Below are 122,236 nucleotides of genomic sequence, written 5' to 3'. Positions count from 1 at the left end.
TTTTTCGTCCACCAGGTCCTAAGACTAAATATTTTTGAACGATCTTATTTTGTAGTTCAATAAACATTAGTATCTTACAAAATTACTTAGACTATTGAACTTAAATTAGTAAACATTTTAAATTAAAATTGACTTTTACTTATCGCTTTATTTATGTCCACTACAAGTAATAGTTGTCCACTAATTTTAAAATACAAGTTGTTTTAATCAGGTTAGAAACGTGTTATTATGAAAAGTTTAAAAATTAGTTAAACAATTATGTTTTGTTAAGTTTTTAACAGCTTTTAGCTAAGTGCCATATATTCAGTTCTAAAGTACATTTTAACGTTTACATTGCAGAAGGAAAAGTGCAACTGATGTAATTCTATTTTAAATAAAAATACAAAACAGTTGTTATTAGTTTATAAAACATATATAAAACTATTTTAAATACTATTATAACATTTTAAAACTTTCGTTACGCAGCACTTTTAATTACTTAACGGTTATTGATACTAATTGACGTATTCGAAAGTTAACAAAAATATTTTTTGGTATAGTAGGTCACATCTTATAAAAAAAAATTATATGTCTTGTCCAGGACATTTTATTAAGTAAGTAATCAATTGACTTTTATTCTTAAGCGACATTTTGTATGCAAATATGTTTAATGTGTCTATGACAATTACAGTTAACTTACTCAATAAGTTTAGATAGTTGTGTCAATTTATCAAATTACTACTTAGTGAGGTATTTTTTAAACTTGATTTTCTAAAAATTTTAACTTTATGCAACAAAATTATAAACAGACACAAGAGTATTCTGCCTATGATAACTTTCAACGAAAAACTTTTTTACTTGCTTTTTATACTAAATTCGTGATAGCATATGTATGAAAAAATTCATAGGTTTTGTTTATATTACGTCAAAATTACCTTCTTTATTGTTTTCAGTTAAATGAAGTATTTATTGCAGTACAGCTGTTTACATCTAGCTCTACCTTTTATCAAAAACTACATGAACTTTTCAATCATTGCTCGTATTATCATCAACAATAAATTATATAGGATTACTGATTTAAATAAGGCTGTAAAAGGTCGTCTCTTTTTAAATTTAATTTTTATGTATCAGCTTAAGAAATATATTAACAAATAAGATTTTTTTTATAAGCTAAGTATTTTTAAACTCGATTTTCTCATTTTTCTAACAAAAAAACTTTTAAACCTTTTAAAGAACCAGTATATTTACATCATCAGGAAAATTCAAAATTTTGCTTTAATTATTTACTATATAGTCATTTTTCTCTCGAGTTTGCACTTTAAACAAAACCCAAAAGTGCAATCAAAAAACCAAGATCAATTTTCTTTTTTACAAAATGTCCAATTTCAATATGTTTAACGCCAATAATATTATAAAGAGATATAAAATCCCTGAAAACTTAAAACAAACATTCATTAAAAAAAATATTTCTATTGAAGCTGTTAAATACGTTTAACAATAAACTACACATATTTTTTTTCTAATCTATAAAAAAATATTGTAGTATACTTTGTGACTGCTAAATTTAAGTTTAGTAAATGACTGTTTGCACAACTAAATAGCATTGTATTCTAGACAATTTTTATTTCAATAATAAATGAGGCGTAATAATAAATGAAGTGTAAATTACTCTTTTGGTACTTCAACGTGTAAGTTTATCAAGGTCTTTTTATTTGAGTACTTTTAAGTAAGACTTGTCGAAAATTTTATGCTACTTTATTAAACTGAATTGAAATATAGTTATAATGTAGTTACAACGTTAAAGTTTAAAAACATAAAATGACTTTTAATCAAGTGTAGACTTAAAAATTAACTACATCAGGGCTTTTCAAAGTGAGTCATATTTGACCAAAAATGAAGCTATAGTTTGAAACTTACGCTAGATATTCAAAAAATGCTGGTCTAAGGTGTGTTATTTAAGGGTGGTTTTGAAACTTATACTAGATACTCTGCAGTTGATGGTGAAGAGCAAAAAAGGGTCTTAGGTGTATTTAAGGGTAACTCTTTGAGAAGTCTTGTCAGAGGGGGCCATAGATTTTTTATTTCTTTAAATTAGCTTAATAAAAAAAAAGTTTGGGAAACCCAGAATTAGATGTTAATACTAAAAATTTTTGCTGTAATAATAAAACTTATTAGATTCAAATCAAACTAAAATAAACTAGCGATAAAAACTAATAATAAAAATAAAACTACACTTTTAAAAAAATTTATGGAACCAATTACTTTAAAATTACTTAATATAAAAATTTAAAACGTTTAGTTTGATATAAAAACTTTTTTCTACTTACATAAACAAAGCCTTAAAGGGCTTTTTACAATTTTTAAACTTATGTTTAATCTTGAGATTTTGATGTAATCTGCACTGTTCTTTGTCTTCTTTTTTTTTGATTTTACTTAATTTTTTATGTACTTTTTAAAGTTTGATTTTTAGTTCATTTAGTTTTATTAAAAATGAACAACTTTTTTTCATTAATACTTAGTAATTAATAAAATTTTAGTAATTTTAAATCTTGAAATACAAACTTGCAATTCGAACAACACTTTTTTTTTTGGGTTAAACACGCGAACTCAACAGGGAAAAAAAACTAGTGAGAGCTCAAGATAAAGGTGACTGTACTAAAAATAAGTTTTTATTTTCAAGTTATCACAATATAATTTGCAGTTTATGTAAACTTAAGCTAATTTTTTTTTTAATTTGTTTACCCAAATAAACTACTTTTTTGACTTTACTGCCCTCATGATGTTTTAACCATAAACAGATATACGTACATCATTTACTGTGTAGAGTTCATATACATTCTTTTAAAGCTAGCAGTGTTAATTATCCAAACAAACTTAAATAAAATATCAAAGTTGTGGTTTTTATTTTGCTGGAGTTAAACACTTATACAAAAAAAATTATGTTAATTTTAAGTATTTTGTTTACATCTGATCATGTGCAGAGTAATGTTTAAAGTGAAATATAAAAAATAATGCAAAAGCAAACAGTAACTAAACTGTTGATGTTTGTATGATTAAACAATTTTTTTACAAAAAGTGCAAAGTACTTTGCACAAAAATTATTTAAGTTTGCACAGCTATTCTTAACGAGTGATGAAAATAAATTTTAAAGAATACTCTAGTTGTCTATTTTTTAAAACTATTTCAGTACGTATTGTATTAATGAAAACCATTTAACCATGTAAGCGTAGGTTTTGCAAAAATAAAATTTAAAAGTTTAGTGTGGTGATAGTTTTTGTCCTTTTATAGGCAGTGCGTAGCTTTTAAAACGTTTTAGAACCAGTTCTAAACTTCCATTTTACATACTCTCTGGTAAAAAATGCTTGTAAAGTCATCAAATTAAAGTATATTTTTATATTCAAATAAAAACTTAGCATGGTTAGTGTTTTTTTTTGTTTATGACAAAAGCAGGCTAAAAAAAAAGTAGTCTAAAAGTCTACAATGAAAACGTTTTATTTAATAGCACATTATTTAAATGAATATTATGTTGTAATTTATAGTTTCAAACTAAGTTTAAAATCCTTACTTTGAAATTTAGAGAACGTACTCTCTTTGAAGACTGTATAAAAAGATTTTTTTAATCAGCTCATCTAGTTTTAAGAAGTACTTTTAAAAAACTTTTTTAAGCAGTAAGATAGTTCTTTACACTGTACGGAACTATTTTTATATTTTATTATTTAAAAATTTTTTGCTTAACTTGAATTAAAGTGTTTTCATAAATTTAGTACAGGTGAGAACTATTTAGATTGCGTTGTTTACTTTGTACAGGTCATTATTTTTGATGTTGTAAATTAACAACTCATTTAGCCACCTGTTTTGCTAGTAAGTTTTTTAATTATACCCTCGGCAACATAGTTTTTAATTTCATACAAGTTTATATTGAATTTATATTATTATTTAAAACTATAAAACTTTTCTAAACTAATAAATTGCTAGTATTTTTTTTTGAAATTTAAAAGACTCGTTTAATAGATATCACACCAGTGCAAAAGAATTTAATCACGACAGAATCTAATGCAGATAGATTTATGAGTAAAAAAATTATGTTGGTTATATTTTATTGTAAAAAAAACTTTGAAGTATAAACTTTAAGGCCGATATTAGTTTTTACTTTTGTTAGAAAATAATTTAGATTAAGATAAGGTTTAAAAGTATGTTTTAAGATAATCGATTAAAAAAAATCCATTTTGATATATTGCTGTTTACGTGGTATCTCATCAAGCTTAGCTTTGAACATCATTAGTAAGTTTATATGTTGCAGTTGTTTTTGAATTGACTTCTGTTAAACCAAAAGTGGAGTCATCTTCTTTAGCAGTTAATTTTCCAGTCTCTATCTGTAATTAAAGTATTTTATTCAGTAGACTCTCATATTTTTCTAAAAACAAGTTTAATATACTTTTATAGCTATCCAAATTGTAAAAGTAGCACACATGCCTTTTTTTACTTTGATATTAGTATTACTAATTTATACGAGCGTGAACTTAGCTTAACAGCGTTTTTTAGGAATTTTATAAAAATGTCCAAACTTAAGACCCAATTACGTCCCTATCTTAATAGCTAATTAAAAACTTATTTTTTTATTCTAAAGAACGGTCCTTTGTCTTTAACTTTAAAAAAATCCATTGAATTGGGGTTTGACTTTTTGAATAAGGCCCTTTAAAGTTTTTGTGTATTTTTCTAGTTTTTTATTTATACAACCTTTTCTTAAAAATTTTTTTTTTTTTTCAAAAATTTTTTTCTTAAACATAGTTTGATGATACTATAAACTTTTTTTTCAATTTTTTTTTATACCATAAGCCTGAATAAACTTTTCAGAAAATTCCAATATTGCACGATTTTCGTTTTTCAGATATACAACCTTTTATGCAAATATAAATTATTTTTTTAGTAATTTTTATTTTTAACAGACTTGTGTAGTTATGTTTTATGATGTTGTGATATTTTTTCCCAGTTTATTATTGCATTTAAAATATATGACCCATACAAGTTTTACCTAAACTCTTAGCACTTGAGCAAGAAATCCCTCAAACAGCGTTGCTAAGAATTTAGGTAAAACTTGTATGGGTCATATATTTTAAAAGCAATAATAAGCAGGGAAAAAAATATCACAACATCATAAAACATAACTACACAAGTCTGTTAAAAATAAAAATTACTAAAAAAATAATTTATATTTGCATAAAAGGTTGTATATCTGAAAAACGAAAATCGTGCAATAATGGAATTTTCTGAAAAGTTTATTCAGGCTTATGGTATAAAAAAAATGAAAAAAAAAATTAAATATTAAAGTTTATAGCATTTTTAAACTCATTTTAATAAATATGTTTGAGAAAAAATTTTGAAAAAAAATAATTATTTTTTAAGAAAAGGTTGTATAAATAAAAAACTAGAAAAAAACACAAAAATTTCAAAGGGGCCCTATTCAAAAAGTCTAACCCCAATTCAATGGATTTTTTTTAATTAAAGACAAAGGACCGTTCTTTAGGATTAAAAAAAAAGTTAATTATCTATAAAGATTATATAATTGGGTTATAAGCTTGGACATTTTTATAAAATTCCTAAAATACGCTCTCAAGCTAAGTTCACGCTCGTCTAATTTATTTGAGTCTAATTTTATTTTCTATATAACAGTCATTAACCATTTTATTTCAATAAAAGTTAGGGGGCGGAAAACTGCGACACGAAAATATATTTTTTAGTTAAAATAACTTGTGCGAAACTACATAGTTAAAAACTTACAAAATTATTTTCTATTTTAGTTAAAATAAATAGCAGTTGTAGTAGCTTAATAACTGTGTTACTAAAAAATGCTTTGGATCAGTACAGAACTTTACAAAAACTAGGCAACCTGCAAAAAAAAGTTTGCTGATAGTTCCAGTCTATAAAATATTTTTCCTATAAACCTTATTTAAAAATACCGCCAAATCATTATAAAACCAAAATCAATATTTTATTTCAAAAGTTGCCAACATAAAAAGTTACGTAGTTTTGTAGATTGCACGATTATGTCGAAAGTTATAATATAGACTTTTGTTTGAAATTTTATAGAATTTCTGAGTAATAAATAAATACTTTGTTGCTTACTGTTTTTAATTAAGTACATAATTAAACGTTTACTAATTTTTATTGCATTTTGATAAGAACTATCAAGTGTTTAGATTTATTTAATTTTATTATAGGTGAATTACGATTCAGGTTTTGTATAAACTTAAAACAAAGCATTACACTCTTAAAATGCAAATAAAGTCAACAAGTACCAGCAAGTAGGTCAACTTAATTAATTATATGCTATTTAACACAAAATAATATTACAAAAACGGTTCGACTTATTGCTGTTTGAAATTTTTTCCATTAAGTTTAGTTATCTAAGAATTTTTAATTTAGAAGTAGCACACATGCTATAGAAATACTACAATTTAGTTATGCATCTTTTATATTATTTTTTATAAGTTTAATTTACTTCTAGTACACTTCTACTTAAGGGTGGACAAACTGCGGCCTGCAAATTAAAAGTATGGGCCCACGATGTTCTTTTCAGCTAGAAACAAACTTTTTAAAAACAACAAAAATTATATTACAAAGTTGAATAATGCCTTAATTTAATAATTACTTGTAGTATTGCTTAGTTTTAATTTAAATAATACTTTTTATTGACTTCTAAAATTTTGAAATAATTGCGGGCTGCGCGATTTTTTGAAATAATAAAACACTTTTTCTAAGGTAAATTATTCCGTTACGACTCGATGTCTGTTACGACTCGATAACCGAAAGGTTCCTTTGTACACCAGGTCCTTAGACCAAACTTTTTGAGCGCTTTTTCTATCGTTAAATAAACAATATTAGTAATGTTATAAAATTATAAAATACTACCGACCCCTGCTTTATTTAATAAAAAATCTGCAACCTTGTTTATGCTAGTTTCTGTGGATTTTACTTTGTTGCTTCGTGACACTAAGTAGTACATAAACGGTTGTCCAAATGTGTGTATGATTAAAATAGCAATGTTGGTCGTCCATGACATTCCAAAAGTAACTTTATTATATATACGTGATTTAACAGTAATTGGTCTACTTAAACTGCAAAAATATCTCCCATGTTGCTGCTGATCACCAAAAAAATTTGCTATCAAGTGTAAAAAGTCTGTTCAAATTAATTTATATAAATATAGTAAAACAAACTTAAGTATTTTTAAAGTAAAAAAAAACTATATATTTAAGAAATATTCAAAAGTTAAAGTTAATCGTTTGCTTATAGAGTTCCTAGCGAAGCAAGTTCACTGGAATATATAATAACAATTTTTACACTACTAAACTAACATACGTTTCTTCAACCGAGATCTGAAAAAAATAAATACTCTAAGAAAAGAATGTAATTATGCCTATAGTAAACACGCATATACACCTACTTCTTTTCTTCGATTCTTTTCTTACAGTATTTTTTTACAGAGCTCCGTTGAAGTGTGTTAACTTGTTAGCAGACAGAAGCATATGTTAATTTAATAAAGAAAAAATACTGTGAAAATGTCTTATTATACTTTAAAAACCTCCTTTATTGAAATATTTTAGACTTTTAATGTCCTTATTGCGGTTAATGACTAAAGAAAATAAGGCTTATAAAGGCTTATTAAGTTTTGAATAAATACATATATATATACCTTAATTAATTATACAGTAATCTTCCTTTATTGTACTAACATATGTTTCTGTGTGTTAACGAATCAACACACTTCAACTGGGTTCTATAAAAAAAAATTACTGTAATGTAAGAATAGAAGCATAGAATAAAGTAAACGTATACATGTTTTCATTAGAATTAAAATAATTTCTACAGATTTTTACAGGTTAATAGTTAATAATAGGTGAAATACTTAATGTTAAATCCGACTGTTATAAAAGTATATAGTATTTGTAATTATTAAGTCTAAATTAGTAAAGTAAACTAAAATTCACAACAAAACAACAAATCATAGTATAAACAAACCACTTACTTTAATGGAAAGAATAACTGGTTGAACTTTATTTAACCGTTGTCAGTGACTGAACAAAATACATCCAACAATTACGTCACAATATATACGAAGATTAAGACAGCTATTCAATTTGTATTGTAAAGTTAGTTAATTTAGTTTTTATGTTTGGGAAAGCAGTTAAGCGCTTTAATATGAAAATTAGTATGTTATCTATTTGGATAAAATGAAAACAACAACCATTAATTAGTGAACCAATAAAACTTAACAACGGTAAAGACAATAAAATTCACAGGAACTTGATATAACGTGTGTTTTATATATTAAATGTTTGTAATGATTAAATCTAAAATTAAAACAAAATCAAAGTTAAATACAATTAGGTCCAGATTTAGTTTAAACGTAAAAATTTAAAATTTAAGAAAACAAAGCACAAAAAAAACAAACTTGTTATTAAGTTTACAAAGCACTGACCGATAATTAAGTTACAGCGACATACATAAAATGACAATGACTTAAACTACATAAATATTGTATATAATAATTATTAAATTCATTGATTTTTTTTATAAAGTAGTAGTCGGGTGTTTAAATTAAAGATCACATACAGATATTTTAAGTATTTAATAATTAAACTGTGTTATATATGAAAGTTAAAATGTAAAACATAAAACAACAAGGTGGTCATATGCTAAGTATAAACCTGCAGTAAAAAACCTATAGCTCTATTGGGCGTAGTAGGTAAAAAAGCACGCTTATCTGTGATTTGAATACAAGATTCCAATTAAACTTGGAACTTAACACATAAAGATGTGAAGAATTATAGTCGGAGGGTAAAGTGAGTATACGAAATGTCGGAGAATAGAAAGTGACATGTGTGAAATAGATATATAAAAAATAAATGAATAAAACTATATTTTACTTAGGATGTATAATTATATTAATATATATTAAGTGAATGTGTGTGTTTATGTGAAAGGTGAATGAAAAATATGGAAAAATAAGGTGAGAAAGCGCCAAGGTGGTATTTGAAGAAGAACCGTCGGTTTTGTACACAGTTGTTTGAAATATCACGTCTTTTATTTAGTAATTGTTTACTATCTTCTGCTAAAATTGCCATTCGTTCAAGGTTGCATATTTCACAGATCTTGCTCGCGCTACTGATGTTATTGTTGGCGTGGTGAAGGATGCTCCATTCCATTTCTGGTTCGGTTCCATACCTGTCAAAATACTGCCAAACGAAATCTGACAATCTTGTGCTATTCTTTTTATTTACATGCTTGAAAGTATACTTATTCCCGGTGTACCTATCTTTAAAATGACCTCCTGTCGAACCAATATATACTTTATCCTTATTATTATCATAAATATACTTTTAAGCATGTAAATAAAAAGAATAGCACAAGACTGTCAGGTTTCGTTTGGTAGTATAAAAGGAAATCTGTAGAAATTATTTTGTTTTAATTTTAATGAAAACATGTATACACTTATTTTCTATGCTTCTATTCTTACATTACATTAATTATTTTTTTACAGAACCCAGTTGAAGTGTGTTGATTCGTTTACACACAGAAACATATGTTGGTACAATAAAGGAAGATTACTGTATAATTTGTTTTTATTTATATTCCAGTGAACCTGTTTCACTAGGATGTTTTGTTAGCAAACGATTAAATCTATATTTTGAACAGTTATATTTTGATATAAATTTTTCCTTAACGTAAGTGTTGGTTTTTTTTTAAAGATGGGTTGAAGTATATAATAATTTCTAACTTTCTCTGGTTGTTGTGTAAAACAAGATTAGATTGTAATTTAAACATTAATGATGTCTGACATCATAAACAATAAAGCCGATTAAGGTTTACTTAAAATGTGATTACATAATATGTACAAAAACGCATTTACATATCTTTAATAAAGTTTTATAAATGTTGAACTTAACTTATATAACGCTTTTTGAACCGTTTAAATATATTCGAATTTATATTATAAAGTACATACAATACTACTAAGAAGTTAAAGTTTGCAATATTTACACTATTTTAAAAATCAAAAATTATATATATTTTTTAATTAGCCTATGAACTGGCAATTAAGTTTGTTATTAAGTAACATCAAATAATAAAAAAAAGTAATTTAAACGAACTTGAAATAAATATCAAAACTAGTCCTATGATAAAATACACAGGCCGTGAGCAATGGCATTCAAAGTATTTGTTTAAAAAATTCTCAAGGCCTTGGTGAATTTTTATGAAACTAATTGTCAAAGGAAATATTGAACTCCACAAAATAATTATAACAGCCAGCAATAGTAAATCAAATCTATCATCTGTAGGTCTACCTGAAAAAATAAAAATAAAAGGTTTTTATTTTAATTATAAATAGTACGATTTAGTTACAACCTTCTATGCATTTGAACTCGTACGTATCTGTGATTTTGTTGTATGCAGGAACAGGTTCTTTAACAGTGTTTGATCGAAAAACATAGACTAAAACACAGCAAATACCGTAAACAACCGTATAAGCTAGAGTAAAGATATTTTTCCATTCAAAAATGTGTTGTTTTGGTTCTACTTGGGTGTTTTCGTCTATTTTTGGTGTTATCATTGAACTAGCTTTATTAGATGCGCCTAGCACAGAAAATTGTTTTGTAAAACTTTTTTTTTTTCCTTTAACATTTTTAGGTACATCCAAGTTGGTTTGTTGTAATTCACTTTGGTCAACTGAAGTTTCTGGCTTCAAGCTTTGTAATTTATTTGCCTCCTTCGATTGTTCAACGTTACTCATACTGTTTTTCTAATAAATTATGATGAACTTGATTGTTTTGGTTTACATAAAAACATACTAGTTGCAAAGCAAACTAATAGCGTAGTTAAACTTGAAAATTAAACTACTTTTATATATACATTATTTACCTTAGTTGATTAAGTAACAAAACATGCTAAATACATTTTTAATAAAAAAGTATACATTGTAGTTATCGTTACTACTCTAAGAAAGAAAAAATATTTATTTAACGTCCTCAGTTTAATAGACAATAATACTTTGGAAAAAATCATTTGTTTTGATTTTCCGACTGGTTTTTTTTGTTTTGATCTATATATCTGATAAATTTTATTTTTATAACTCTTTTTCTTAAAATTACTTTACTAAAAAAATTGCAAATACTTAACCTAAGGTTTGCATGGTTTTGCATTTTTTTATTATTAACAAATTAGTCCTGGACAACACGTTAAAAGGTATCCAAGGTGTGCGATTTGACAACCAAAATATCCTAGAACCAAATATTTTGAGCGTCTTTTTATTTTTGTTGTTCAATAAGCTATAAATACTTACAAAATAAGGCGTTCAAATTTGGCAATTAAGACCATTTGTGTGTAGGCGTTACTTAAATTTAAATAAATAGAATACGTACTACTACATTTATTGTGTACTAAGTTTATTTTTAAAAAATTACAATTATTTGTATCATAGTCAATCTTATCGATTAACGTTAAATATATTATATTGTTGAGGTTTAAGTAAAAAAAAAATTATAAGTTAAAATAGGTGTAAATTAATTTGAGGTTTTTAGTGATATTTTGTTGTATGGAAAATAAAAATTATTTTTCAAGGACATATTTTAAACTTACTATATTGGATAAAAATGCTATATTTTTGCATAAATTAATAAAATTATCGTAATTTTTTTTTTAGAAGTCTTAAATGAAGAAGTGTCGAAGAAATTCTGATTATTATTGGTAAAATATATAGTTTATTAAACGACAAAATGAAAGAAAAAACGCTCAAAATATTTGGTCCTAGGACCTAGTGCACGAAGGACCTTTCGGTTATCGAGTCGCACACCACGGATACCTTTAAACGTCTTGTCCAGGACGAAAACATTCTTTTTTAGCTAAGTTTTCACGATTTTTTCTTTTATTTTATTAATTATATATCTATTTGTTAGTTTAAATGACTAAAAATATAGTTTAATATATATATGAGGACATCAGAGTAAAATATTTATTGAAATAAATGACTATATTTTTATAAAGGGTGTTGTGTTGTTTGTTACAGAAGCTTAATTCAAAACTTTAACTTTAGAAAATTATTAATTTTTTGGTTTGTATTTAGTGATACTTAAACTCACAATATATACAATAATTAATTTTTACTTTTTTTAAAAAATAATTTTAACTATCTTATATTTTTTAACTTCTTTAGAATTACGAACATATCTTATATTCAACCTAACTTAAAAATACATATTTTGCTTCACAAGTATTAAACTCATAGAACTTTTAGTTTTTTTTTTTTTTAAGATAATATTCAATAAATAATTGAAAAGTTTTTCATTTCAAAAAATATAATCGAATACTTACCAACAACAGCAGATTCCATCAACTTAATGTTAAACAAATTTTTAAAACAACAAAGTTTGTAATACAGTAAACTTTTTAAGACACTATTTTATATGACATCACTATGTAAATGTTATAATTTTCCGTATTCAAATTTAATGTTCAAATTGAAATGATACGAGTTCCATAGTTTATTCTTTCAAGACTTTAATAAGTAAACTAAGTTTTGGTCAAAGACCTCGTTGGTACATACTTATATAAAATCTTACTCAAATAGAATCTTAATAATAAGTACTGACGAGGTATTTGCCCAAATTTAGTTTACTTACTAAAGTCTTGAAATCATAAACTATATAATTCTCCTCTAGAAGTAGAGATCTTTGAATATTGTTTTCAATAAATAAAAACATATATATAAAGTGAGTTACCATAAACAAAAGTTTTCTTAACTAGCTTAAAATACAAACATAATTTAAAACCTTTAAAAACGCACCATGTGTTGTAGAACTGAATTAAACATGTAACTTATATAATAAACTGTTATGTTTTTATTATCTATAGACTATTACTAAAGTTTATTTAAAAAGTCAATATTTATTTTGTGTAGGTATATTTATAATTTTTTTTATTCAATAATTGCTTCAAAAACTTTGAAGAGTAAAATTTTTAACTAATAAATTATGAACTAAAAATATTTTAGCTACTATCTTTATTTTTCTTGTAAACAAACTATTGTAGTAAACAATTGTATTCATTTTGTATTTATTTACGTAATTTGTCTTGCTACAGTTGAATCTATAATTATAGTATTATTATATGTTTTGATTTTTCGAAAAATTATAAAAAGATCTTAAGTTCTAGAGGAGAAGTTATATTTATTAAGTTTATTCAAGATATTTTAAAGCAGACTCAGTTTCGGTCAAAGACCTCTTCAGTGCTTATTTAAAAAATCTTATTCAAATATAATATTATTCAAATTTCTATTTGAATAAAAATTTTAAAATAAGCGCTGAAGAGATCTTTGGCCGAAACTAGTCTGCTTTAAATATCTTGAAAGAATTTATTCAATATTATAGTTATAAGATTGAATAGTTTAAAATAGCCAAAAAACTATTTTAATCTCTTGAATCACTTAGATCTTAACTATTTTACAATTTAAAACAAGTCAACAGGCCTAAAAGTTTTATTCGAGAAAAAAAAATTCTAACACTTAAATACTATTGTTTTATGTTAAGTTATTCTGAGTTAAATGTCATACCATGTTTTGTTCTTCTCTAAAGGTATTTCTTTTTTCTCCATTATCTTACTTTGATGAAATTACAAGTTTGTAATGATATAAGATGCGTTTTTTATTTTTTATCTTTTTACAGCTCAAAATAGATAAAATAAACAAATAGTGTTAAGCTCAATGACAGAAAGGTCTTTCTATACACCGGATGCTTTGACCAAACTTTTTAAGCGTCAATTTTTTTTGTGTTTCATAAACTTAGACATTATAAAAATTTTAAGCAGCAACTACACATACTTTTAAACTAAAATAGCTTAAACTATAAAATTCACTTAAACCAAGTTTATACTTTAAAGTAAAAGTTAAGCTAAAAATAATAAAACTATAACTATCAATTTTGTAAAGCAGCAATAACACTAAAATTGGGTCAATAGTTATTAAACTATAACAAGGTTTTAAAGCAAATCAAAGTAAATTTCAAAACAAATAAGAAGCAATTAAACTTAATAAAATTATAAAATATAACTTACGAACAAATCAGTGCACACATTATAATAATAAATTTATTATAATACAACTAAAACAGCATTTACAAACCAACTTTAAATTTATTGAATTTTATTCTTTACAAGTTTAAGTCGGTCTTTTAAATTGTTAGCTATGTTTAAACTAAGCTTAAAAAGTCGTTTAACGTTTTATTTCACTTTAAGCTCTAAGTTTCGATTATACTTGCCAGAATAGTTTGTTTTTAATTCATTGTATCATAACTGTCTTAAGATTATAAAAAAAAAAGCTATTTATTCCAAAAAAAAATTTGAAAATATTTTACACAAAAATTTGGGTACGAAGTATTTTACTAAAGTTGTCAATTTGTTACAGTGTTTTTAAGAACAGCAATTACACATGAATTGATGCTAGGCTTGCAAGCAAGGAAATTAGCTAAAAAAAATTTTTCAAAATATTCTTGTATTCGTATTTAAGTACTATTGATAGCTCTCTAAATTAAGGGTTAATAAAGTTAAGAATAGCTGAACGACAAAAAAAAGCGCTCAAGATGTTTGGTTCTAAAACCTGGTGTACGCAAAAATGTTTTGGTTAGTAGTTCACCACTTGGTTACAATTTAACGTCTTGTTAAGGACCAGCAATAAGTGTTGTAGCTTAAAGCTTTTTATACGATATACTTTATTGTGCTAGGTTAAAAGACTATCAAAGAAAAAAAAAAAGTTATAGTAGAGTTATAATTTCAAACAATCCAATTGTATTTTTAACTATAATTTTATAACTTCTTAATGTTTTATCAAGAGAGGCCATTATTGTTGCATCTGTAATATATTGTTTTCTCATACAATGTATATTATGAAGTTTGAATTATTTGATACAAATGCTTTAAAAGTTTTCTTAAAGTTATTTTTTACACATACTTTTTGTGGATACCAAAAAAAAACATTTTTTTCATTTACCATGCAGTAAAATTAAAGAGTAACAATTAGTTTGAGTTATTTTCTTTATTTGAAAAACTTAAGAGTTTAAAAAAAGTAATTTTGCCACAGTTTGTTCTGCAACCAGCAAGTCTTTTTTTAAGGATTTTTTAAGACCTATGTAAAAAATGTATAATTTGATTTAATTGTGGTAAATTTAAAGCCAAAACGTAAAAACCTCAAAAACTAAAAATAATCTAAACTAACAACTACTAAAACAAGCTTAAATATTTTTTAAGTAAAAACAAACTATTTATTTAAAAAATATCAAAAATTTAAAGTCAAATCGTTTACTAATATAGCTCCTAGCAAAACTAGTTCACAGGAATATGTAATAAAAAATTTCAGAGAATTCTTTTTTATTAAACTATCATATCTTTCTGTCTGTTAGCAAGTTAACACACTTCAACGTAGATCTTTAAAAAAAAAATGCTGTAAGATAAAATGTAATTATGCTTATCTTTAGTAAACAAGCACATATTTCTACTTTAGCTTCTTATTTTTTCTTATAGTATTTATTTTTTTACAGATCTACGTTAAAGTGTGTTAACTTCTTAACAAACAGAAACATATGTTAATTTGATAAAACATGAGTATTTTAAAAATAAATTGTTACTTTATTTAAAAAATCTTTCTTATCGAAATATATTAGACTTTTAGAGTCCTAATGCAGTTGGAACTAAAAAAAAGAGAGAAATTAAAGCCTTCAAAGTTAGCTAAGATTGAGAAATAATTTTAAAATAAAATTTGAATAAACTTAAACAACAAATAATATTTTTTTTTTTGTAAATTTAGCATAAGCAATTAGTTAAAAAACTTAATTTAAATTTTAAAAGAAAGCTTGTAGTACAAACCTTGTACGTTTTGTTTTGACAAATTTTTGTTACGTATATAAGCAATTTCCGAAAAAATAATATTTAAAGAGTTCGCGTTTTTTAATTTCAATTTATATGACTATAAAATAAACTTTGGGACTTATTTAGAAAAAATAAATTACTTTAAGCAACTAAATATAATTTTTGAATTATCCAGTTATTAATATCTAATTAAGATTTAAAGAAAATTTGGTAACGTTTTTTAATTTAATCTGAAAGAATATTAAAGGTTTTCCAAATCTTTAAGTGTATAATAGAACGCTAATATAAGTTATTTTTTTCTAGATGATTTGTTTTTAAGAGAAGTAAAGTATAATTGTTTTTTAAGTACTAAGTAATTACTTCTTTAAATGCTCCGTCAATATCTTATATTTAATGTTATAAGCTTAAGCTTTTATTATTACGTTTTCAAACAAGTTTTTTATTAATACCGAAATTCAAAAAAATAATTTTTATTAACTCTTTACAATATATTTTATTGGTAAAATCTTGCTTTTAAAGTACTATATAGTTTTTATTCTAAATACTCAATAAATTAACATTTATAAAAAAAAAATCGGTAAATTGACAATTAAACTGATGGCAAAAAACTTAATTTCCAGGACTCTTTTTTCGTATACCAGGTTCTTGGACTAACTATTTTGAGCACTTTATTTTCGCTATATAAACAATTTACACAACCATCTGGCTGGGGTATCTGGGGTATCTGGGGTACACAACCATCTGGGGTTTGAATCAAAAGCTACCCCAGATGGTTGTGTAAATTGTTTATAAAGCGAAAATAAAGTTTCTTAAGCCACCAAAAAAAAAAAAAAGAAATCAAAAGTTTTGATTTCTTTTTTTTTTTTGGTGGCTTAAGAAACTTGCAAATAATATTTGCTGAGTCAACAAAAAAAAGCTATGTTTCATCTTATTTTTATTTAATTATTAAAATTTTATATCTTGATCATATGTTTGGGTAAGGCGGGTTAGGTATAAAATTAAAAATTAGAATAAAAATTTTTAAGCCTTAAGACTTTTGCTGACTCAGCAGATGTAGAAATTATTTGTAAGTTTCTCAAGCTACACAAAAAAGTAGTGGAAATCTGAAGCTACCTACCATCGGCGAAGCAAAGTAAATATACTAAACGTATTAACCAAATTGACCAGATTTATGTTAAAAACAGCTTAAATAACTAAAAATAATATGATTATGGTAAGCAAATAGAACTTTTAGAAAAGTTTTATTTTTAGACAAGCATCCGTAGAAAGCAAACCATGTTAGTATGTTTTTATTAGGGGAAAGTTGTATAAACATTACAAAACGTCATCTAGCATAAATAATGTAATTTCTCATTAATTTTTTTTTTTGAAAATATTATTACTGTACATTGAAATATATTTATAGATTTTCACAGATCACTAATCTTTTTGAATTTGATGTATTTTAGTACTTTTTATATTTTTAAATTTATTAAGTTTGAAGTAAATAATGAAAAACATATTACCTCAATAAATTTGATGTGAACAGTGATAACATGTATTGTTACTTGTGAATAATTATTTTTTCACCTACAATAGTAATTAAATATTGTTTTGAAAGAGAGATTAGAATAGTTAAAATAAAAATAAGCACACTGTTACATATATTTTTAGTCATAGAGATATAGTTATCATTTATTCAGGGTTGCCACAAGATCAGGAAAAGTCAGGAAATGAAAAAAAGTCAGAAAAAACTAAAAAAAACGACAAAAGTCAGGGAAAAATGAGGGTTTTTGAAAAAAAGTCAGGGAATTTGACAAAAAAAAAGCCAGGTTTTGTCAGTTTAATTTTACAAAGTTCCTTATTTTCCAAAGCCTTCAAATTGTAAAAAAATAATTAAAAATTGTTTTTAGTCAGACTGAAATCGCAAAATTTTCCTATAAATTTACAAATTGTTTAATTCTAATGCCTTCATCTCGTATAAATTAATAAAATATCCTTCATAAAACTGCAAAAATTTTATATTAACATATTGAACAACTATACTACTTGAACAAGCAGTTTTTGTAAGTTTTTATTATTGACAATCTGTAGCAAGGACACTTCTATAGTGAAACTGAAATATACACAAAAGTTTGTCCAGCATAATTTTAGAGTCAAAGGTTTTTTTGTTTAAAAGAATAATAGAGACAGCAAAGCTGGAGGCAGGGTTGCCACTTCACCTGGAAACCTGGAAATACCTGGAATTTGACAATTTAGGCAAAAATAACCTGGAAAAACCTGGAATTTGAGAAATTTTTAAAAAAAACGGGAAAAACCTGGAATTGTTAATAATATTATTATTTTCAGTAGTAAAATTTTTGACACAAAAAATCTATCTTATAAATAAGATTTTTCTGTCATCATTAAATTTTTTTTTAATTAAAAACACATTTAAAGTAACTGTACAGTATCTTTTCAATGTTTTTATACTATTTAACACAGTTTCTTAAATAGAAATTAACTTAAAGCTAAAAATAGACCCAAATATGTGTACTTTAAAAAACCTTGAAGAAATTTGGAAAACCTGGAAAAATTTTTGAAAAAACGAGTGGCAACCCTGTGGAGGTAAAAATAAATGAGTGCAAAAAAAAAGAAATGAAGCCCACAAATTTTGACTAGATTTAGAGAAAAGATTCTCTTTGACAATGGTAGGGTGCAGCAGATGAGAATGATTTAAATAAAATGAGGCAAATGGTTTTAACTGCCAAGAAAATGAAGTGGGATGCAGACCAGATGAAAGAAACCATATCTTCATTAGATGAAGAGGTTGAAGTGCTAATAAAGAAACGGAGAAAATAAATTTTAGTACATAAAATAATAAAAAACAGTGTTTGATTAAGTGTTTTATTCTTTTAGGTTTTAATTGTAAAAGTTTGTTACTGTTTTAAGTTTTAGTTGTGAAAGTTCGCTATTAACTTAAGGCTTTAATTGTAAAAGTTTCTTTTATGTCATTTAGTTTATTTAGATACATTTATGTTAGAAAGCGCTAAAACTGTGTCTTTTTTCAGACATGCTGTGTTTATAAGGTAATAATACAAGTATTTTGCTTATAGAGCTGTTTATTGCAAATACATCAATCATACACATATGGTTCAAGTGATGTAATGGAAGTTTGATGATTGAGTTCAACAAAAAAAAACTGTTGTTTTAACCTGTATTAAAACTATATTGAAAGCTTTATATTGTTTCAAGTGTTAGATTATATTTTTTAGTATAAGTTAAAACTAAGTCTTTCTCAGCTTGATCTGTGGCAACCCTGTTTATTATTTATATCCAAGAATCCAGATGTAAAAAATAAAAAAGAACAAAACTAAGCTGAATTTTGAAAAAAATATGAATATCTGATATATACGATATATATATCTGTCTTTTTTATCTTCAACGCCAAACTTTTTTTTTATGTTCTTTTGTTTTATTTTTTTGTGCAATTATGTCCTGATAAGTCGTCTTAAACCACCTAGTAATTTGCAAACTAAATAAACCAATATTGTTGTCATAATCGTTTTTTAAAAACAAAAAATTGTAATTCTATGTCTTATCTTCAACACCAAACCTTTATTTTATTTCTTTTTGTTTTAATTTTTTTAAGTTCTGATAAGTTGTCTTAAATCACCTAGTAATTTGCAAATTAAATAAACCATTATTGACATCATAATCAACTTATAAAAACAAAAAACTGTACAAATCGTAAATCTATGTCTTATCTTTGACGCCAAACCTTTATTTTGTGTTCTTTTGTTTTAATTATTGTTTATTAAACAATAAAAAAAGTGCTCAAAAAGTTTAGTCTACGGACCTGGTGTATAAAAACATTTGGCCAAAATTTAGCTGTTTATACCTATATTATTAAAAATATTAAAAAAAAATATTGTTATAGTTTTTTATTTTACTCAAACTCATAAAACAAAAAAGGTTATAAGAAAACCCAATTTTTTCTAAGGGGCCCCACTCAAAAAACCAAACCCCAATCCAATGATTTTTATTAAATTAAAGACAAAAGACCGTTCTCTAGAATAAAAAATAAAGTTTTTTATTAGCTATTAACATAAGGAAAATAATTAGATCCAAAGTATGAACATTTAAAAAAAAAATATTCAAGCTAACTTCACACTCGTAATTTGAACTATGTATAAAAATACAGATATACAGGGTTGCCAAATGATTTTTGCAAATATTCTACAGGCTTTCTAAATTTCTTTCAGGTTTCTTAAACTTTGTTCAGTGTTTTTGAAAGAACATAGTTTTTTGGCTATTTGTAGTAGTAGATTATTCTCAAGTAAAAAAGAATGTTTTTGATAGATTTTGAAAAGATACTTAAGCTATTTTAAATCTTTTTTTGGTGATAAAAAAAAATTTTGATACTAAATATATCTATTAGATAGATTTTTTGTATCTACACAAAATTTATTCACTATGCATGCAAAATTACTTAAATATTCTAAGTTTTTTCAGATTTGTTAATAATTTTTGTTGGAATTTTCAAGTTTTCCCTTTATTTTCCTAAATTGTAAATTCTAGGTTGTTGATGCAACCTCATTTGTATCACAATTCTGATTTAACTTAAAGTAAAATTATGTTGAGCGTCTTTTTTTGTCTTTCAACCAACTATAATTTATTATATAACATTTAAAAGTTAAAAAAAAACAATATTTTTCAATATAAGTGTGTATTCTTTTACTAAAATAATAAATTCCCTAATTTAAACTGGGTCCGATTTTAAAGCAAAGTTGTTTCCCCTAATATTTGCTGAATCATCAATTGATATTTTTTTTAAATTCTATAATATTTATACCCTTAACCATTACCCACCCTACCCTAACTGTTTTAATATTTTTATTACCCTTAACCCTAACCCACCTTACCCAAGCATATTGAAAACTAATTAAAACATAATATTTTTATAATTTGTTTATGCTGACTCTGCAAATATTAGGAGATTTCCGTCACATCAACACAAAGATTTATTTAAACCTCTTTTTTTTTATTAAGGAAGAGCCTTTTTTTATATTATAAATCAATTATGACGTACTATTGGCTTATTTTATTTGCAACTTAAGTGCCGTTAAAAGACAACATATCAGAACATAATTGCAAAGAAGATAATTGATATTATTGTTGTTTTTGTTTTGTTATTAGAAGCATAATTTTAACATTACTTATCTTTTTATTTTCATTTGTAAAAGTTAAGTTCAGTTATGGTAGAATTCACTTCTTTAAAATTATTAAAAAATTATGCAATAGTCAATTTATCTATTCGATTGTAAAATTATTTTTGATGTTTAATTGATATGATTAAATATAACTAAAAGCAGCACTTTTAGCACAAAATACTTATAAAACTGAATGTAAAGATATTTTAGCGTATTACATTTTTACTTTCTTTAAAGTTGTTGTTACCTATCATTCAAGTACAAGTTGTTTGCTATAAGTATTGATTACTTTCTTTGTAAGTTTATTTAAAGTATAATCTATTTTTTAGTTCTTATGTTACTAAACAAGTTTTTTAGTACATTTTTACACACAAAATTCAGTTTATTTTCGTTTAGTTTTTTTTCTCTTTAATTTTGTTTAACTGATTATTTTATTACTAAAGATTTAAATAATTAAATGATAAAAAATTAAATCTAATAGCCCGTAAGATATTTTATAAGCTTGTGGTGTACAAATTGATAAACAAAAAATTACTTTGTACACCAGGTCCTTAGGCTAAACTTTTTGAGTGCTTTTTTTATCGTTTAATATACAATAATTAAGACAAAAGAACATAAAATATAGGTTTGGTGTCAAAGATAAGACGTAGAATTACGATTTATACATTTTTCATTTTTAAAAAACAATTATAACGTCAATATTGGTTTATTTAGTTTGCAAATTACTAGGTGGTTTAAGACGACTTATCAGAACATAATTGCAAAAAATTAAAACAAAAGAACATAAAAAGAAAATTTAGAGTCAAAGATAAAGAAGACAGATATATATATTGTATATATCGGATATTTATATATATTGTTAAAACTTCAGCTTAGTAAGAACAAATGTTTTTTTATTGTTAAAGAAAAAAGTGTACAGTTTTAAGGCAACCACACTTAATTTATTTTTGAAACTTCTAAAAAATACATCAGTAAATAATCTAGAATAAACAAATCAAAAGTATTAGATTTTGAATTGAGATTCTAAATTTTTTTTTACTTCATGTTTGTCAAAGATGAGAGTGACACACTTGGAAGTAGTATAAAATAAAATTTGTAAAACAAATTTGTAAGTTTAAAGAAATATAAATTTATTTATTGTTTATTTTTTTGATAATAGTATTACAAATTACATTAAACTTTGACTGTGTCCTGGATAGATTTAAAAATTATCTTTTATATAAACTTACCTTAAAATAAAAAGTTATACTAATATGAAGGTTTATGAGTTTAAAAAGCAATGATTAAAAATTGATGAAAAACAAATTAAAATGTTTCAAAATATTTCATGTAATATGTATACACTGTAAATTATAACTCTTTATTGTACTTGTGTTGTACAACAGGTTTTGGGTAATTACCTAGGATGATGTTGCACTAATATCAAACTGAAAATATATTATATTCTATGTCTTTTTTAACTGTACTTTTTGGCTAAAAACTTATATTTTAAAAATACATAAATAAAATTAAACTTATTTATCATAAACTAATAAAGCTTTAATATTTAATCGCTGTTATTTGACAATATAAAGTGATTATTTCAATACAATAATTTATACTGATTATAATATTGTAAAATAAAATTGATTAAATATTTTGTTTTATCATAAATGAATTTAATTCTTACTATGTATATTGAATTGTTTGGTTTTAGTTCTAATTTTAACTAAAAAATTTAAACATAAGTCACCCATTTTTAAAAGGTTATTAATTAATTTTGTTTAGCTCATCCTCAGAATAATCTAGCTAAAAACTGATAACATTATAGTTTAAATTTAGTTATAAACATTTATTCTGAAATGTCTAGCTAAAAATAGTTACTTCATAAAGTATAAAAACTGTTTAAAAAGTTTAAATTAGAATTGAGTTATACTTAGCTGATTTGAATAAATTTACAAGACAAAATTTCTATAACAAATACATTTAAGATAGTATAATTTTTTTTTTACCTGAAACTAAATTAAATAAAAAGAACATTACAAAATACAACAACAATAATACTAAAAAACACGCTATTTATAAAGTTTTAAATTGTAAAAATTGGTTTGCAAATTTTTGAACTCGTGAGCCAAAAGGGATTGTGCAAAATAATTTATGAGTTTTGATCATGTTGTGCTACAATTTTTGTAGTTTTATAAAGAACACCAGATTTATAAAGACAAGATACTTTATCAAAAAAAAAAAGATTACAATTTTAAATAAGTAGCAAAAAAATAGATGCAATAAAGTAAAAAATAACACTTTTAATTAACAGAATAATTATCATTGCTTCATATATTTTAATTATAAAAAAGTTAAACATCTATAATTTATTCTGTTTAAAAGCTAGATAATCAATCTTCAATAATATCAACAGACAATATAGTTAATATATTTTAATACTATGGCTGAAACTACTGTTGAAAAAGTTACAAATGGTGTGCAGAAAATTAATTTAGCTACTAATAAACTTGTAAACAATGAAACTGATGTACAAAATTCAGAAAATGATGTTGATCAACCAGATACTCTCTGGGGATTTTCTATATTTGAGGCTTATAAATTGGCATTAAAATTTTATAGAGAAAACGATGGTAAACGTACATTTACATTGACTTATGATGATAAAGTTTATTTAGCTGCACTGACTAAGCAGGTATCATGTGGACCGTACAATGATCAAAACAATCTGCCTGAAGTAGGATACCTTGATTTGTTTGGAAGAGATAGAAGAAAAGTTTGGTGCTCATTTAATGATATGTCATCTAATGAAGCTCGTAGACAGTTTATTGATAAACTATCTAAAAGTGTTCCAGTTTATGTGCCCTATATGCATGCTCATCAAAAAGAAGAAGAGGAAAAACAAAAAATTATAGAGTTGAAAATAAAACAAGAAGAAGAACAGAAAGAGAAAGATAGAATAAATCGTGAGAATGAAAATCAACTTCGTTTAGAAAAAGAAAAAGTAAGATTACAACAAGAACAGCTACAACAAGAACAAAACAAACAGAAAAAAGCCTTAATGGCTGCATTGAATACCCAAACAGATGCCCAATTCCAACAATATGCCTCTCAAATACACCCTGGTAATGCTGTTAAACAAAAAGAGTTAATTGCTCTTCTTCAAGAACAACATTACCAGCAATACATACAGTTGTTGCAACAACAGCAACAAAAAGAACTTAACACAAGTTCCTTGCAACAACAAAACTGTTCTGATCAAGTTAGTAGACCAATTAAACAAGAAGAATCCAGTGATGAAAATGAACATAATGGTGATGCAAGTCAAAGTGATTCTGTATCAGACAGTGATTCTTCTGAGATTCAAGTTGCTGAACCATCATTGTGGACTAGACCTCAATTAGAAGAGTTTAAGCAGCAGATAAAAAGAGATGTTGAGTCTGTTATTAATATTGGTAGAGGTGAAGTAGTAACTATAAGAGTACCTACACATGAGCAAGGATCTTATATATTTTGGGAATTTGCTTCTGATAATTATGATATTGGTTTTGGTGTCTACTTTGAATGGAACTCAAATGTAGAAGACAATAATGTAATTGAGGTAACTCACGGGGAATCTGATGATGAGTTTGATGAAAGTGATGAAGAAATTGATGTAAATGATCCAGAAAGATCCATAGGCATTAGTAGAAGAAATACCAATCCAGTAGATGAAATAGTACCAATTTACAGAAAAAATTCCCACATTGAAGTTAATTGTGGAAGCCATAAGTATCCCCAAGGTAGAGGTGTGTACTTATTAAAATTTGACAATTCATACTCACTTTGGAGGAGTAAAACTTTGTACTACAGAGTTTATAATACCCGGTAAAAATGCATTAACAAAGAATCTTCTCCTTAGTAGGTTTTACTGAGGGTAGTAACTGTGAATTGTGCTTGTCTTTAAATGGAAAAAATACATATAAAAAAGTATAAGTGAAATGCTAACAAATAAAGCAGTCAATTTTTTGTCATAAAATATTTTCTAAGTTATAAAATTTTATTAGAAGCAGTTTTTTAAACCTTTACCATTTAAAAATTGTCAAGGTAAACACTTGTTTAATTTTTATATTATTAGCATTGATAATATTGCAGTTATTAAATATTGTAATTTTGCTTATTTACAAAAAATGTGTTTATTTATCTTAAACTTGTAAAATAGTCTCTTTATAGTTGTAAAGTTATGTGGTTTAGTCAGATTTTTTAATACAAAAAAGTATTTTAAGTTTTGTGGAATAAATTAATAATTTTTGAACTGATATAAACTTTCTATAAACTGTTAGTTTAATAAATTTTATGATTTTTTACTTAAAGTATTAAATATTTTTTCAAATTTTTTTGTTTATTCTTTTATACATTTGGTTTAAAAAAAGTTAAAATTGGTTTATTAAGGCATATTTTTTATTATTATTAAATATTATTTTAGTATTTAAATTTAATAAATTATTACTTTTTTAGAATATTGAACAAAATGATTATCTGTAACTTTATTTAGATATATTTAAGATTTCTTTAAATGTATTTCAGATAATATCATGAATTTAAATAATGATGTTTCTTCTAAGTTTGTAAATTTTATTTTTTCCAAAACTGATGCTAGAAAGAAATTAGTTGATTTGCTTGAAAGTAAAAACTTAAAGAATGATTCCAAGGTTTTTTAAATATTGTAAGATTGATGCTAAATAAGTATATATTTTATTTGTCAATGTATTTGTTTTTAAGATGGATTAGATTTTTCAACATTACTTCAATAAAAAGCTTAATTATCCAATATATGACTCAGTATATATATATTTGTTTTTTTAATTGATATACATATTTCAATTTTAGCAACAAAATTCAAGGAAGTTAAAAGTTTATAAAATCACTAGTTTTTCAATTTTCGATTACTAAATTTATCTTTTTACTTTGTTTTTATTTATTTTTTACTCTTGTGCAAAAATGACCCTTCACATGCAAAAAGGACTTTGTGCAAAAGTGTCCCTTTGTGCATATTAGACCCATTCCCATTCTACTATGTTACCATTAATTTATGTACTTAGAGTTGCCAAAAACATGAAATTCTGGAAAGACCTTGAATTTTGAACAATTTTCACATGTTAATTAGTAAAATTTTGATTTGACACAGAAGTCTATCATATAGATTCAAATTTTCTTTCATCATAAAAAATTCATTCAATAAAAAACACATTCAAAATAGCTTCACAGCATCTTTACAATGTTGTTGTACTATTTAACACAGTTTTTTTTTAACCTTAAACTAAACATAGACCTAAAAACGTGTACTCTTAAAAAACTGGAGGAAATTTAGAAAACCTGGATAAAATTTCTCAACAACCAGTGGCAACCCTGTACACTTAATAATTTTATTTCAGTTAAAATAATAAAAGTTTTAGAATTTTTTCCGTTACATAGATTTAAGTATTAATAAATATGTTGTGTTTTTTCCAAAAAAAATGTTCCTTTTATTCTATTTTTAAGTTTATGTCAAAATATATTTTTAACTTACCAAATATACTTTTATCTAAGTTTGTTTTGTAAATTAAAAACTAAATTTACAAAAACTAACAGGTAATTATTTGGGATGAATTGTTACTGTCCCAGTTTGACTTGTTTGCTGAATCATCTCTATTTACACAGCACAAGGCTGTTCATAGGAAGCTTGCTGAAAGTATTAATAAGGGTATTTTTAGTTCGAGGAGTTCTGTTCAAGCTCACGTAGTATTCATAGTGAGACCAATATTAAGCGTGATTAAACAGCTGTGTCAACTTATTAGAAAACAAGAACAAAAAATTCTGAGTAATGGAGTTGATTGTCATCTATGGTTTGCTCCTAGAAAAAGCTACTTGTGCCTTCAAAAACTGCAGGTATACTAACTTATACGATTTATAATTAGAATAATCATAACTTCATTAAAGAGTTTTTTAAAGCACAACACACGCTCAGGATATTTTTAAATTTTTTAAAACCTCAGGCTGCCTAAGGATACTTTAGTATTTTTATAATCAACTAGAGTAATTTTAAGATTTTTATAAAATCTCAGGACATATTTTTTCTTGATTTGATGAACGAATGAAATTTAGTTGAGCCAGTTTCAATTTTTTTATGTAACCAATTTTGTTCAAGAACTTGATTTTTATTTATTTTGAAATACTTATTAATTATTTTAGTCTTGCGGCCAGCTCTTCACTACTCTTAGATATTATAGTTTTTGTTTTAAATCTCAAATTATTATCTATCATAACTTGAGTTTATTTTAAACAGAAATAGTTTAAAGCAGGGTTACCCAAAATTTTTTTTTTATAATGTCCCCTTTGAAGAATTAATAAAAGCAATAGCCCCCTCCAATAGTATTTCTCAAAAGTTTACTGTAAGCACTCTTTTATGCACTTAAATTAGTCATCTACTGGAAATTAGATATCCGGCCAGGTCCAAATTTTATTCAAAATTATGATCTGGTCGGGTATTTTCTGCTGCTGATAAGCCTTAGTGTTTTAAAGCTATTGCTGGCTTTTCTTTTGCTGCTAATAAAGGAAAGATCTGGTAAGTTATGAACGCTTGAGTGTGAAGTATTCGGTAATAGCAATAATCAAAAATAAAATTACATAGGTTTTGTTCAAAAAAATGTTTGTTTATTTTTCGTATTTTCATAGGATTTTAATTAAAAACTTGGTTTAATTTTTTTGAATCTAACTCTGTTTTATTTAATTTTTTCATCCCTTCAACTTAAAGTTCCCATTCCAAAATCTTAAGTTTTTTTTCAGGAAGAGCAAGTTTATGGCACATTTTGCAGCATTGATGAACTTAAATTAGAAGCTATATGTCTTGAAGATGATGTTTTATCTTGTGAATACAAAAAAAGTTTTACAGAGCTTCATTTAGATAAAGATAATTCTAGTTTGTTTCATTCTGCGAAGGCTCTTATGAAAATTCAAAAGCATTATGGAATTTTTCCCTCTGTATACGGCAAAGGAACAAACGCTAAAGTAAGTTTCAAAACATAAATATTAAGAGAATTTAGCCATTGAAAATTAAAAAAAATGTTTCGTAGCTGTTGTATAAAAATATGCAAGTGAAACCGTAAAATGTTTTATCTGTAATCACTTTACAGTTAAATAATAAATGTTTTTTATACGCAAATACTTGTACCTAAATGTTTGAACAAAAACCAGATTTTTTTAGAAACTTATTTTTAGCATTTCGTGCTATATTTGCTAAATATATTGTTATGCTTTATGTGCTCTTGCTTGAAAAAAAAAAAGAGTTATATCGCCTTCAATGTAACCATAAGTTGCTCTAAAAGTGCAATTATTTTTCAATTAAAATAGTTTCAAAATAAATTGAAATTTTCAATTATTTTTTTTACCTTTCAAATAATTTATAGCATTTTTTGAAATTGTATACCATGTCTAAAAAAAGTAGTAAAAATTAAGCATAACTGTAGGCGTATCGTATAAAGAACTTCTGTGTAAATAAATCAGGTCTTAATTAGTGATCTACCGGATCCACTATTTAGGATCCGGCCGGATACGGAATCTGATCTTTTTTCTAAATTAAGATCTGGCCGGATCTGTATCCTAAATGTTTTATGTAGTTTCAATAGAGAACAAATTTATAAAAATTAGTTATTATAATACCATTAATTAGTAAAAATTGTTTAATACATATATTTTGTTAAAAAACACAATGTTAGTGTCTAACTAACAGGGTTGCCACAAGGTCAGGAAAAGTCAGGAAAAAATAAGGGATTTTTAAAAAAAGTCAGGAAATTTGACAAAATTAAAAAAAGTCAGATTTTGTCAGTTTAAATTTACAAAATTCCTTATCTTCCAAAGCCTTCAAGTAGTAAAAAATTTCTCAAAAATCCTTTAAAGTCGGAGAAAAATTGCAAAGTTTTTCTTAAAATTTACAAAATGATTTAATTTCCAATGCTTCATCTGGTATAAATTAACAAAATATCCTTTATTAAAGTGCAAAATTTTTCTATTAACATATTGAAGAAGTACCCTACTTGAAAAAGCAGTTTTTATTAGCTTTTTAGTATTGATGATCTGTAGTAAGGACACTTCCATAGTGAAACTGTGATATATATACAAAAGTTTATCAAGCTTAATTTTGGAATCAAAGTGTTTTTTTTTAAGTGAATAATTGAGTTCTTTATAATTAAGCAGTTAGTTTAGTATTTTATGTAACAAGTTGATGTGTGTACTTTACCTATTTATAATTTTTTCACAGTTGTTTAAAATTATAAAATAATTTATAAGAGAAGTATATGCAATGTTTAAGTTTACTTATTATTGTAAAATTTCCTTATATGTTATTCGTTTATTTAGATACATTTGTGTTAGGAAATGCTAAAAAATGTGTCTTCTTTCAGACAAGCTGTGTTTATAAAGTAATATTACAACTATTTTGCTGATAGAGCTGTTTATTGCAAATACATCAATCATACTCATATGGTTCAAGTGATGTAGTAGAAGTTTCATGATTGAATTTAGCAAAAAAAAACTGTTGTTTTAACCTGTATTAAAACTATATTTAAAGCTTCATATAGTTTCAAGTGTTAGATTATGTATTTTAGAATAAGTTTAAACTAAGAGTTGGGTTTAGAAAAGTCAGGAAAATTTTAATAAAGTGAGGAAAAGTAAGGAATTTTTTCTCAGCTTGATCTGTGGCAACCCTGAAATAATGTATTTTGACACTTTTTAACTTTCTATGAAAAAGAACGTTGTAAAAAAAAATTACCTTCATGAAATATCAGTTTGAATATCAGAAAGTTAAATTTCAAGCTATTTATACGACTAAACTTGAATTTTTACCTTGTATGACGTAAAAAAAATAAATGTAACAATGCTTTAAATAATAACGGACTTTTTTTGTTTAAATTATGTTAAGCTTTACATTATACTTTTATTTATAAAAATTTGAACTATAAGATGAACAATAACTTCTTTAGCGACTGTTTATGTTTACAAATTTAAAATTAGGAAATTTAGTAAATAACATTTACTCATATCAACGCCATTAAGCTACAAAGAAACCTTTTCTTGTTTTTCAAGTTTTTATGAAGATATAGAAATTTTTCGCCAGTTTTTGGAAGCAATCTGTTTCGCATTTGTGCGTACAGTTACCAGCTTCTGGAAATAATCTTTCAGATTAAACAGAGATGGTGGTGCCGAAAGATACTTTTTTGCAAACCTGGCAAATGTGTGTATTTTTTCTTGTTTGAGTTCCACCATAACAAAACTTCAGCTTCTTTAACTTCTTTAGCAGATAATATTTTTTCAGCCAAAAAAAATTAATTTCTGTCTCAATCTTTTGATCAACTGAATCTTGTTGTTTACTATCGTTAGTGTTTGCACTTGTTTCCGATTTAAATGTAGAATAGAACGTCAAAAAAATGTTGGGTACATTTCTAGGTAGTTGAGCTTTAGGTTTTTCAGGCGGTACTAGAGGAACTTGACCACTTTGACCAGTCTCACGACAACTATAGCTTTTTCTTCTGATTTCAATAGCCTTACAATCTTCTATTTAATGTTAGCAGGGAAAAAGTTAAGTCGATACCGTGGATTAAGAGCAGTTGTCAGTAAAAACAAGTCGTTATCATAAAGTTTTATTCGTGTGCTGTTTTTAACAGTATAAAACCTTCTTTCAAAAGCCTCTTCTATATTTTCTGCCAAGATTGCTAAGGTTGTAGAAATTATAAGCTTAATGACTTTTTTAGTACTGCTGCATGACAGATTACACTTGACAGCAATGCGTTGTTTTTACTACACTGCTGCGTTACTATGTAAAAGGGTTCGAGCAGCTCATTAAAGAGGCTAACAAGTTTTCATTCATCAGCTGTAAAAAAATTTTCGGGTTTAAATTTGTTGTAAGACACATAGTTCTAGATCAGGGGTCGGCAAACTGCGGCCCGCGGACCGCAATAGTTTTATTTAGTTAGTTTAATAAATTAATATCCTCAAAAAACAAAAGTTAAGTTTTAGTATTATCCTTAAAGGATAATCTATCGCCTAGTTTTTTTGTTCAAAAATATTTTCTTAAAATATTTTTTTTAAGCAAATAAAAAACCTTCCTTTTTTGACCTGCCGACCCCTTTCTAGACACTTGTTTTTTATTTTTTCTAGTCTTTTCAGCATAAGGTAGGTTGAGTTCCACCTTGTTTCAGCATCTTGCACAAGTAGAAAGGCTTTTTGCATTGACACTGATGAACCTGAAGTGACCTGGATTTTTTATTTTCTGGCACGCTGTAGAAGAATGATTAAAGTGGCCAATAGTTTGACAAGCCTTGGCTATTAACACACTTATTTTATTTTCTGAAAACAGTGAACCTTTAATTATAAGTAGAAGCGTGTGAATGAAACAGGGTGTAAAAGAAGATTATAAGAACAACATACCAGCCTTCATGTTAAATAAATTCTCGCGCAGAAATTTTTGTTGAACTATTCCTGCTCTTAAAGTTTCAGTAACCAAATATTAAATGAGCTGTATTTATAGATTTTTTACATTATTTAATATAATTAAATGCGAATATAAAAACTAAATTAAAATTGTAAAGATTTTAAACAAATTGAAACACATCAAAGTTTAGACATATGTAATTTATTAACAAGAGAAATATTTCAAATTTATAAATAGAGCTAAATTATTGAGTCAGTAGAAGAGTCTAATCTGCAAGAAAATTTAAATTAACAATTTACTATTTTTAGTCTAATGGATGTATGTACCTTTATGTTTACAAATGAAAAAATTGAATTACTTAATTAGTCTGTTTTGCTTGACTAATTCTATATATTTTAAATATTCAAAAACACTATAATATAAGTATACAAAACTGAAAGAAGCTGATTGCGGAAAACAAAGTCTTTTAAAATTAACTGGATCCGTAACCGACTAAATCTCAGATAGGATGCGGATCTTTTTTTAAATTAAGATCCGGCCGGATCTGGATCAAGGCAAAAGTTGGCCGGTACCGGGCAGGTCCTTATCCGAATCTTGTATGCGGTAGATCACTAGTCTAAATTATAAAATATTTTGTGCAAACTTTAGGGTAATTTTTGACTTTAAAAAGAGTAAGAATTAGCCGCTTTTTAACTTACCTAATTCAGGGTTGCCAAAAAACCTAGAACTTGAGAAATTTTGAAAAAAAAAAACGTGAAATTTTAAACAATTTTTACATCTTAAGTAGTAAAATTTCTATTTGACACAAAAATTATATCGTATAGATAAAAAAAATATTTATCATCGAAAATATTTAAAATTGAAAAATACATTTAAAGAAGCTATAAGATATCTTTTCAAAGTCGTTACACTATTTAACACAGTTTTTTACCTTAAACTTAATTTTAAACTAAAAATAGACCCTAAAATGTGTAATTTTGAAAACCTGGAGAAAATTTGCCAAAAAAGTTTGGCAACCCTGTTAATTTCTTAAACACTTGAAGCAAGGAAAAACAAAATAAGAATTGAAAACTAGAAATTTAGCTCTATCTAACTATGTATAACACTTGGTTTGTTTTTCTAGTTACAAAAAAGTCGATGACTGCTTGACCCCACTTTTTAGCCTACAGTGTAGTTTTATAAGGTGATAGTTTTTTGATCATTGTAAGAAGTTAAAAACCAGTTAAAAGTTAAAGACTATGAATGTTTACAAAATTAAAAATTAGTAACAGTTTATTCTTTTAAAGTTATAAAACTGTTTGAAACGCAAAATAAAAACATATAGTTTGTGAATTAAGTTTTAAAGATATGAGTATATGTGCTTCGTTTTATCTTGACTAACATGCTACATTTAAAATATACGCTTTATGTTTTGTGCTTAACTCAATATTTGTCGTAAATTGTAAAATTATAAAGAAAAAATGAAGTCTTATTACAAAGAAGGTAGTTTTTTATGTGCCTAAAACTAATTGTTTTAAATTTTGTTTATATTAAGTTTTCCTGTAAAAAGGTAAATAACGTCAACAACTTAAATTGTATATGTTTAATAGAAAGTTATCAGTTTACTGCAAAAAATGACGAATGAGGAAGAAAGCTGTGATTTAGACGAAGACAACTCACAAATTGACAGAGTTTTAGTCATTGACAGATCTATAGACTTACTAACTCCATTGCTTACACAATTGACTTATGAAGGTTTAATAGACGAAAAGTATGGTATTGAACACAGTTCGTTAGTTTTTTCTTTCTCAGCCTAATCTAGATATTTTATTTTTATTTATTTGTAAAGTTGTACTAAGAGTGGGCAACTCTTTTATTCAGTAGGTCAAATTTATAAGAAAAATAATTTTGTGGGCTGGACTTGTTAGAAACAAGTTGTAGCCGGCCGCGAAATTAAGAAAATTGTAAAAAAAATTACTGTAAAAATTAGATACTTCTTAACAGTATATTTGCAATGAATAAATCTAAATTTTTAAGTTTTATTAAGAAAACGATGTTTCACTCGTTTGTACTAAACGAGATTATCAGTTGAATAAAATCTTATTTAAATAGAATCTATACAAGTAGAATAAGGTTTTATTCAACTGAAGATCTCGTTTGATTTTGTTTAAACGAGTGAAACATTGTTTTGTTAATAAAAATTAAAAATTTGAATTTATTATTCTCATAATCATTAAATCGAGAACTTTTATTGTGATCTATAAATTACAAAGTACATAGTTGTGATAGATAACCATTGTAAAAGACCTACTATGTACTTACAATCAAAATAAGTGCACATTTTAAATTATATGTTAATAAAATTTTCAATTTTGTTTGAATAGCTTAAAATGTTTTCAAGCTAGAAAATGAGTCGTGGGTCAAATATTTTTATAAAAGTCCCGGATCTGGCCCGCGGGCCGTACGTTGCCTGATCCTAAGTTATACTTTTCATTTCTGGTTTTGTAGAAAGAATTAAAATGATACTATTTTAGAAATTCCATTGAGATATTTCGCTAAATTACAAATGTATTTATCTTTTATGGAGGGACGGAAAGCTTTGAATTCTCGTTAATATTATTAATTTTTAATAATTATTTTCTGTTTAATAATTAATTAAGCTAGATAATTTCAAATATATTGAATGGGTACCAGGTGTTTTAATTTAAAAAATGTATAAATTAAGAAATAAATAAACCAAATCAAAATTAATTTTTTTTTTCTTCCTTAAATTGATTTTGTGGAATAAATATTTTAGCATAAGAAATAATTTTGTTTGTCTAAAACTCTAAATCCTGAAGTTTGTAAAGGTATGCTAATTAGTTATTTTATTATTTGCTAAATTTTCTTTTTATTACTCCTTTGATTACATTTTTTTAGAATACATGTTTTAAAAGTAGTTTTAACTATTTAAAAATAAGATTTTTAGTTTTAAAAACAAGATATTAGGACTAATTTCGTTACTAAATCTGATGTAAATTGTGTTTTTCTAAACATCTGCCTTCTAGTAGATGTATATAAACAAAAATGGTCTGTATGCTTATTTTATTTTATAGCTTTTACTTGTGTACCACCTGAAAAATTTGTCAATCAATCGAGGTCAAGTGAAGTTCCGACTGAATATAAGAAAATTTCACTGACTTCGAAAAATGCTTTGTATACTGAAATAAGAGATAAAAGTTTCAATACAATAAATTCAGCAATTAAACAGGAGCTTAATCAATTGAAAACGATTGAAAAGGTTAAAAAAAATAAATATTTTACTATAGTTTCAATTAAATGTTTAGCTTTATGTGTTTTGCAAAGGAAAAACCTAAAAAGTTCAACGAGTGATAAAATGGTTAATACTACGTGATACAATAAATTACCAATACTTAAAGTTTTTTGTTACAACGTTTAAGTCTTTAGAATTAGATTTTATATGAAAGTCATATATATTTCTTATTATAGATTTTAGTTGGTTTCTTTTATTGAAGTAATTTGATAAGTTATTCTTTGCAATTAACAATTTAACAACAACGTTTAATCAAGAATCTTAGTTTTTTAATTTGTTATAACTACACAAATATTAGATAATATTATTTATACAGAAAATATAATTTACATGTTTTAGAAGCTGTTTTTCCTAACTATACACATCTATGGAGACCTGATGACCCATTAAATAAGCTCAAAACTGTTGTATAATATAACCTAGCTAATACAGTTTAGATAGCGTCTTTGTATTAAATTAAACTAAAAACTGTTTAAAGTGTTTGTTACCAATTATTACTTATGTCCAAAAACAATTGCGGCACCATTAACAAACTATAAGATCCAAGCCTATGAAAATAGTGTAGCAATTGGTGGATCTCACCCTTGTGGAAAATGCTTATTGTGCAACCGAGGGGGAGTAGGCGGAATGGTGAAAAAAGCTAACTTAATAAAATCAAAAAGTGGTAAAACAATTGAATTAAAAAAGAATTTGAATTGCAAAAATTTTGGGATTTATGCGGCAAAGTGCAATATCTGTGGCGAGCACTATGTGGGACAGACAATTACGTCTTTTTCCCAAAGATGGTGCTCTCACAGACATAACTGGAAGAACATGACCACCAGCGAGACAAATGATCGAGCTGCACTCAAACTTCACTACGCCAACAAGCATCCAACATCGAACAAAACCTTTGAAGAAGCATATTCAATCACTTTTACAGACTCAACAAGCAACCATACGAACTTAGATTATTTAGAGAGTAAATGGGTTAATTTATTACAAGCAAGTATAAACATAAATAAAACAATACTGCCTTTTTATAGATAATAACAAACTTATAAAATCAATAATTTTACAGTAATCGGTTTTTAATAAGATAGTTTCACAAAGAATATTTTTTGTTTCACAATAGTTTTTAACCGTTTGTTTATTTGATAAAATGTTTACCTTAAAATACAATATATTAGAAAAAATAATTTGCTGCTGAAACAAGTTAATTTAATTCTTTATATAATTTTTGCATTATTATCTTATTTAGATTTAAGTTTCGTTTCAAAATAGTTATTTTTATTCAGGGATTAAACTATTTCTTTAAGATAAAAAGTTTGTAAGATACAGCTTGTTATTAATAAAAGTTTTTATAATTACTTTAAGTATTGTTTGGGAAAAGTTTTTATTTTTTTTATTTTTATTTATATTTCGCCGATAGCAGTAACTATTTATTATCAATAACTAACATCAAACAGTTCCTTACTAAGATAGTTTTAATTTAAAGTTTATATTGGTAAAGTGTTTGTTTTTATATTCATTTCATTTGGATTTACTTTTACTTACAAAAATATTATTACAATGTAAAAATCGTCTAGCTTTTAAAATTTTAGTTTTATACACAGTTTTGAATTACTACGTCATAATATATTTTTTAACTTTTATTTATTTTTTTGTTGCATGAATGTGTTTAGTTCTACTAGTTTTAAAGTTTCACTGATGAAGGACGGTTGTCCGAAATTAATTTGAAGAAAACGTGCAATAAACTGGTAGATTTTTAAACCATCGTTAATTTATTTTTTGCAATTATTACTCGAAATACACTCATACAAAATGAATACTCATAACGAAGATGCCAAAAATATAAAGATAACAAGTAACAATCAGTTTACTCGATACACATCAGTGGCTCTGGTAGAAGCAGTCTATCGAAAGCGACGTAAATTTTTTTGCAATCTCTTTTTATATAGTTAAAAAGGAAGTAAAGTATGAAACACTGCTACACGGAAACGGGTCAAATATGCACGAAGGGACATTTTTGCACAAAGACACTTTTGCACGAGGGGTCACTTTTGCACAAGAGTAAAAAATGAATATAATAAAAAGTAAAAAAACAAGAAAATAAAAAGATAAAATAAAAAAGTTACCGACCGGTGGTAAGGGTTAGGGGTAACAGTGATAGTAAAAATAGATAAGAAAAAATACAAAATAATAAAAAAAGTAAAAAAAAATCTAGGATAAAAGAAAATATTTAAACTAAAAAAAAAGTTACTGACCGAGGGTAAGGGTTAGGTGTAACAGTAATAAAAACAACCTACAAAAAACAAATAATTAATAAAAATTTTAAGCGTGCAAAAGTGTCCTTCGTGCATATTAGACTCCTACCCCTGCTAAACATACAACTTAAAAAATAAAAATTAAGTTGAAGGTTTAAAAGACGAAATATATTTGAACTGGATAAGCTATTTCACTTTTAGTTTATTTATAAGAAAACACTAAATGAATCTTTTTAATATGTGTTGTTTCACAATTTAACACTATTCAAGAAAATTTATTGACGCATCATATATTACTAAAAAAATAGTTGTGTTAAGTTTTTTTTTTAACTTTTTTTGAATTTTAGTTACACATAAAAAGTATTATTCTAATAATTCTAACACAAAGTATTTTTTTTTTTTGATTTTATTTAAACGATAAAAGTTTGTTATTAAAATATTAAAATATGCAAAATAAGATATTTTTTATTCTTAATTGTTAGTTATTCAGTTTGAATACTAATAAATGTTTAACTAACAAATTCTGATGAGATAAAATAGTTTTATAATAGATTCAGAAAAATAAGATGTTGCACAATTATTTCCTTATAACCTATTAAGTAGAAAATTGAAATTACTCAATTTTGAAAATAGTACTAAAACTATGTTAAATATAAACTAAATTAAAAGTATTGTTTAAATATCACCTAAACGGTAAATTTTATGAAGACCCAGTTTAAAAATCAGTTACAATTTTAAATTTAATTGAAACAGAGAAAAGACGAAATATGGGGAAACTTAAAAGAGGCACATCAATATGTAAAAGACGTTCCAGAATTTCTCAATAGAAAATCTGCTTTGTCAAATCACATTGCCATTATTGAACTATTGCAGGAACATATAGGTTAGTCGTGCTAAAAGAAAGAGTATATAAATTTTACTTATAAGTATTGTATATGAAATCTATACCTAATAAAATTTTTGTTTTATACCTTTTCAATGATATTTTTAAAGTTTACATGGAAAACTAGGAAATGTTTGAAGATTGTGCTGGTTTCTTTTTAATTTTTTTTTTAGCTGAATTTGAAATTTTATAAATAATTGTATAACAACTTTACTGTATATTGTACACTTAATAATGCGACCTTAGATTTTTCAACGTTTTTTTGTTTGGCAAATGTAACAAAAACCCCTTGTGCAAAATTTTAACTTATTTTAAAAAACTTTCACGGTAGCAAATTTTGATTTTCTGAAAACAATTCCAATGCAAACTGTATGAGAAAAGTCGCAACCCTAAAGATTTTAGCTGGAAATTGTTTTACATGTGGTAATTATCACAAAAATACATTGTGAAGAATGTAAGACGATTTAAAGAAAGTTTCACGGAGGCACACTTCTTGATTTTATGTAATTTTTGATATTTTTGTAAGTTTTCTTGAATATTCTGTTTTTGTGATAGTTACCACATGTAAAACAATTTCCAGCTAAAACCTCTAAGATTGTATTTTTGGTATCCTAAACAGTTTGCATTGGAGTTGTTTTCAGAAAATCTAAATTTGCTACCATAAAAGTATTTTTAGTCAGCTAAAATTTTACACAAGTGTTTTTGTGACATTGACGAGTACAAAAAAGTTAGCAAAAAACTCAAAGGTCGTCGTACTTTTTATGTACACTCACTAAAATTTGGTAAGTTTATATGTAGCATACTTTATTTTTATAGTCTTAGTATATATAAGTACAGCTATATCTTGTTTAGTAATTATAAAATCTTTTTCAAAAAAAAAACTTGTTATATTTAAAACAGATAGAAAATAAATTTGCTTTTAAAATGTTTTGGTTTTGATACTCTAAGAACTTAGAATATGTTATCTTTTTAAAACTTCAAAAAATGCTTTTTTTTTTTGAAAATATTTAATACTGTTAAACAACTATCTATAGTTTATATCTCTAAAGTAGTTACTAATTATCAGAAGTCACATAATAAAAAACAAACTTAATCAAGTTTAAGATTAAGTAGCAGTATTGTTAAACGACGAGTTTTAACAGTTTTTATGTAAATTGATTAAACAAATTACTAATTTAAGCAAGTAGTTTAAAAGCAAGCTTTTAATGTAATTTTTATACGTTATTTATTTAAGCATTGTAATACGTAGCTTATTTTAATAAAAAGACATTTCAAAATGAACTTTTACTATTATTAATTATTTTTTTCAAATAAATGTTAGCTTTTATAAAGTTGAGCAGTTTATTTAAAAACTTGATTAAATTTTCTCATGTTAATTACTATTGAAAGGATCTGACGATTTTCAAGATATTCTTCAAACGGAGCAAGATATTATTAATTTTGTCAATACGGATAAAATAAATAGTCACATTGAAGATTGTATATTTCAGCGCAAGCCCATAACTCAAGTTTTAAGATTAATCTGTCTTCAGTCTATATGTAACAATGGTCTGAAGCAAAAAATAGCTGATTATTACAAACGTGAAATTCTCCAGGTATAATAATAATTAATACACGTCTAGTGTAATTCATAGAAAAATAGTTTAGCTGACCAACCTTTTTTGCATTTTGATATTTACACTACTTAAGATAGAAATAAAGGGTAGCAAATGTGTAAGCATTTATTGTAAAGACAATTAAGGTTTTTAGCTTGAAAAATTTGATTATAAGTTTCTAAGTGATTGTAACCAGGCTTATACTATTTGTTATTACTTGCTAAAGTATAGATACTTTATTGAGTAGTATCTAATTTTTTTTTTTAATAATTTTAAAACAAAATATAATTTATCACTAAAAGCTTGACTTCTAATTTTTACTTGAATATGTTTTATTTGATGTTTATTAACATTATTTTTATGGTTAATAGTAGGGCTGCTACTCCTTAGGCAAGCTCAGGCTGGTTAAGAGTTTTTTTCTTAAGCTTAGCTTTTTTTAATGGTGTACTTAATTATGGTTCTTAAACTTGGAATGTCCTAACATCGATTCTTATAAATCATGCTATTTTTTTCATTTCTTCAAAAATTAGCAAACCTGGTTAATATAAAAAGTCTTCTTAAGGAATACAACTACAGATTTAATTTTGCACAGACATACGGCTATAAACATTTATTATCCATTGACAAACTTGAAAAATGCAATTTGTTCAAAATAGAAGGAATTAATAATGATATGTGGAATTACAACATAATCAATCGATCACTGCACCTTACTGTAGATTCGTTCAATGAACAGGTTTTTTATTAGTTTTCTACATTTAGAAAACTAGTTTAAAGTTTCTTAAACTTGTTAATCTCAAAGCTATATATTCAAAGTAATGTTTTTTTTTAGTATTTATGTTTTTAAAAATATTACTTTTATGTTTTTTAGTTTATATCCTAAAACCAGTTTGCTTTTAAAAAACCTATAGTACTATTTTATACAAAATACTCGGTCTTATGGTCTATATAATACGCATTCCTCATTATTTTGTATATTTTTGGTATATTCATTAAGTTGATGTGTTTTCGCTGTGAAAATAAATATTATTTTTTACAATTTGTTTGAATTTTTTTTCCGCCTTGACAAGAGTGTACCTACAATTTGAAGTTATTTTGTGTGGTTTACTCAAATGGTTTTGATTAATATAACGCTGTTTTTAAGTTTAGTATGTAACTGTTACATATTCTTGTAATTTTTTATATGTGCCTTGTATAGCTTATGATATTGTCACGATTTCCTGGCGCTGTACTACTCTTAGACAGCGTCGGAGGTTCGGACCCAATTGATAATTCCAATGCTAGATCTTCCAACAGGGCAGATCCACTTCTCGTAGTCATCTTATTAATTAACTTGCTAATAATCCTAGTGCTCATAACGGGCGATACTTTTATCTTATTGTTATAATTCAAATGAACAGTTACGTAATCAAGGTAAGTCAAGCTATGACAATAAGAAGTACAACGAAACAATTTATAAATAAAAATTACTAAATGTTAGCATAAAAAGAATGAATAAAACTTAGAAAAATAAAGCACAATTAATACACAAAAAATTAAAAGAGTAATAACGACTACTGCTGAATCTGTAATAAACTGATAATAGCCTCGTAATAACTCATGCGTGGTTATATCTAGTGTTTTAACACCCCTATTTGGTTTATTTCTCTCAAATCTCATAAGAGAGCAGTCTCATAGTCTGCTACAAAACAATTGATATAGAGGTTCTTTTTTAGGTATCACTTATAAATTTAGTTTAGTTAAAACACTTTTTAAATGTTAAGCTGAGAAACGCTTGAAAAACGTATCAACATATTAACACATACTTAATAAAACTTATACTATAAATATTTGTTTTAAAGGAATAAATTTGTTTACAAATTGTAATTTTATACATAAATGTTTTAAATGACAACTAAAAGTTATTTTTTTAACATGAAACTTAATTTAATTTTGGAGTAAAATTTTATACAAATTTAAAGATGGAAACTTTTTTCTAAAGTTTACTGTATATACTTTTCTTTTTTAATTGAGCTGTAGGCTTCAAGTATTTAGACAGTTTTCTTAAATAAGTTCAAAAACGTTTAAATTTTGATTTCTTATTTTTACGGAAAAACCTTTATTCAACTAACGGCATTTCACTGTACAGTAACCTCTCGCTTATTTACGCACATTGTGTCCACAGAAAAAGTGCGTAAAGATATGAGAGATCGTAAAGAAACGAGCGGTACCAAATAAACTCACTATAATGGCTGTTTTTTAATATTGCTTCTAGTTAAAAGCAGACTGGGCACTTTCCCACTTTTAACTATTTGTTTACTTAATTTATAAATATGAAAACAACAGATAAAACTATACATATATTAGAAAAAAATGTTTGAATTTCTATAAAATAACAATACGGGTAGAATTAGTTTTACTATTTTAATAATAATTAGAAATTATTTTTATTTATATGTGACATTTATATTCTTTTCTATTTAGCAAATGCAATTTAAAATTAAGCATTTCTTTACAATTATAAAATGGTGTTTATTAATATATAGGGCAAGACTGCTGTATTATTTTTTTGTGTTTTAAACTCTCATTATTTTATTATACTTTTATTATTAAAACAGTCATGTTTATTTCAGAATTTTGATTTAATCTCTTATTGTTAACAAAATTTCTGATATACTGAGGTATAACTAAATGTTTATCAATTAGTCAAGGAATATAAATTTACAAAGTCTAAAGATATAGAGAGGTGTGTTAGCATTCAAAAAAATATTTTTATTCAAAAATATACATTAAACCTAATTTGTGCAATATTAAGAAAAATGAAAGTTTTTATTTTCTGAATTTCATAAAATTCTGAAATGCGTAACTAAACGAGAGTGCGTAACGTCACGAGTGCGTAAAGATCCGAGAGGTTACTGTACATAAAACATGATCAGTTCTGTAAATACTGTAAACATTCATTAAATAAAATCATGCGAAATAGCTTAGATTAAGTATTTCTGTGTTAAGTATATCTACTTCAAAAGTATATTTATAATCACAAAAAAAGTAGAATTGTGTAACATGTAGCTCACTTTAGTGTATTTGTACTTATACTCTTTTTTGTTTAGATTGTTTATTGTTAAATAAGTAATTTAAATAAATAAGAGGGGTTTATCCTTCAAACAGTTTACAAACATTTCTCAAGAATAAGTTAAACTAAATTTAAAAGTGTTAAGCTAGAATTTAGTTAAAGAACAGCTGTAAATTTTTTTAGTATCAAACAAGTATTATTTATAATCAATAAAAAAAAAATAATTAAATCACAAAACTACAAGAAATACGTAAAAAAGTTATAAAAAACATCCACAAACCTACAAATTCAAGAGTATGAAAAACTGTCCCGAACCATTTGGAGAAGTTTACATATTATTTTTATGCAAATATATAAGCTAACTAAGTAAAATGTTTAGCAATAGCAAAAAATCAAACAGTGTATTTTATTATAGTATAAGATTTGTGAACAAGACAATACTTATTTTTATAAATCAAATATTTTTTGTTATTAAGTTTCAAAAAGTACTATAGAATTACTAAATCATACTGTGTTTAAAATAATACATTAAACATACATAGGAACCGAATGATATATCATATGTGTATAATGGATATGCACCTCTAAGTGTAAAGCTTGCTCAAATACTCTCAAACCCTGGATGGCGATCTATTGAAGAAGTATTAAAACTATTACCTGGTCCTACAGTTAATGATGTGAAATTAACGAAAAGCAATACCACACGTAAGTATAAATTTTTTTAAATATTTTTTAAGTTATAAAAACAAGTATTATAAGGGGGTTTTAGTCACATCAAGTTTGTAGTACTTAACAACTTTTTTAAATGAATTATTACAAGGCTTAATAACAAAATGAACTTAATTTTTAATATGTCAAAACTTAAAAAATTTCTGTTTTTTAAAGTTTTAAAATTTAAGGCTATAGAGGGACTCCCTTTGAATTTTAGGAGTTGGTTTAGTTTTTATAGCTTTATCATAACTATCAGACACTTTTTAACTCCTAAAAAATTCAAAGTATCTTTCGATATATTTCAGGGATCAAAGTTCTTGAGTACAATAAGTTTTTTATGAATTTCGAAAAAGACTCATCATAAATATATCTTCTCTTTCATTAACCTTCTTCAAACTTTTACATTAGGCAGGGTTGCTACTCGGTCAGGAAATCAGGAAAAGTCAGGAAAATTTTTTTTTAATGACAAAAGTCAGAAAAAAATGGGGGGTTTTGAAAAAAAGTCAGGAAGAGTCAGGAAATTTGATAAAATTAGAAAAAAAAAGTCAGATTTTGTCAGTTTAAATTTACAAAATTCCTTGTTTTTTAAAGCCTTCAAATGGTAAAAATTAATTAAAAGTCCTTTAAAGTCAGAAAAAAATTCCAAAATTTTCTTAGAAATTTAAAAAAATATTTAATTTTTCTTCCAATGCCTTCATCTGGTATAAATTAGTAAAATATCCTTTATAAGCTGCAAAAATTTTCTGTTAACATATTGAACAACTACCCTACTTAAACAAGCAAATTTTGTAATCTTTTTAGTATTGATGATCTGTAGCAAGGACACTTCCATAGTGAAACTGTGATATATACACAAAAGTTTATCTAGCATAATTTTAGAATCAAAGTGTTTTTTGTTTAAGTAAATAATTGAGTTTTTTATAACTAAGCAGTTAGTTTAGTATTTAATGTAACAAGTTAATGTGTATACTGAAGCTGAATGCAGACCAGATGAAGGAAACCATATCTTCATTAGATGAAGAGGTTGAAGTGCTAATAAAAAAACGGAGAAAATAAATTTTAGTACAAGCATTTAAAGAAAAAATATTTAAATAAGTTCTTTATTGTTTTAATGTGTTAACTGTAAAATTTCGTTATTGTTTTTAAGGTTGAAGTTGTGAAAGTTCCTTATTGATTTAAGGATTTAATTGTAAAAGTTCCTTATATGTCGTTTCGTTTATTTAGATACATTTATGCTAGAAAGTTCTAAAAAATTGTGTTCTTTATTGTTTTAAGGTTTCAACTGTAAAAATTTGTTAGTATTTTAAGATTTTAGTTGTGAAAGTTCGTTATTAATTCAAGGTTTTAATTATAAAAGTTCCTTATATGTCGTTTGTTTATCTAGATACATAAATGCTAGGAAATGCTAAAAAATTATGTTTTTTTTCAGACAAGCCGTGTTTATAAGGTAATAATACAAGTATTTTGCTGATAGAGCTGTTTATTACAAACATCAATCATACACAGATGGTTTAAGTGATATGGAAGTTTGATGATAGAATTCAGCAAATAACTGTTGTTATTAACCTGTATTAAAATTGGATTGAAAGCTTTAAATAGTTTCAAGTGTTATATTATGTATTTTAAAATAAGTTAAATTTAAGAGTTTTATTTAGAAAAGTCAGGAAAATTTTGGTAAAAAGTCAGGAAATTTTTCTCAGCTTGAGCAGTGGCAACCATGATTAGGTCATATACTGAATTTTTTTTAATGTAGTTTTTTATTGGCAAACTGTGACTACAAATTAAATGATAAAATTGATTTTTGTTTTTCGAAAGTTTCCAACTTCAACATTGAATATCTTTTGCCTAAAGCTATAACACTTTTAATCTTTAACTGTTTAGCTTTTTCTTCGAATTAGACAAAACTTAAATGTTAAGTTTAACTTTTAAAGCTAGACTTCTTTTAAAGTGTAGTTAATTTTAGCTATTTCTTTATGAAGACCACTAGGAGAAAAGGCTTGTTATTATTTAATAAAGGTAGTTTAATTATCCTTTCCTAGTTAAACACGTTTTTTTTGGATACCTAATATATAAAGAGCAAAGCCATACAATTCAATGGGTAGAAGTCTAGTATGCACAAAGGGAAACTTTTGCACGAAGGTAAATTTTTGCACAAAGACACTCTTGCACGGCGTAAATTTTGCACGAAAACACTTTTGCACGAATTTAATTTTTTATTTTACTATCACTGTTACCCCTTACCCTCGTTCGGTAATTATTTTATGTTTTATTTTATTAATTTTTTTCTTTTTGATTTATAACTTTTATTAAGTTTTATTCTAATTTTCTTTTATCACTGTTACCCCTTACCCTCGGTCGGTAAATGTTTTTTTATGCTTTTTAATTTAATTTTTTACTCTCGTGCAGGGGTGTTGCACTGCCGCAATTGCACCACCTTAAAATTTTGTAAGAAAAAATTAAGTATCTATAACGTTTTCGTTATTTCCTAGAACAAATCTCTTGTAAAATTCCAATTTAGAAAACGACCATTTTGCTCACTTCACTACCGCAAACTCTTAGATGACTGCCGCAAATGAACTCAAAATAGCAAAATTTCTTCAAGAATTACCGCAAAATCAATATCTTGCGGTAAGTAAGCTAAGTTGAAAATTTTCTGAAACAGTACAGGTTTAAATATCACTCCACAAGTTATTGTAAACAAAAAATGAAAACAAAGCTAAGCAGAGCACACGCGATTCAAGCAGAGGCAACTCGTGCAAAAGCATTTCAAGCAGAGTCAACTTAAGCAGAAGCAACTCGAGCAAAAGCAACTCGAGAATAGGCAACTCAAGAAGATGCAACTCGAGCAGAGGCAACTCGAGCAGAGGCAACTCGAGCAGAGGCAACTCAAGAAGAGGCAACTCGAGCGGAAGCAACTCGAGCAGATGCAACTCGAGCAGGGACAACTCAAGTAGGGGCGAATCGATCACCTTCAACTCGGATTTTTTTTCTGCACCACCTAAGAAAAATACCACGCGACGCCACTGCTGTCGTGCAAAAGTGATTCTTCGTGCAAAAGTGTTTCTTCGTGCATATTTGACCCGTTCCCCAATTGTATAGGCTCTTTATAAAAGGCACAAACTAAAAATGCAAAAAACCTTAATTTTATTAAAAATCTATCTCCAGCTGTATTTAAAAAAATTTCTCCTTAAATTTTGTTGAAAAAATCCTTTCATTATTATTTCCATTATTTCCAAAAAAAAACTGGAATCCTTTAAAAACCTGGAAATACCTAAAACTTGGCAATTTAGGCAAAAAAACTGGTAAGACCTGCAATTTAAGAAATTTTGAAAAAGACCTTGAGTTTTGAACAATTTTATTATTATTAGATATATAATTAACTCAATACAAACAATTAATTTATGATATTAAAAATTTTTCAAACTTACTTAATTTTTATATACAGTAGGGTGCCCCAATCTTGAATTTTCGCAAAGTTTAATTTTTTGACGTTGGGAAATCGCATGAATAGAAAGCACAAAAAAAAAACTGCTTCCTAGCTTTAAGCCTGTTGGAGAAAATTACTTTTTTAAAATTTGCTTTATATCGGTATATTTTAAAAGAGGAAAAAAGACTAGTTCACTAATAATTTATGTTCTCCTACGTTTTTTGAGATAATTACCTGAAACGTTAAGGAAACGTTCCTTGCCATACTTTAAAAATTCTGTAAAAAACAAATTAAAAAAAAATAACTGAGTTTTTTTTTGTTTTTTTTTCATAAAATGTTTATTTTAATTTTTTATTTTGTTTTTACAGAATTTTCTATATATGACATGGAACATTTCCTAACCGTTTCAGGTAATTATTTCAAAAAACGTAGGAGAACATTAATTATTAGTGAACTAGTCTTTTTTCCTCTTTTAAAATATACCGATATAAAGCAAATTTTTCAAAAGTATTTTGCTCCAACAGGCTTAAAGCTAGGAAGCTTTTTTTTGTGCTTTCTATTCATGTGATTTCCCAACGTCTAAAAATTAGACTTTGCGAAAATTCAAGGTTAGGGCAAGAGATGCACCCTACTGTACATAAAAATTAACTTTATAAGTTTCAAAAACAAAAGCAGATTTCAAAGACAAAAGCATATTTGTTAAGGCAAGTTTCTTCATTTTAAAAAATTTACTTTAAATATATTTACTTATACAAACTTGGTTGTATTTCTGTATCATATTATTTTGCTTATACTAGTTTATAAAATGTTTAAGTTAAATTATTTTATATGTATATATAGTTTTAATAAAGTTTTACGGTTTCTAGAAACCATTGTTTCACTAGTTATCGAACAAAAATCATAAATTTGAACTTAAGTTTTTTGAATAACTGTTATCAATAATTGTTATGTCATCAAGCTGAACCGTTTTTAGCTAAAAGACTATAAGATGTTTAAAGTTTGATGCTTTAATAAAAATAATAGTTAAGCTTTTGAAATTGTGTAAAATAGCTATTCGTAAAGTTTTGACAATTAAAGCAAAGTTATTTTCTTATTTCAGACTAGAAATGATTTTTTAGGAGTTTTATTTTTTTATATTACAAAGAGTATAACCTTTTATAAATTTAGAATATTTTTTTTAGTTACAACTTTTGAGCTAATACTGTGTTTATATTTAAACTATAATTAAGTTTTTTTTTTACTTCTTAAATGATTTTTTAATTTTTTGTTGTAATATATCAAATAAACATATATATGTTTCGTGTGTTTTACTTTAAGCATTAGATTCGAATACCCAACTTATTGTTACATGGTTTTATTTTTCTCTTCACTGTTCTTCTGTAAATTACGTTTGTTAATAAACATTTGTTATCAATCAGATAATTAAAGTTGCAGCTGCATATATTTTATTCTTATGTTTTTCTTCCAACAATTTCCGACTACAATACATAAATTTTCTCTTTTTTTAATTTAGCTCGCACAGCATCAAATTTTTTTAAAGTTTCTGCTTTTATTTTAGAGTTGTGTTGATGCATAGCTGAAAAAAAAAAACAATTTGTAGGTTTTTGTCTCAACCGTTGAGAAAAATGGTGGTGTGAAGCAAAAAATATGTTTTCCTTTGGTTGTTTTTTTTTGTTTCTAGTGTTGTACTTGTTTAGATTTTGTTTGTGACATACTTTACCTAGGGATTATTAGTAGTATTCTTTCGCAATTTAAAAAAAATGTTCGTCTTTGGGTATTTATGTCAATACATTGTTAACAACATAATAAAGATGGTTTAATTTTACATTAAGTTAGGTAGCTTATAAGTTTAATTTTCTATACAGTTCGTAAGTGTCGTAACATAGGTCTAGCCTAGCGACCGGCCCAACGATCAGATCTGGCCTGTGACATAAATTTAAGCCAAAAAACAACTAAAGTAAAAATAACACGTTTAATTATTTTTTAGCTTTTTATTGTAATTTAAATGATTTTATACAACCTATTTTCTTTAAAAATATCTTAATAAATGACAAAAACTTTGAATAACATTGTTTGGTATATTTCACTTTGACAGGTTGTTTTAAAGCTCAAAGGTGTTTTTGAAAATTAAACTATCAGGTACAACTATCTGAAATATTGATATTTGGTTTTAGGCCCGTATTTTATGGCTTGCTTGATACTAATTAGACAAGTTTAAGTTTTTTTTTTAATGAGCAAAAGTTTCCAATGCTCTTTTATGTTTGTGAGTAAATTGTGCTGCGAACCTTATGTTTAGTTCATTACATTTTTACTATAAAAAATACATCGGCGAAAGGCTCATAGCTTAAGCCTGGATTTTTGTATGTCGTGAGACAGGATCAAGTTAACATAAAGATTTGATCATACAGTTTCGATCATGATATAGATTCAATAAGAACGAAACCTGGGTCTCAGTCTACCCAAACCTTGTGATCTGATGGTCGAAAAGGTATGATCAAACTTATAAGTTAAACGCTTACTAATGTCAGGGTTGCCAAATAACCTGGAATCCTGGAAAATCATAGAGTTTGTCAATTTAGGCTAAAAAAACCTGGAATTTGAGAAACTTTGAAAAAACTGGAATTTTGTACAAAAATCACTTAAAAACCTGGAATTTTGAACAACTTGTTCATGTTAAGTGATATAATTTTGATTTGACACTAAAAGTTCATCTTTTAGTAAAAAATAGTTTGTCATAATCAAAATGTTTTTTATTAAAAATCAAATTTTAAGTAGTTTTTCAGTATCTTTTAAATGTTGTTATACTACTTAACACAGTTTTATACCTTAAACTTAATTTTAAACTAAAATAGACCCGAAAACGTATAATTTTAAAAACCCGGAAGAAATTTTGAAAATCTGGAGAAAATTGGCCAAAAACATTTGGCAACCCTGTAATGTATGTTTAGTATATTTTAAAGTGAAATTAAAAAAACACTAAGCCCGCACATAACTTTTTATTTTGAATTTGGCACATGAATAATTTTTTCTGTAAATCTAGCCCGACCCTAATGAAAATCTGATGAGTGCTGACCACTGGTCTAGTCTAAAACTAAGCTAAGAAAAGTCGTTTGTGTTTTATATGGTTTTATTAGATGTTAAATTGACCTAGTGTTTTACTATTTCACGCATTTAGTCTGTTTATAAACTTCTACGTAAAAAAATTAATATCATTTAATTTTAATGTTACATTGACTTAAACATACACAATTAAAAAACATATTTTAAGGTAATCAACAAGGTACCGGATCATTCAACAGTTCTCAGTCAAGGGGAGATCAGTCGTGTCTTACACTAGTATTTTTTATTGGAGGGGTTACATACAGTGAAATTTCGGCGTTAAGATTTCTAACATCTGAAGTCAATGATGGTACAGATTATCTGGTAGCTACTACCGATATTATAAATGGGGAAAAACTTATAAATCAAATTATTGCTAAAAATTAATAATTTGTTTATAAAAATTATTTTAGCTTTTTTTTTTAATAGGATTGATTTCACATGCAGTTGTTTTAAAAATAAAATATAAACATTTGATAATCATATAGCTGCATTTACAAGTATTTTAAATGGTTAAACAAATGTATTTTAGTTTGATACTCATAAAAAGTAAGTATTTCTCTACTTGCTTATAATTACTTTAATGTGTTTGATATTAAAAAAATTAGTTATTGTAGTTAAAAATTAACTATTTTCTCTGTATAATTTTTTATGTTTTTAGATTATTTAAAGAAAATAATTTTCCAATACATTTATAGTAATTATATTTTACCTTTATATGAACAAATGATTAGTTTTTAAGCTTTTTGTGTAATGATTTACCAACTTTGTGCAATAATATCTTTCTTTGCTTGAAACTATTTTTTATTTAAGTAATTATATCATTTAGCTTGAAGCTAAGGCCCATAAAGCAGAAATTTAATTTCATAAACTTAATTCTTAGTGTAAAACATATGTGCAGAAAAACTAAACGTTTAAATACACTTTTATAATAGTTTGATTTTAATAAATTGTAAGTTCTTTGGTATTAATTAAAAAAAATTCTTACTATGGTAAATTTCAACAATTAAAAAAAAATTTATAAGGTAGAGCAAAAGCCAGAAAAACTAAATAAATAAGTTGTTTTTAAAATAGGCTAACTAAAACTAAGTGAACAATTTGTATAAGTAAAACATGCTTTAAGTACAGTAACCTCTCGCATCTTTACGCACTCGTGACGTTACGCACTCTCGTTAAATTACGCGTTTTAGAATTCCAAAAAATTCAAACAATTAAATTTTAGTTTTCTTTATAATTGCAAGAATTAGGTTTATTGTATATTTTTAATGTAAAATATGTTTTTAAGTACTAACTCACCTCTCTATATCTTTATACTTTGTAAATTTATGTTCTTTGACTAATTGATAAACATTTAGTTACACCTCAGTACATCAGAAATTTTGTTAACAATAAGAGATTAAATTAAAATTCTGAAATACATATGACTGTCTTAAATAATGAAACAATGAGAGTTTGTTTTACAAATAAATAATACAGTACTCTTGCCCTATATATAAATAAGCATCTAAAAAATAAATTTAATGAAACTTCTTAGCAAAAAGTAGCAGTGATACTTAATAATTTAGAGCTGACACTTTGAAGAAATCTCAATTATTTATTTTAGGCAACATATCACTAATTTTCATTTGACGTTTTTTTAGTTTAAGTACTTCTTCTGTAACACTTTCTTTGCACAGCAATTTGCTAAGTAAAATAGAATATAAATGTTAAGTATCCAATAAGTTAGATATATGTAAAGATCAAGACAAAATCTACTTATTATTAAAATTAGTCAAATTTTTATACAAGTATTATTATTTTTTATAAAATTAAATCCTTTTTTATTTAAATGTATAGTTTTATCTTTTGTTTTCATATTTATAAATTAAGTAAACAAATTGTTAAAAGTAGGAAAGACCTCAGTCTGCTTTTAACTAGAAACAATATCAAAAACAGCCATTATATTAAGTATATTTGATACCTCTCATATCTTTACGATTTCTCATATCTTTACGCACTTTTTCTGTGGACACAATGTGCGTAAATAAGCGAGAGGTTATTGTAAATATTTTTTATTATTAGATATTTTTACCTTCTACGTTAGGTGTGGGCAATGTTTTGAAATCAACGGACCAGACCCGAAAAAAATCCTTTTACGAGCCGGAGTATTTCGAATTAGTGATTTACCGGATCCAGCCGAATAATGACATTTTAGATCCGAATCTGACTGGATACTAATCTTAAGTCGTGACCCAGATCCGGTCAGATTTTAATTTATATAAAAGTCTCGGATTCGGCCGGAATCTAGTTTTATGGATACAGTTCAAAAAATACTTAATAGGTCTGACAACATAAGATGTAGATTAAGACATTTCAGATGTTTAAATAATGTCTATAAATAATTTTGACAAAGGTACGTATGTAAAACATCGTACTTAAAAAAACACTTTGCTTTGGGTAACTTGACAAAAAAATATTCCAACTAAGTTAAGCAACACAAAATATTAGGACTATATAATGAATTTATTAATACACAGAAATTTACAAAAGTTATTTTTTAGTATGTTTTTTAAGTAAAATTTTTATAGTTTTGTTTAATATGATACAAAGTTTTGTAAAACATACCTTTTGCAGGCCTGTCACTTCTATCGCGGGCCAGCCATTTTTATTAGTGGACCGGATCCCATTTAAGTTTAAAGAACGGTCGGGGGCCGGTCATTTTCAAGCTGAGGGCCGTACGTTGACCACCCCTATTCTAGGTTGTTTTACAACTTTTAGGCTACGTCTGACTCTAAAGTTAACTTTTTATTTAGTTAAATACCTTATTACTAGTAGAGAGTAAATTTATTTTTCGTATTAAGGTGTTAGATTAGAATTATTTGTACAGAAAAATATTACTTTATGTATTGGGTTTTCAAACGCATACTAACCATTGTTGTTTTTTTTTCTTATCAGTATTTCAGATCGTTTATTTAGATACATTTATGCTAGGAAATTCTAAAAAATTGTTTTCTTTATTGTTTTAAGGTTTCAACTGTAAAAGTTCGTTATTATTTTAAGACTTTAGTTGTGAAAGTTCGTTATTAGTTTAAGGTTTTTATTATAAAAGTTCCTTATATATTGTTTCGTTTATTTAGATATATTTATACTAGAAAATTCTAAAAAAGTGTGTCTTTTTTCAGACAAGCTGTTTTTATTAATAGAGCTGTTTATTGCAAATACTTCAATCATGCACAGATAGTTCAAGTAATGGAAGTTTGATGATTGAGTTCAGCAAAAAAAAAACAGCTGTTTTAACCTGTATTAAAATTAGATTGATAGCTTCTTATAGTTTCAAGTGTTAGATTATGTATTTTAGAACAAGTTTAAATTAAGGGTTTGATTAAGAAAAGTCAGGAAAATTTAGGTAAAAAGTCAGGAAATTTTTTTCAGCTTGATCTGTGGCAACCATGTATATCGCACACAATAGTATTTTTGTAAGGATAGATAGAAAACAAGTTAGTTATATAAAAAAAGTCGTACTTCATTGATAATTTTGATGACATTCAAAATTGGTTTTTAATTTCTGTTAGGTCAGATATAACTTTAACTATACACAAATTTACAGTAAATATTAGTCAAAATTTGTCGCGGTTGCCACAATCTGAATAAATTGATTTTTTTCAGGTTATTTGTGAAACTCAGACTTGTTTGAAGTTTTGTTGCAAAAATTGAATTTTTACTAAATAAGAGGCTATTTTAGACAAAACCAAAATATTTTTTGATCTAAAATAGGCAATATTTTTCAGTTTATCGATTTTTGTACTGAATATTTGTAATGTACAATGTTCAATTCTTACGTCATATTGTTTTTGTTATTTTGTAATTTTTTTTATCTTTGTTTACCAAAGTACTTTTTATTTCAAATTTGAACTGGCTGAAGATTAAAGACAATCTTTTTTGTCTTTATGAAACATATGTTCCAGTATTTTTAAAATAGTACATTTCGAAAAATTATTTAAAAGCCCTTCAAGTGGGCTCAGTAGAAGGTGTTCAAGTTTGAATAATAACCTTATTTTATTTATATATATATATATATATATAATTTATTGAAATGGCGATTTTAAAAACTCTGGAACATATGTTTCATAAAGACAAAGAAGATTGTCTCTAATCTTCAGCCAGTTCAAATTTAAAATAAAAAGCACTTTGGTAAACAAAGATGCAAAAGTTTACAAAAAAACAAAAACATTATGACGTAATAATTGAACATTGTACATTACAAATATTCAGTACAAAAATCGATCTACTTTTTATTTTAAATTTGAACTGGCTGAAGATTAGAGACAATCTTCTTTGTATTTATGAAACATATGTTCCAGAATTTTTAAAATCGCCATTTCAATAAATTACTTAAAAGCCCTTCAAGTGGGCTCAGTAGAAGGTGTTTAAGTTTGAACATTAACCTTATTATATATATATATATATGTATAAAATAGTTTATTTCAAGATGTAAAACTAAAAGGACTCGAGTTTCGTGCCCATGCACTCATCAGCTTTAAAACAAGTTTAAAATAAAGCACAAAACAAAAACACACAAATGAAAGTTAAAAAATTTAGCATAAATAGATTATGACGTAATTTTGAAACTATCAAAAATCATGCAAAACAGCTTGTGCAAAATTTAATTTACCAATCGACAATAAACTCGCAAAAAATCATAAAACTTCAGTGAGTAAATATATATTACGACAGATAATTGAACAGATAAAGATAAAATTAAGGTACAAATTGAAATTTAGATTATTTTAAGATGAAATATTTAATTTTATTATTATTATTAATACTACAATTACTGTTATTAATGTTATGTTACTATTAAAATTATTTACAATATTATTAATATTATAATCATTACTACTGTTACTTTTAAAACTATTATTATTATCGTTATTATAATTATTATTGCAATTATTGTTATTATTACTAATAATGATGCTGTTATTACTTTTATTATTGTCATTACTATGTTTATTATCGTTATTACCGTTAAAAATGTCATTATAATTGTTATTACTAGTATTATTGTTTGTTTTCATGTATGTTAAATTACATTTAAAACCACTTTTTTTTAATACATTTTCATATCGAACTTTTATTTCGTTAAATATTTCTTCACTGGATGATAATGAGCTTAAGCGTTTCTGGGTCATTACTGGGATAGCTTTCTTTATATGTGGGGGGTGGTCGGAATTTGAATTGATAAAATTAGTTAAACAATTTGGTTTTCGGTAAGGGCGAAAAGTACCATCAGATAGGCTTAAGGTGACATCTAAAAAATCAGTCACTTGATTACCCAGATCTAAGGTAATTTTGAAACCTATATCTGACATTACCTTAAACACTTGTTTCCTTGTTCTGTCATATACGACAGGTTTTGCTAGATCTATGACACCTAACCCATCGTCTCTATACAAACTACAGTTACTGAAAACATTTTGCAGTTTACTGAGGATATATAATCCGACAAGGTCAAAAATCTCTGCACCATGGAAGCTTCCCATAGGCACAAATATGTAATAATATAATTAAACTAATTTAAAAGAGCACTGAAAATTTTTAAATAACATCGCTTCAAAAAAAAAATCAGTGCTCTTTTAAATTAGTTCAATTTAACTCTAGCTAGCTAGTAATTTGTTAAGTTATAAATTAAATTCAAATCCCTTTGTTCATGGTAATATGTAAGTCATTTAGTTAGCAAATTGTTATCTAATTTATTTCAAAACAACGTTTTTGAGAAGAAATATTCAATTAGAAAAGTTACTAATTGAAAAGTTTTTTAAAAGATCTGTAATACAATTATTGACATTTGACAATTGAAGTAAAAAGATAAAATTTAACTATAGCATCCAACACCCTGATTATTGCTTTTGTATGTTTCCATGTTTTATTTTATATTTTTGTTTTAAAAGTAAATTAAATTAATTTTTAAGTTTATTAATATTAGAATATTAACAACATAAAGATAAGCAAGTATTTAAAGATGTTTGAAGAAATGTTTAAAATTTTGAAACTTAAAACCCATTTAAATTATCAAAAATATAGGATTCAACAGGTAAATTATCTTAAAGAGTTATTACGTTCTTAAAAAAATACATTTGTTTAACAGCGAATAGCACAGTGAGGATATTCGAAGCTGGAAGTAAACAAGTAATGAAAATTAAAGTGAAAAAATAAAGGTTGATCTAAAAGTGCATGTAATACATTTAGAAAATAGGTTCTCAAAACAGTGTTAGAATATATTTGTATATTAATCAAATTTAAATCAAGATTTGTTTTACTTATAAGCAAAATTAAGTGATCTTTAAGCTTCCTTTTTTGAACTTGGTTTTAGTTTTATTTTTCTTAACTAATATTAATTTAATTCAAGTATGTTAAAAAAAGATATTGTATAATCAAAGTTTAAGTTTAGTTTTTCACCTACTTTTATTTAGGTTGATTTAATTACAACACTTCTATGTATAATTTTAGATTAAATTTTTTAGTTTTACAAAGTTTCAAACAGCAAAAATGATTTGGGCTCAAAAGTGACTACTCTTGATAAAGAGATCCTCGTACATTTTTTCCACCTACTCTAAAATAGAACTACTTGTTATAATAAAGAACATAAGTTTAACAAGTTATTTTCCAGATTAAACATGCAAGAAAACTATTGAAAGGAAGGATTGATATTTTTGCAGACAAGAAGAGAAACCTTAACAGAAACAATGGAAAAACATACAATAAGTTAGTAAATGGTAGCATAATAAGTTCCTATTAAACATAAAACGATAACCAGATCAGGAAGTCAAATTTAGATTCTAAAAATTTAATAACTGATAATAACTCTAAATATTACAGACAGCCGTCTTAAAAGAGCGATTAATTTTCCTAAATGATATACGACAATCTCTGAAAAGGTATCAAAATTATTGATCACACGTGCATCGTGCAGTTATTACTATATAATGGTAAATAATTTATAAAGAAAAATCAAAAATCGCCCTTCGATCAACATTTGGGTATATTATTTTGTATAATTTAGTAAGTAATTTTTATTGAACGACAAAAACTTGCTCAAAATAATTTGTCCTAGAACCTGATAAACGAAAAAATATTTTGTTTACTGAGTCGTACACCACTTGGATACTTTTTAACGTTTTGTCCAGGACAAATATTAAATATAAATAAAAAGTTTTTACTATTATAAAACACAAAGCGAAAAGGACTTAATAAAGAAAACAGCTTAATATTTTAAAATTCTTTAACAATCAAAAACTTTAGAATATATAAAGGTTTACTATAAAACGAATTATAACATTAGATTTAAAATAAGAACTTTAGTGACACTGACAAAATCTAATTTTCATTTTACTACATAAGATCTAGTCAATTGCTCTTATATATTTTATAGAAAGAAAAAACTCTCGCACTAAATATACTAATAAAACTCTAATAGTACCCTTATCATCCAAAGAAACTTACAAGAAATGATCAAAAAATGATTAGTCAAATTATATAAGAACTTTGATACTTTTAATGATGCTATACCAGTATATCAAGATGTATTAAATATGTCCGACTTTAAACACAAATTAATACATATAGACCAAGATAGAAACAACTGCAAAGCAAAAAATATAAATAGATATTATTGTCTTTGATCTACTTACTTGGGTTACTCTAAACTATTACAAGACACTAAGAAAACCACACAAGAAAATAAATAATAAGATAAAATGTGTAATTCTCTAATGAAAAAAAATTCTCCCCTGAACAAAAATTGTTATCCAAAAAGCAAAATTAAATGAGGAAGAGATGAATTTTAAAAAATCTACCGGTTGAAGTTTTAAAACTAATTAGTACGCTTATAACAGCTATGTATGAAATGAGAAATATGATAAAACTGAATTGTCTAAGTATATGTAAAGTTTTAAAAACAAAAACCTGAATGATAAACATAAATGACAACCAAGGAAAATTAAAGAAATAAAAAGTATATAAAAAATTTCATGCGTTCTTGCAAATATGGAAAATAGTTTATATAAAAGATGTCACCTTTTTTTGACGATCCTACACTCTAGAATACTTAATTAAAGACATCAGGTAAAAGCGGAATTGTCTGAGTTTGAACTCGATTTGAACCATGAACGTGTGTGAAGAGTGGCAATGCAGATTTATTTATAAATAGTTTAATGAAAGATTTTATTCTTTATTTTGTGTCTACGGGTTATTAAACTTCTAAGAAATTAACATACGACTTACTATGTTTGATTATGCTTATATATTTAAATCTTTTTTTGCCTTCACATATGTGCATCGTAAATAAACCTATTTTGTAATACATAAGTTACTAAAACTATTACAACTAGCATTGTTATAAAATAAATAAGTTATGATATTCATGACAAAAGGTTTTAGAAATACTAAGTTTTATTAGTTCTTAAACCTATAAAAACATAACAAGTCTAAAGTAGTTTTGCTTATCAATTTTTGATATATGAATAAAGAGTATAGTCATTACTTATATAGAATTTGTTTATATTATTATACAATTTACTTGTCCACTGTCATTATACTAACTAATACAAAACATTTTACTTTAAAAGGCCAAGTTAGTCGAAACAGTTTAGTAAATATATATTGTTTATTGAACGATAAAGAAAAAGCGCTAAAAAAGTTTGGTCTAAGGACCTTGTGTAGAAAAAAATCCTTCGGTCATCGAGCTGCACACCATTTTTTTTGAATACAATGTTTTGAGTTAATTTCATAACAATAAATAAAAACACTTTAAGAGTAATTATATACATACACTTCTTTTTACTCATTTTTGATTTTATTTATCAAGCAGTAAATCTAAATAAAGAAAAAGGTAAGCACCCTTTCTTAAACCCTTTACACTGACAAAATGTTCAATGAAAGTCATAATATACTATGAGTACCACACAGTCGCTTCTCTCAGATTTCGATTTTTTTGATCAGTTACATTCCAATTTTTCTTGTTGCCCTTATTACAAGAGCAACTATAAAAAAGGAATAAACATTGAGGATGAAGTGGTAATGTCACTACAACCATCATGTTAAACATAAAACTGTAAAGGCAAGATTTAACTTTAGTTTTGCTTGTAAGGAGGTAAAGGTTTAAAGATATTTAACCGTCTATCTATTAAAACTAACGTTTGACAGATTGTTAAACAGGTGAACTATGTACAAAAAATAGACTCAACAGTTTTTTAGTTAATAAGTTTGAAACGGATTACTTAAAACTTAAACTCTTTTTTATATGTACGTCCGTTTTCTAGGGTTATCTTAAATCAGTACAAACGAAGTTTCTGTATTGAAAAAAATAACGTTATATCGATAATACCCTAAACACGTTTAATTAATAAACTTAGTTAGAAGTTTTTATTTAAATATCGCTTAAAATTCTTGCTAATATGAAAATAGTTAAAAAGTTAAGTTTATTTCTTAACTTTAATTTAATCGTTTATTATTGGAAACTATTCTGTAATATAAGCAGTTTTTATACACAAAAAAACTATAACGAGGTTTTCGAATGTTTTAAAATTTGTGTTATTCGTTTGTTAATAAAGATACTAGCGAAGCTAGTTTGCTGGAATATATAACAATAAAAACAAGTTTTCACAATAATTTTCCTTTATTGAACTAACGTATATTTCTGTGTGCAAACTTTAACGTAGCCTTGTAAAAAAACTTAATACTGTAAGAAAAGAATAAGAGCTAAAGTAGATGAATATGTGTGTTTACTAATTACAAACATTAATAACCATAATAGACTAATAAGAGATAATATGTTTATAACCCGACTGTTGAAGATTTTTAAAAGGCGTAAATCAATAAGTTTTCAAAAGTAAATTTATAAATAAAGTATGTTATCCAAATACTAGTACAAATGCTTATAAATATAAAATTGATTAATGGAATTAATAATAAAATAAAAATTCAATTTTTATATACTATATTCAAAACTAAATTAAATTTTAAAAGTTGATTTAAAAAAAGCTAAGATACAATATTTTATAATAACTTTTTTCATGTTCACTCACTTTTAGTTATTAGTAACTAATTATATAATATCAAATAATTTTTCATCGAAATAAAAAAAAAAAAACTCAGATGCTATTGTTCAACGTTTTAAAATATTTTTACTGCATATCTTCAGAAACGTTAATGCAGAATACCAAGGTTTAAAACACAATTTTTCACTAAAAATTTTTCTTAATGATAATTAGTCATTAATGAGATTAACAAAAATAAAAAATAATCAACGCCACAACGATTATTAAACTAAATATAATACAAACAAAACAAAACGGTCAGTTAATTAAACAACTAAAGACACTTTATAATCAAAGTCTTTTTGTTTAAATGTACTGTGTTTTAAACCTCATTACTCTGCAAGAACTTTTCTAAATATATGCAGTTAAAATATATTTAAACGTTTAACAATAGCATCTGAGTATTTTCTATATATTTCGATTAAATTACAATACACTGATGTTTGTGTTATTAATAAATTTTATACAAACTTGTTTTATTCATTAGTTTTTATTTAGTTTGTTCCATTTTTACTAAAAAACCAAAATTTTAGTTTCATTATTTGTAAGTAGACACAATCTAAACTTTATAAGATGGTTTTATTTGTTTTATCGAAACACTAGCTAACAAAAGTGAGTATTACTTGGAGAGTTTTTAATATAAGTTACCACTAGAAGTCATTACTATTCTATGACAAAAGAGAAGAGACGTAATAGTCTTATGTATTGTTTTTAGTTAAATATAAAATATTTACCTAGCTTTTTTAAGTATAGAATCAAATTATACTAAAACTGTTGTAACATGCTAGTATTTAAAGCGTTGCTGTTAGTTACATTTATGTAGTAAAAAAGGAGTAAGTTTATAAAATATTTTCTTTATTTTTCTTCTTTTTTAATAACCTTTACTTAAATACTTATAAAAAGTTTTAATATATTTTGGAATTTTTTTTAGTTAATTAGATTTTTAAAGCTAAAGTAATGGCAGAAAGCGGTTTAGAATTGTTGTCTGAAAGGAAAAAAGAAAAAGTTAGTTTAAAAAAAAATTCAAACAATACATACGCTACGTACAATCTACATTAAAATAAAATCAAAAATCGATAAAGATAATATAAATTATTTTGCGATACTTTACAACAGCTTTATGTATGATACATTGTTTCTATTATACTTTTAAGCTGCATGTCTCTTTTAATAGAAATTACGGTTAAAAAAAGATATTCAAGTATAAGTTACGTAGATATTGGTTTAAAACTTTTGTAAATAGTTTAAATTCAAATAGATAGTTTTATCTTTTCAATAATCTATTTCTATACATATGACAATTTGATTATTTAAATTTTCTAACACAATTGAACATTGTTTATAACGGTATTCTTTAAAATAAAACATTTGTATTTGTCTCCTTTAACCGAAGTTAAAGTTTCTTATTATTAAACTTAAAACTAAAAGAATACAGCAATTTTAAATCTTAATTAAGATTTTTGTATTAGTTTAAGTACAGGTAAGATAATTACAGGTGTAATTGTTAAGTAGTGTTTTAAAAACACTTAGTTTTTTTAATTAAAATAAGTTTAAGCTTTTAGTCTAATGTACTAAACTCTTTTGAAAAAGTGCTTTTTTAGTTATAAACGGCTCTAAAAACTCATTAAAAACATTTAAAAATTAACTAAAAGTTTTACAAACAAAATAGTTATTAGTAAAGTATAACAAAATTATGACATAGTTTAAGTTTTTGGTTTCAAGATGAAGGAAAAATAGTTGTTATTTTTTGTAATTTATTTATTGATAGTATTCGTTAAGAAATAGGTAAATTCTAAAAACTTTCAGGTGTTAGGGTTTTTAATCATTGAACTCTAAAACCTACATTGTATCATAATTTATATTAATATTATTGTATTTTTTGTTAAATTCCTTTGACGGTTTTAGTATAATGTACTTTAATTTACTAATTTTATTCAAGTTCTTGAAAAAAATTAAGTTATTTTACTTGCTTAGTGCTGCAATACTTGCATACTTAAATGTTTTGAATGTTAAATATGTAGAGTAGACAACAAACCATGTATGGAGTTATTTATTAGCTAACCTAGTTATTAATACTTTTAATTATATTTATGTTGAAATGCATCATTGAAGTTTAAGTGCATTCAAATATACCATTAACTTAAAAGATTTTTTAGACTCAGCTATTGGTGTTGTCGCTGTGTAAAGTACCTACTGGTGGTGTTGTATAAGAACTGTGTTATTTATATACTTATTTTTAATACTGTTTAAATACAGAGTTATACACAGTAGGTTAGCAAACGGACATTAACCATCTTAGTGACTTATAAATTATACCAAGAGTTGTTTTAATTGTTTAGAGCTGGGTTTCTTCTTTTAAAAACTGGGTTTGGTTCTATTCTGCTTCTAGTATATTAAAAGTTACTTCAGGTTAAATGTCGCAAATTTTTGCTGTTTTAAGTTTAAAAACAAATCGAAAAATCCTAAAACTTATGTCAAAATTAAGGCCTACAGCAACTGCTAAAAAACACCTTACAAGCTTTTATACAAATAATTTTTTTAGGCTTTTGCTTTTTTTTGGTTAAGTGTTGATTTAAAAAATCGATATTCTATGACTATTAAAAAAGAGTATATTAATTCTCATTTAGAAAAAAACTTAACTTTCTGAAGATTCATTGATGTATCTAAGGCAAAAAAGGGTATTTTAAAGAGTCAAGTATCTCAAAACACTTATCGCAGACATATTTCTTTTTATCATTTAACAATCACGACAAGCAATATATATAAAAATATACCAAAACTTTATATATAATCATTTTTTTTAGGTTTTTAAAAGCAATATTTTGATGCCTACTTACTTTTTTTATGAAAAAAATCCATCTGTTATCAAATTTAACTGAGTATAAAAACTGTTTTACAACTAAACGGGCTGTTTCAAAATCTATAAAATCTTTGAAAAAGGCTTGTTTAGCCTTTAATTTTAGTATATAAGCATCTATTATATAGTTAATATAAAGTGTGAAATATTTTTGTTCAAAATATCTAAAAGTAAGATTGACATAATTTTTTCAGATCGATACATATTTAAACGTATTTTCCTTTTTTTTTTTGCGTTTTTAACCTGTTTAGAGTTTAGAGCTTTACTAAAGAATTTTTTAGTATAGCATTTAAGATTTTTTATGTTTAAAGTAGTTTTCAGCATTATAAGGAAACTTGTTTTTTAGTATGAAAGAATGTATGTTCGAAGTTCAAATTTAGTTTCAATAACTTTAAACTACGAAACTAATAATTTTTTCAAGTTCGATATTTAATACAGATAATAGTTGCTATTATTAGTTAGTATTTTTAGTTTTAGATAGTAATAGTTATAAATATTATTTAAGTTTAAATACATACGTAATTAATAGATGGGATCACAAAGCTCACTTTCAAAAGAATCCGGTTTGACAGTCTTAACTTCATGTTTGTTTATAGTTGGCGAAATGACAGGAAGTGGAGTTCTTGCACTTCCATCTGCTGTTGCTAAAATTGGTTGGGTAAGCCAATTTCGCCAGATTTATTTAAGTTTATAGAAGACCTTTTTCTATAGAAAACTAAGAGAATTTTTTTACATTATATACTTAGATTGAATAAGCTGTTTCTATTGTAAAAAATATAGTTGTAGATATAAACTAAATATTTTGATTAAGACGATTTAAAATCTTAACTAGTTTATGAATTCATCAAAAATTGTTAATGAAAAACGAAGTAAACAATGAAAATTTGCTTACTAAACTGAAATTTAACTAATTATCAATTTTATAATACTTTAGTTTCTTTTGAAAAATATTGATAAAAATATTTATATATCGCTAGGTATCATGCATAATAACTTATATATTTATAAAGGCCTAAATTTTACGTTTATAACATAAGAAGCAATAAGCTTCAAAAGTCGGCTAACTAACAAATCATCTGCATTTTATTAAGTGCTACTGTTTATATATATATATATATATATATATTTATTTATTTAATTATATAAAAACTATAATTCAAACAGCTGTTTCACACATTGAAATGTAAAATTTCATGTGATCTTCAGTGAGTTGTAGTTTATTATAATAGTAAACAGAAATTTCGATTTTAGAATTTTTTATGGTAATTATGACGTAGTAATGGTACAGTTTATTGTACGTAATTTATTTGTAATAATATTGAAATAAATATTAAGCTCCAATTTGATTTGTCGAGCACTATCGATCAGAACTTTGTATAAAACCTTTAATATATATATATATATGTATATATAGAATTAAGTTATTTAACTTAATAAATTAAATTTTTCACACTGAGCCCACCTTGAGGGCTTTATTATTAAAAAGGTTTTTTTAAAGCTGATGAGTGAATAGTCACGAAACTCGAGTCCTTTGAGTTTTGCATCTTTAAATAAACCTTTTTGATATAATATATATAAAATAAGGTTAATGTTTAAACGTAAACACTTTCAACTGAGCCCACTTGAAGGGCTTTTAAATAATTTATTCAAATGGCGATTTTAAAAATTCTGGAACATATGTTTCACAAAGCTTTGATTTTTCATAAAGCTTTGATCATCAGCCAGTTAAATTCAAAATACAAAGCACTGTACTAAACAAAGATACAAAAGTTATGCAAAAAAACAAAAAACAGTATGACGTAATATTGTACATTAAAAATATTCAGTACAAAAATCGATCTACCTTCTAACTAACTAAACATCCTAAATTAACGAAAACAACAGTTAATTGACTATAAAATGCTTCAAAATTTGTTGTGTTTTAAAAGAAGCTTTTTTATATGTCGACAAGACGATATAAATTCGCTTCGCTTATTTAAACAACCTTCCTTTTTTAACGCATACATAACGGCTGTTGATTCTTTTAAGCACAGCCTACAAACAGGGTTGTTACCATCTGCTATTGGCTGTGCTCTTTTTATCACCTCCCAAGTTAATTTAAAATCAATGTTTTTGCGCTTAAGGCCGCAAACATACTTCGAAAGCTCAGTTTCATTTTCGTATACACCACCTTTAAAGGATTTTTTATGGTTGGCATACCGAAATCTGAATTGAGTGGAGCATAGGCCGATGTAGAACTTCTTTTCAAGGTCAGAGTTAACTGTTGCCTTGTAAATAATGTTCTCTGACCGGCAATTGCCCCCCTTCAAATTGTATTTACAGCCACCGGCGCAATTACACTGACTTTTGATTGAATTACTTTTGTTTAAAATCCTTTGATTATGTGACTTGATTAATCTCTCCAAATTCGCCATACATGAATAACTGATTCGCATATTATGTTTGTTAAATATCTTTGATAATGGGTTATTTTTGTTGAAATGTTTTTTTACTAGATTTATAAATTCTCTGCCGATGTTTGTTTTAACTGAAGTACAGAATGGGGGATTATACCAAATTATATTTCGCTTTCTTTTACTTTTATTGGTCGTTTTGTTTTTTTGCTCCGTTGTTTCAAAATTAAGTTTATCATTGTAACCGCATTTTTTCATTATTAGTTCGTAATCTTGTTTTGTCTTTAAAAAGTTTTCTTCGTTGCTTGATCTTTTATTTAAACGTTTATTAATTATTTTTGGTATTTGGTTTATAATATTTTTTGGGTGGCTAGAATATTTATTTATATACATAATTTTTGCGTTTTTCTTTTTATAAGGCATATAGGAGAGATCATGCAAGTTGAGCTTCACATCCAGGTAGTCAGTCGTCAACATTGGTGATTCAATAGTGACTCTTAACCCCATAGACTTGAAGAAGGCGTGTGTTTGTTTTTTTAGCCTTTCAACTATAAAGCCAGAAGAATTGGGCAGTACAGCTAGACCATCGTCCCTGTACAACCCAACTCTTTCTAAACCAAAGATATTCTTCAACCCATCTAACAAAAAAAGACCTACTAATTCACATAACTCTGCACCCATGAACGATCCCTGCGCTACATCAAAAAAAGAGCTGGTGTTATTTGCTCTCTTCTTTTGCCACAGGTTTCCTTGTTCATAAAGTACTGATTTACATGCGTTTTTTATTAGACCTAAATCTTCAGTAGGTACGCTAGTATAAATACCAGCAAATTTTAGTGATTTTGTTACCAATTCTTCGCTGATAGAAGGATAAAAATCGACTACATCAAACTTAAAAAAGCTGTACGTTTGTTTTTCCAAACCAGTGAACCAATTTAAGACTTGGTCTGTATCAGTCCACTGCATAAGTTTAGATTTTAAACGCACAGCCTTATTAATACAGTCAATCTTAACCTTAACTATACGACCTACATCGGACTTAGAAGTATTAATCAATCTACACTTGGGATGTGTCAAAAAGTTATCTTTATGGTCTTTGACCGTTATGTATGCGTTTTTTAAAGGTAATTTTTTAATCCTATCGTGTATTTTTAAGTTTTTAGTTAAATTTTTAGCTTCTACATTAATATCATTTAAAGTTTTATCAGTACATTTTTCGTAATCTTTAGTAATATTGTCTTTTAATAATTTTTTATAGTCATTTACTGAAATTTCGTAAAAATTAGAAGTTTTATCAGAAGGCACAATCAAATTTTTGCTTATGTATGCGTTAAAAAAGGAAGGTTGTTTAAATAAGCGAAGCGAATTTATATCGTCTTGTCGACATATAAAAAAGCTTCTTTTAAAACACAACAAATTTTGAAGCATTTTATAGTCAATTAACTGTTGTTTTCGTTAATTTAGGATGTTTAGTTAGTTAGAAGGTAGATCGATTTTTGTACTGAATATTTGTAATGTACAATATTACGTCATACTGTTTTTTGTTTTTTTGCATAACTTTTGTATCTTTGTTTAGTACAGTGCTTTGTATTTTGAATTTAACTGGCTGATGATCAAAGCTTTATGAAAAATTAAAGCTTTGTGAAACATATGTTCCAGAATTTTTGAAATCGCCATTTGAATAAATTATATATATATATATATATATATACATATATATACCTCAAAAAATTGTAGTTACTAACTTAATGTTTCAGATTATTTTTAAATACAATACTGATACCAAAAACACTAGTAACTTAATTTACTACTGTTTGTTTTGTATTTATAAATTTTGTAATTACAAAATCGATAAAATTTCTTTAGAAACTATATATATTTAGTAAATAAATTTATAAAGATTTAATTTTAACGTTATATTGGTATTGTATAATAGTTAACTACTTTTTATTTTTGGTTTAAGCACAAACAGAACATTTGTAATGTTTTATTTTAGTAGTAACTAGTTTATCGTGTGTATAAATATCATTGTCTTTGAGACATAAATCTATTTAGTGTTGTAAATACTACAAATTGTTACACATTACCTAATTTATAGTGATGCATATTTTATTTTTTTACTAAAACCATTTGTTTTATACAATACACATTACACAGGTATACAGTTTATTTTAAAAGTCTTTTGGTAAAATGTAAAAGCAAAGGAGCTTAGTTTTGAAACTTGTTACAGTTATTATGACTACCAAATATAATGGAACTTTTTGATTTACTTTTTTTTTTGTTATTTGTTTTTAACGAAGAATTTTATTTGTACTCCATACTAAGACTAGTGTAAAGTATAGTAGTATTTATTTAAAAGGATCTAAATACACTAACTAAAAAATCTATCACGTTATAAAAAAAACTAAATACAAACACAATTACTTTTAGTTTTTTACTAAAACTATAAATAGTTTAGTACGTTAATTACTTTAGTTAAGTATATCATACTGTACAAGTTTTAAATTATAGTAGTTTTACCTTTTGTGTTTATAAAGTTCACTAAATAGTTTTCTTTAATAGGCCGGACCTATAATGATTATAGTATGCGCTTGTATATCTGCTTTTACTGGGACGATTCTCGGAAAATGCTGGAATATGTTGTTAATAAATGAAAAGCAAGTCAACAAACATTGTGCTAATCCCTATCCGACTATTGGATTTTATGCTTTTGGAAATATTGGAAAGTAATTTATTTTTTGGTGTTAAAATAAGTATAATTAATGACTTATATATAAACAAACTTTTAATTTAGAATTTTTGTTCTATACAATCACTTTTATAAGTGTCAAAAATATATTATAATGTAATGTTATATATTTATATTTATAGATAAACTAAGTTATAACTGAAAACACGAGTGTTGTATTTGTATAAATGTGAAGTTATTATTTAAAAACAAACATTTCTAACTAATTATTTCAAAAGCAGTTTAAATAGTACTGAATTATGTTTTTTGTTTTTACGAAATTATTTATTTTAACAAAACATTTAGACTTCATTTAAGGTATTTTTCAAAAAGCTTTGCTAGAATTAAAACTTAATTTATAATTTTTTAAATTAAACTATTTTTTGATTTGTTACACTTAGACGTCTATTTTGGTTTTAAATTTGGTTTAACAGTTTTTTAAGCTTTGCTATTAATTTACAGAAAACTTTTATATTTGTGGAATAAGAATTGTTTTCATTAGTTTCCAACAATAAATAAGTTAATTAACGCATTTCAGTTTAGTTTAAATAGGATGTAAGGTTTTAAAATTTAAAATTTAAATGGTTTAGCAATCTGGAAATAACTGTAATTTTTTTTACCGCAAAGTTCTCTATACAAAGGATAACTTTCCTCGCAATGATACTGTTTAATTTTTTTAACAATAAACCAATTTTTTCAATAAACAATTGAATGAGTGATGATTTTAAACTATTTTACCAAGTATGAAATAAAATGAACAAATGTTTTTAGGGTAGTAGTAATAGTTTAAAGTAATAAACAAAACTTAAAGTATTTTTATTGTTTGATGTTCCCAATACATAAACTTACTTTAAATAAGCCTAAAAAAAATTACTAATACACTTTAGAAAAGTTTTATTTATTTAACACTAGCTAACACTTATTAATTAACATCTAAATTAAGTTGTTCATTAAATTTTTTTGAACTTATGTTTTCAAACAATTTATAGTGAAACGCGAATGTATTTTAATTAACTTGTCACAATTAAACAATAGTTTGAACCTATATCTTTTTTTAGGTTAGTTTAGTTTTGGACATACATTATTTAAAGAGGACTAGTATTTAATTTATTTAATAAATACAGTCAATGTTTTTTTAGTTTAAGAAGGGTAAAGTCAAGTACTACACACGCAGACTAAGAACGAAAAATATCTAATTAATACTCGTCTAGTTTTTTAGACGCTAATTTAATCCGCAAACAATAATTAAACGTTGTTGCAAGTTTCTTATTAGTTTAAAAGAGGGTGTTTAAACTATACTTCAAAGTTTTAAGAAACATAGATTAAAAATAGTAAGTAAATATTTTTAAATGTATTTTCAAATAGTTATTATTTTTCATTTGCAAACCTTAAAGAAAACAACATTAACTAATAGTTCTTGTTCTATCAAATATTAGTTCTACAACTAATTAGCTGTAAAATAAATCTGATTTTATAATATCAAGTTAATTTTGTAAGAAGTAAGTTTATAAACAAAAATTTTTAATAATTAAACTCTAAGTTTAAGTTTTTGATTTTTTAAGAATTAAAAATTGATTATTTCAAAAAAATTATAAAAAATTCTAAATCATGAAAGTTTAAATAGGAACTAAATGTTGCATTAGCAAATAAAAAGTTATTTATTCTAAATAATATTTTACTCCAGTTACGTGATTTCAAAATTGTTTACACTTTTTTATTATATAAACTAGTAAAGTTTTTCTTTTCTGATAAAATTCGAGCAAATTTAGTTTAAACTAGCAACTCATATTTTTAGGCATGTTGTGAATATCTCTGTCTACTTTACATTGTTCGGCGTCTGTGTCGTACTTCTAATAATTGCTTCAGGAAATGTACAAAGTTTAATTCAACAGGTTAGTAAAAATTGTATTCATATTTTATTATTTAAAACTGAAATGAATTTCGCTATGAATGCTAGTGTTTATTTTTCCATAATGACAATAACGAATAACCAATAAGTTTTTGAAACGAATGTATTGTAATAGAAATCAGTAAACTTAAAAAACCTTCGTAGCGATTACTTTTTTTAACGCAAGCTGAAGAGTTTTATTTACAGGTTAATGTGGAAGTTTCTATATGTGTCCTAGTAATAGTTATTGGATGCGTTTTAGCACCTGTTTGTTGGTTGAAAAGTCCTAAGGACTTTTGGTTAGTTAAGTCTCCTAAATGTACAGCTACTTCTATTTAGCTGTTATCAAAAATTATTAAAAAGAAAAATTTAACTATTTTCTTAGTATAAGTATGATAAAACTAAGTTAATATTTTCAAAGTATATAAACTAAATTTGTTTAATATATAATTACTGTTTGTTTTGTATTAATTATATGTTTTTTCAGCTTTGTTTATAAAGTAACAAGCACTTTAAACGAAATTTTATAAAACAACATATTACCTATATGGCATTAGAGACATCATTATAAAACTATTTAACTATACAGTATAAAAATGATAATGATTACTGATTTAATTAACCCAAGTACAATTGTATTGAAATTGAAATAAAAGTTTAAATCTAAACTTTCGTTAACTAAACGCATGCATTTTAAAACACATAAAACGAAAAAAAAACTGTACAATATTTTTAGAAAATACAACTTGATGAACTTGGTTCTGTTACCAGAATACTAAAAATACAGATACAACCTTACAAAAATAAACAATATCCAAAATAGAATATATAAATTAAGAACCAAAGTGTATCTAATATTTGGAGAATAATAAATAAATTTACCAATAAACAAAACAAAATACCACTGATATAGTTAATATCCCAAATATTAATTTGCTAATACAGTTGGGACACCAACAAGGTTCTCTAATTGAATCCAGGCGAAATCCATAGCATACGTGAAATATGTACTTTACAGTCTTTTATCCTTTTTACAAAAATTAGTAGCTAATATTTATATGTTTCTAACAAAATAAAATCTACTCTAGCTTTTTTTAATATCTGTTAGAATTTTTACACAACAATAAAGTTATTTACAATATTCATATTAAGATCATTTTTTTGCTCGTTTAAGGGTGGGTGTCACTTTTGCACGAAGGGTCTATTTTGCGCGAAAAGATTTTTATGCAGCATCAATTTTGCACGAGTCGTCAATTTTGCACGAGTTGTCACTTTTGTACGGCGTCACATTACACGTATTCATATATATCTTGACCCTGATCCTAACCATAACTTAAAACCTGACTATAACCCTAGCCCTAATACTACCCCTGACTCTTACTCTGATCCTGACCCTTATCTCTTCGTACAAAAGTGACTACTCGTGCAAAAGTTACTCTGTGCAAAATCGACGACTCGTGCAAAAGTGACGCCATGCAAAATTGTCTACGTGCATTTTCATGTGTAAGCAGATTTATTGAATTCTTTAACGTGATATTGTTTTAAAAAATATTGAATTGTTAGACCATTAACTGAAATAGTTGATAAAATAAAATCCTACATTAGTCAGTTTTATTTTTGTTTTATTCAAACATTAAACTAATACAGTATATAGTTGAAGTATTTTGTTTTATGTGACTGTTTACAGCAATAATAATCTTTATATGTATAAGTTTTTAGGATATAGTAAATGTTTACAACTGTGTGAATTTAATTACTAAAAATAGGTATAAAAAATTTTATTAGCAAGGCATATATTTTAAATTGTACGTTTTTATCTATTATTTAGAATTTATAAAGACTTAATACATCTAAGATTTTTTTAACTGACATACCTTTTTTAATTAGTTTTAAGTTAAATGTCATAGTTATTTTGATATTTTTTTACTTCTGCTTCTTTTAGGAAGTTTGAATTTAAATTTTGAATTTTCTGCTTTTTAAAAAGCTCAAAATAGTTTTGAAAGGTTTTTCTATACATGAGGTCCTTTAATCATACTCTTGAGCTTCGACTTCTATAGCGATCTCAAAACACAGTAAATTATTTGCAAAACAATTTAACCTAATTGGTAATTAAGCTCGACAATTAGTAAAACTTACTTAAAAAACCTTTTAAGTCTTTTTTTTCATGCTTAACTAGTTATAGTTTTCACCCTTTAAAAGCATCTAAAACAAATATTTTGAGTTAAATCAATTATTTTTACAGGCCTGTAGCTCTTATGGCATCCGGAACAACAGCAATAGCTTGTGTGCTAATAATCATACAAAGCTCTATGGACGCTAATAAACCTGACAACTACGCAAAAGAATTTAATGAAACTTACAGTAAGTTAATTTAATATTTTGCATAACTGTTATAAGTTTCATAACTGATAAGACTTTATTTAGATCTTAAAACAAACATTTTTTCACTCTTACTTAGTTTACCTTTAGCTAAGTTTTTCTCTAGCAATTTTTAACAATAATTCAAAATAGTGTACAATTAAAATTTACTTCAGATGTAACGAAAACTGATCGTAATCAGATGTCATTCAAAGGATTTTTTATAACATTTGGAACAATTTTGTTCTGCTTTGGTGGTATGGCTGCTTTTCCAACTATACAAGCTGATATGAAAAATCCAAAACAATTTCCAAAAACTGTAGTGGTTGCTATACTAAGTTTATTTTCACTATTAGATCTTTAGATATTTCATAAAGAGCTTAAGAACAAACAAAGTATAACTTTATATACAATATTACAAAAAAATATAAAGTAAAAGCTCTAAACTTGGTTGCTTTACTTTAAAGCCAAAGTTTTTATTAAGTTACAATAATATCTATTTGCAGCTATATTGTTAATGTACGTCCCAGTTGCTTCAGTCGGTTATAGTGTGTATGGGATTAATGTTAAAGATAACATTTTTGATTCACTTAGCAAAGGACCGTTGTTGATAATGTCAAATATTTTAATTACAATTCACCTTATATCTGCCTACATAATTTTACAAAACCCACTCAGTCAATTTCTGGAACAACCATTCGGAGTGAAAAATGGTAATTGATTAATTGAAAATTTCCGAGAGTAATTAATTTTGAAATGCTAGAACTTGAGTAATAGGTATACATAAATTTAAAAATAAAAAGACAATTTTTATGACTTGACAATTGTTTCTGTTTATTTGCAAGTTCACAACAAGTTTAAAGGTATTTAGTTTGGTTGTAGTTTAGTATATCACAAAGTTAATATGTACAAATTATACGAAAACTTAGTTTCTACATAATAGTTTAATACTTTTTCAGTTCTTACATTATCTGTTATATATAAATTGAAATACTTTTATCACATATTTATATTTTCAATTGTTTTTAATAGAACTTAGTGTCAAGCGAATACTTATCAGATCTTTAATCACAATTTTTGTCATTTTTGTTGCCCTTTCATGCCCAAAGTTTTCAAGTATACTGTCGCTAGTTGGAGGTAGTGCTATAACATTGAACACTTTTGTTTTTCCTTCTGTTTTTTATCTGAAACTTTGCTCTAATCACGGAAATGAATGGACTGGAACGTTAGATTGATTTTTATAATTAATTATTCTAGTAAGTAAAAAATATTTTGATTATTCAAATAGAACATAGATAACTAAAACACAGACTGTTTATTTTTTCTTAATAGATTAAGATTTTTATTTATTTTAAGTTATTTTTTTTTGAACAGTAAAGTGTCAACTTCGGAGTGGCTAGTTCACATTCTCATTGTGCTCATAGGAATAATAGGAGGTTTATCGTCAACTTACACTGCAATTCAAAACCTTGCTCAGCCAAACGCTTTTAGTATGCCATGCTATATCAAAAAACTTGAAAACATCACCATGACAGAAGGACACTAATTTTTTTTTGTTGAAACTTTTAAAGTTTTAAACAGACAAAAGAACTTTTTTGTACATTTACATGATAATTTTTGTACATGAATTTACTTAATGATACGTTGAATAATTTTTGCTCTACTTTTAAGCTAAACTTATTCATTGAAAAACTAATTTTATACAACTATGTTTAAATTTATTACTCAAAATGATATTTTTGAATGTAATAGTTATTTAACATTTCAAAAAAAGTTTAAAGCTCATCCAACTCAATTTGAAATATAAACTAATAGTTTTTGTAATGTTTTATAATTATTGATAAAGTAGTTTCACAGAAAAACAAAATATGGTTAAGTTTTAACATAATTATTTGTAAATCAAAATATTTGATAAGAAGCTTTTGTAATTTATCAGTTTTATTCATCACGTTAAGTTTTTAAAAAATTGCAATTTTTATATGTGTAGAAGTATAAAAATGAGTTTAAAGCAGCTAAAAATTGTGCTAAACTTGTGACGATCAATTGAAAAAAGTACTGTAATATACTATTTTTAATATAAAGTGTGTGTTTCTAACTGTTGAAATTATAATACCATATCTTTATGTTGTAAAATAAAAATTACTTAATAACTCATTTTATTTTACTATACAGCTTAATATTTTGAGGAAATCCTGAATAAGCTTTTCGGAATTAGTCAAAAGTTACGCAGTTTTTTATTTGCAAGGTTAATTTTGTCTAGCTTTTTTAAAAGTTTTTACAGTTAAGTATTTTCTTTGTTAAACTTTGAAAACTTAGTGTGTATACTTAACAAGTAAAAAATGTTTGTTAGTATATCATGCTTGAATCCTGCCAGTTTATATATTTATCAAATTTGTAAATATTAAATAAAGTTGAAAACTTTAATTTTGTTGTGAAAATTAGGTTTTGATTTAAAAAGTTACTTATTTGTTACTTAGTTATTAAAAATGACTTATTTATTAAAAAAAAAATTATTTTAACCTTGGCTTTGTCAGAATTTGTTGAAAAGGTATTGTCCAATTTTGATAAGGAAGACGCAGTTTGTGCAGTCTTTTTGAATTTAAGTAAAGCAATTGATAGGGTAGATAAAACTATCTTACTGAGGAAATAGGAAGTTATGGTGTGTGAGGCAATATGCATTTACTAATTAGTTCACATCTAGATGAAAAGAAGCAGTTTGTTAGCTTTGGAGGATATGAGTCAACCTGTAAAAAAATGAAGTTAGGGTACCACAAAGCTCAGTATTAGGACCGTTGTTATTCCTAATACATTTAAATGACTTACAGAATAATACTAGACGTAACGTCCTCAACTTTGCAGATGATTCAATGTTATACAAAACATTCACAAAAGACACATACCTGAATGACAGTAAAAATTTCAATACAGAACTTAGTAAGGTATCATATTGGCTCATGGTAAACAAACTCAAACTAAACCTTTATAAAACCAGAAGTATGCTTCTGCATCTACCAAAAAAATGTTTTTTGTAAAAATATAGATCTTAATGTAAAATTAGGTAGAACAATTATAAAAAAACAAATATTTATAAATGGTTTGTTTTGCTTGGGAAGAGAAAATAAAAAAATTATAAATGATATCAATATGCCGATTCGATAAACGAAAAGTTTTTTCGTGCACCAGGTCCTAAGACCAACTATTTTTTGTCGTTTGTTCAATGTTCTTATAATCACATATCAGGGTTTCCCAATTTTTTTTTAACCTTTAAAAAAGCACCTAAGCAAGGTTACTCAAAAAACTAATATTAAAAGCACCTAAGACCTTTTTTTTGCTCTTCATCAACAACTCAAGAATATCTATTGTAAGTTTCAAATTATGACCTAATAACCCCCAGAGGCTCCTTAACTGCACATGACCCCCCTTTGGCCCCTTTGCTGCTCATGGCCCACTTGGAAATCCTGAGTTAGATGCATACATTATAAGAAATATGATGATAGTTTTAGAAAAAAAAAAAAACAAAAAAAAATAAATTATCGTAAAAGTCTGACTTTATACGAATTAGGTCTTTTTAAGTTTAAATTTAACAATAATTTCTTACAAGCTAGCTTTAATGATTATTTTAAAAGTAATGAAAATATCCATAATTATCATACGAGGCCTTCAGAAACAGATTATTTCCTGCCTAGATTCAACAAAAAGAGTTGTCTCAAATTGCTAGCTTACCAAGGTAGTAAGTTATGGACTAAACTACAGTTGTTTTAAACAAATAAGTAATTTTGGAAAGTTTCAGGATGAACATAAAAACTATTAATCAATTAGTGATTATCAAGGTCATAAGTGATCATTGCTAATTGTTTATTCACCTTTATTTAGGAAGTTAATAATAATTTTCATCCAATGCACAAAAAATATAGTTCAAAAGGTGATTTGTTTGGTTACATAAACAGTGGTTCAGTCAAAATTGCAGCATTTTCTTATTAGCCATTCTTTAAATCGTTTATTAATATTACTATTTTGAACTAACTTCAGAATTTTCACAAGTTTCTTCATATTTAAATTTATTTTTCTAGTATGCCCATATAAAATTAAGTAATAAATGTACTTTTTAACAGAGAGTTAACCATATAAATAAATGGTAAGCTTAGATTACTATCTCAAGTTAACTTATATTAAATTAATCTAAATTTCTGTAGAAACCTTAAAAGATTTTTCTTTTTTTATGTTTCCAAATATCATTTGTGTGTTTAAAGTTAAACTTTTGGGCTTTGAAAATTATTCAGAGAAAAAATTAATATAATTTTTTTTAGTTTAATTTTTATTTTCTCATGAAGTAGTGCATAGTGTATAAATGTACTTATAACTAAAATATGTAACATTAAAGCAGATGCTTGAATACTTTTATCTATGTATTTTTTGTTAATATTATACTATTTATTTAACTGATAATTTTAATATATGATATATATGTTATAACTTCAAACAGTTTAATATTTATTTTAAAAACAATGTTCTAAAAGTAAAACATCCTTTAACAATAAAATCTTAACTAATTTGCAATGAAAGCTTAGTTTCTGCTGCAACTACTTTTATTATTCATTATTGAACTCTGATTATTAAAAGAATATTTAGAGCTTGCTGCAGTTATTAGAAATAAGGCTTAAAATCAATGATGCAGTATTTCATTAAAAAATATTTGCCTAGTGATTTTTTTCAATAGTTTATATTTTTTGAGTAAGAAGTTTTATAAAATTGTTACGTGGTTCTTTTGTATAATAGATACTTCACCCATACTATAAGTTATATAATGTAATCTAGACTCTAGAATAGTCTTTAGTATTGATAGATAAAATTCACTGATACAGTAAAATAAGTTAGTATAAAATCATTTTATTTTTATTATGTTTAATTTAAACAATACAAATACCAAACTGCCCGCAGAGGGACCTAAGCATAAACGTGCTAGGAAGTCACCCTGTCTGCAGAAAAAATATGGGAATAAAGGCCAGGTTGACAATCGTCCCTGAGACAGTCAACCAGACACAACTGAGACTCTAGATGTTAGTCCACCAACATCCATAGCTCACAAGTTTTAATATTTTTTATTTATTTGATGTTCTATTTTTCGGAGTAGAAGATTGTTATGAAAACAAAATCTTAAAATGATTAAAGTTATATCATTCTCTTTACACGAGCTTTAACTTGGTTTGAATGGCTTTTTTGTAATTTTTTTTTTTTAACCAAACTTTAAAACCAACTATTTTCAATTTCTTTAATGCTAACTTGAACTTTTTTCTTAATTCTAAAGAACGTTCTTTTGCTTAGATTTTCACAATAATTTTCATCGAATTGGGGTTTTAGTTTTGTAGTGGGGCTCCTTTAAAAATTTTATGTTTTTTAGCATTTTTTACTTAGCAACGTTTTTCTCCAAAAATAGCTTTGTTTTTTAGTTTTTACATATTTATTAAATTAAGTTTTATGACGTTATTAATTGTTTTTTCAAAAAAACTTTTTTTTTTATAACATATGCTTAAATAAACTTTTCAGAAAAGTTCCAAATATGCACGGTTTTGGTTCTTTTTTTACATGGTTTTATAGCAAAAAAAAATTACTTTTTAATTAATTTTTATTTTTAACAGACTTATATAATTAAGTTTTATAAGGTTATTAAATTTTTACCAAGCTTATTATTAATTTTTTAATATATGACCCATACAAAAGTTTTAGTTAAATGACTTGGCTAATGTTATACTGTTTTTAGTGCAGAAGTATAGTTTACAAGAACCATATATTCTTAAATGATTTGTTTCTCATCTTTTACTAATTATAGCAACCAAGGGTTGCCAAACACGGAGGGTACTCAGGGAAACATAGGGTATTCTAAAAGTTTTAAAAATATCTTGGATGTTCTGGGAAACTAAGGGTAGTTTTAATTTTTAATAAATCCATCAGGTTAGTTTTAAGACATTTAAAAATTTTAGGCTAGTATTCATATATATCGAATGAGATTTAGTTGAATTAGTTTCAATACTTTGTTTTATTACCAATTTTGTTAAAAACTTGATTTTAATTGATGTCGAAAAGATGTTAATTTTTTTTTAAGGATTTGAAAAATCTCGAGGTGAATCAGGACAGTTTAAGGTCACTCAGGGCAGATTTTTTGACTCAAAGAGTGACAACCCTGAATAATGTAATTGTTGTTGGTAGTTTGTTTATGATAAATATATTTTTATATATTCTCACAATTCTATAAAGCTTATTTTGTTAATTTTTCTATTTTGGAGATTCTGTTAGTAGATTTTAAAATGTTTTATTTATAATTAAAGTTTTTTGCTTAATGCCAAACACTTACGCCTATAAAAATAAATAAATTTATTCTTTAAAATAAGAAAAAAATAAATTATATTGAAGCAGATTTGCGCAAATTTATAGCTCTATACTATTATGCTTATATTTAATTATTTCTATTTTTATTCTGTTAGGAATGTAAATACATACAAATGCTAAAATACAATGTAATTAAATTGTCAAATTCATGAAATAAGTTTGCCTTACTAAGTCAGTATAAATAAAGCTTGAGCTTTTTAATAGCACAATATTTCGATTCAGATTCGGATATGTAGGATCCAAATTTCAAAATAAGATTCAGATTTGGATCCAGCCAGATCCAAAAATGTTGGGATTCAGTAGATCACTATTAATAACAGTTAAGTAATACAATGTTAAGCTTTTAGAATTTGTATTTTTTATTAATCTAATGAAAATAACTACAACAAAAACATTTATGTCAACTCTTTTTTTAAAGTCAAAACAGTTAAATTATCTAAACAAGGCAAAAAAGAAACCTAATACTATTTTCAAAATGGCAGAAAACAGCCAAAACAACCAGCTGAGATCAAGTATTCAAAACATTAAGTCAATATTTTTGTATAAAATAAATAAACTAGTGAACATAGTCAATTTAAACCAAGCGTAAAAATTCAGGTTGAATAAAAAACAACAATTATGTTAAAAATCGCTATCACTATCGGAGAAAGTATATTTCTTTCTGGTTGTACCGCGTGAACGACCTGCAATTAATTGATGAATTAGTTATTTTTTTATATTAATTATTAAAAAAACAATAAAAAAAAGCCTGGTAAAAACTATGATAAACTTCAAAACATTATTTTTATCAATATATAGTAATACAAATCAAATTAATTATTACTTATCAACTAAAATAATAAAGCCATTTTGAACTTTTTAACATAAACAGGGTTGCCAAAGGTTTTTGATAAATTTCTTCGTGGTTTTCTCAACTTGGTCCATAAAATTAAATTGGAGGTAAAAAACTGTCTTAAATATTATAATGACATTGAAAAGATACTGCAAAAATACTTTCAATGATTTTCAACTATAAAAATTTAATGGTAACAAAAAAAATTATCTATATGGTAGATTTTTTGTGTTAAATCAAAATTTCCTTACTTTACATGTAAATATTTTATTACACTCAAGGTTTTTTAGTGATTTATGTTCAAAGTTCTATGTTTTTTTTATCAAAATTTCTCGAATTCCAAGTTTTTCAAGGATTCCAGATATTTTTAAAAGTATGTTTATGGTTAGCCTAATAGAAATAGAAATAAGTTAAGTAATATGCCTAAAACATGTAATTGCCGTAAATTAAACGAAGATAACTGCCCATTAAAAGGTAATTGTTTAATTAAAAATGTAATTTATAAAGTTAAAGTTGAAAGTAAGGGCCCAGATAAAATTTATATCGGAAGTTCAGCAGGTAGTTTCAAGGATAGATATGCTAACCATAAACATACTTTTAAAAATATAAATAAAAAACAAAGCACGCGTTTATCGGATTATGTCTGGAGCCTTTATCACAGGTACGGTAAAAGGCCAAACATGGAGTGGAGTATTGTTTCAAAGATCAAACATGCATCCAACGGAGTAAGTAGAATTTGCCCAACTTGCAATACAGAAAGAGCAGTAATTGCAGCAGAAGATAAAGACCTACTTCTGGTTAAGCGGCAAGATTTATCGATATTTCTCCCCACAACCGACGATTCTACTTTAAATAACTCTGTCTACTTATGTACTAATTTATTTCACAACACTCACATTACAATTACATACACTTGCAAGCTTAATACTTCATGTTTTTAAGCTGTATAAATTATTGACCAATTTGTTAAATTTATTATGACGTAACATTTCTGCACAACTCAATTTAATTTTTATTTTAAAAACTTGCCTATTCTTAGAGCTTTTTGAGGTCAGTGCCTACTTTTATTAAATTTGTATTTTTTGTAGACAATTTTATAATTTTATGTTTTTATCCCAAACTTTGTTTTTAAACCATAAAGTTCATTTATAATTACTACCTACATAAACACTATACATAATTATACATGCTTTTTCTGCTTTTTTTCTAATGTGTGTTAATATTTTATAGACTCCGTAGATCTGTTCCTAAATTTATTTGAGAGCAGTGAAACGCCGTTAGTTGAAATAAAGTTTTAGCACAAGAACATCTGTGGTATATATATATATATATATACAAATAATTTGATTAATTTAATAATTTAAATTTTTATAAACTAATATTTAACACGCAACCCACCTTAAGGGCTTTTTTAATAAAAAAGTTTATTACAAAAATTTGCAGAACTCGAATTTTGTGCTTATGCACTCCTCAATTGCAAAACAAGTTCAAAATAAAGCACAAAACAAAACACTCAAATGAAAACTCAAAATTTAAGCATAAATGTATTATGACATCATATATTAATCATATAATTTATGCTTAAATTTTAAACTTTCAATTGAGTGTTTTGTTTTGTGCTCTATTTTGAATTTGTTTTGCAGTTGAGGAGTGCATAGGCACGAATTTCGGGTTCTGCAAGCTTTTGTACATCTTGTAATAAACTTATATATATATTTACAACTTAACAAATCAAAAATTCTCAAAAAATAAATACAAAGTTAAAAACGAACCGGTGGTGGTTCTTGGAGGAGCGGGTGGTGAATTGGAATCAACTCCGCTGAAATCATCTGATAAGGAAGCTTCCTCTTCACTTGAACTGAAACTAACTTTGGACTTTTTCTGTTTAAATTTCAATAACAAAATTGCTAACAATATGAAAAATTACAACATTTGTATAATAAAAAGAGAGTAATAAAACTTTCATACTTCTTAAATTACAAACAGTAAATAATTTTCACTGTCATTAAAATTCAAGATCATCTTTATTAAAATTTGATGAACATTTTTATAGCGAAAATAAACTATGCAAGTTGCTTTAACTTTTTATAAAAAAAGAAAAATAATAACAGTCTAAAACAGTTAGGTCAAGATATATATTTCTTTAAACCGTTTTAAAAATAGTCAATTTAATTTGGAAGCTTGAAAATTAGACTAGAACTCTAAAAAAAATTTCTTCTTTCTACAGAAGACTTTCCAATAAACTTTGTTTTAAATTTATATATACTTAATGAATGGGAATTTATTGGAAATTAGATTTAGAAAATATATCTATAATTTAAGGAAACAATATTTAAACTCGTTAACTTACTCCTTCCATATAATAAAAGGTTGGCACTCGTTTTTTTCAAATTTTTTCCCAGGTTTTCTAAATTTTTTCCAGGCTTTTAAAAGTACACATTTTTGGGTCTATTTTTAGTTTTAAGTTAATTTCTATTTAAGAAACTGTGTTAAATAGTATAAAAATATTGAAAAGATACTGTAAAGTTTAAAGTTACTTTAAATGTGTTTTTTAATAAAAAATTTTTTTGATGATGACAAAAAATCTTAATTATATGATAGATTTTTTGTGTCAAATCAAAATTTTACAACTGAAAATGTTAAAATTATTAAAATTTCCAGGTTTTTCCAGGTTTTCAGGTAAAGTGGCAACCCTGATAATATCTATTATATTCTTTAACTTTGTACTTTTTTATCTCAATTCCAAAAACTGCTAGAAGTATTTAGTAGGCCAGATGTCGGCAAACTACAGCCCTCAAAAGGTTAAATGCAGCCCGCGAAAGAAAATGTTGAAACTTAAACTAGATATTCTACAGCTGGAAACGAAGAGTAAAATAAAGATCTTAGGCACAATTCCCGTGAGATTTTAAACTTACATTAGATATTTTGGGCTTTGTTATAAACAGTAAGAACTAAAACTACAACTGTGGTCGCAAAGATTTTTTTTTTTCGAAATTTTTCCTGCGACCACCAAATACCTTCATTCCTCTGTAGTAGGCTAAAGTAAGAACTTACCATAAAAGTCAAGTTGTAAAAATTAAGTAGATTTATACCCCCGTAGCTTAAAAGCAAAACAATACAACATTTGTTAGCATGACTATTCAAATTCGAACAATTCAAATTCTTAAAAAAAAATTGAAACAGCCACAAATAAAAAAGTAATGTATATTTGTCAAATATAAAAAGTACATATGTAGTTCATATTAATATCTACAAGCCATTTTTTTCTTTTTGCAAAATATTGAATATTTTTTAAGATATGGCTTAAATAAAGAAAAAACACAGTTATTTTTAGTTATTTCAAAATATCTTGAAAAGTATTTTAGATTTTGCAAAAAAAAAGTGGCTTGTAGATATTAATAAGATCTACATATGTATTCTTAATTTTTTTCAAAATTATTTTACTTATTGAGATATAGTATTTTGAATATTTTTTTTAATTTGAATTGTCGGAGTTTGAGTTGTCCGAATTTGAATTGTCATGTAACCACAACATTTATAGTTTAATCTATTCCTTATATCCAAATTAATCCCAAAAAAACTAAAACAACCTTTGGTGGAGCTTTTTTTGATGGTTTTGACACAGCGGATCCCTTTCTTTTTATTTCCTTTTTAGGAAGCTGAAATTAAAAATTTATTTTTTAATATAAATTTTATTTTATGTAACTTAAAAGCTTATACTTTTCTTTCTATAATCAAAATATATTAAATACAGGGTTTCCACAGATCAAGCAGCAAAATTTACTAACTTTTCCTGACTTTTTACTAAAATTTTCCAGAACTTTTAAAAAATCAAACTCTTAATTTAAACTTATTCTAAAATACATCGTCAAACACTTTTAAGTATATAAAGCTCTCAATCTTATTTTTATACAGGTTAAAACTACAGTTTTTTGCTGAATTAAATCATCTAACTTCCATTACATAACTTGAACCTTCTGTGTATGCTTGATGTAATTGCAATAAAGAGCTCTATCAGCAAAATATAAGTATTTTCTAACTTATAACACATGGAAGTGTCCTTGCCACAGATCATCAATACTAAAAAGCAAACAAAAACTGCTGTTCAATTAGGCTAGTTGTTCAATATGTAACAGAAAAATTTTGCAGTTATATAAAGGATATTTTATTAATTTCTACCAGGTAAAGGCATTGGAAATTATGTAATTTAGTAAATTTTTAGAAAAATTTTGCAGCTTTAGTCTGACTTTAAAGATTTTTTAATTAAATTTTTACCATTTGAAGGCAATGGGAAATAAGGATTTTTGTATATTTGTACTGACAAAATCTGACGTTTTTCCAAATTTTGTCAAAGTTCCGACTTTTCCTGACTTACGTCTTTTTTTTTAGATTGACTTTTCTTGATTTTCCTGACCTTGTTGCTACCCTGTAAATATCTTATAAAAGTCATAAAAATGTTTTTTTAAGTATATGTTTATGGTAACTATGTTTTTCATTTAAAAATTGTTTTATTAAGTTTTTAAAATTAAACTTAAAGATTTTTTTTAATTTAATAAGTAGCAGTATAGAAGAAACAGCAACAAAAGATAACCTGTTTAAAATCTGTCATGAAAGAATGAACGAAATAAGAAATGCACCATGTTGCTTTTAACATAAGTAAAGCTAGAATATACTTTATAACCTCTAAAATATTTTCAATAAAACTTGCATACAACAAAAATTGTCTGCTAGACACATACAAGCTACTTAAAAACATTTTTTAAGAGTATAAAGCTTTAAACTGAATGCCCATTGCAATGTTCGTTATTTTTGATAAATATCAAACTTTAATATGATACTTTTTTTTTATGCTTATATTTAAATCAAACTTATAACTAGATAAAACTATGTAGCCTATTAGTTTGGTTGTAATGGTGCAGCACAGAAACGAGTCCGGATTTATACTTAAAAATTCTGACAATTTGTCAATAATGCCTTGACTTTAAAAAAATTGACTAAATGGTTATTTAAAAATTTAGTCAAAAAAAAAACTGCTTCACAAATATAATTTAGAATCTAAGAAACTTAAAAGTATTTGTACTGACAAAAACTAAAAATTTCCTAACATTGTTTTTATTGTAGTTTTTCACAAATACTTTAGCATTTGAACTGACAATTTCCCCAAAGAAAAAAAAAAGCCTGACGCATATAAACCCTGTTTGAAAAGTATTTGCATTTTAACATTTGGTTCAAAACTGCAACAAGTAGATATTAATTAAGTTCAATTATTTTACATTTTCGATTTTAGGCACAAAAAAAAATAATTAAATAGCGTCAACTTGAGACAAAAAAAAATTACCTTTGGTCCTGAGTCATCTGAATCAAAGGCAAAAGTTTTCTTTTTTGCTCCCCCTTGTTTCAATGATACTACTTTCTTCGGTTGAGCTTTAGAAACTGGTTTCTTTTTTGGCATTTGAGGACTGTTATACAGTATACTTATTATACAGTATTTTTAAAGAGATCAGCTTACTTTAAAGTAGACATTTTTAACTTGGAATAATTTAAACGTGGTATGTTTCAACCCTATTCAATTAAACTTAAATTATATATTTTGATTGAAAAATAAATTATATATGTCTAAAATAATTTATCTAATACACAGAAAAAAATAAATACGGTAAAATAAAACTATTAAACAAAAACATTATAGTAAAAACTAATAATATAAATACTAAGTAAAAATAATATAAAATATAAACAAAATTTAACTATAAGTAAATTCAAACTAACATCAAATTTATATTAAAATAAAATAATTAAAAATTAAATTTAAATCAATTTCTAGAAAAGTTATTTTTATATGATTTATGCTGAAATTTTATGTTTTCTTATTTTGGCGAAAATCATAAGAAATTCTTTAACGATAGTTTTGATATGCTTTTTGAAAATAGAAATACTTAAAAAACAGACATTTAGTTTATAGTCTGAACCTAAAACTGTAGTCTGTTTATCATTATCTAAAACGTCTGATAACAAAATTTATTCAAATAATATGTTTTATATAGAGAATGAACCTATCAGTTTTGACACTTTTGAAATCATCTTCATCTTCACTGGAACTAAACTTTTCCTCTTCGTCTTCAGAGCTTTCTAATGTGTATTTTTTTGTTGCTGCCAAAGTTTATGATTTTTTTTAAATGCTTAAAATAAAGTACATTAGCTTAGCTTAAACAGATCATAATACCAAAAAAAGCTGTTTAAAAACCAGTTTATACTCTATTTACTTTTGATAGCATAATAATCAAACGAAAAGTCTAACTTTTATTACGGGAAGTTACTGTGCGTTTAGGCAAAACGGGGGAGTCATCTAACTTTTCACTGTTACTAAAAGAGTAGTCATCATTATCAGACTCCCAGGGATTCTTACCTAAAAAAATTGATTATGTTTAAAAAATGCTAACCTTTTATTTTGATTAAAAACTATGAAAAATGCATAACCTGACGGCTTCTTTTTAAAATTGATAGTAGTTTGCTTCATCGTCTTTTTATCGCCACTACCGTTAGTCGAAGAAGGTTCTTTCTTTACAGTTATAGTTTTCTTTTCTATTATTAAAAATATACGTCAAATAAACTGTTAATGATTTATTTTAACTGTTTGAAAATATAAATACAACTTTTTTAAGGTAAAACATTACTGTTAAAGTTTTAATAATCAATATTGGAAACTATAAAATTCGTAAATGTTAATTCGTAACTGAAAGGTAGATCAAAATCAGGGGTCGGTAGCAATTTATAAGTCGCGATTCAATTTTCCTATAAAAAGTTTCTCGTGAGCTGCAATGTATAGAAATTTTTGGTCGGTCGCAGTAATTTTAAAATATTTGTAATTAAAATATACGAATACAAAAATTTTAAAAATATATAAAGTAAACAAAAATGTAGCACTAGTAAAAAAATATTAGTTTAAGTTCTCTACTGGATACTGACTTTTTAGATCCGGATCCGGCCGCATCCTAATGTTTTAGATACAGTGGATCACTGAATTTACTTAACTCGTTACCTCTTCGGTATTATTATAATGCTCAGAAAATTCTAAAATAGTGGTCCTCACGGGGTACTTGAAAAAACGGTATTAAGCGTATTTGAGAGGAGTTTTGTAACTTACACTTCATATTATTGGAAAATCTGAAATATACACTAGATGTTCTGGAGTTTATGATGAAGAAAAAAAAAAGCTCTTAGTCTTAATTGAGTGAAACTTAAGTTAAAATAGACATTACGGAAGATTTTAAAATATATACACGATTCGGATCAGACCGGTTTCTAAATTAAGTAAAATAAGATTCGGATCTAGATAGATCCTAATTTTATGAATTCGTTAAATCTGTATTTTAAACCCTAATTGTAAGTTTTTTCTTTCACATAAACTATGTTTTAGTATTTTTTTTAAAGTACGCTTTTAGCTGAAAAGTACCTTACGGATCGCAGCGTGCCGTCCCTGTTCTAAACAAACAAAAAAACTTTACTTTGATTTCAATTTTGTTGAACAGTATTTAATTACAGTTCAGAATAAACTAAACTTAATCAAAACTAGGATAAGATAAACATTAATATTTAAGAAATCTTTAAAAAAAAATTATTTTTGCATCTTTATTGAGAAAAGTAAAACTATTAAGATGTTGTAATTTGCTTTAAATTAAACAATAGAAAGTTCTAAATTTATGTAGTTATAAAAAAAAATAGATTTTTTTTGCAGATTGAAAAAAACAATATAATGTTTCACTCATATAGTAAACTATAAGGTATCTTCAAATATTTCTGAAAAACGCTTTTGAACAAATAAATGGTTGGTATGGTAATTAAAAATAAGTAAATAAGAAATAATAAAAATTAAGGATATACAAAAAGTGAAAAACTTATGGCTTAAAGTTAAAATTTCATGCTTTTCTTCAATTGAATTTATTTTTATATACTGAAAATTGGTTACTATTACTGTATTAATTTTAATAATGAAGTATAAAACCTCAATGCCGAAGTAGGTTTTTAAAACTATTACTAACTTTTTAACTTATCCGCAAGTGAAGTTGGTTTGTCTGGATCATATGGTTCCTCTGAAATTTATAGACTCGCTTATTTTTTAAACATTTTTCTTTTACTTTTGTTACTATTAACAGGGTTGCCACTTGTTTTTCAAAAAATTTTCCAGGTTTTCAAAATTTCTTCCAGGTTTTTAAAACTAAACATTTTTGGGTCTATTTTTGGTTTAGAGTTAAGTCTAAGGTAAGAAACTGTGTGATATAGTATAAAAACATTGAAAAGATTATATAAAGCTACTTTTAAAAATGTTTTTTAATAAAAAAATGTTAATGATGACAAATCTTTTTTATTTATATGATAGATGTTTTGAGTCATATCGAAATTTTACTACTAAACATGAGAAAATTGTTAAAATTCCAGGTTTTTTTGTTCAAAATTCCAGGTCATTTTCAAAATTTCTCAAACTCCAGGTTTTTCCATATTATTTTCGCCTAAATTGTCGAATTTCAGGTTTTTCAAGGTTTTTCCAGGTTTCCAGGTAAAGTGGCAACTCTGAATTAATTGCTTAACAAAACTACTTAACAATAACTTTATAAAGTTTATCGGCAACTGCTAAAATGTTCACACTAACAACTTTGAATGTCAAAATAAAAGTTATTTTTAAACTACTTTAATTAAAGATTTTTAAAAAACCGATTCTTTATAAACACCTTATATTAATTAAATAAACTTACCTTTGATTTCCACTTTTATTTCTGTTTTTGGCTCTTTTTTGACCTAATATTAATTTTCAAAATTAGTTTTACATTTCAAATGTTAAACTACCTGATATTAATTATATTATTTTAATCAACCTTGTAGAAAATCTAGCAATAAATTATTATACACTTAAAGAAAAGTTTAAATAAAACTATTATAGACTATATATTATAAACAGGGTTGCCACCCGTTTTTTTCAAACATTTTTCCAGGTTTTCCAAATTTCTTTCAGGTTTTTAAAAGTACACATATTTGGGTCTATTTTTAGTTTAAAGTTAAGTTTAAGGTAAGAAACTGTGTTAAATAGTATAAAAACATTGAAAAGATACTGTAAAGCTACTTTAAATATGCTTTTTAATAATATAAAAATTTGATAATATTTAAATAAATTTATTTATAAGATAGATATTTTGAGTCAAATTAAAATTTTCCTACTGAAAATGTGAAAATTGGGGATTTTTGATCATAATTTCAGGTTTTTTCCAAAATTTCCAAAATTCCAGATTTTTTTTGCCTAAATTGTCAAGTTCCAGATATTTCCAGGATTCCAGGTAAAGTGGCAACCCTGTATAAAGTTGAGAGCAACTTCCTAAATTAAAAAAGAAATCAACTCTTTGTAACCTTAATTGAAATTAAATATAAAATTTATACACACAAACTTTTTTATTTCTTTTATCAGCATCAGCAATCCTCTTCTTGATAGCTTCGTCAATTACAACCTCGCAATATTCACCATCAACGCTTGGAAAAGTTTCCTCCTTTACCACTAGTTTCTTTCCTCCCTTTTTCTTCCCTCTTGATTTCTTACCTGATCCTCCACCTTGAACTCCATGCTCTATGGACGCTAATTCATCTTCTCGTTCTTTTGCCTCTACTTTCTATAAGTAAAAATTTTCAATAGTCAAAAATTGCAAGCAAAAAAACATTTAACTGCAATAAACTTTATAAACCCAGGGTTGTACAAAATTTTATACGCACTTATATACGATAAGCTATCTACAACTCAGCTAAATTTACAAAATAAAATTTAAATCAGTAGTCTTAAACAAATTCATGGTTGCCAAATATTTTTGGAAAATGTTATCCAGGTTTTCAAAGTTTCTTCCAGGTTTTTAAAATTAAACGTTTTAGAATTTAATTTTAGTTTAAAATTACGTTTAAGGTAAAAAACTGTGTTAAATAGTATAACGACATTGAAAAGATATCTTTAAACTTTTTTAAATGTGTTTTTCAATAAATAAAAAATTTTGATGATGACAAAAACGTTTATCTATATGATAGATTTTTTGTTTCAAATCGAAATTTTACTAATTAACACGTATAAGTTGTTTAAAATTCCAGGGTATTTTTCAAAATTTCTTAAAGACAAATTTTTTTAGCCTAAATTGTCAAATTCCAGGTCTTTCCAGGAATTTCCAGGTTTTTTGGCAACCCTGCATTTACATACTAATGAAATTAAATAAAATGTTGGCTCTTATTTTACAAAAAATATGTACTTTTTTTAACTACAATTTTTTCTTTCAAACATTTTATCAGTTAATAACCTTTCTTTTGTCACGTACTATAGTAAAAAGTTACAACTATTTTTTACATAAAAAAACATTGGTGTTTATAATAAGAGAACTAATAACAGGGTTCATAAGCAAAATCTTGCAATTTTTAACCTACATGCCTCTATTTAGACAAACACTTTCTTAACTCTTGTCGGTCGGCGTCCAATTGGGATTACAAAAAGATTAAATTATTAAGATTAGGTTTTTTGACAGCATAACATATTAACTATAAGAATTTTTGCCTTTTGGTAGTTTTATTTTCTTCAACTTTAATAATAATACAAATGCAAAATGTTAACTGTTTTATTTATTACCAGGTTTCATTAGAAAAATATGCGAACTTATCAAATATTAATAGAATAGTAGACAAAATTTTTATTTTTAAATTCAAAAATATTTTATTAGATTTTGCCCCTAAAATATCATAAAAAATTGAGTAGTCTGAACTTGAATTGTCATGTAACCTTAACAGAAATATTAAAAATTCAACTTTTATAGTGCTTGCTTGTAGAGTGCTAGGCTACGAACACTAAATGCTTATTTTGGAACAAGTTTACAATTTTATAATCTATCCAAAAAACATACTGATTCACAAAAATTTCTTTTATAAATACATAATACTTTTAGGAATTGTACTTAAAAATTCTGACATTTCGCCAATAGTGCATAATTTTAAGTAGAAATAAAGTAAAAAATCTAATTTTTATTTAGAAATAAATTTACCATTTAATAATCTACTCAAAATTGAAAAATATTTTAAATCTTTATATAATAATTCTTATATTTTAAGCATTTGAACTGACAAAAACTGACGTTTTGTCTATATTGCAAGAAAAAAATATTTAGTGTAATTTGGCCTGAAGCATATGATCCCTGGAACAATAATGATAGTAGTAATAATAATGATTGTAATTAATATTGGTAATGATATAAAATAACAGATAGTTTAATCAACTACTTCATTTTTACAGATTCCAATCATGTTGTAAAAGTACATCTTTACTTAATAATCATTTTTTACCAGTTTCCTGTTTGTTAAGGCCACTCAAGTTGCAATGGTATACTGACTTATTGCAGTAGTTTCAAATAAAAATAATCTATACAATAGCTTTAAACAAACTTCTAATTCAACTAGGAATTCATCTAAGTTTTCACGCCACAAGTCTTTAATTTCTTTTAGCTTCAATTCTTCTAATTCTGTTTGTTTTTGACCAGCCTAATAAAAAAAAACTGTACTTATGCATGAAATTATTTTTTTCTTGTTAAAAATTTTATTATTTAATGTCTTTTAATGGTTTGTTTATAAAAAATGCTTAATTACTCATTATACTAATGCTGAATATCAAAGTAACAAGCGCTTCTTCTTATAGTTTATAACACAGATTACATACTTTTGTCATTATTTGGTGTAAAAATGTAGACGGAATCAGTGTGTAGAGATTTTTTGAAGAGTTTTTGAAAAAAAAAGGTTTAAAACAACATTTACACTAAGTCTCTTAAAAATTGTATACAAGTATTAATTTAAAAAATTAAACCGGCATATTTAAGGAAAATGGCAAAGCAGCAAAAAGACTAATTTATAACTATAGTAATATAACATAAGTAAGTAATTGACGAAACTGAATTAACACAATAATAATAATAGTAACAAAAATGATAACAATAATATTAACATAATAATAACATTTAAACATTAGATTAAAAATGTTCAAGTGTCTTTTTAAATCAGAAGCATTAACTAAGTTTTAACACATATTAACAAAATTTTCTGAAACTTTTTCAATGTGAGATTTTAAACTTGAGGCAGGGCCATGTCAATGGCTTAAGTTTTCGAATCCAACACGAAATACGCTTAAACAGAAAATTACTTGTTTTAAAAGATCTTCATATCTCTCTCTAGTAAGACTCCATATCGGCATATTCATAATGTAATTGTAATCTTTTTCTTCATCTACCACATCTTCTTCATTAGATGATTCGTTATTGTCAGGTGTTTTCTATGAATATTATCTTTTTTATAGATTTAACTTAAATAAGAATTAAAATTAATTATTAAAAAATTATAAACTATTATCTAATAAATAATTTCATACAAAGAGAAAATTAACAAATGACATATGCAGATAACACGAAGTAGATTGATTATAGATAAACTAATGCAATTTTGATGAATAATGACTTATATTAAGCATTTAATTTTTACTGAAAATTATTTTTATAAATTTACCAGTTTATATGACTTTTTCCATTTTTTTATTGGATCACTGTCATAACCACGTTCAAACAGAAGTTCAACAATTGCAGTTTTCTTTTTGTTCACTTTAGAAAAATAAAATTGAAAAAAACTTTATGTAAACTAGTATTTTTACAAAACTTTATCATATTAATAAAACAGTCAACAATTGTACAGTTAAACTAACAAAATTTACTTTATAGCTTAACTTGTAGACATAAATATCATTAATTTATTTTCATTATTTGATTTTTAAGTTAGATGCATATAAAAGTTTTCAATAATAAAACTGAAATAATAAGATATAAAATTGTTTTAATAATGCTGTTTTCAATCAGTCATGCTAACGTACAAACAGATATCTTTTTTTCTACTTTTTCTTTAACAAATTTAGCTTGGTTTGTAATTTTTTTGGTTTCAGCTGTCAGTTGCCCAACCATGAAATCCTTTCTTTCATGGTATAAACGTAACCTAATCTTGCAAAAATCTTTCATTATATCCAATGTTGAACTATATCTTAACAGTTCACCATGCTCACCAAACACCGTCTATAAAAGATTTTAGTTTTAGCTAAATATCAATGTTGCTCCTTTATATTGCAAATTAATGTTTTAAACTCATATTATAGCAATATAGTTTCTTTTACATGCGTAAACCAAAATTGTATTAAAGTATTTACAATATATTTTAGTGAATTATATAAGTTTCTAAAATATATGATTATTACAAGGTTATAATTCCTTAAATAAAAATCAGGTTTGGTTAAAATATAATATAAAAAATTCAACTGACTAGCGTATTGCTATGAGACTGAGAAGTTTGTAAATTAAAGAATTTGTATAAGTTACTTCTTTGAGCTTCGCGCAACTTGTTGGCTGCAAACTTCACTACAAACCTAATTGTTGTGTCAGTACAATACTCCCTGAAATAAATTATTAGACGTGAAAATTTGTAGAAGTACTTACCTAGGTAACATAATAATTTATAAACATGATTTTTTGTACTTATTTTGTATAATACTTTTTTTTAACTTAATTGTTAAATAGTACACAACAAAATGCTCATTGATAATAAAAACTTATGTCTGTGATTAAATGCCCACTGGAGAATTGAACATATGAAACACCAAATGTTGATGCTTCTGTAGCTGGTCTTATTTTATAACAGTCGGATTTAACATAAAGTATTTTATCTATAATTAACCTATAAAAACCTATAGCAAATATTTTTATTTTCAATGGACACATGTATATACCTACTTTAGCTTTTATTATTTCCTTACAGTACTTATTTTTTTACAGAACTCAGATGAAGTGTCTTGACTCGTTTAACACACAGAAACATATGTCAGTGTAATAAAGAACGATACTGTATAATTTAATATAGTAAAAATTTTATATTAAATATATATTTATAGAAACAAGTTGATAACTTAATAAATTAAATTTTTCAACACAGAGCCCACCTTAAGAGCTTAAAAAGTTTATTACAAGATGAAAAAATGTTTAAAACGAGTCATAATGTACTTATGCTTAAATTTTAAACTTTCATTTGAGTGTTTTGTTTTGTGCTTTATTTTGAACTTGTTTTGCAGTTGAGGAGTGCGTAGGCACGAAACTCAAGTTCTGTAAATTTTTACATCTTGTAATAAACTTATATATATATAAATATTAATAATATTTAATATAATATAATAAACTTATATTTTGAAGAGTTCAAAATTAAAATGTACGAAAAAGTAGATAAACTGATAACTAAAATGAGATGGAAACCATTCCATTTAAGGGATGAAAACACAGAAGCTTAAGTTTCAGATTATGACGGCTTATTTCCAACAAAAAAACGAGCTCCCGAGGATAAACTTTTAACAAATTTTGAAAACGACCTTTACGAGTTAATAAATAATTTAAAATTCCGAAAATACCAAAATTCTTTTACCCGCAAACTAAACAAAGACTTAAAGGAAATAAGGTCCACCAAAAAAGTTTTTGTTTTTGCAGATAAATCTCACAGCCTATACAAAATTAGTCCGGATAAATATAAGAAATTAATTACAGAAAACATTACATTTACATACAAAAAATCGGAAAACAGTCTCATCGATAAAATTAATAATGAAGCAAAGGAAATAGTATTGAAAAACAAAATAAAAGGTAAAATTCCCAAACTTTCTCAACAAAAATGTTACATTACTTTAAAAGATCATAAACCAAACTTCTCAAATAAACTAAGTTGTAGAATAATTAATCCGGCAAAAACTTTTATTGGCAAACCTGCAAAAACAAATTTAGATAAAATCAACAATTCTATAAGATCAAAAAGTAATTTAGTACAATGGAAAAACACTTATGAGATATTGAAGTGGTTCAATAGCTTAAGCAATAAATCAACTTCAAGGTTTATCAAATTTGATATAGTGAGCTTTTATCCAGCCATTTCAGCAACAATTTTGTAAAACTCCGTCAAATTTGCTGCAGGCCTAACTAAAATCACGGAGAATGAAAAAGAGCTAATCAGACATTGCTGCAAATCAGTACTGTTCCACGAGGGTGAACCATGGTCGAAAAAGCATAACAATAACAGCTTTGATGTACCAATGGGAAGCTTTCATGGCGCAGAAATTTGCGAACTGGTAGGCCTATATATTTTAGATATATTGAAGAAGGAAAAAATCTTTAGAGATGGTAACTTTGGTATATACCGTGACGATGGTTTAGCAGTGGTGGACATTCTACCGGGACCAGATATGGAGAGAAAAGTCAAACATCTAAGAAAAGTCTTTAAGAACATTGGTTTTGATGTCACCATCGAAGCCAATCTGTTTGTAACAGACTTCTTAGATGTAACTTTAGATCTTCAAAATGAAATTCATAAGCCGTATAGAAAACCAAATGCGTATACGGTTTATGTGAATAGCAAGTCAAACCATCCAGAGCATGTTTTAAAACACATACCGGTCGCAGTGAACAACCGCCTCCAGAAGATTTCTAGCAGTCAAAGCATTTTTAAGGAAACTACCCAACAATACCAGGAGGCTATAAGAGAAAGTGGGTACGATCACGAGTTAGCCTATAGCCACAAAAGCGAGAAGGGTAAGAACAAGAAAAGAAGGAGAAGAAATATTATATAGTTCAATGCTCCATTCTGCAAAAGTGTGGCAACACGGGTTGGGAAGCGCTTCCTAGAGATTGTGGACAAAAACTTTACTGAAGACCATCCATATTGTAAACTTTTTAACAGGAAGACACTAAAAGTGTCCTATTCCTGCATGCTAAACATGAAACAACTTATAATGGCACACAATTGAAAGATGTTAGACACGCAGGACAAAGATAGGCGAATGTGTGACTGCAAAAAACAAGAATGCCCGGTAAATGAAGTTGCCTAATGGAAAATATTATATATAAAGCGACAGTCATAACTGAAAATCAGACCAAGTTTTATGTTGGCTTGACTGGACTATCGTTCAAGAATCGCTACACAAAGCACAAGTACAGCTTCAAACACGAAAAACATAAAAATACGACAACATTATCGCAGTACATTTGGAAACTAAAAAATTACAAGGTAAATTTTAAAATTCAGTGGGAAATATTAACAAGAACGAAAAATAAGTATAATTTAAAAAACGGATGTAAATTGTGCAATGCGGAAAAAATCGAAATTTTAAAAGTTAATAAATCTGAATCTCTAAACAAAAGAAACGAATTACAAACTGGCTGCATACATTATCGAAAACAATTTATATAAAAACTCTGTTAATAATTTTGTCTAAAATAAACTATCTATTCTATTTTTACGTAATAACTAATTTTGTATAATTTTATTGCTGAACTTACAAGTTTGCTTTTCATTGAATAAAACTTTGCTGAAGACGCGTATTAAACGTAGAAACAGCTGTCCCAAGCAAAAGTTTATTTTGTGTATTTTAGTTCTATATATATATATATATATAAATATAAAAAGGTTTATTTAAAGATGCAAAACTCAAAGAACTCAAGTTTCGTTACTATTCACTCATCAGCTTCAAAACAAGTTTAAAATAAAGCACAAAACAAAATCACTAATGAAAGTAAAAAAATTTTGCATAAATAGATTATGACGTAATTTTGAAACTATCAAAAATCATGCAAAACGGCTTGTGCAAAAATTAATCTACCAACAGACAATAAACTAGCAAAAATTCATATAACTTCAGTGAGTAACTATATATTAGGACAGATAATTGAAAGAGATAAATCTAGTCATAATCTATTTATGCAAAAAATGTTTTACTTTCATTAGTGATTTTGTTTTGTGCTTTATTTTAAACTTGTTTTGAAGCTGATGAGTGAATAGTCACGAAACTCGAGTCCTTTGAGTTTTGCATTTTTAAATAAACCTTTTTATTAATAAAGCCCTCAAGGTGGGCTCAGTGTGAAAAATTTAATTTATTAAGTTAAATAACTTAATTCTATATATATATATATATATATCTATATATACTTATATATATTTGTGATTAAGAAAGTGTAGAAAGTGATTAAGTTTATAAACATATACATATATATAAAGTGCTTTAGATCGTCGCTTAATTATTGCACCTGAAGATCTGCTATAAAGAAGTGAAACCATAGTTGTACTAATAAACGCTTGGTAACTGAACATTTTGTTATGATTTTTCTCATAAATATTTTCTCAAAAAATATTTAGCTAAGTAATATACACATGTTTGCACTTAAAAATTCCCTTTGGAGAGATATCTTTATAACATTGTTCTATAAAGATAATCTCTTTATACGAATTTGATAGTAGAAAAAAAAAACTTAAAAGCATTTAATAATGATGAAGTAAACACTACAGTAAACACTATAATTTTAATGAAACATCAAAACAAGACCTAAAAAAAAAGTTGGAATGAATGGTAACACAGCTGTTATTTAAATGTAGTTGATTAACTCTATTTACTAAGATTATATACATAATAACAATAAAAAAATACAATTTTTTTAGTAATCTTTAGTAACCTGTAGGACAAAATTTTAGCAGGGGTTTTTTCTGTACCGTTGACAAGAGGTTCTAAAGTTTTTTCTTTATAGTCCTGGAATATTAAATGAAATTTAAAAAATAATAAAAATAGTTAATACACTTTAAAAGATTTTAGAAATATTAGTTGTTCCAATTTAAACAAGATTTTAGAAATATTAGTTGTTCCAATTTAGACAATTTTGAAAATTATATGCTTTAAGGTTAAGATTTTTCAATACTTCATGCTGGTACAGCGTTTGATACTTTTATGCTACAGAGAGTCAAGGTTTAAAAAAAAGTTTTAACTAAAAACACAAATAACATTTAATAGACGAACTTGGTGAACGATAAAATTTGCTATTATAAAATCAACACTAATCAGAAGTTTTCTTTAGGTTTTAATTAATATACAATATGTTTTAATAAGGCAAATATACTTGTTTTTCCAAACATTTGTGTATATACAACTAATCATGGTAGTTTTTTATAATTTTAAAAGTAATTTTTATTGTATAGTACTAGTTGTATTTTATTATAATCTTTTTTGGTTATTCATAGATAATTTATCTATAAAAACTCTGCAATTACAATTAAAACTAAATTTTTAAATATAAAATTTAAATTTTAAATAAACCAATATAAAAAGTTCTAGATAAAAATATTACTTCATCACATACTTTTATTTCTCAAAATTTAAAACTTTATTTGTTCTAAACACAATAAAAACATCAGTAAATACTTAATTTTTTTTTTTCTATTCTCAGTTAGTGATTAACTAAAATTAAAACATACTTGAGTCCATGATTTTACAGGTAATTCAGTAATCTCAATAGTGTTATCATCAAGGTAAGCAATTCTACCAGAGATCACATATTTATTTGGTTCTAATTCTTGAATATCACCTTTGAAGTTCTTATATGATGCTTTCTAAAAAAATAGCGTTTGCTTAACATCTAAACTTAATGTTTTTGAAATTGTTATCAAACAATTCTACAATACCTTATTACTACAATTTTATGTTGTGATAGCTTTTAAAACTTACCATCGGTTTCATTTCTTCGCCATTAATGAATCTATGACAGTTAGCCACAACCTCCCTAATATCGTGATTTGGAATTTTTGTTGACCAACCTGTACCAATACCTTCAGTACCATTGACTAAAACCATTGGAATGATTGGACAGTACCTATATTTTCTTAGGGTTATTTATATAAACTTTATCGTAGCTATTTTAGTATAAAAGGTAGGTTAGTTTTCTTAATTTAAAAAGTTAATCAGAATTTAAAAAAAATTAAATATTCCTACCACTTACCACATTGGCTCAACAGTTTGATTGTCATCTTTAAGCCATGTTAGGCAATTTTCGTCGACTTTAGGAAAAACTAATCTTGTTAAAGGACTGTAAAATAATATGGGAAGGGTAAAAGTGAAAGCATCTAACATAAAATTTGATATGTAAAAACTTATAACATTAAGTACACAAAAACAAATTATTAAATTTAACTTTTACTTGTAAAAAAAAAATATTAAGTAAAGCACAAAACAAACTGCAAAATATTTCAGACATAAATAAAATTATAATAATATACCTCATCATAGTGAATATGTATCTTGGACTGGCAGCATCCTTTCCACCGTGCAATCTCGTACCAAACTGACCAATAGGTTGAAGCAAATTCAAATTGTTTGATCCAACAAAGTTTTGCGCCATGTTAATTATAGTTGATTGCAAAGAAGCCTGTTTATAAATAAAATTTCATAAAACAAAAATATATAAAATCACTGGTATTAATAAACGCATAAGAATTTTTTCGATACAAAATAAGAAATAAACTTCAATAAACATAACATCGTGTACTCTGTTTACAATTAAACCTCTATTTAGTTTAATTTTATCTACTGTTATAAATCTTTGTCTTTTAAGAAAAACAATTAAGCAAAAGAAATCTAAAATAAAAATTAAAGTATAATGTTTAATAATGTACTTTTTCAAATAATTACATTTTGTATGATCCAAAAGTTTGCATATTACCTAAATAGCGTAAAAAGCATTATAAATTTAAAACAGAATGAAAAAACTGCATAGATCTTACAGTACTCAAAATAATTTTAAAAAGACAAAAATTTAATTTATGCATTATATTAAACAAGTTTGAGAGAATAAATATTCAATAAATATTAATGTTTTTTTTTAATAAAACTTAGCCAATAGTAAAAAAATAAACTTGTGCTTTATCACTCTTTTTTATTTTAAATAGAATAAGCAAAGTTACATTCACAGAGAAAGAAGTTTGATTATACACACACATAAACTTATTCTTTCATATTTATATTTTCTTGATTTTAAAACTGGTGATTTCTATTTAGACAAGAGACTATTTTGTTTTAAACTGTGTCAAAATTGTACAAAAAAGTATAGGTTCTTTTTTAGTTGTTAGAAGAAGAAACCTCAAAGGGCAAAGGGGAGGTCCAACATTTTTTTAATAAAAATAACATTAGTTGTTATATTAAGGTTTAAAGTATAAACTACAAGCTAGTTTTTATAGAATTAAAAAACTTCATTTAGCTTTTGAGATATTGCAATTTTTGTCAAAAGTTTCCGATAAAAACGTATGGACCGCAAATTTTTCGGAGTCAATTTTCTCGGAAATTTAAATATCACTAAAAATCTATTCCTTCATTTTTTGAGCTAAACACCTCAAACATTCAGGAAACGTATCTTTTATAGTTTGATAGGCTTTCAATCTAATTTTCACAAAAATATATTCTTAAATTTTGAAAAAACTGAATGCAGGATTTTTTTAATTTTGAAAAATAAAATTTTAAATAAAAAACAAAAAAATAGGTGGTGTTTTTTTAATAAAAATTTTATTTTTCAAAAATAAAAAAATTCCTGCATCAAGTCTTTTAAAAATTTAATTATAGACTTTCTGTGAAAATTTGAAGGAGAAGACAGATTTTTAATGAAATAGTCTTTTTTCGCGTTTTTGGTTTGCGCCTTCCATAAAGAACCTATTTAGGTCTCCGACTTAAATCACTTATATCACAAAAAAATACTCTGATTTTTCAAGCGGTTAAAGATATTTAAAAGCTCAGATAAAACTCTAAAAAATAAGATCACCTTGTAAAAATCAAAGTGGACACCCCCCCTCCTACGCCCTTAATTGTTTCATAAACTTGATTTAACGCATATAATAATTAAGCATTTAGTACTATTTCTTTTGCTAGGTAACTTTTTTTTTTAATTATATATTTTAATAGTAATCTTACTTCACCATGATGATAAGCAGACTTTTCAGCAACGGAACCGGATAATTGAGCAACTTTTACTTGTTTCTTGTCGTTTCGACTTAAACAAGTGAACAAAACTTTGCGTTGACCAGGTTTCAAACCTTTAAGTTAAGTTTAAGTAGAAACATATAATTGAGAAAACTAGATAAAACTGTAACAAATTTTAAACGTTATAAAAACTTAAGATAATAATTTTTTGTCAAACCGTCAACAAATGAAGGAACGCTTCTTTCAAGATCAGCACAAGAAAACATGACTAATTCTTTATTGACAAAGTCAGAATATGAAAGAGCTCTGTAATTATGTATATCTTTTTTATAACTATAGTTATTGATAAATTTGCTTTTATTGCATTTTTGGATATAATTTTCAATGAGAGTATTCCAACGAATTTCCATTTAATTTATTAAACTAATATATTATCTTGTATACTATCTTATATACACTATAATAAAATAAATTCATTATATAGTTTTCTACTATCATTTAACGGAGTCAAACCTAGTATCAGCACTGTAAAGTTGACTTCCAGGCTCAGGTTCCTGATTTTCTCTGCATCTTTTTCTTTCATCCATATAAAGTGTAAGCCAATCTTTCCTATCATCTGCTCTTTTTTTGTTGAAAGCCTTTTTTATTAGTAGCGTTTAAATAATTTGTAATGAAAAATTACATTCAATTAACTATCGCATTACATTTCATAGTATTTATATCTATACTGACCATATCAATAGCTTGGTCATCTTCATTTCCTTTATACTGAAACCTTATTCTGTGTCGATTCATTTCAGCAAAGTAAGATTTGGCCTCCTTTGACGTAGAGGTACCCAAACCTATTATATCAGTTATGTATAATTGAGGCTAGGTAGCATTAAACAGTTATTATTAAGCTTTATTTGTAACTTATACCGTAGGTTAAAATAAATTTAAAATGTTAAAAAATAAATTTTTATAAAATAATAGTTTAAAATTTAACCTAAGTCTTATACGATTCAAAAACTTTCTATTTTCGCAAAAAAAACCTAATCCCTTAACTGTTTTGTTATTTTTTCACTTTCAGACTATATCTATATACTTTAATAAAGAAATATTCTAGAGCGTAAAAACAAACTGTTCATTGAAATTATAAAACTTAAATATTTTTCAAGGTTTCCATCATAATTTATTTAAATTTACAATGAGTAAAACGGCTTTTAAAAATAAATAATATACGATAAAAAACTAATAGAATAAATTATAACACTTTTAAAACATAAGTAAAAAGCTAATAATAAAATCTAATTAAAACAACTTATATTATACTAAACAAAACATTTTGACTATAAATAATATGTAAATATTATTAAATAGTACCTTTTGTTTTTGTTTTGTGTGCCATAGTATACAAATAACAGTTTAATAACTGTTATTTTAAGCTACAATTAGCTTTTCTAAAAGAAAAAGACAAAACAAATGTCATCTAAAAAATATTTTTTACCTTACTAAATTTTTAACTTCTATGCACACTTTGACGACCACTGGTCTAGACAATAATGATGTATACAGTAGGGGTAAGGAGTACAGCACATTTTTTAGTCATATTGTAATATTCATTCATGTCCATATGATTTAGGTGTGTTTTTGCTTCATTAAGAATAGTCTGAAAAAAAAATTCAAAAAAAAGTATGCCGCCCAAAAAATAATTTCAACCCAAAATTCACATATTTTTCAATTTTTGACTTAAAAAATAAATCACTTATACATGTCCTAGACTTATAATCTATGTCTTAAATGAAAGCTTATAATTAAATGCATAAATTAAAGACATTTCAACTGCTTTTATTGTATTATGACGTCATTATTACACTAAATGTGCAAATTTTGTCTGTAAAATCTTACATTTTTTTCTAATATAAAAAGCAAATTCTTCTGCTGTTCTACATTTAGTTTTTTGATTTAGAGTATAAAATGTGTCGAATCTGCTAGGCAGAAAGATATAACTTATGTTATGTCATTTCAATTGTTTGTTGATATATATTTATAAAATACATTTTAAATCGCTTACCGCTATTAGAAATTATGATTATTGAGAGCACTTGTCTAAGAGTAAAAGATCTAGACTTATATATCTTAGTAAGTGCATGTAAATTTATTAAAATTAGTGTAATTTCATTCTTTAAATTCAAGAATTTTTATTTAATTAAACAATAAATGTTTATCTGTATTAGTTTTTTTTAGCTACAAGTATGTTATTATTTTCAAATTACTATTAGTCAAAGTTTATAAAGTATTGAAAATCTAAATAAATTAAAACTTAATTTGTTAGTTTGTTTAAATGTTTTAATTCTCTTATTTTTAAGCTTTTTATCAAATCTTTTCTAATTTTAAACTCATAGCAGTTAATTGTTATTGTATTTACTTATATAAAATGCTCTCAATAATCATAATTTCTAATAACGGAAATTGATTTAGAATGTATTTTATATATATATATCAACATGCAATGGAAATGACATTACATCAGTAATATCTTTCTGCCTAGCTGATTCGACACATTTTATATTCCAAATCAAAAATTTAAAAGTAAAAAAGCAGAAGATTTGTTTTTTTTTTGTAGAAAATAAAGTACGTTTTTATAAACAAAATTTGCATATTTAGTTTAATAATAACATCATAATACAAAAGCAGTTGAAATGTCTTTAATATATGCCTATTATTATAGGCTTTCATTTAAGATATAAATTATAAGTCTAGGAGTTGTATAAGTAAGTTTATTACTGTTTAAGTCTCAAAATCGAAAAATCTGTGACTTTTGAGGTTGAAATCAGTTTTTTGGGCAGCAATTTTTTTTTTAATTGTAATTTTTTCTTTAGATTCTTATTTACTAAGCAAAAACACATCCGAATCATGTGTACGTATTTAAATTTTTACAATATGACCAAAAAAATGTGCTGTACTCCCTACCCTTACATTTTACAGACAAAATTTGCACATTTAGGGTGATAATGACGTCATAATACATCAAAAGCAGTTAATATGTCTTTAAATATATGTCAATAAGTATAACTTTCATTTAAGACATAAATTATAAGTCTAGGACATGTATAAGTGATTTTATAACTGTTTAAGTACAAAATCGAAAAATATCTGGGTTGAAATTAGTTTTTTGGGTGACATACTTTTTTTTGAATTTTTTTTTTTCAGATTCTTCTCAATGAAGCAAAAACATATCCAAATCATATGGACTTTAAAGTCCAGCAAACATCACCCAAGTACTCCCTACCCCTACATACAGAGTTGCTTTCTTATAAAAATCAAGTTTCCAGAATCTAGCTAGACTTTTACGGAACATTTGTGGATGGATAAACTCAAATCAAATGTAACTTAGCAAAAACACCATACATTACTGATTAACAAAAAATTATTAAAAGATAAATAGTAAAAGTACATTCCAGTAAGATGATGCACTTTTGTTATTTATCATGGATATAAATTTGTCATTGTATTACTTTTTATAAACTAGATTTTGATTTTTTTTAAACAATATCCAAATTTGTCATAAATGAGATCATTCTTAGTTTAGTATAATATAATTTGTTTTAATTTTAGTTTTATTTTTAGCATTTTTCGCTCTTTTTTTAATGATATATTTTATAGCCGTTTTATTCATTATAAGTGACAATAAATCATTTAAGATTTGAAAATTTGTTTGGTCTTTTATTTCAATAGACAGCTTGGTTTTAAGCTCTACATTATTTCTAAATTAAATTACTTTCAGGGTTGCCACTCTTTTTTCCAAACTTTTTTCAGGTTTTTAAACATACACATTTTTGGGTCTATTTTTACTTTTAAGCTAATTTCTATATAAGAAACTGTGTTTAATAGTATAAAAACATTGAAAAGATACTGTAAAGTTACTTTAAATGTGTTTTTTAATCAAAAAATGTTGATGATGACAAAAAAAAATCATTTATATGATAGATTTTTTGTGTCAAATCAAAGTTTTACTACTGAAAATGTTAAAATTATTTAAAATTCCAGGTTTTTCAGGTTTTTTCATCAAAATTCCAGGTTTTTCCAGGTTATTTTTGCCTAAATTGTCAAATTCCAGGTTTCCAGGTAAAGTGGCAACCCTGTTACTTTGTACAATTAACTGAAATTTTATTAATTGGAATTAGTTTTTTGACCCCGGATTCAACTGAGAACAAGTATATTTTGCAATTTTTTCCAAAAGAAAAACACTTACCCTGATTTAGCCTGACGTGCATGAACCCTAATATATTGATAATTTTATTAGTTGTTTTTAAAGAAATGTTGTTTTTTTTTATAAATTTAATTTTTATTTTGATTTATATTCCAACAATCTTGTTTCATTCGGGTATTCATAACAAAACATCATTAAATAAATAATAATTTAAACAAATTTTTAATTATATATGTTTTTAAACATCATAGTTTAAAAACATACTCGTCTCAGTACAATTGATGTGGCTATTAAAATAATATTTTATTATATATAATTTTACACATCATATTCATTACTTTTTTAAAAACTAAAGGTTATAAAACAATATAATAATCTTCATAAGTACTATTATAAGAAGGTTTTTGAACGTATTTATATACCATTTGCAACTTATTTTTAACAGATTACTCATTTTGTTTTATATTTTATTTCAAAAAGCTTTTCAAAACTATACTAGTTTCATATTGATTGAGGAAGAACGACCTAAGTTAAATACGCAAACAGCATTAAATGGAACAGCAAAATAATTAACAATTTATAAATAAACATACCTTTACTTTATATACTTGCTAAATCTCTAAATATTGTATGTATTTGAATTTATTCATACGTCATAATTTAAACAGGGTTGCCACTCGTTTGTTCAAAAATTTTTCCAGGTTTTCTAAATTTCTTCCAGGTTTTTAAAAGTACACGTTTTTAGGTCTATTTTTAGTTTTAAGTTAAGTTTGATGTAAGAAACTGTGTTGAATAGTATAAAAACATTGAAAACATACTGAAAGTTACTTTAAATGTGTTTTTTAATAGAAAAATTTTTCGATGGTGACAAAAAAATCTTATTATTATGATAGATTTTTTGTATGAAACTGAAATTTCACTACTAAAAATATTAAAATTGTCAAAAATTCCAGGTTTTTGTTCAAAATTCCAGGTTTTTCCAGGTAAAGTGGCAACCCTGTTTAAAGTTATCTTTTAAGCTGTTTACTAACCAAAAATTTTTCTAATTTCATTTTAACATTTACCACTTGAGAATGAAACTAGTATAGTTTTGAAAAGATTTGTGAAATAAAATATAAAACAAAATGTGTAATCTGTTAATAATAATTTACAAATGGTATATATGTATATAATAATATTCATAATGAATAAAATTAAATAATAATTGACATAAAAATATCCAAGTTTTTTACCATCCTGTACATATGCAAAATGCCAAATATAAACGGTAGCTACCTTAAAAAATTTCCTTGAGTTTTGAATTTATAAATGACAAAAACCTTTGTAATATTTTACGCTCCATGTATGTGGTCTATCAACACCCTGATACCACTCTTCAAACTCTGGTAAAGTGTAGAAAGGTATAGTTTCAGTTCCTTTGGTTACTTTGACGATTGGGGTAATAAACTCTTCTAGTAATCTGATTAAATTAGTTTTAACTACATACATTCTGTTGACTCAAGCTTTATAAATTAACACATAATTTAATAACGAACTTCACAAAAAAAGGTCTATCAATTTTAAGGTCGTTCTAAAAGAGAGTTGCATATTCAAAAGATCAAAAAAACGTACAGGATATAATTTTTTAATTCTCTTTTAAATAAATTATATTACTTGGTGTTGTACTAAATTAAAAAGTCAACAATACAAATGTAAAATAGATTTAAAAGTTTTAATTAAGTTACTTATCATTATTTTGGTAAAACTTTAAAAAAAAACAATTAACAAACATAATGTTTAAATAACCTTCTCTGTAAAAGTTCTGGCCAGAAGTGCTGAATAAAGTTTATTAGAAGACCCTTTATATGAGATCCATCATGATCCTGTAAAACATTTTTACAAGCAATTTACAATTAGAGAACAATTAATATTAATTTCATACAAACTTTAACTCAACTAACAAAAAAGTATTTGTGTAAAAACACTCATGCATTAGATGAGTATGAAAAGAGAACACAGGGTTGCCTATGGTTTTTTTAAAATTTTACAAGTTTTTCTAAATTTCTTCCAGGTTTTTCAAAAAACCAGTTTTTTGGTCCATCTTTAGTACAAAAGTTATATTAAGATAATAAACTGTCTAAAATAGTTGACAACATTAAAAAGATACTGTAAAGCTAGTTGTGTTTTTTGATACAAAAAAAGATTTTTTTTCTATATGATAGAGTTTTTCTATATGATTGAGTTTTATATCTAATCAAAATTTTATTACTTTACACGTAAAAATTCTTAAAGTTTTAGGTGTTTCCAGGTTTTTAGTGATTTTTGTTCAAAATTTAAGGTTTTTCCTCTTTTTTTCAAAATTTATTATATTCTAGGCTTTTATTTTTACCTTAATAATTGAATTCTAGATTCTTCAAATATTCCTAGTTTTTTATCAACCCTGATTACAGATGATTGTAAATAAAATACTATAAATATTATGATTACTTCTGCTAACATAACTTATTTTAAACTCAATTCAAATAGACTTAAATTTTTATTTAATTGACTACTAAACTATAATAAACTTGTTTAACTATAAAATCACTTGAAACTTAATTTTTTTAGATTCTTTTTATAGAGTATAAGCACTGAAAAGTAACTGATAAAAAAATTTAAGTTATATATCAAGATAATTGATAACTGTCAAGTTTTTGTAATAACAATTTTCACCTGATCTGTCATAATCATAAGTTTTCCATATCTTAGAGATTTAAGATCGTCTTCTTGGGAATATTTTTTTCCATATTTAAGTCCCATTATCTTTATAATAGCATTAATTTCAGCATTGTCTCGAACCTGCATACAATTTTAAGTTGTTTAATTTTTATTTAAATAAATCGCATTTAAAACAAATTTAATTTTAAATGAAAAGAATTTAAAATTTAAGCGGGTATAATTACAATTTAAAACAAAACACTTTTGCGATATACAACAGATTTAGACATTTTTAAAACTATAAATAAATTAACTTTATTCATTAGAAAACTATATTTTAATGTATATTAATTTAAATCACCTGTTTATGATTAGCGTCTCTAGCGTTTAGAAGTTTACCTCTTAAGGGAAAAACACCCCATTTATCTCTACCAACTACTGACAAACCAGATACGGCAAGAGTTTTGGCTGAATCTCCTTCCGTCAGAATAAGTGTGCAATTGAGAGAATTTTTAGTTCCTGCGTCATTAGCATCATCCAACTTTGGGATTCCTTTAATTTTTAAGATTTTTTGTACTTAATATAAAATTTAAAAATTTTTTAAATGTGTAAATTGCTATAAACATTTGTAGGGGTAACATAAAAAACAAGTCAGTCTTCTTATAACAACGAAACTGTTACACACAGCGAATCATCAGCTTAAGACTGGGGAAAATAATGAACTTTTATTCAATAATTTAGTTAGTACATTTAAAAAGCCAACAAGACTCTAGCGCATTTAAAGCTCAAAACTAATTTATAAAATTTGGTTTACAAAAGATTTTATGCCAGTTGGCGCGAGATGGTTAGAAGTTTTTTTAGCAAAGCTCAAATTTCTATGTCTTCAAAAGATTAAAATAAGTCGTCAAAATAAACCTATAAAAATATAGTTTATTATGAAAGGATTTTTTTTTCTTACAGTTTATCAAAGGTATTTTCAAGTTTCGGTAAATAATTTTAAACAGAAGTTTTTTTACAAAAAATTCAAAAATTACGTTTAAAAAATTTATAAAAAGTGTAACTATATTTTACCGTCAATACGGTAGAAATTGAATAATTAAGTATTTTTCTCAACAGCTTGATATTTTTATATTTTTTAAAACCTTAGTTTTAATAGATTAAAAAAAAAATAAAAGTTCCAGCTTTACTCCTTTTTTACAACTTATAACAGTCGGATTGTATACCATATATTGTATCTAATATTTAAAAATAACACATAGTAATTATGGCTTATCTTAAGTGTTTACACATATTCATCTACTGTACCTTCTATTGTTTTATGCAGTACTTATCATGTTTTGCAAAACTCTGTGGAACTGTGTTAATTTTTTTAGCACTGAAAAACATATGTCAGCTTAATAAAGAAAAGTACTGGGTAAATTGTTTTTATCAAGTCCATAAAAAATAAAAAAATAAACTATAAAAATTTGTCTAATTATCTTAGGTGATTTTTTTAGTAATTGAATTTAAAAAACTATAAATTAACTTTTTGGTTATTATTAGTAATGACAAAATTCGTAACTCTAAACTTTATTAGCTAACTATCGTACATAATATAATATTAGGTTTGAATAGTAATAAAGTAGAAACAATTTAAAAAAACCGTTTAGTTTTTTTTGAATATTTTTGTAATGATTTACCTTTTAACTTAGAAGTTTTTGTTGCTGATTTAGCGTTAAGCTGAGTCTGAGCTTTAAATTTGACCCAATTCAATATGCCATCTACTATGGTTGATTTTCCAGCCTAAAATGATAACTAAACAATTAAAAAGGATATAATTAAATGTCCAAAAACTTTTCATATTTTACTAATTTAAAAGCTTCAATAACACCAAGATGTTAATTCTAAGATAGAGATTCTAACATTTAAACATATCTACAAACGGTATTTATGTTATGATAAGACATGACTATATCATAAACCGTTTGTAGATTTACGACTGTAAATTTATCGGTTACGCCTGATTGACAAGTTTCAATAAGAACACAAAAGCTGGGTCTCAGTCTACCAAAAGCTTGTGGTTTGATGATCAAATAAGTATGATCAAAACTTTATACCCTTTAAAATTTAGAACCTAGTGGCAAATTTTTATCCCAGATACGTTTTATTATCTATTATTTTTTTTATATATGTTTAGCTCAAAAAATTCCAACTTTTCGTTTATTATAATATGAAAAATTACATTTAACTTAGAATATTTCATATACTTCAATGCAACCAAATGATTGTGGGAGCTTCAAATTAAAAGTTATTAAAAACCCAATTTAAAATTTAAAATTACTTTCCTGAAGATTTTAAAACTGTTATAGAAGTCCGTAAATTGGTAAACTTTTTCTAACACATGTACAAACGAGCGTTACTTTAGCTCAAATAGCTTTTTTTGTTTTTTTTACCTAACTTTAAAACTCATTATTTTTAATTTCTTTAATGCTATCTTGTAACTTTTTTTTTATTCTTAGAACGTTATTTTGCTTAAAGAATTCTAAATAAGAATATTGAAAAAAAAAATTTAGTTCAAAAATATTATATATTTGCAGTAAAGCCATGATAAACTTGAATATTTTGGAAAATTTTGTTTGGGGATATCTTATAAAAATAAAATTTAAATGAAAAAATATTTCTTTAATACTAAACTTAGTTCAACAAGAAAGTTAAAAAAATTCTTATTTTATTTTTGGAGAAAAGCTAAAATAAGTAAAAAAATTGAAAAAATACATTAAATTTTTAAAGGGCCTCACTAATAAAGTCAAACCTCAATTCAATGGAAATTTTTGTGAAAAACATAGCAAAAGAAAGTTTTTTAGAATAAAAAAAAATTCCAATTTAGCATTAGAGAAATTAAAAACAATGGATTATAAAGTTCGGTTAAAAAAAAATTACTAAAAATGCTATTCGAGCCAAAGTAACCCTCGTCATGTACAATACAAGAAACTTCGTCAACTTGTTATATTGCACCTAATTAATTAATTTATTTCATACTATTTTTTTAATAACTTAACTAAAAAACAAAACTTGTACAGGAATTTAATATTTCTTAATTTTCGTTTTTTATTCAACTTTTTTTGAAGTACATATTTATATACTTTTGTAATTTGTTTTTATTAAAAAAGCCATGTATATTTTTAACTAACTTTATATTTAATAAAATTAATTATAAAATCATTACTTTTTTTTTAAATACCATTTTTAGTTATGTTATAGAAAAAAGTAATAAAAATTAAAAACCTAATTTAAATCCATTAAACTTTCAATATGTAAAAAATTAAGTTAAATGCAAATCCTTTACATAATAGATACTTGTTAAGTTTTACTTTGAGCAATACTGTCCAGTCTAGTAAAAACTTTACTATAATTTATCAGTAGATTTTAAAACTCATCAAGTACTGAAATTCATTGCTAAAACATAAGTTTAAACAGCACTCACCGATTTTAAAAAGTTATCAGTAAGCTCACACTTAGAACCAAACTTTTTTTGAACGAGAGTCATATTTTCTTTTGTTTGTGAATCAAATGTAGGATTTACGATGAGAGAATTCACAAAAACAAAACAGTGATTTTTAATCTGAAATTCAATATTATATAGTAACAAAAGTATGTTTATAGGATATACATAAAGAACAGATAAAAGAAGTTTTAACTCAAACATAATTTAATAAAAAAGAATTAAATTTACAATCAGTATAGCAAAAAAATACCTGAAAAGGTTTCACATCAACACCTCCTTTATTTTTCTTCTTTACTACCTCTGTTAATTTTTTGACGACCTTGATAAATTAAAGTATTGTTTTAATTATAACATCAACTTTAAATAAAGCTGCTCAAAAATTTTTAGTACATACTTTACCATAAACACTAGCAAGGTCATAAACTGTAAATTTTATATCGAGATACGTCTTGAAACATAGATTAACTGTTTTTTGACAACATTTGATAAAATTATACGAATAGTGCTTCAACATTTATACACGAAACCTGATCCATCACATGGTCAACGTGTCTGCCCCCTTTTGTAGTAGCTATTGAGTTCACAAATGATACTTGTCTAAATCCCTTCTCAGAGTGAGTTAAGCATACCTGTTAAAATTATGCATATTGAACATATATGTGAATATGTACAATACATTGCTACACATATATTTATTTTTAAAGGCCATGAAACCATAATATGAAATCATAATATGGACTATTGATGTTATCAGGGTTGCCAAATGTTTTTGGCAAATTTTCTCCAGGTTTTCAAAATATCCTCCAGGTTTTTAAAAGTACACATTTTTGGTTCTATTTTTAGTTTAAAGCTAAGTTTAAGGTAAAAAAACTGTGTTAAATAGTATAAAAACATTGAAAATATACTGTAACGCTACTTTAAACGTGTTTTTTAATAACAAAAAATTTTGATAATGACAAATAATTCTTATCTATTGAATATATTTTTTATGTCAAATCGAAATTTTACTACTTAACATGTATAAATTGTTAAAAATTCTAGGTTCCTCCAGTTTTTTTTCAAAACTTCTCAAATTCCAGGTTTTTACACATTAGCCTGAATTGTCAAACTCCAGGTTTTTCCAGGAATCCAGGTTATTTGGCAACCCTGTGTTTATCAAACCAAGTTTTTACTTTTCAAAATAAGGTATTGATTATAAATACCTTTTAAAACTAATTGCTTTTTATCTAAATTGGTTTTAAGTCATAGTTTTAATAAAGAATTTTCAAAACAAGGCGTTTTTGCAAGTTTATAGAAGTGTTACTTCTAATTCTGTTTTCATTTATAAAATATGAAAATAGTAGGGTGATTGTAAAATTTGCGACCTTAGAATTTTTAGCTGAAACTTATGTTACATGTGGCAACTATAACAAAAAACCTTGTGCAAACTTTATCTAATTTGGAAAACGAAGCATAGAGGCTATTTTTTATTTTCTGAAAACAACCCCAATGTTAACTGTATTTTACTTAATAAATGCAACCTTTGAGTTTTTAGCTAGAAACTGTTTTAAATTTGAAAATTGTCACAAAAACAGATTGTACGGAACTTAAGACAATATGAAAAAGGTTTCAGGAAGGCACTTCTTGAATAAAAATTATTTAACGAAAAATTATTAAAAATTTCATAAAAACAAAAAAAAAGCCTTTGTGAAACTTTCTTTAATTCAGATTAAGAGGGGGTTAAATAAACACAGATCTCTACCTTAATATTGTTTTGGTTCCAGCTATTGAAGAGATGAAATTAAATTTTACCTTCAATTAAAATAGTACATCATATAAAACACCAGTAAAAATTCAAAACAGATAAAAACGTCATTATGGTACATCTTTAGGTAAAAAGAGAAGGCCTCCTAAATTGCCCTATTTAAATCTAGTGGATTTTTGATGGGGTCATGTTTAAAATAAAACGTATCCTCCGTTCTTAATTTGATAAAAATGATTTGATAACATATTCCTCCTGAGAAAAGAACTAAAATTCCTCAGGAAAGCTGCGTGCATCAGTCAATACTTTTGAAGAGTCATACTCCTAATCAAAAAGGAAGGACATTAATTGAAAAAAAGCTGAAGTTCATTCTTAAATTTGTTAGAGATATAATTTTCAATAAATTTTAATTTTTGTTTCGTATTTTTTCCAACAAAAGGTTTTTAGATGAGTCTCTATTCTTAATAGTTAATACATAGAGTGGAGCCATGACTTAAAGTTTATAAGGGTTTCCTAAAGGAAGCGATTTCTCTTTTATTTGGGAATTATAACTGATGTAAAATCATTTTTTCAAACAAAATGAATGTTTTTAAAGAGGAATTCGCCTCTTCCCTACTTTAATTAATGGTTTGAGATATGGTAATATTAATTAAAATAAAAATTGCCTAATAATAAAAATAAAACTTTTTAAATGATAACTTCATAGTTTGAGGTTCATAGTAAATTTTAAATTTGATCATAATTCTAAAAAGTTGAAAGTATCTTAAAAATAACTTTGTAGATATTTAAATAGTTTTAAAAGATACAAAATATATTTAAATAAAAAAGTCTAACCTCCCATCTTTCACCACTTTTCTCATGAATAATCTTATTAGATTCTTCAATACCAAGATTTTTTAAATACAACTGTACGTAAGATTTGAAGTTGGAAACCTAAATAATATTTAAGTTTAAGAATTAACTCTTTATTACATTTTTAAAAAAACACATTAACTAATAGATTTCTGAATAAATTATAAAACTAAATTAAACTAAACGAAAAGTGAAACAGAACATATATATATGTTTCATAAAGCTGAGCCCACCTTGAGGGCTTTATTAAAAATAAATATATATATATATATTAATAAAACACAACGTTTTCAAATACAATTGTTTTACTGTCCTGTTGAACAAAACAGCTCTTAATTTTTTTTACTGTAATAATATCTTAAATCATAAAATAAAATGTACATAAATATATACTTATACCTTAAGAACAAATATTTCAAAAAAAGCTTACAGGCAATCGAACTCCATTGAAATAAACTTTGATACCAGGAGTACATCCAGCAATGTCATAAGCTCTCCTAGTCATGAGAGAAACAATGTCTTTATCAAGTCGCTCCATTTGAAACTTAGTTAAATCAGGCTAGAAAAATTATTTATAATTTTTCTAGTAACTTTATTTTCAATAATAATGTTTATACCTTACAAATCACATTGACAATTATTTAGAATTTAAAACTTTGCTGTGCACAAATAATGTGATTCTCGAGTTAAATAATATTCTCAAACATCATTTAGACATACTAATTTAAGTTTGGTTTAAATTTTTGATGGTACAGAATCATTAATTAAATATAATCAAAACGTTTCGTTACAAACCTTGAATTTGACACTTGTATAATCTTCTTTATCTGACTGCAGAATTTTTGGTGTCTTTTTAGAGCCCATATTATCAGTCCATGTCTGTCATTATTTTATAATTAGAATTAAAAAGTTTCTATAAACTAAATATTTTCATAAAAGTTTTCAGTTAAGTAAACTCAAAATTTTTTAATAAATATATATTTATTGCTTCAAATTATAGTACAACTTTAATTAAATTTAATAAAATCATACAAAAAATTTTCTTTTAAACTCTTATTTACTGATATGCTAACTTGTTTGAATTTTTTCTTGTACTCTTTTGATGAAGTTTCTAAAGTAAAGTATTTGCTAAAAATGTTACACAGTTTTGCACCATATCCGTTCCTACCACCTATAAAACTTGTTAACTTTATATTCATATAACTAAATTGTTAACTCTTTATGCATAACTTAGAATTTCTTTATAAAAAGCTAATAAATACTAATTTGAAATAGTATGTTTTATTCCTGTAAAACATCAACAAAATAACTAGCTAAGGCATATAGGGGGTGTATAATATTTTAGTCTCAATTTATACCTAAAAATTAAGCTATCAGTTAGTTTTACCATTTATTAAAACTTAAGTTAATTTTTGAGATATAAGCAATCAATATTTGACATTGACATAAGGTTACTTGTGGAAGGTTTTAAATTAAAAGCAATAATTACTATTTCGTTAAAAATCTATCTCTTCATTCAATTTTCTAGCAATTTTTATAAAATAGTTTTGTAAATCAATCGAAGTATTTTTAACCTTTTTTAATTTTATTTTAAATAAACAAAAAAAAGACTTTTTTTTGGTCACTTTTTTTAGTTGGACAGACCTATTTATTTGAATGTGTAGTCTAATTTAACTTTTTAAACATGGGTAAAATTAATATAAAGGTATTGTTTTAACAATTAATTTTTACTTGAAGTACTTTCAAAACCTTCATTAAGCAAGTAAGTAAAATAATCTTTAATAAATGAAAAGGACAAAAAAATTACAAAGAACAGTTGACAAAACAAGAAGATTCGAGAAACTTTAATTTCATTACTTAATGAAGCTAGAAATACTTATAAATTAAAGTCTCGAGGTAAAATACTTAAAAAAAATTTAAATACATTTCTTAATCAAAATTATAGTTTTTGAGAAGAATAACAATAAAAAAATTACCATCCATAGGTTTAAATTAAATAAATTTTTACAAAAATAATTTTATCTTAAAATATAAATGAAGTTTCAATATTCTATAAAAAAATAATCATAGCTATAAATAAGCTTTCGGAAAGAAATCAATGTTAATTTTTGAAAAATCTGATGGACTCCTAATATCCTTAACTTTTGAGTTTCTTTATTGTAATAACTAACTAAGGTAAAAATTACCTGTAACTTTTTTTTGTTTGTCATCATAGTTACTGCTAGTGAGCAAATGCCCAAAAATCATTTCTGGAATATACATTTTGTGTTCACTGTGCATATGTACTGGAATGCCTTTACCATCATTCCAAATTTGAATAGTTCCTTCTTCCCTTTAATTTTTTATTCAACTATATTTTATGACATGTTTTCTTTTTTTTTACTCTACAGGTAATTAAAAATAGCATCAAGTTTCAACTTCTTAAAAACTTGAACTACTTAAATTATTAACTTTATGTACTATACTATCACAAATATTATAGCTTATATTAATTGAAATAAATTTTAATAAATAAAATAGAAATACATTTTATTGTCATTAAAATTTTTGAACTGAAATTTACATCAGGTTAAAGCAAATAAAACACTAGAAACTTTTATAGATTTAATATACTTAATAATTTTTTTCTTAATAGAAATTTTAAACTAAATCCTTAATCTCTTATACAGATACGTTAAACTTAGTGTGCTTTGCATAATGTGTTAAGTTAGGTGTCTGTGCTACTATTATATTACTAGTACAGTGCTTATTACTTATCCGGACTTCACTTATCCGGATGCTTACTTATCCGGATGGCTTCAGTCCAGAAGAAAATTCAAAAAATATTAAAATTAAAAACAAACATTTTTGTGTGATACGAAGATTTAAGATTTCATGCTGTAAGAAAATTTTAAGTGATTTTATAATTTTTGCAATTTAGTTCATTACTATGACATAATAATACTACTAAAGCTTACATTCAAACTTTGTTTAAAATTAGTTTAGTTATCAAAAACCTTTGTATATAAAGAAAGTCATTATATATTTTTTTAAACAACTTTATTTAAAATATGACTTAAAGTTTTTTTGATAATTGACTAGATTCTAAGTTTTTTCAGAAAATGTTTTTTTAGAAAATAAATGTATAACAGTTCCTTTATGTTTGATTTTTAATTAAACTTTTTTATAAAATTTGTTAATTTAAACAATTTTTGTTTATTTTGAGGTGCATGACAATATTTTTTATTTTTATTTATAAGTTATACAAGTTTGATGCACTCAACATAACAGATTTTATAAATAGACAAGACATCAAAAAAAAACGAGTTGCATTTACCATTGAAAATAAACTAAAAGTTTGTAAAATGGTAAAAAAATAATGTGCCAAATTATTTTATAATGGAGCAGTTTAGCATATCCAGATGGACTTTATACAACATTTTGAAAAGTGAAAAAAAAGTTTTAGCAGAAAAAGAGGAGCTGATCTTTTATTATTTATAATGCATTGCATAATATACAGCAGATATATTATTTAAGAGAAAAAAGTGGTTTTTTGTACTTATTAGGAAAAATGCTTATCCAGACATGTTTACAGAAAAATGTTGCCCAACATGTCCGAATAATTAAATAAGCACTATACTATATATTTACAACAATCTGTTTATATTTACGTTTCATTTATATTTAAAATTAAATAAAATTTTATATTACAATGGAAAAAATACATAAATTACTTATCAAAAACAAGTGAATCTAAAGCAACCAAATATTAGATAAAAACTTTATTTAGGTTTAATTATTACAACTATTTACAGTAAATGTTTTAATAAAATAGTTATTAAATATTCATTAGTAACTAACTGTTTTATATCAATTTTTATTTTGGTCATATTTTTGTCCCGCTGCTTGTTATCAGCTGCATTTACTAATATTTCATCAAATATTTTATATAAACCAGGTACATATGTAACTTCACGGCAATTCATTCCAACATCTTCATCAAATACCCACATTTCCTTTTTATTTTATAAACTTACCTTTTTTTTTAACTTATACAAAATACTAAAACTAATTTGAAAGTGGTATTTTACATTACTATAATCGTTTATGCTCCAAAGAATTATACTTAAAATCAATTTGAGAAATTTACAAATTAGTTTAGAAACTTCAACTACCCACAGTGGGTATGCGACTTGAAACAGCTAACATCGATTATGGGCTTAAGCTTTTAAGCTACCCATAGTTTTTGAAGCAGCAATTTTTTTTAAGAATCAAATAACTTTAAGTAGGGAAAAAAATATTAAGTGTGTTTATTTTTTTGTAAGATTCAAAAACTTTTTTATGTGTGAAAATTAAACTTTAAGTCTACAATAAAATGCTTCTTATGAAGTGAACACTTTAATTTATCTTTATTAGTTTACAATTTTGACTTGAAAATAACTAGAAATAATTTATAAATAATTGGTTATAATCTTTTTTTTTTCTAAATTTTAAAGTATATAAGCATAATATAATTAAACCTGAGTTACTGATTCAACTGAACCAATGTAAGTGTCTGGTCTAAGCAAAATATGCTCCAATTGAGTTTTCTTTTGATATATTTTTTCTACGGAGTCTCCTGATGCCATCTTGTTTATATGTTTTGGCAACTGTTTAACATTTATTTAATAAACTTAATATTTATTATAATTTTTTAATTAACAATCATTTCTATAATAATGAAATAACAATACAGGAGTACACATTATACTTAATTAATAATATTACAGCAAGACATAAAGTTATTACTCAAATACCAACTAAACAGTATACTTTCTTTATTACACTAACACATAATTATGTGTGTTAAGCGGTTAATACACTTCAATGGAGCTCTGTAAAAAATAAAAACTGTAAGGAAAGAATAGAAGCTCAAGTAGGTATATATATAAATATATAATTAAAAATTATTATACTATTCATATTAAAAATTAAAAAATATTACAAATTGTTATTATTTATTTGTTTTTATTATATATTCTAGTGAATTTGTTATGCTTGGATCTTAGTTAACATACGCTTTTATCTACTACAATAATTTATATATACTGCTCGAGTTGCCGTGCTTGAGTTGCTTCTGCTCTGCTTAGCTTTGTTTTCATTTTTTGTTTGTAATAGCTTGTGGAATGATACTTAAGCTTGTAATGTTTTAGGGAATTTTCAACCTAGCTTACTTATCACAAGATATTTATTTTGCTGTAATTCTTAAGGAAATTTTGCTTTTTTGAGTTCATTTGCAGCAGGCAGCAAAAAGTTTGTGGCAGTGTAGTGAGCAAAATGGTTGTTTTATAAGAGATTTTATTCTAAAAAATTAATAAAACATTAGAAATATTAATTTTTTATCAAAAAGTTTTATGGTGGTGCAATTTCGGCAGTGCAACACCCCACACGCGCCCCTGTACAGAAACATGTGTTACTGTGATAATAAAGGTACTCTTTAGTTTGTTATAATTATATATTCCAGTGAACTTGTTTCGCTTGGATCTTTGTTAACAAACGTTTAAATTTAAATTTTTGAATAGTTACTCAAAAACCTTCACAAAATACTGAATAAACAAAGATGAAACTAACTTTAACACAAGAAGTTGTACTTAAACTGTGAAAACCAATTTGTTTACTGACTTGCTTCAATCTGGATAATGCAAATCTACTTATCAGAGATAATCCACCCAGTGTAACAGTTTATATATTACTAAACCTTAACTAAATTTGTTTTTTTTTTTATTTATAAAATATTTTTAGTAGAAAAACATTACTTAAGTTAAAATATTGTTAATTTTGAGTAAATATGACATTTTAAAAAATGCTGAAGTTTCAGTACATGTGGTGCTTAAAAATGTTATAAGTTTAAATGACATCATTAAACTTTAATAAACATAGAAGAATGAGAAGTTTAAATAATTAGAAACATCAAAATATATAAAAATTCCAAGCTGAAAACATGAAAGCATCTGTTTAACTTTAAAATGTATATAAAAAAATTAACAATATTTGTAAAATAGATTAAATAGTCTTGATCATTCTGAGCTTCAAAATTTGAAATTAGTCTTAATTAGTTAGACAACATGTTTAAATATGAAAAAAAGATAATTTATATAAATTTTAATAAAACATCTCAGAAATATCAAGATTATTGAATATGTGTAAAGTTATAAAAAAATATCACTTGAAAAATCTATGTTAGTTTTCATATTTATTTAGCCTTTAATTTAGCCTATTATACTTTAAAAATTACTTATTATAATAATACTGTACATCACTATGTTTTCAAAACTGGGTTGCCACCCTTTGGAGCAAAAAAGTCAGCCTGACTTACAGCAGACTAGGATGAATCAGCTTGAATTTATAATTAATTTTTGAAAACGTTTAGTAGGAGCCAAAAATTTTAAATATATAGTTAATGAAGTTAAAATGTATAAAGTTATTATAATTCAATCAAAGTAAAATAATATCTAAAAAGCTTAAATAAAACAATTTAAATTAAAACACATTGTTCAAAAATAATATACTTTTAACTGATGAAAACTATGCTGAAATTTAGAAAAGTACTAAAACTAGCCTGAATTCCTCAAAAAAGCTCAAATTAACTTGAGTTGGACTGGGTTAGCTGAGTTTTTCAAAAACTCCAAATTAGCTTAAGTTATCCAGAGTAGCTTCAGTGTGACACGTTTTTTTTTTTTTTGTAAGGATGGAAAACAATATCCAAGGAACTTTATAAAAATAAACTATATTAAAGCTTGGATTAATCAAATTATATTATCTTTTTATTTTCTTAGTTTTATATATTCTTTAAAATTTTAAGTCTTTAGATTTCAAATATTTATTTACTTAGAGGTGTAGTTACCATTACAGTGTTATTTTCTATAAATTTATGTATAATTAAAATCATTAAGTGCACAAAAACTTTCTTTTACTAACTTACTGTGCAGTGCACAAATTATAACATATATAAAAAGAGATTAAAAACACTCAAACAACCAAAAATTTATTTTTATAGTAGCAATTTTTAGGTTTTTCTAGGATCTACTTCTAATCTGAGATCTAGAAATTTACTTACAGGTTGCCACTGTTGCTATTTTTATTTCTTTTAGATTTTTAAAAATACAAATTTTCTTGTCTCTTTTTATTGAAAAATTTAATTAAATAAAAATTCTAGTAGGGTAGTCACTGGATTTTATAAATCTTATTTAGGTCTTCTGAATTTATTTTAGGTATGGGAAATACAATTTTTGTTCTTAGTTTTTATACAGTATTATATTTTAATACAAAAAAAAATGCAAGTAGTATAAAAATATTGATTAAATACTGCAATATTACTTTAAATGTGTTTTATACAGGTTTTCAAAGGTTTCTTGAAAATTTTTTAGGTTTTCTAAAAATTTTCTAGATTTAAGAAAGTTAAGTTTTTTTGTCCATTTCTACTATAAGTGTATGGTAATAAACTTTCTTAAAAAATATATTTATTAAAAAAATTAAAAAGATACTGTAATGCTAATTCAATTGTGTTTTGAAATAAATAAAGCTATAAAGATACAAACAAAAAAATTGTATATGTTATATTTTTTATACTTGTTTTCAATTTCATTGTTTTACATTTAAAATTTGTTTTCAATTCCGAGTTTTTTATTGATTTTTGTTCAAAATTACTAGCTTTTCCAGATTTTTTTGCCAAAGTTGTCAAATTTAATGTGTTTCTAGGCTTCCAGGTTTTTTAGCAACCTTTTAAATAATTGATAAACTTTTAAGTAATACTGATGTAATTATTAGATTTAACAGTTATTATTTTATCTTTCAGATTTTCATTGCTTAACACATAGAAATTGTTCTTAATTCCAGATTTTTTTATTAATTTTGTTCTAAATTTCTATTTTTCTCATTTTTTTCAGATTGTTCCAGGATTCCAAACTAAATCCACCCAGGGTTGCCACTGATTGATTAAAAAACTATCATGAGTGACCAAGAACTGTCCTGAGTGACCTTAAACTGATTTCAGTCTTCCAGAGTAAACTAATATCCTTTTAAAAATCTTAAACAAACTAAATAATGTGTTTTCTAATAAAAAAAAATTATTGATGATAAATTTTTTTTATATAAATGATATATTATTTGTATCAAATTAAAATTTTGGTACTAAACATGATAAATTTTTAAAAATACCTGGTTTTTCCAGGTTTTTGTAGTCTTAATTGTCCAAAACCAGGTTTTCCAGGATTTCAAGTTTTGTGGCAATCCTGTATGTGTTTTTTTATTTTTTTATTTGATGATGATAAAATTATTTTATATTTATGATAGATTATTTGTGTCAAATTAATTTTTTTTTGTACTTGACATGTAAACATTATTTAAGTTCTGAATTTTTCTGTTGTTTACTGTTTTTTTGTGATAAAATTTTTATTTTTTAGTTTTTTCTAATTTTGTTCAGACAGAATTTTCATTGCAAGGAACATTTCCTCAACAGTTTGAGGTATTTATTCTAAAAAACATAAGGATAGATTTTTAGTGATTTATAGTTATTTGCAGTTTTAGTTTGGTCCTCTTATAAGGAACCTACTATAGTCTCTGACTTCGACCAGCTATATCTCAAAAATAATTTTCGGCCTTTAAAATCTGTAAAAAGCAACTTGTAGCTTAGTTAAAACTTAATAAAATAAGACTAAATTGTAAAAAGGTAATTTATCCCCCCTATGCCTTGTAGTAAATCTTGTTCAAAATTCCAAATATTTATCCAAATTTCTTAGATTTTAGGTTTTCTAGGTGTTTTTAGTCAAAGTGTCAAATTTCAGGCTTTTCCAGAATTCAAGATTTAGTGACCATCCTACACCTATTAGTTTTAATTAATGTTGTAACTTTCAACTAAGCATGTTTTTATGCTGTCAATAGGATGCCTTCTTAGGCAGGATTGCCAAATGTTTTGTGATTTTTTTTCAATGTTTTCTAAATTTCTCCATGATTTTTTAACATAAAGTTTTTTGGTTTATTTTTAGTATATAATTAAATCTATCTAAGGCTAAAAGATTCATACAAAATAGTAAAACAATATTAAATAGATACTGTAATGCACTTTATATATTTTTTTTATTAAAAATTTTTTAAGTGAAGAATGCTTTTTATATGAT

The 122,236-nt window shown here is 25.3% G+C and overlaps 4 protein-coding genes across 5 annotated transcripts; 3 read left to right on the top strand and 1 right to left on the bottom strand.

Annotated features, from left to right (window-relative positions):
* The first annotated feature begins 23,464 nt into the window (after positions 1 to 23,464).
* LOC145833980 (Golgi resident protein GCP60-like) lies at positions 23,465 to 25,313 on the top strand. Its single transcript, XM_082941275.1, has one exon. It carries the CDS (start codon positions 23,488 to 23,490, stop codon positions 24,913 to 24,915), a length of 1,428 nt encoding a protein of 475 aa, XP_082797401.1. The 5' UTR covers positions 23,465 to 23,487; the 3' UTR covers positions 24,916 to 25,313.
* A 282-nt stretch (positions 25,314 to 25,595) lies between these two features.
* Positions 25,596 to 50,511, top strand: LOC145833890 (vacuolar protein sorting-associated protein 33A-like). Of its 2 annotated transcripts, XM_082941137.1 has the most exons (10): positions 25,596 to 25,735; positions 26,655 to 26,951; positions 27,849 to 28,070; positions 33,078 to 33,255; positions 34,563 to 34,747; positions 37,780 to 37,909; positions 39,299 to 39,504; positions 40,097 to 40,240; positions 43,099 to 43,261; positions 49,963 to 50,511. In XM_082941137.1, exons 1-10 carry the CDS (start codon positions 25,619 to 25,621, stop codon positions 50,178 to 50,180), a joined length of 1,860 nt encoding a protein of 619 aa, XP_082797263.1. In that variant the 5' UTR covers positions 25,596 to 25,618; the 3' UTR covers positions 50,181 to 50,511. The 2 variants fall into 2 exon arrangements, with proteins under 2 accessions (XP_082797263.1, XP_082797264.1); XM_082941138.1 differs by lacking the exon at positions 43,099 to 43,261 and having other exon boundaries at positions 49,963 to 50,168.
* Positions 50,512 to 60,748: 10,237 nt separating this feature from the next.
* On the top strand, positions 60,749 to 74,463 carry LOC145833328 (uncharacterized). Its single transcript, XM_082940512.1, has 10 exons — positions 60,749 to 60,874; positions 63,256 to 63,384; positions 67,682 to 67,845; positions 69,643 to 69,739; positions 69,943 to 70,034; positions 71,978 to 72,096; positions 72,270 to 72,431; positions 72,600 to 72,806; positions 73,126 to 73,318; positions 73,468 to 74,463. Exons 1-10 carry the CDS (start codon positions 60,827 to 60,829, stop codon positions 73,637 to 73,639), a joined length of 1,383 nt encoding a protein of 460 aa, XP_082796638.1. The 5' UTR covers positions 60,749 to 60,826; the 3' UTR covers positions 73,640 to 74,463.
* Positions 74,464 to 78,882: 4,419 nt separating this feature from the next.
* LOC145834600 (DNA topoisomerase 2-alpha-like) lies at positions 78,883 to 118,825 on the bottom strand. The gene is made up of 40 exons (XM_082942071.1): positions 118,692 to 118,825; positions 117,602 to 117,730; positions 116,943 to 117,097; positions 115,289 to 115,434; positions 114,176 to 114,273; positions 113,898 to 113,981; positions 113,533 to 113,661; positions 113,085 to 113,183; positions 111,037 to 111,138; positions 110,760 to 110,828; positions 110,489 to 110,626; positions 108,705 to 108,807; positions 107,387 to 107,577; positions 107,041 to 107,166; positions 106,135 to 106,211; positions 105,669 to 105,808; positions 100,890 to 100,999; positions 100,671 to 100,795; positions 100,375 to 100,463; positions 100,149 to 100,270; positions 98,468 to 98,616; positions 98,191 to 98,277; positions 97,920 to 98,064; positions 97,670 to 97,804; positions 96,877 to 96,950; positions 92,663 to 92,792; positions 92,223 to 92,418; positions 91,865 to 91,956; positions 91,506 to 91,634; positions 90,758 to 90,853; positions 88,744 to 88,962; positions 88,060 to 88,102; positions 87,349 to 87,399; positions 85,787 to 85,891; positions 85,608 to 85,715; positions 85,363 to 85,459; positions 84,648 to 84,768; positions 82,900 to 82,968; positions 81,082 to 81,190; positions 78,883 to 79,160 (listed from the first exon to the last, which is right to left on the bottom strand). Exons 2-40 carry the CDS (start codon positions 117,707 to 117,709, stop codon positions 79,099 to 79,101), a joined length of 4,428 nt encoding a protein of 1,475 aa, XP_082798197.1. The 5' UTR covers positions 117,710 to 117,730; positions 118,692 to 118,825; the 3' UTR covers positions 78,883 to 79,098.
* Positions 118,826 to 122,236: the final 3,411 nt, after the last annotated feature.

The sequence above is a fragment of the Thalia democratica genome, chromosome 4 (assembly GCF_965202585.1).
Source record: "Thalia democratica chromosome 4, ktThaDemo2.hap1.1, whole genome shotgun sequence".
NCBI classification, from domain to species: domain Eukaryota; kingdom Metazoa; phylum Chordata; class Thaliacea; order Salpida; family Salpidae; genus Thalia; species Thalia democratica.
Note: the sequence above shows the minus strand (reverse complement) of the source record. Positions and strands in the feature narration are given on the sequence as shown.

Bases quoted from the DNA above. Each gene is read 5' to 3' on its own strand.
- LOC145833980 (XM_082941275.1), top strand. From the start codon at position 23,488: ATGGCTGAAACTACTGTTGAAAAAGTTACAAATGGTGTGCAGAAAATT.
- LOC145833890 (XM_082941137.1), top strand. From the start codon at position 25,619: ATGAATTTAAATAATGATGTTTCTTCTAAGTTTGTAAATTTTATTTTT. The intron at 28,071-33,077 runs GTAAGTTTCAAA...TATGTTTAATAG, and splicing joins GCAAAGGAACAAACGCTAAA to AAAGTTATCAGTTTACTGCA. The intron at 33,256-34,562 runs GTTCGTTAGTTT...TTTATTTTATAG, and splicing joins AAAGTATGGTATTGAACACA to CTTTTACTTGTGTACCACCT.
- LOC145833328 (XM_082940512.1), top strand. From the start codon at position 60,827: ATGGCAGAAAGCGGTTTAGAATTGTTGTCTGAAAGGAAAAAAGAAAAA. The intron at 67,846-69,642 runs GTAATTTATTTT...TCATATTTTTAG, and splicing joins GCTTTTGGAAATATTGGAAA to GCATGTTGTGAATATCTCTG. The intron at 73,319-73,467 runs GTTAGATTGATT...TTTTTTGAACAG, and splicing joins GGAAATGAATGGACTGGAAC to TAAAGTGTCAACTTCGGAGT.
- LOC145834600 (XM_082942071.1), bottom strand. From the start codon at position 117,709: ATGGCATCAGGAGACTCCGTAGAAAAAATATATCAAAAGAAAACTCAA. The intron at 113,184-113,532 runs GTAAGCTTTTTT...AATATTATTTAG, and splicing joins TCAATGGAGTTCGATTGCCT to GTTTCCAACTTCAAATCTTA. The intron at 105,809-106,134 runs GTTATTTAAACA...TAATTTAATCAG, and splicing joins CCAGAACTTTTACAGAGAAG to ATTACTAGAAGAGTTTATTA.